General features: G+C 43.1%; 6 protein-coding genes and 3 long non-coding RNA genes across 11 annotated transcripts in view; 3 read left to right on the top strand and 6 right to left on the bottom strand.

Moving 5' to 3' along the window:
* LOC134019525 (polyadenylate-binding protein 4-like) overlaps positions 1 to 63 on the bottom strand; it is a 966-nt gene extending 903 nt beyond the window's left edge. The window contains exon 1 of the mRNA XM_062460486.1: positions 1 to 63. This exon is cut by the window's left edge and continues 903 nt beyond it. Within this exon, the coding sequence (XP_062316470.1) occupies positions 1 to 63 (63 nt within the window).
* Positions 64 to 33,391: 33,328 nt separating this feature from the next.
* On the bottom strand, positions 33,392 to 34,349 carry LOC134018411 (uncharacterized). Its single transcript, XR_009929937.1, has 2 exons — positions 33,851 to 34,349; positions 33,392 to 33,765 (listed from the first exon to the last, which is right to left on the bottom strand). It is a non-coding gene; the product is annotated as an uncharacterized LOC134018411 (long non-coding RNA).
* A 10,529-nt stretch (positions 34,350 to 44,878) lies between these two features.
* Positions 44,879 to 91,650, bottom strand: LOC134019524 (polyadenylate-binding protein 4-like). The gene is made up of 3 exons (XM_062460484.1): positions 90,766 to 91,650; positions 47,989 to 48,303; positions 44,879 to 45,001 (listed from the first exon to the last, which is right to left on the bottom strand). The coding sequence occupies exons 1-3, from the start codon at positions 91,648 to 91,650 to the stop codon at positions 44,879 to 44,881; spliced, it is 1,323 nt and encodes a 440-aa protein (XP_062316468.1).
* Positions 69,549 to 120,016, top strand: LOC134018409 (uncharacterized). The gene is made up of 4 exons (XM_062458328.1): positions 69,549 to 70,769; positions 70,898 to 71,003; positions 71,219 to 71,402; positions 119,723 to 120,016. Exons 1-3 carry the CDS (start codon positions 69,564 to 69,566, stop codon positions 71,356 to 71,358), a joined length of 1,452 nt encoding a protein of 483 aa, XP_062314312.1. The 5' UTR covers positions 69,549 to 69,563; the 3' UTR covers positions 71,359 to 71,402; positions 119,723 to 120,016.
* LOC134018410 (uncharacterized) lies at positions 76,069 to 77,026 on the bottom strand. The gene is made up of 2 exons (XR_009929936.1): positions 76,528 to 77,026; positions 76,069 to 76,442 (listed from the first exon to the last, which is right to left on the bottom strand). It is a non-coding gene; the product is annotated as an uncharacterized LOC134018410 (long non-coding RNA).
* LOC134019523 (SLAM family member 5-like) lies at positions 96,296 to 109,213 on the top strand. Its single transcript, XM_062460483.1, has 4 exons — positions 96,296 to 96,596; positions 97,044 to 97,274; positions 107,881 to 107,996; positions 109,106 to 109,213. The coding sequence occupies exons 1-4, from the start codon at positions 96,296 to 96,298 to the stop codon at positions 109,211 to 109,213; spliced, it is 756 nt and encodes a 251-aa protein (XP_062316467.1).
* A 10,591-nt stretch (positions 120,017 to 130,607) lies between the features above and the next one.
* LOC134018408 (uncharacterized) lies at positions 130,608 to 131,989 on the top strand. The gene is made up of 2 exons (XR_009929935.1): positions 130,608 to 131,490; positions 131,713 to 131,989. It is a non-coding gene; the product is annotated as an uncharacterized LOC134018408 (long non-coding RNA).
* Positions 131,990 to 132,189: 200 nt separating this feature from the next.
* actr8 (actin related protein 8) lies at positions 132,190 to 139,741 on the bottom strand. Of its 2 annotated transcripts, none has more exons than XM_062458326.1 (13): positions 139,446 to 139,738; positions 139,082 to 139,252; positions 138,841 to 138,951; positions 138,624 to 138,728; positions 138,329 to 138,502; positions 137,932 to 138,025; positions 137,614 to 137,746; positions 137,309 to 137,462; positions 136,446 to 136,541; positions 136,190 to 136,330; positions 135,237 to 135,516; positions 133,104 to 133,267; positions 132,190 to 132,693 (listed from the first exon to the last, which is right to left on the bottom strand). In XM_062458326.1, exons 1-13 carry the CDS (start codon positions 139,578 to 139,580, stop codon positions 132,550 to 132,552), a joined length of 1,902 nt encoding a protein of 633 aa, XP_062314310.1. In that variant the 5' UTR covers positions 139,581 to 139,738; the 3' UTR covers positions 132,190 to 132,549. The 2 variants fall into 2 exon arrangements, with proteins under 2 accessions (XP_062314310.1, XP_062314311.1); XM_062458327.1 differs by lacking the exon at positions 132,190 to 132,693 and adding an exon at positions 132,708 to 132,950 and having other exon boundaries at positions 139,446 to 139,741.
* A 2,417-nt stretch (positions 139,742 to 142,158) lies between these two features.
* The window catches only part of LOC134018206 (interleukin-17 receptor B), a 3,475-nt gene continuing 1,454 nt past the window's right edge, over positions 142,159 to 144,179 (bottom strand). For both annotated transcript variants that reach the window (XM_062458087.1, XM_062458088.1), the window contains exons 5-8: positions 144,139 to 144,179; positions 143,944 to 143,991; positions 143,620 to 143,712; positions 142,159 to 143,465 (exon numbers count right to left, since the gene is read on the bottom strand). The exon at positions 144,139 to 144,179 is cut by the window's right edge and continues 1 nt beyond it. In XM_062458087.1, coding sequence (XP_062314071.1) covers positions 142,762 to 143,465; positions 143,620 to 143,712; positions 143,944 to 143,991; positions 144,139 to 144,179 — 886 coding nt within the window. In that variant the 3' untranslated portion in view covers positions 142,159 to 142,761. The remainder of the gene's footprint in view (positions 143,466 to 143,619; positions 143,713 to 143,943; positions 143,992 to 144,138) is intronic.

Raw genomic sequence — 144,179 nt, 5'->3', positions numbered from 1 at the left:
ATGTTGGTGTATGTCTCCTACATACAAGGAAGCTTTTGGACGACTAGAAGGACGCTGATTCATTTTTTCTTACTATCTAATTGGAAATAATATCAGGTAACTAGATGAGGTTATGTCTAACAAGGTTCTTTAATGCAAAACTGTGGATTCTAAATGCCAAAAGTTCTGTTACGTCATAGATGATTTAGACGATGTTCCACTATAATGCCAGTGTAGTAACGCAGTTTTTTGTTTGTCTATCAAAGACATGACTTCCATGTTATTCGGAACACATTTTCCGTTTTTGTTTGTGACCAACGCACACACTGGCACATAGCACAGAAAATAAACCGGAACCACTTGACCTTTTTTGGAATCTTCACAAAACGTGATCTGCTCACAAAATTCACACTTGAGAATAGGACATTATTGTCATCAAACAGAGCTACAGAGACAGGGTGAGAAAAAGAGAGAGGTAGAGAGAGCCACAGATGACCTTTCAGATGACCACTTGTAGGCTACTTCAGGTGACCACTCCCATGGTGACCAATGTAATAGGATTTTAGGATGCATGTACAATTGTCAGAAAAGGTGAAAATGTCACCCTTCATTCTGTATAAAATGATATTGTGTTCAACATTCCTTTTGTGCAGAGAGGAACTACCCCTAAGTTAACTCTAGGCTTACGTAAACGTACAAACCTTATATTGCTATCCTGGGGGAAGGGGGTTTCAACATTTTTTGTTTCAACACTTACAGCAATGGTTTCAACACTTACAGCAATGGCAATCCTTTGACGGCCATTGCTGTAGGATTCTGTTCCGTCTTGTTGGTCACGGCAACCCCACCCCCGCCCCTGACCCAAGCGGTTCTTAATACGGACCAATCACAGCCAAGGGGTATCCGTAAAATGACGGACGGACGGATGGTCAGGAAAATCAGGAGGTGCACGTAGAGCTCTCCGAGGGGCTCGGAGAGGGCACGGAGAGGGAGTTCCTCGTCGGAGAGGGCGTTCCCTGTGTCCGTCTCCGTAAAAACGGAGAAGTATAAATCGGCCTTAAGATGCGCTAAGTCTGACTTTCCGATCAGACGCCAGCGGAACGGGTTTCGTGTTGATATGTTTTAGTTCACTTGGGAGGGAGTGCCTCCCTCCAGTCCGCCAAAGTCAAATCTATTTTTATGTCTATTGTAATCAATGAATTGTCAAATAAATAAGTAGGTATAAGTGTGACTGTGTATAGAATCAGAATCAAAATGTGTTTTTATTGCCATGTAAGTTTACACAAACACAGAATTGACTGTGGCAGGAAGGTGCATACCATAAACATATACGAATCTTATAAAAAAAAAAGTTGAATGTATAAATACAATTTAAAACGTATAATACTAAACAACTAAAAAATATACTAAAGAGCTAAACAATGTGAGATATAAAATAGATATAAAATATATACAATGATACAAAAAGATATGAAATCGGGCAGCATAGTGCAAAATGGTGGTGGATAGACTTTTATATGACTTTTATACATAAATGGGCAGAGTCGGAAATGTTGTTAATAAATTGGTGTCCTACTGAGCTCCCGGGCTCCGATCATAGCATATGCCATATCGAGAAAAGGCACCACTAAGGAGTTTAAAACCCCGCAATAGCCTCCAGTTCAGACGTCGAACGACATAGGCTATTTTCCTGTCATGGAACCCGTGTTGTTGATACACCCAGCAATCGTCCGCTAAAACATTCTCGGGATGGTTAGTGGACACGTTGTGTCCCGAACATATAGCTAAACCGAAATGTTGTCCTATTAATGGTGTCGCGCGTTGAGAAGGTGAGAGAAGACGCGCTTCACTGAAGTTTTAAACCCCGCACAAGCTTCCAATTGAAACGTGGAACTACCCATTTTCCTGTGATGGAACCCGAGTTGTCTGACGAACTACAGAGCGAGCAGTCCATAGGCCTATCCGTCAACTGGACTTTGACGCTTGGATGCATAAGTCTGACTTTCCAATCAGACGCCAGCGGAATTGCTTTCGTGTTAAGACGTTTGAGTTCACCTGCCGCGATAAACGACAGGCTTACACCTTGGAGAGATCGTGTTTTCCAAAATGATGAAGCCCCATCAGCAGCGCATAGCACTATCCAGGATGCGTTCACGACTATGGGTCAATTCTCTTCGGATCCTGGATCAACCCTGAGCAACGAAGTAAATATTCGCAGTGTGAACACAATGCGTCTCGCACTTTCCGGGCGGCGACTCGAAATGGTTGTGAGCTGGAAGGCTAGTCGATTGACAGTAACCCTTCGGATTGGTTATAGCTGGCTGTGATGTCACCTCGTCTACTGCCTATCTCATGTTCCTGTATTTTGCTTCCTGCCTCATATTGTCTAGAGACAGGGAGTGCCTCCCCTTTACTCCGCCAAAGTCAAAGCTATTTCCATGTCTATGTTATCAATAAATTGTCAAATCAATAAGCAAGTGTCTTGACTGAATTGTGTCTGTGATGTCAAAAACGGTTTTCGTTAGAGAGAAACAGATCAGGAAGGTGTCTTCTGTACTACCAGGGAGAGACAGAGCGCTCACCTCACCGGCTTCCACAGCAAGTGTGCGCTCTCATAACGCTCTCTGCACCGCGACTCATTCCGCTCATTAGAATCAGAATCTGTTTTTAATAATAATAATAATAAATTGTATTTCTAACGCACCTTTCATCCGAAAACAGATGTCAAGGTGCTACAGTTAAGATTATAAAACAAGGTAAAACATCAATATAAAATACAATAGACAATTAAAACTCATAAGATCTGCTAAAAAGAAATGTTTTTATTGCCATTTAAGTTTACACAAACACGGAATTTACTGTGGCAGGAAGGTGCACATATACGGATCTACATTTTAAAAAGTTGAATGTATGAATAAAATAAAAAAGTATAATACTAAAGAGCTTAAGACCGAGGAGAGAGGACCTCTGAACTTTTTCGCTTGAACACTGCGTAACACACCGCCAGTTGATTGTTTGTGGTGACTTTGTGCGATGTATGAGATGGAACTCTCTCAGGTCCCCCCTCTCAGCTCGTGAACTCTCTCTCTCAGCTCCCTCCTCTCAGCTCGCGAACTGCCATTCCCATCTCCCACATGTTGTCTGAACAATCTCGGAGCGCTTACGCACCTCCCATTTATTTGTACTAAATGACATCTGACACATTCAGTCTCCAACCACCGAGGAGAGAGAACTTCTGAACTTTCGCTTAGGAACACTGCGTAACACACAGCCTATACACAGCCTATTGAAATGAACGATTGAAAGTCTTCTAAAAAGGAAATTGTGCTTCCGTGGACATCTCTCCTGTACCAATAACTCGTACATAGACATATTATTCAGTTGATTGTTTGAGGTGACTTTATGCGATGTATATGAGATCGAAATGACATGTGAGCCGAGCCTTTCCATTTTCTTCCTGGTGCGCACCTCCATGTTGAGTTAAACCGATCATTTCGGAAAACATGATCTCTCACAAACTATAAGCCTGTCACGGTTAACATAGGTTATCCATGTTGTTAATAAATTGGTGTCACTGAGCTGCCGAGCTCCGATCGTAGCATATGCCATTCGAGAAAAGGCACCAATAAGGAGTTTAAAGGCCCCCACAATAGCCTCCAGTTCAAACGTCGAACGACATATGCATTGTTCATTAAGTTAATATTACAGTAGTAGCGTGCTGTGACAGGAGCGAGGTTATGAAAACTCCGCAGGAATAAAAGAGAAGTGTCTGTGTGAGGGTATGTAACAGCCCCGCTCCGTCACAACAAGGTGTTGTTCGCCACTCGCTGGGCTCGAACGCACGACCTCTGCACTACACCAAAGAAAAGCAAGCTCTTCGTTGTCGCGTATGGCCTTTTATAATTACTGTTTGGAGAAAATGTAAACATTGATGTGGTCATTTCACATCCATTTTCTATTCAACTCGCTCCACAGGCTGCGGCCGTACAGTAGCCTAGTAGGCTATATGGCCGATACTTTAATTGTTTGTGAAAATCTTGATATTGATTTTGGGACAGTGACGTGGCTGGTTAGCTAGCAAATATTTTTGTCAAACATATGAGGAGGTGCGGCCACAAGCGCTTTAAAAATGAAGTTGTCTGATGAGGTATGGTGGATGGAGAAGTTTTTGTAAAAAAATGGCTGCCTGAAATCACCTTGATAAAATATGATTTGCCTTAAGTAATCATATATTTATTCACATCATAAAAACCCCCTAGTTCTCTTCTTCAATATGGTATCAACAGTTAAGGTGTATGATTTAATATGAAAATTCATAAAATTTGAATATTAATATGAATATCTTCAACATCATATGGAATGTTTGAAATGTTGGCTTCGGCAGGATTACAAGACATGTAGGCGTGGCAACAGGTTTACAAGACATGTAGGTGGAAACCTGCCTACAAAAGGCCTCCGCGGCAACGAAGAACTTGAGTTTTCATAACCTTCCTCCTGTCACAGCCCGCTACTAATATGAACTTAATGGACAATACTATCTGGACGATCTATTCTGTGGTTCTGAATGGTAAAACATTATGCTTTACAAATTGATTTATTATTGTTGATTATTCTAAAGTGTGACTGATAACCGGTATTTTTATCGACCCATAATTCTGCAATGAACTGTCAATTGAACTCAATTTCTATCTTCAGGTATGTTGGCTTGGACAGCCCAGGCTCAAGTGACTCAACTCAGTGTGCAAAAGGGAAAGACTGTCACTCTGGACACACATATAGCTGGACTCCAGACTGACGACGAAATACTGTGGATATACAATGAATGGATGTTACTGCAGGTCCATCGGGGGAAATTACGAAGAACTTCGTTAGATGAGCAGTTTAAAGACAGACTTCATCTGGACAGAGAGACCGGATCTCCCTCTGTGAGAGACATCTCAGTCCACGACGCTGGAGTTTATCAGTTACGAACCATCAGAGGAGACAAAGCTGCTTATCCCATAACTATTAATCTATACGTTTATGGTAAGTTTGGTTCAAACCTTTTACACCAATCTGAATTTTAGCGGCATTAAAGTAGCTTATCTGAGTTTTGGTACGGGCTCTTTTAACTCAATATTGTGAGTTTAGTTGCATATTGCAACTAATCAAAAAAAAAACATGTAGCTACTTTGACACAGTTCCTATAGGTCACTTTTAGGCATACAAATTAATTTGTAAAGCGCATTGAATTATGAAAGAAATGCGCTCATGTTGCCGGTGCATTGTTTATAGATGTTTATTCTTTAATATGACAACTGAAAGCTGAAATGTTGAGTGAGCTTAGGCTACTTGGTCGAGTTCCCAGTTTGATTCTGGTGTAGAGGGAAATATCATCTCCTAGAGTAGCAAATCGGCAATTCATGACTGTTTTCATATTTTCTGACACGGTGTCCGGTCCTGCCATCAGTTACTCCTTCCTCCGTCTGTCAGCTAACAACGTCTCTTGTACGGTGGAGTGTTCTGTGAAGAACGGGAGAGATGTGACCCTAAGCTGGTCCAAAGGAGAGGAGAGGCTTTACCAGACCAGCAGTCCTGATCTCTCCTCCAACATCTCTCTCCATCTGGAGATGAAGGACCAGGATGGAGACACCTACAGCTGTGTGGCTGAAAACCCCATCAGTAACCAGACAGTCAAACTCCACAAGACAGAGCTGTGCCCAGGTCAGTGGCTGTTTCTCTCCATGTCAAGAGAAGCAGATGACAAACAACTAAACACAGAGACTCTGAATCCTCAGTTTTCATAGTAACTTCTCTGATGCACTTTATTACACAAATTATAAACATTATAGTACACTGTCATGTCTGCCGGTCTGTTTACTGTTGGTTATAAAAACACCTTGTGAGAAAGACAACCATTTAGCACTCACTTTTGACCATAGAACCTGGAAACTATAGTAAAACTCCATGGTTGTGTGTGTATGTGTTTCTTCAGTTCTGCCTACAACCACCAACTTTCGCAATCACACTAGGGACCGGGGTGCTGTGGCTGTGGCTGTGGCTGTGGCTGTGGATGTGGCTGTGGCTGTGATTGTGGCTGTGGCATACAGGAAGTTTAAGGTAGAATATGATAAAATATTCAACCAATAGAACCAAGTTGAATATTATTTGACAATCATTCTAGTATATACTTGTATTGATGGCACTGTTGATTGCTGAAGGTCTGCATGTGTTCTAGTAAGCAAGAGTTCACCTTGTTGTGTCTCACAGAGAGGTTGTGATGGAGAGGGAACCTCCACGGAACATGACAGTTCTGCCAAGTCTGTCATCTGATGACCAGTAATGCTGTAGGCAAGGAGACACCCTGCTAGCTCTTAATTGCTGAAGAGTTGAGTTGCTGAATGAAGGTTTTTCTAAATGCTTTTCTAAAAAAACCAAAAGGAAAAAAACTACTAAAATGTTGAACTGCTGTTCAATGTTATCTCCTCTCATTACATGCATTTTGTATGCCACTTTGGTATGGTCACCAATTTACATACACTTCCTTTTTGGTCATCATTTGGTTTCCTTTAAATTGTTTTTCTAATGAGAGACAAATACAACATAATGAGTCAACATTCATCTAATGGTTTTCTCGAGAACAGAACAGAAATGATATACAAACATACAAATAGATCCTTCATGACTTATACTGTGCTCGACAACAACAAAAACTAATGCAGCACACATCTTTGATATCTGTCACTGTTAAATTGGAAGGGGACCAGGAGTCAGATCCAAGTGGAGAACAGAACTTTAATAAGAAGATTCCAAAGGTACAAAGGGATAATCCAATGATGTGGTCAAAACGGGTGTGTCAGTACAGGAACAACAGGTATTGAGGGGCAAATCCACAGGAGCATGGCCAGGGCCAGGGGATGGTCAGACACGGGAGCAAAAGGAAGATCCAAGACACTGGGTCAGGGTGCATCTTAACAAGGTCTGTCAGGGTGCCAGTGACAGGTTATACACACGTAGCAAGACTAGAAAAGACTTTGCAAAGTGACTGTGCTGAAAGGGAATCTATATAGTTCTTTTCCAGTTTTGAGGTCTTTGCATTGGCTTCCTGTCCAACAAAGAATTGACTTTAAAATCCTGCTGCTGGTTTATAAAGCACTGAATGGTTTAGGGCCTAAATACATTTGTGATCTGCTGCTACCTTATGAACCATCCCGACCCCTCAGCTCACAAAGTAGACCAGTCTGGGACTGGTCTACTTTGTGTTCCAAGAGTCAGAACTAAACATGGAGAAGCAGCGTTCAGTTTTTTCTGCACCACATATCTGGAACAAGGTCCCTGAAAGCTGCAGATCTGCTGAGACCCTCAGCTCCTTTAAATCCAGATTGAAGACTTTACTAATCGCTGTTGCCTTTAATTGAACCAGATTAAAGAATATCAATTTCTGCGTCTCACTCCTGCATTTTATTTTTTAAACTGCACTGCAACTTTTATTTTATTTCTTGCTTTTTGAATGTTTTTAATGTGTTATTGAATGTTCTTAATTGTTTTTAAATCGGGTTTCTTTTGCATTATGTTTTGAGGCTTTTAATGGTTTTATGTGAAGCACTTTGAATTGCCTTGTTGTTGAAATGTGCTATACAAATAAACTTGTCTTGCCTATATAGGGAAGGGCGAATGATGCCTTGTGAAGCTTTGGACCATCTTAATCAATTGATTAAATCCTTATTTTTAAACTGTTGTTTAGTCTGTTCCTCTCGGTCACACACACTGTTCCCTCCTTCCAAAAAAACAAACCTTTCTCAAGTTCTAGGCTTTTTATACTAGATGGCGTAGTCAGACTACGCTCATGCTACAATCATCCCTGTAGTTGTGACAGGCAGCATTCTTTGGGTCAACTGTAGGAAGAATATGGATGACTGGGCTTATGTAGTGTGATTCTCTTTGGCTTAGTTGCCAACAATGGTGTGAGCTGAACTGTTAAAGGTTTCAGATTGAATTAACTTTTTAAAAGGAATGTAGAGAGGTAACTGACAGATGACCATTGACAACCTCATAACACCCAAATATAACATGAGTCAGACACATTTTAAAGGATACCTTAAAAGCTGAGTCATGAATTCCCATACTCATATTAACCCCTGCCTATTATGGCAAGCCGTTTTATCATTTAACCAATGAATTCTTGATATCCAAAATTCGAATTTTTGATATTAAGAATTCAATTTTGGATATCAAGAATTCCAATTTTGGATATCAAGAATTGCATTTGGGATATCAAGAATTCGAATTTTGGATATCAAGAATTGCATTTTGGATATCAACAATCCGCATTTTGGATATCAAGAATTTCATTTTGGATATCAACAATTCGAATTTTGGATATCAAGAATTGCATTTTGGATATCAACAATTCAAATTTTGGATATCAAGAATTGCATTTTGGATATCAACAATTCGAATTTTGGATATCCAGAATTGCATTTTGGATATCAACAATGTATGTTAATGACCTTAATGGGGGCGGGATTATATTTGCATGTTCTATGTTATATCTTGGCAAGCCGTTTTATCATTTAAACAATGCTAGTTAACATGGCTGCGCGTGTACTGAATGGTCCGTGTACCTTGTGGCCATTGGTTTTTCTATTTTGCAACCCGTGTTGACAAACGCAAAATAGGGCCGTAATATCGTTTTGTCACTTTAGTAAGTCGAACACACATTTAACCCTCGTGCTGCCTTCGGGTCACATGACCCAAAGGTTCATAACGAACCATCGTTGTGTTTACCCAATTTTACCCAATACAAAAACAAATACAAATAATTTTCTTTTAACCATTCCAATGTGGGGGGTCTGAGACAGCCCGACAGTTAAAAGAAAATGCTTCACTTTGTTTTTGTATGAGGTAAATTTGTCGCAATACGACGGTGGGTCACAATGACTGATGGGTCAGAATGACCCGAAGATAACACAAGGGTTAAGTATAACGGCTTGTTTTTGGTTGTTTCGTTTTTTTTTTTTTTTTTGAATAATGAAATAACCATATAACACAAATGGTATAACGAGCCATTAATCGTTGTTTTGATTATTCCATATCCTTTATGCTGATATCTGCAAAAGATGAAAAATAGGCTCGTAATATCGATTTGTCCATTTCGGAAGTCAGAACCAGATGATGGGGAAATGCGTGGTATCCGTTGTTTTGTTTTATTTTGGAATAACGGAATAACCATATAACACAAATGGTATTACGAGCCATTTACTCGTTTGTTTGATTATTCCATATCCTTTATGCTGGTATCTGCAAAAAAATGAAAAATAGCCTCGTAATATCGTTTTGTCCATTTTGGATGTCAGAACCAGATTATGGGGAAAGGATGGTTTCCGTTGTTTTGTTTAATTTTGGAATTACGGAATATCTATATAACACAAACGGTATAACGAGCCATTTACTCATTTGTTTGATCGGCCGTATTATGCATACTGGCACAAGTGAAAAAGAGAGAGAGGGGGGAAAATGTGAAACTATTGGGGGTGTTATTACTTGCGAACACCAGAGGGCAGCAACGACTAGCTTTTAAAAAAATGTTCCTGGGATCTGCAGGCCTACAATCTTGACGACATGGCAGCAGGTTCTTTCGTAGAAGACACACACACCAAACTGAAGGCACATGTTGACCGCGTTTGCTAGTTGCTACTTAGTTAATAAATATTTGATGAACCCAAGTTTCTTTAATATATATTAAGTTTCTTTAATATATATTAGAAACATTACAAGACGGGGCTCCAGTGTGTGTTCAAACAAGGCCAAAAGTGCCAGACGGTATCAATCACACCCGTGCAAGTAACACTCCACGCCCCAACCCTCCCTCCCCCCACCTAAATGATGCTTTCAGTTCTGTTGTACGTCTTAATTAAGTGCATTGAGGCAATCATAGTAAGAAAGTTGAGGTCATGTGGGCTACCTTTGCAGTTTATATAGACACACAACTGACACTGTTGTGGATACTTTTCTGTTCTGATCATATTCTATGTCCAAATTCAACTTCTTAAAAATCCAAAAACAGCTTAATGAAGAACTTTAATGAAGTGCATCAAGGCAATCATTGAGCAAATCTTCCCTTTTTATTTATAAAAAAACATAATATTATTTTCTCATGTAACTTTTATTCAGTTTGGATTAAATGTAGAGTTAACTTGACCCAAAACATTACATTTAAATCTATTCAATTTTGCAAAAGGCCATTGTAGGGACAATGCAAGTGTTGTCCTTGCATCCATCAATGTACAACACGTTTTAACCTACATCAATGCAATCATACCCTGTGACACACAATTAAAAAATGTCCTTTGAAAGAAAATTTCTATTCTGCTTGTGACGATTTGTATATCTGCCTTCACTTCTGTGCTTAAAGTTAGTATACTATCTTTGGGGGGGGGGGGGGGGGGGGCAACAGTTACATTGGGGCCAGAGGTTCTGTTAGAGGGGCCAGTTACATTAAACATTATTGTTGTCATATAGTTTTCTTCACTGCAGTGCAGGCATTAACAGGCAAAAGCAGTGGCACCCCCAGAAATGTTTTATAGGAGTGGCCAGATGGGGCCACTGAAATCCTGGGGTGGCTTTCCAAAATCACAAGTCATAACTGAATTTCAGCAATTGTATTATGCTGTTGTAGTATTTAGGTTAGTTGAAAACATCAGCGGACTGGGGAAGGGTGACAGGATCTGAGTGTGGAGATACGTGGACTTATATGCCGGAATGTTTTATATACAGTACACAGTCATCTTTTGTGCAGGATACAGAGAGAATAGAATATAGAGACTTGTTTAAACAATTGGAAAGCGTGAGAAGGTAAAGAAGTGAGTGGAGAAAAGAGAAGCAGAAAAGTGCAACACCCTCCCATTACCATTATCTCTAATTCACTCTCCTGAGTCTCATCTGTGTTGTATGTCTGCAAACATGCAGTCATTGGACTTGTGTGGGGAGGGTTTGACAAGTGTGATGACTGTATTCCTCCACAGATAGCATGGGCTTGGACATGGAGTTGGACCAGTTACTTTTCACTTTGACTTGATGGGTGTGACCTGTGAAGAATGAATGGCACCATGCAATGGTGAAGGGCTATAACCCAGGGTTGATTGCAACTGGTGTTGGAAAACACATGTAGTAGGGTAGAATAGAGGAACTGGGCACAAGTTACTGGTTTGGTCCCTGGTTAGTCCCCAAAAACGTGGCAGAAACAGCAGAAACTATTCGATGGCATTGCATCAAGGCCCAATTGGAGCAGAAGTCATAGGATATTTACAATTGTAGTAGGCCAATAGATCTGTTTTAAAAGTTCAGGGGTGTAATTTGTTGGATATAAAAGGTGAAGCACAGACAAAAGGGAAATCAGATTTTCCTGGGAACCCTCTCGTTGCTGCTCCGTGCTGTTTTTGGACTTTGAAGAAGTTGAATTTGGAATATGATCAGAACTTTTTTTTTAAGTATCCACAACAGTGCCTCTGTCAGTTGTGTGTCGATATAAACTGCAAAGGCAGCCCACATGACCTCAACTTTCTTACTATGATTGCCTCAATGCACTTAATTAAGACGTACAACAGAACTGAAAGCATCATTTAGGTGGGGGGAGGGAGGGTTGGGGAGTGGAGTGTTACTTGCACGGGTGTGATTGATACCGTCTGGCACTTTTGGCCTTGTTTGAACACACACTGGAGCACCGTCTTGTAATGTTTCTAATATATATTAAAGAAACTTAATATATATTAAAGAAACTTGGGTTCATCAAAGATTTATTAACTAAGTAGCAACTAGCAAACGCGGTCAACATGTGCCTTCAGTTTGGTGTGTGTCTTCTACTAAAGAACCTGCTGCCATGTTGTCAAGATTGTAGGCCTGCAGATCACAGGAACATTTTTTTTAAAGCTAGTCGTTGCTGCCCTCTGGTGTTCGCAAGTAATAACACCCCCAATAGTTTCACATTTTCCCCCCTCTCTCTCTTTTTCACTTGTGCCAGTATGTATAATACGGCCGATCAAACAAATGAGTAAATGGCTCGTTATACCGTTTGTGTTATATAGATATTCCGTAATTCCAAAATGAAACAAAACAACGGAAACCAAGCCTTTCCCCATAATCTGGTTCTGACATCCAAAATGGACAAAACGATATTACGAGGCTATTTTTCATTTTTTGCAGATACCAGCATAAAGGATATGGAATAATCAAACAAACGAGTAAATGGCTCGTAATACCATTTGTGTTATATGGTTATTCCGTTATTCCAAAATAAAACAAAACAACGGATACCACGCATTTCCCCATCATCTGGTTCTGACTTCCGAAATGGACAAATCGATATTACGAGACTATTTTTCATCTTTTGCAGATATCAGCATAAAGGATATGGAATAATCAAAACAACGATTAATGGCTCGTTATACCATTTGTGTTATTATTTCATTATTCAAAAAAAAACGAAACAACCAAAAACAAGCCGTTATACTTAAATGTGTTTTCGATTTACTAAAGTGACAAAACGATATTACGGCCCTATTTTGCGTTTGTCAACACGGGTTGCAAATTAGAAAAACCAATGGCCACAAGGTACACGGACCGCATAAGGACCATAGGGACTAGTCACGACCAAAGTTTGGGAAAGACACAATCGTCCCCACCAATATTTTGTTAATTTTCGAAAAAAATAAATATTTGTTTCTATCTCATTCGTATTATTATCTATACTATGTTCGTCGCTGAGAAAAGTGAAAAATACATTTCCAAGTTAAACAATGCGCCCTCGAGCCTGCGAGACAAGATGATGTCATTTAAGTTAATTGTCTGAAGTGGCAGAGTCACACTTCTTGAATCGTGACTTGCAGAAAGAGAGCTGGCAGTACGACAGGAAATTATAAAGCCTCATATTCGTTTGGTCTCAGCATTGATATTTTTGACCCTTTTGTGCTTTATAGATAGGAAAATGTCACCCAAAAAGAAGAGAGATATCCGAAGTTTTTTCACCACCCAGAGAGTAAGCTATCAAGAAGGTCGTTGTTAGCTCGCTAGTAGGAAAACTACACACACAGTGCAAACCTGCTAGCCTTACACCGCCACCCATTGTACAATGGAAACATGTTTTGAAAGTTGTTAGTGTAGTAGAGCATGTAACTTTTGTTTGTATTAAATCTATCCCTAGCGTCTGCAATCTTTCGACCAGTGTGTTCTTGTTGAAGCCAGAATGATAAAGCTAACCTACCCACATAATGGGACCGTGCTAGTTTAGCCTAGTACCATCAGGCTAGCAACTCAAAAGTGATGTTAACTGATAATAAGTAGGCCTATATGATCCCTTGGATAGTAATATCAGAGAATATCTAATATAAGGAGAACTGACACTCTCGGGAAACTTCCGGGTTCTTAACTGGTTGCAGTTCCATGTGAGGGCGATAACGAGGCTCTGGTAATATGCCTATCCCTGTAATTTCGACCAATGTCAGCAGTCAACTAAGCATGGTTAGTGTCTGTATTAAATTAATGAATTACTGTGCAGAAAAAAAAGCACCCTGAAGATACAGATGGAGAGCAGGTTGGTGATGAATCAGCATCAGGGGTTCAGGTGAGAAGTTGAATTGTCCATTTTGGTAAAGATTGCATTAAATTAACAGTTTTTTAAGGGATGTTTAGACAATGTTACCCATGAATGTTATCATTCACACTTATACTTGTAGATAGTAAAAAGGTGCTATAAATTGGTATGCCCAAATGTATGCATCTTATATGATTTCATTGCTCAGAAGTCCAGTACAGATGATGTAGGCTTAGTACAGCTCCATAAAACCTGAACCAATTACCTACATATAAAATAAAATATTTCTGAACAAAGTGTCCCTACCAAAGCTGAGACCAAACCTACGCCCTTGCATACACATTATTCAGTTGATGGTTTGAGGTGACGTTATGCGATGTATGCATATCTATCTTCAGGTATGTTGGTTTGGATAGGCCAGGCTCAACTGACTCAACTCAGTATGCAAAAGAGAAAGACTGTCACTCTGGACACGCATGTAGCTGGACTCCAGACTACCGATGAAATACTGTGGATATACAATGAATGGAGATTACTGCAGGTGAACCGGGTCCGGGGGGAATTCCTAAGAACTCTGTTAGATGAGCGGTTTAAAGACAGACTTCAACTGGACAGACAGACCGGATTTGACCTCTGTGTCCAGGAGAGGGATTCCAGGTGCTGCAGACTAGTTCCCTCGCCAGACCATTTATGTAAATATTAAAGAGGGTGGGACTCAGATTGCATCTCTGTCTTCCTCCTCGACCTTGGACAAAGAAGTCTGTATGCCTTTGTCCAATTTTGACTGCACACTTGTTATTTGTATACATTGATTTTATGAGGTCATATGTTTTACCCTCGACTCCGCTCTCTATCAGTTTATATAAAAGGCCTTCATGCCAGATTGAGTCAAATGCTTTTTGGAAATCAACAAATCAAGAGAAGATTGTATTCTTGTTTTGGTTAATTTGTTGGTCGACAATTGTTTCTAGAGTGAATATATGATCCGATGTACGGAAATTTGGTAGAAAGCCAATTTGACATTTGCTCAGTATATTGTTTTCGCTGAGAAAGTGCAGGAGTCTGTTATTAATAATACTACAGAGGATTTTACCCAGTCTGCTGTTGACACATATCCCACGGTAATTATTGGGATCTCTCTCTCACACACACGCCTGAATACCTGAATGGGAAATCATTTGAACTGTCAAATTCTCTCTCTCACACAAACACACCCAAATGCACACGTGCAATATATATATATACACACATACACATGTCAGTCACACACACAGTATATTTTGTTTGTGTGTCTAGGTCACTCACTGTCTCAGGTTGTGGCATACTGATACATACTGGGCAGCAAGTTATGCCCTGTCTCCTTCTCCTAGGAGTTTTTTTACCTTTGAAGGTCACTAAAACCGTTGAAATCTGAGATTACAGAGTGGAATTTGTTCCAGTAACCATTTCTGATATCACTGAATGTTTCACATTGTAGAAGGAAGTGTGCCCCTCCCTCCCTATCCTTGCTCTCTGTGTGCCACACACACACACACCGGCACAGTATCCAATTCACTTATCCATCAACATGGACACTACTATCTGGGTGATCTACTCTTGGATTATGAGTGGTAAAAGATACTACACTGTACAAAATTGTTTATCGTTGATAATTCTGAAACAGAAAGTGTGTCTGATAATCTTTAATTAAAACTCTAAATTTCTGTCTCTAAGAATGTTGGCTGGTGTAGCCCAGAGTCAACTGACAGTGAGGTCGCAAAAGGGAGAGACTATCACTCTGTACACAGGTGTATCTGGACAGACCGGATCTCTCACCGTGAGAGACATCTCACTCCACGACGCCGGAGTGTATCAGTTACGAACCATCAGAGGAGACAAAGTGGCTTATCAAACCTTTACTCTATCTGTTTATGGTTAGCTTGGTTTAATTGTTTTACACCGGTCTGAATTATACAGTAGCTGCGGCATTGAGTATAGGTTCTTTATTACCTGAATACTTGTCCCACACGTGTGTGGGATTATTGTTTGATACCAGAGTAAATGATCTTTCCATTGTTAAGGCAATGCCGCAGGATGACTTCAAGCACTTTATTTATAACAAATAATTTTGTAGCACAGTCTACTGGTCAACATGAGCTACCAGAATGATTCAGAGTTTAAAGTCTCAAAATATGGAGGGAGGGGAGGGGGGGTAATATTCAGCAGGCACCAAACACTATTGATATGCAGCTATCTATTAATATGAATATTTATAGTGAGTATGAATATTCATAGATTTCACATGACATCACGTTCCAAGGGGCACGCCCGAGGGCACAAAAGACTTTCCGCTGCCCGCCAACCATAAGAAAGTTATAGCCTACATTTACTCTGAGTCTGTTGCTTTTGTGTTGCCAAAATGCCAGATAGTTGTTGTGCTATTGGATTCATTAATCGAAGAGTAGACAAGCCTGGGCTGTGTTTCTATAGAATTCCGTCCGATAAAGAAAACCCAGAGAGGAGATGATTCAGTGTGCTGTTTCTCTCCATGTCAAGAGAAGCAGATGACAAATTATGGACATGGAGACTCTGAACAAACTATACTATACTGTCATGTCTGCTGGTCTGTTTACTGTCGGTTAGAAAAACACCTTTTGAGAAGACTTAAAGATAACCATCTACTATTCACTTTTGACCACAGAACCAGGAAACACTAGTAAAATTCCTTGGTTGTGTGTATGTGTTTCTTCAGGTCTTCCTACTAACACCAACTTTTGCAATCACCCTTGGGATATCCTGGTTCCTGGACTCCTGGTGGCTGTGGCTGTGGTTATGGTTGGGGCTGTGGCATTATACAGGAAGTTTAAGGTAGAACATGGCAGAACATTCTACCAATGTTGAAAATTATTAGTCATTCTAGTATATACTTGTAGATGTTACCGTTGACTGCTGAAGGGCTCTATGTCTTCTAGTAAGCAAGTCAACATTCCTCCGATATGATCATAGTATCAGATATGATTAGAACATATATTGTATGTTAATATACAATATCTGTTCTGATCCCTCTTTCATTTCTACCTTGCTCAACAAAAACCAGGCCAGAGGTTCCTGAGAATTCTAATCATCATCAATCAACATTAAACTACATGTTTATCTGTCCTCACATCATTCAGTGCCTGTGGCTCCAAACCCTGACGAGAGAGCGCCTGAGTTAGTCAGGTACAGTTAACTGGTTGGAGAAGAATGTTTACTTTGAGTACAATAGATGAGGCTTTAATGGTGGGTTATAAAATAAAACCCTGTCTCTGCAGACGTGGATAGAGTAGATGGTCTCGGCGGGACTGAAGTGGTTGTAGAGCATTGCCTCGGTAACATGTTGGTGTATATCTCCTACATAAGGAAGCTTTTGGACGTCTAGAAGAACGCTGATTCATTTTTTTGCTGACTATCTCATTGGAAATGATTTCAGGCAACTAGATGACTTATGTCTAACAAGGTTCTTTAAAGATCCTGTAAAGTCAATTCCATGTTTTGCTTCCAAGTACATTATATACGTGTGAAATTAGTTCCTGTGTCACTAAGTGAATGTTGTAGCTCGATGAGTCTTTCATGGATGAAACATGCCTATTCATTTTGCTTCTGTTGGATACAGCTGTTGATTAAAGTTTCTTGTATTGATGAAATAGTAGTTATTGTGTACATGTAAGAACCTTCTATAATCTGGTGTCGGGAGAGAGACAATAAGGTAAGTTATTTTTTGTATGTGTACTGTTAAACATAAAGGAGATAAGCTGGCATGTAATAAGAAATATGGGGACCTTACCAAACAAGGTGAAATAATTCGAAACCTCAGATAGATCGGCTACTGTTCTTCCATGTTTTATGCATTTCGTATTCCTAAATATTGTAGTTTTATGATGCATTGGTGTTTTGGGGGGGTGATGATGAGTGTCTTCTACTTTCTCCCCGTGTGACAGTGGAGGATTTGGAGCGTAATGATGGAACTGCAGAGGCCCTACTTCATGTCCGAGAACCTGCTCACCATCCTGAACAAGTCCAACGAGGGGACCAAGACAATGGACTAACCTGAAGGACCGTGTGTGTGTATGTGTCCATATGACTGTTATTGATTGCCACACTGTGTGTGGGTAAGTGTGTGTGTGTGTGTGATGGTTTTGTTGATTGACTGTCAGATGACGTGCGTGTGCATGTGAGTGAAGAGAACAAAGGGAGATGAGTTCCAACAGCCATTATTAACCATGTCTGTGATGTGTATGGAATGTGCCTTAAGTATGCTATAAAGTAGCTGGGCTCCGTATAATTTTGACACAAGCAAAGCAATGAGAGATTACTTTTTTTAACAAGAATAGTTGTCTTTTTGACACCCGTTCATACTGGCTACTGAAGTAACACGGTCTAATTGATAAGTGGCAATTGTTTGCTAAACAGTAGGTGAAAATGACAGGACAAAAATGGATTTCATTGTCGGGTTTCTATTCAACCATGATTGTATTTTTGACATTTGATTTTAGAGAACTTTAACTTTTAATTCTTTTTTCTCTATTAGATGTCTGAGTTGCTATCTTGAGAATGACAGTTTTATCTGTTGGGTTACTATGGATTGACAATAGTCTGTTGCTTTAGGCCTATTGTACCAATGCCACCAGTATTACATTTGAAAAAAAAGCTGTCATGCTAAGATACTAAAATGTTCTATAAAGTTATTTTATTTTCCTGATTAGGTTGTCTTGATTCATGTTGTTAAGCATTCACCATGTACTGCCCTGTATTGTACTTACAATTTACCAAAGCAGGTTTTACAGTTTAAACCATAAACTAAAGTAGAGTTGAGACTGAAAATATTTTGTCAGCTTGACCTAAAATGCATTATTTTGTAATGCTCAAGTTGTGTTTGTAATGTGATATTACAACATGTAATGTGTTGTTGCTTTTCACAGTGAAGGTTCTTGTAAATAAAGTGTTTCGTAAGCTACAAGACGTTATTGAAGTGTGATATGTTTATGATGAAGACATTAATATAATTTCAAGAGTAATCATTTCTATGCACATAATTAGATGCAGCATGTCTTGTATCATACTGGATACAACATTTAAATTGTTCTAATTTTGTCAGTAACGAGACTCTAGTTGTAAATTACATTCAGTTGACCATAGAGACAGTTGTTGTTTTGTTAACAATTAAACAAGATAAACATTCAACAACAATATTTAAAAAATATTATGAGAAAGCAATTATAATAGCGGCTACACCTGCTTGTGATTTGCTTTTGTCTGAGAGAATGTGAGTGTGTGTGTGTGTTGGTGTGTGTGCAGTCATGATCCAAATGAAACACACAATCAAGCCCCCAGGTGTGTTCGAACAGGAGTGTGACTTCCCTGAAGTCAGGTGTTCTTCCTGGACACAGAATCAGAATCAGAAAGGGGTTTTAATCGCCATGAAAGTTTGCATAGACAAGAAATTTACTTTGGCAGGATGGTGCATACATTAAACATATAGGAATCTTAAAACTTACATATGTGATCTAACTATTCAAAAGGAACAAAGTCTCGCTGATACTACATTTACATTTAGCAGACGCTCTTATACAGAGCGACTTACAGTAAGTACAGGGACATTCACCCGAGGCAAGTAGGGTGAAGTGCCTTGCCCAAGGACACACAGTCATTTGTCACAGCCTGGAATCGAACCAGCAACCTTTGGATTACTAGCCCATTCCCTAACAGCTCAGCCACCTGACTCCACTAAGCGGAGTCTAGCTAATACGAAAGGGTTTAGAATAAAATATAAAGTAGCCATAATTTAAAAATACAGATACAAATACTACAAAAGATACAAATAGGGCAAATTGCAATGTGGCAAGGTGTCATTGTGCAGGTTGTGATTAAAGTCATTAAAGTCAGTGTGAGCCCTTGGCCTTGTTGAAGAGGCCAACAGCGGATGGAAAGAAACTGTTCTTATGGCGTGAGGTTCGACCGCAGCCTTCTGCCAGAGGGGGGTAGCTGGAACAGGGAGTGTCCAGGGTGGGAGGGGTCGGCCACAATCTTCCTCGCTCGCCTCAGGGTCCTTGAGGTGTGCAGGTCCTCGAGGGTAGGCAGATTGCAGCTGATCACCTTCTCAGCAGTGCGGATGATACGCTGCAGTCTGCTCTTGTCCTTGGCAGTGTCTTTGGCAGGTTGAATTTCTTCAGCTGCCGTCGGAAGTACATCCTCTGTTGTGCTTTTTTGGTGAGGGAGTTGATGTTCAGTTCCCACTTGAGGTCCTGGGATAGGATGGTGCCCAGGAAGCGGAAGGACTCCACAGTGTTGACTGGGGAGTCACACAGGGTGATGGGGGTGAGTGGGGCTGTATTTTTCCTGAAGTCCACAACCATCTCCACCGTGTTAAGAGCATTGAGCTCAAAGTTGTTCTGGCTACACCAGGTCACCAGGTTGTCAGCTTCCCACCTGTAATCAGACTCGTCCCCATCAGAGATGAGCCCAATGAGGGTGGTGTCGTCCGCAAACTTCAGAAGTTTGACAGACGGATGACTGGAGGTGCAGCTTTTGGTGTACAGGGAGAAGAGCAGAGGGGAAAGGACGCAGCCCTGAGGAGATCCGGTGCTGATGGACAGGGAGTCAGAGACTTGTGTTCCCAGCTTAACACACTGCTTCCTGTCAGACAGGAAGTCTGTGATCCACCTGCAGGTGGAATCAGTCACGTTCAGCTGGGAGAGCTTGTCCTGAAGCAGGGCTGGGATGATGGTATTGAAGGCAGAGCTGAAGTCCACAAACAGGATCCTGGCGTAGGATGCTGGGGAGTCCAGGTGCTGTAGGGTGAAGTGGAGGGCCATGTTAACTGCGTCGTCCACAGACCTGTTGGCTCTGTAGGCAAACTGCAGGGGGTCCAGTAGAGGGTCAGTGATGGATTTAAGGAGGCTATTCTACCTGGCACAGGGACACTGTGAAATCAAGGTTAACCCCAAACCCTGGACAGAGGGGCTCAGCGAATGTGATGTGAAAGGTGTGCAGATAACCTGTAATCAGACTCATCCCCGCCAGAGATGATCCCAATTAGGGTGGTGTCAGCAGAGAGCAGCTTCATGCCAATGTCCTGCACGTCATTGTTACTCAGCTGTTACCAGTTTTCTCAGGGAGGAGTTTAACTTCATGTTTGAGGCCAGAGAAGCACAGCCCTGCTCTGTGACCAGAGAGACTGACAGCCTGTAGAAGGTTATCATTACAAGAAGGACTACAAACACTACCGTGGTCCGTGACGCGCTCCTAGTTGTGGTACTGCTTTGTCGCTATAGGTTTTACAGGACAGTGATTGGAGGGCTAAGGAGGTTGTCTGGCTGATTACCTTCGACTGCGAAGCTCCCTATATTGGGAAAATGTAGCTGGTTTATCCACTTTGTATTGATGACATGGTTATAGCACCACACACAATATTCTTTCAAATGAATAACATATGTTATACATTTATGGTCTACACCCCCTGTTGAGAAACGTGTTTTTTCCAACCCCACTACTTGAGATGAAAGTTTCTGCACAAAATACTTAATATGAATTAGCAATAATACACAAAACATGCTTTTGATATTCTTTGAAGTGCTTCAAGTACAATAACGCTGCTAGTTTTAAGAGCATTATTCATACAGCCTCTAGGTCTATGGCACATCTATGTGCCTCATGAAACATAGATGGTAAGAAAACTTAATTTATTGATCAAATAGAAATGTCACCTTTTTGTCTAAAACGCATTGTTTCGGGAGAGACGACGTATGGTCTCCATGGTGTATAGACATATCATGACGTCATGGGGCAGACAGGGATTGTGACGTGCTTTACCAAATTATAAGAACTTGTTACACAATCAAATCAGTCATTGATGCTCTGTAGACAAGTAGCGAAAAGCTTTTGATTCTACTTTTTCCTCGTTGGTAAGTGTACTGGAATTGTACATTTTATTTGAGTATTTCCTATTTCCTTCCTCGTTTGTCATCGTTTGTCATCTTTAAAGAAACTTTGTCGGCCTAAACAGAAGGTAAGTCTGGTAAACCTGAAGTAAATGAAACAATTTAAACTGTTGAGAAACATCGACGAAAATACTTAGTTCTGTCATTTAAAAAAATTTGTTTCAGGTGAATGCAGTGTTCAGTATCGTTAATCGTATCGAGTGGACTTTATAGTTCCAGATAATCCTCAGATGCAGTAGTAAGACAAGGTAAAACGCAAAGTAAATATCCTTGCACATTTCCTGTATAACCAACCAATCTGTCGAGCACGTCTCAAACTATTGAATGTCAATCAGTATTACTGTTACAACTCTATTCAGTTGCTTGTTGTTGGTTTCAAGCAGTATTTTTAATCAGTATTTGAGTATGACTATGGTATTGTACGTATAGCACTGCTTTGGCATATCTGTTATGTGTGGGGTGGGGGCTGAAGTCTGTCTATATACACAGTAGGCCTAATGCTGATAATAACTTAACCAGTACTTAAAATGACTAGGAATGGTTGTTAATTTCTGTCTATTGGGCCCTGGACATACTCTCACAGGTTCATTTATTCATACAGACTCTAGGTGGCGCCATTGCGGCACGAAACATAGATGGCAAGACAACTGGGTTTATTGTTCAAATAGAAATGTCACCTTTATGTTTAAAAGGCATTGTTTCGGGAGAGACAGCACATGGTCTCTCCATGGTGTATAGACATTATGACGTCATCGGGCAGACATGGATTGTGACGCGCTTTACAAAATTATAAGAACGTTACTAAATCAAATCAGTCATTGATGCAAGCAAGGAGCGAACCGCATCTACTTTTTCCTCGTTGGAAAGTGTAATGGAAATTTATATTTATTGTAGAAATGTATTTGAGTATTTCCTAGATTGTCATCTTTAAAGAACATGGATGACATCCCGAAACATAAAAAACTTCGGCGGCCTAAACAGAAGGTAAGTCTGGTAAACCTAAAGTAAATAAAACAATTTACACTGTCGATAAACATCGACAAAAATACTTAGTTATTGTATCAGTAAGGTACTTTTGCGTTTGACAGTTGTGTTTCACACATAGCCTACCTAACGTGATTAATACTGTAGACCTTTTTCATAGTCATCATATGTATATCCATTTCATATGTAAAAGTCATGTTTCTTTTTCGAAAAATAAAATAATCTCTGTTCAAGACACTCGCTGTATTTTCCCGCTAACCCTAACCCTTCTCACTCTTGTGTGTGCGTGTATGTATGTTTTCATACGTCTGCGTGTGTTTGTGTGTGTGTGTGTGTGTGTGTGTGCGTGTCTAGCCTGCTCGTCTCGCTACCCTCCAGTTGCCCCTTGCGCCCTGCTGGCCAGAGCTGGGACTGAAGCTTCCTGCCCTGCTGTTCTCAGACAGGAAGCTGCTGTTCTCAGACAGGAAGCTGCTGTTCTCAGAAGATCAGAACCCCCTCCAGGTAGGAACACATACCTGTAGAGACTCAACACATTGGACACTATGTTCATGTCTGACACACTGATCAAAAGCAACATACAAATAGTTTTGCATTTAGTAAGAACAGTAGATAACAAAGGTTCAGAAGTGCATAAGTCTAACAGTATTTCAGTGGGTAGAGCCAAGGTCTGTATTTTACTATTTAATATCAGCATAATCCCAAATACAGTATGTTAATGTCGAAGTGTAATAATAACAATATAATCATGTCAGAACTTGGTGCCAAAGCCTCCTCGATGCCCAGAGCCCAGCCGCAAGAGCAAGGCTGCCAGGAAGGCTGCAGGAGCTGAGAAGGACACAGGGGGCAACAAGGGGCCTCTGGCAGAGTCCTGGAGGGTTGTGGAGGACGCTGGAGCGGCTTATCCTTCAGCCCTGGATGACGAGCTGGCAGGACTAGGCAGGGTGGTGAGTAGAAGGCCCTAATCCACCTCCCTGGGTACTACAGACTCCAGCCAGGCTCCTCTTCTCCTCTCTATCTTCCTCCACCTTTCCTGTATCTCTGATACTGGCTCTGTTACTGTGCCTTGCTAAGTATTTTTCTTGCCTGCAGGTGACTGGTGGTGCATGTGCGAAGATGCTTCCCGTCCCCCAGACCAGCTACTGTGAGTCTTTGTTCATTAATGTATCAAATGTAGACTATTCCTGATGAAATGATCCCTTGCTGTCAAGAGAAGGGATCCACCAATCACATTGTCACTCTCCTCTTCCTGTAGGTGTTCTTCCAGCAATCAAAAGTTACTCTCGCCCAGTGGAACCAATCAGAGCATCGGCCTCTGAAACACCCGGGCCCCTGGGCTGCAGAGCCACACCAGATGGAAGGGAGAGTGCGTACTCCTCTCCACCTGCATCTCCACCTGCGTCTCCACCTGCGTCTCCACCTCTGTCTCCACCTCCGTCTCCACCTCCGTCTCCATGCCGACCTGAGGCGCAGTCTCCAGGTTCTTCTCCACCTCCAACCTTGAATGACCCCGTGACCTGGGAGACCATGCCCAGTCTTCTGTCATCGGAGGAGACCGAGGACGAGCGTTCTGTGTTGGAGGCCATGATGTCACACCCGTCAGTGCTCCTCCAAACGTCCCCTTTAGACTAGTGTCCTGTTCAGCATAATGTTACGATGCGTCGTCAGTTGTCATTGTACTGTGAAGTGATGTCAAATGTCAGTTCTTGTTGTCGTTACAGTCATTGGAAAATCATCAACAGGGTCCTGTTGAGGAAGGTAAATAAAATGTTTACGTTAATTCCCTTTACTCAGTCTGACAATCACCACATGTATCTGTATTGCCATATTCTCCCTCCCTCCCTCTCAGAACAATAGCGTAGCTGAGCTGCAGGAGCGCTCGGAGGAGGTCATGGAGTGGGTTCTCAAGGTGACCAACGAGGTGGTCCTGCCCGCCATGGCCCTTTACCAGGTCCTCCACATCCGCAAAGACCAAGATGGCCGCCCGCTGTCCGCCACCATCTCCTACAGCAGCTGTGACTCCCAGAGTGACAGGTCCTCTTCTGCAGGGCTGCTGTCCACCGCCAGGCCTGTCGTCACTGGCTCTCTGACTGGGATGGTATGTTTCAACCCTGCTGATTCTCCCCAGGACCAGGCCTCTTCTCCGGGCTCCGCCCAGCCCTACGTTCCCCAGGGCGTTCTGAGAATTATCTCAGAGAGGTTGCACCATCTGCTGCTAGGAGGGCAGGGATCCAGGTCCCAGAGCAGGATGCTGGGTGGCAGGCCTCCGATGTTGGACTCTGATAGGCCCACGGAGAAGGACGTCCTCGCCACGGCATCCCTCACTGTGGCAGAGATCCTGCTGAAGGTGCAGGCGGTGAGGGATAAACAAGAGCACGATGCAGAGGACAAGCTGTCAGCCTGTGCGGAGGAGCTCTACGAGTCTGTCATGGGAGAGGTGCTGGAGAAGTTTGCACTCCACCGCCCCTGCTGCTTGCTGTCGGACTGCCGTGTGACCAGCATCTCCGAGGACCTGATATGCAACGCCTGGCAGGACGCCAAGGAGAAGATTCAGGTCCTCGCCAACAGCCACACTGACGCCATCAACGAGCTGGTGTCCCCACGGTCCCCGTTGTCTGCCGACACGAGGGAGAGGATGGAGATGGCCTCCTTCCTCATTGGTAGCGTGGCGGAGGCGGAAGAGATGGAGAAGGCGATGGCTCCGCCCAGCCGCGTGACGTCACCGACCCTCTGCTCCCTGAAGGAGAGCCTCTCTGGAATCCTGGCCTGCCACGCCCTGTTCCAGAGCCCGGGCGTGGTCCCCACGGAGGAGAAGCTGGACCTGGTGAGGATGGTGGGGGGCTTCCTCCAGGAGATGGAGCCCACAGAAGGAGGCTCTTCCCTGGACCAGCCCCAAGAGGCCTACGAGGCCTCCCTGCTCCAGAGCGTGGCCACAGCCTGCAACGTAATCCACAACGTCCTGAAGAACTTCCACGCAGCCCAGCAGCTGACTGGGCAAGTGGAGGTGGCAGACTTCCTGCAGCCTGGAAGTAAGACCTTCACCATGGTGGTGAAGTGTGTTAGCCAGAGCCTGCTAGGAGACGTTGCCATGGAGCTGGATGCCCTGAGGAGGAGCCCGGGGGCCAGCATCAGCAGTGGGAGGAGCAGCAGGAATCAGGAATGCGTCCCTCTTGACACGCAGCAGGAGCGACCAGTGGAGTGCAGCTCTGCTAGCAAGGAAGAGCAGGAGGAGGAGGATCCTCAGAAGAAGGAGGAGACCGCCCCTCCCTCCTCCAGGAGCACTAGCGCCTGGAGCGAGGCTAGCAGTGCTGCCAGCTGCCAAGACCTCAGCCTCACCGCTGAAAACATGCTGGACGCCATCGTGCGGATGGCCCACTCGGCCTCCAGATCCTCCCCCGACAATCAGGACGACAAATGCGACGGAGGCTCCTCCGTCAAATCGTTCGACCAGGCGGAGTACGACCTGGGCCGCCTGCTGGCATCCCACACCATGTGCACCAGGATGTTCCAGGTGAGGATCCACCACTTCTCCGAGCAGTTGATTGGACGCATTTATCAGCTTCTCCTGGACACCCGGATGGGACGACTCCCCTCGACACCCCACTGCCGCTCCGAGCCCAACTTCCAGAACCTGGAGGACAAGGAGCGCCTGGACCAGGAGCTCTTCACCCCTCTGCTGTACAATTTCTTCCAGACGGCCTTCAAGAGCCTGATGGGGAACCTGCTGGGCGAAGAAGACCTCACGCACGACCACCGGGCCGACTCCTGCAGCGATGCATCCTCGGACGGCAGTGACAGCAGCAGTGACAGCAGCAGTGACAGCAGTGACTGTCCCTCCCTGGACTGGTCCCGTGGGATGACGCCGGGCCCCAGGCATGGGGTTGTGGGTAGTAGGAGATCGCAGAGCAGGTTAAAGCCCTCCTGCAGCCAGGACCAGAGGTGGGCGCTGGAGGCCATTTGTGAGGTGTTGACTACCCAGGCGGGAAGTGACCTCTACAAGACCTGCAACGACCCACAAGAAAACATGGTCGTTGTTAGCAAAGGTAGATACATTTTTTTACCTTTTAGATAAAAAAAATGGTAACTATACTATTTTAAGACATGCTATTGTAAGACAGATTTGTAAGTATTGAGTTCTGCTGAATGACAGTGTAGGTCAAGTAAATAACTATAATAATAATATTGTAGTTAATAGCCAAAATATGTTATGAGAAAAGTATAGTTAATAGCTGTAATAGTGCAGTTAAAAGTGTGTTTTCTTGTGCCAGGCCTTGATGCTGAGGCCATGGCCAAGGTCGGTATCCTAGCCAGCTCCTCCTCTGAAGACATAAGCCAGGAAGTGACAACAGGAAGTCTCGACCCAGAGTCAGGTCTCATCAACCAGGAAGTAGGCCAGCCTGAGATGGATGACAACGAAAATGCTGACTACCCTGATGATTTCCACGAAGAGGAAGAAGGGTCAGATTGCCAGACAATTGCCAAGGGTGCATTTATCAAGGAAGAAGAGAAGGATGAAGATGATGGAGCTCCAGGCCTGCCTGAGGAGGTCCAGGATCATCCCTCCCTACCTGCGAGCCACTCTGAGATACCCTCCCTACAGCCTGGGGAAGTTCTGATCCAGGAGAAGGTCCTGATACCCCCCCGGCCCAGCGCCCTGCACCACCAGACCCTGCATGACCTGCTGCACAGGTTGGTGGGACGCCTGGCCCTCCAGGGGCCCCTTCGTTCCTGCTTCACCCCCACCAACTCGGAGATAGAGGCTGTCCTCCTCCAAGACGTGAGCCGGTTTCTCTGGAACCAGGCTAGGATTGGCCTCGTCCTGGAGCATGAACCCCAGAACCCGTTCTTCGGTGGCGCCGATGCCCTGGACGCCATTTTTGAGGCGACCTACGCTGAGCTGATGCTCTGTTCCGATAGAAACAGGGCCCAGGTCCACTCCGCCCTCCAGGGAGGGGCAGGCATCGTCTGCATGGCCGAGAACGTCGCCAAGGTGATCTGCCATCACGCCGAGGTTTGGCGGCCTTCTGCCGTGTCGGGTGAGAGTCATGATTTGGAAACAGGTTGTGAGGAGAAGGAGAGCGCAGAGGACTCTGCTGGCTTGGAAAAGGCCGGTAGAAATTCCACCACCTTCATCACAAACACAAGCTTGGATGAAGGACTTGAGATGGACTCTGCTGGCTTAGAAAAGGCCGGTGGAAATTCCAGCCCCTTCTTAAGCAACACAAGCTTGGATGAAGGACTTGAGATGGAGTCTGTTGGCTTGGAAAAGGCCAGCAGACTCGCCTCCTGCCTCTCGTCCTCCTCCACTTCCAGGTCCTGCTACTCGTCCTCTTCCTCCACCTCTGTTTTCTCCTCTTCTTCGTCCACCAAATCTTCAACCAGTTCCTTCACCTCCATGGGCTCCATGGCTCGGGCCCCTAGTCCAGAGGGACATCATTTGGGGCCATTCGGAAAGACCGACACCCCCATCCTCCAGAGATGGTTCACACTGGTAAGCTGAAAACAACACCACACACTGGCACTAGGTAGAACTGACCTGTGCTGAGTCAGCGATAAGAAGGGACGACATGTGACAATCTCAATGAATCTGTGTGTCTTTGCTCTCACTTCCAAACCCAGAAGAAAGAGAAGACTTTCCTTAAGGATGGACAGCATGTGGCTGCCAAGGGAAAAAAGACAAGCAGAATATTCAAGACAAACAAAGTGTCTCCCCTTAGCGCTGAACGTAAGATCCTGACTGCACATTTGCTCATTTAGGCTTTCCCACTTTAGTTGGCTCTCCCACCATTTCACACACACACATACTTGCACACACACACTCACAAACACACACTGCATACAGATACGCACACACACACACACTATTTTTAAGTGAGAGGTCACAGTGCTGAAGTTCTGTGTGATGTCATACCCTATTGTGTGATGGTGTTTCCTGTCCAGGTCCAGACCTTGGCGAGTCCTCCATTGCCAGAGGACAGGAGAAGAAGAAGAAGAAGTCCATCAAAGCCTTCTTCAGGGGGATCTCTGCAGTTCTCTCCAAGGCTTTCTGCTTCGGCTGCGTGAAGGATATTCACCAGTAGAGGGCGCCACCTGCTTACTCAACTGGCTGGCAGAGAAAGAGAACCTGTCACTACAACAACAACTGTAGCTACTTCCCTCTTCTGCAATTTTTTTGTATATTCCAATAAAAAATTCTGGAATTTCGTTTATATCTCCTTTGTAATCGTTAAGCTGTTTGTGTAAAAGGTTGTGACATCACCATGTCAGGACTGCAGCCACACAGAGAGGCTGATTAGCATTTGTTAGAGTAATTGTACACAACCACCTTACATCAGTGTAAAAGTTACCTTAAACAATATCAGGCATGTGTATGTAAAACTTTTACATACACATGACCAAACTGTTTATTTTGAAAATGCTACTTGAGTTTTTTCAGAATAGTTGTTATTGTTCCCCAATTTAAAAAGAGCCTTCTTTTGTAATTAATGGGCGTAGCTAGTTTAGGCATGGAACTCATGCAGCGCGCGCCACATCACCCATCGCCGTGTTCTCAGCCCATAGGCTAAGCTTGATAGGCGGCGCTATAAAGTCGCACACATGCACGCACACGCGTCCTCGATTACCCTTGTGTTCTGCGCTGCTGCCACCCACCACCATCCCCTTCTCCCCCTTGTGGTCTATCTGTTCTCCCCGTGGGGGATTTAACCCGTTGCTCCCTGCCTCATGTCATGCATGCTGCAGTGAAGGCAGGGAGTGCTTCCCCATGTACATCCATTCCGCCAATGTTAAACCATTTGTCATGTGTATGAATAAATGGTGAAATCAATCACTTGAGTGTCTTGACTGAATTAGATTGGTAAATGGACTGCATTTATATAGCACTTTTCTACCTTAGCGGCACTCAAAGCGCTTTACAATGTTTGCCTCATTCACCCATTCATATTCATACTCGCACATACCTACGGCAGCGAGCTACCATGCATGGCGCCGGCCAGCTCATCGCGAGCAACATGGGGTTCAGAGTCTTGCTCAAGGATACTTCGGCACATGACCGAGGAGGAGTCGGGGATCGAACCGCCAACCTTGCGATTAAGAGACAACCCTCTCTTGATTTATGGTGTGTGTGAGCCACTCTGTTTGATAACTTGTATTTTTGGAGCAGTTGATCCAGTTGCAGTAAGTTTTATTGCACACGCACGCACAGACTGGCACATAGCACAGAAAATAAACCGGAACCACTTGACCTTTTTTGGAATCTTCACAAAACGTGATCTGCTCACAAAATTCACACTTGAGAATAGGACATTATTGTCATCAAACAGAGCTACAGAGACAGGGTGAGAAAAAGAGAGAGAGGTAGAGAGAGCCACAGATGACCTTTCAGATGACCACTTGTACTTTAGGTGACCACTCCTATGGTGACCAATGTAATTGGTCAATGTAATTGAATTTTAGGATGCATGTACAATTGTCAGAAAAGGTGAAAATGTCACCCTTCATTCTGTATAAAATGATATTGTGTTCAACATTCCTTTTGTGCAGAGAGGAACTACCCCTAAGTTAACTCTAGGCTTACGTAAACGTACAAACCTTGTGTGGGGGGAAGGGTGAGCATTTGTGACTGTGTTGCCCAAGACTACAGGATGTTGGGGGGTTTGTTTTTGTAAAGGAAATAGGAGCTTTTATGACACCAGGACTAGAGATTCAGCTGCTATTGTGTTTCAACCAGGCTTGATGTCGTAAAGACGCACACACATACGCGCAATATCTATGCAAGGGAGTTAGCCAATGAGAGGAGACATAGGACAACTGCATGTCTTTATGATGACTGTATGTCTTCATGAGGACCAATGACAATTGAAAACTGTGCTCTGTAAATGGTTTGCAAGGAGACTGGCTTTGAGACAACTTTGGACCTCCATTGCTATTTGTCTCCTTGCAGCCGCCAGCAAGTAATAAAGCTTCCTTGACTTCATCGACTCTGTGCATTACCTTTATTGGGTGTGCTCAAGACTTCGGCGAGAACGTTAAATCGAATTCAACCAACGCAATCGCTACCAAGACGAACACAGCAGTAGTCTAGTACTGTACCGTAGTAGTAGAATTTACCGGGGCAGCTTCTCCACACAGGGCTATATCGCATTTTGCGTTGTTACTGACAATGATACCAGTGAGCTTTTTATGAATGAGCGATTTTCCACTAAATAAATGTCAAGCTTATTTTGGGGGCATATTCAGTTAGCAGATGGTACTGTTTGAATCGCGATTCCATCTTCTACTGCCGGGTAACGTCGTAGAATAATCTTCAAAGGGGGTTCTTTATTCATGAATGAATGCAATGAGTAGGCTACATGCCTGAAAATATCACGAGAAGGGAAAAACTTAAAATGACGTTTAAGTCATAGAGATTAGGTCAATTTTTACACCGGTCTGCCAAATGTATTCGTTTTGATTCAACGATGAGGCTGCCTCTTGCAGGGGAAATGAGAAGACATCTATTTCATTCTACACTTCACTCGTATTTTGAGTTGTAAATGAGCAGCAACAAATATATGCTTTTAAATCTATGTAATCTTTATAAATAATAAGTATGCATTTTTATATAAAATATACAGAAATATCAGTTGTAAAAATGACATTCAAAAACGGACCCCTGTGCAACCGATGCAAGCAAGCACACCCTACAATTTCCCCAGAAATTGTACCCTCTCTAGTTCATTTAGCAGACGCTTTTACTTGATAATGACATTTCTTCAACAGCAATTCATGTGTTTTAAATGTGGTTCATGTCAGGGGCGTAGCCAGAAAAATATTTTTGTCTAGGCCTAGAAAAATATGGATAGGCATCTTTTCATTTTGTTTTACTTATTTACTTTGCGATGTGCACCCGGTGCATAAGTTTTCGGAGATATTTTCGTTTTCGGGTAGGCCTTAGAACAAAGTGGGTAGGCCTGTGCCTACCCAGGCCTACCCTCCGACGGGTCATTAGCGCAGCAAATGTGCGATTGTCTATTCATTTATTTAAAAACTTAAGATTAATTTGAATATAAACCATCGATCCTAGAGATTGCAGGTGGCCTATTGTCCTCCTCCACCCACATAATTTTTTGTTGTTGACAAATTCAAGCCATTTCGCTCTGGATCTGGAAAGGGTTATTTTGCTTTCTCAAAAAAAAGAATATATATATTTGAATTGTATCAAGCTTTCTGGGATTACATTAAGGACTTTATTATAATCCCAGTGAGGCCCTTGGGGAATGCATTGTTCAAGGAGAATTGGCTCCCACTATGAAACAAGGGTTAGCCTATGTGTTTTATTTCAAACCTAAATAAAATGATCCATGATTTAAATAAGACACCTAAATCTAAACATAGATTCTGGCAGCTGTGTCTGCAAACCGTTTTATGTCTGGACGAATTTGATTTAGACTGTACTGGACATCAAGGCGTTGGCATTTGTAGTTAGATTCGTGTTCACGCGCAAGCTATCTTCAAATAATTCCATAGTAGGGCCAACGAGAAAGGTTATAGTCAGGTTTTTTGTGTATTTTGCTCTTGCGTAAAAGCTCATGTAAATACGTGTATTGATGTAACGTCCTTGAGTGTAATTATTTGTTGTTGTTAAAAAACGGGAATACAAAAATATTGAAAGTAGAAAAAAGAAAAAAACCTTTGTGGTTGCAAACCAGGCAGGCGCGAGGCCACCAGTGACGCGAGGCCTTGTGCGGTCGCACAGTTGGGACAACCCATGCCACGGTTCTGGCGGGCAACATCATGGCGAGTTGATAGGCGTACACTGTGTGCACTGTTTCCCAGCAACCTAGGTTTATTGCTCTATTGACACGAATGATGTCCACTTTTCCCCAGCCTCACAGCTCAATTGAAACTAATCGGACAGTGGGCAGCGTCGTAGCGAGTTGATAGGCGTACACATTATTTTCCCAGCCACCTACCTGTAGGTTTCCAGCTCCATTGACACGAATGATGTCCTCTTTTTCCCAGCCACACAGCTCGATTGAAACTAATCGGACAATGGGCAACGTCGTAGCGATTTAATAGGCGTACACTGTGTGCACTTTTTCCCAGCCACTTGGTGGTTTCTAGCTCATTTCTATTTCATTTTAGAGCACATCGAGTCAAAAACAGGAATACAAAAATATTGAAAGTAGAAAAAAAAAACTTTGTGATTGCAAACCAGGCAAGCCACATGTTGGTTTCTAGCTCATTTCTATTTCATTTTAGAGCACATCGAGTCAAGAACAGGAATAAAAAAATATTGAAAGTAGAAAAAAAAAAAAACTTTGTGATTGCAAACCGGGCAAGCCACCTGTTGGTTTCTAGCTCCTTTCTATTTCATTTTAGAGCACATCGAGTCAAGAACAGGAATAAAAAAATATTGAAAGTAGAAAAAAAAAAAAACTTTGTGATTGCAAACCGGGCAAGCCACCTGTTGGTTTCTAGCTAATTTCTATTTCTATTTCATTTTAGAGCACATCGAGTCAAAAACAGGAATACAAAAATATTGAAAGTAGAAAAAAAAACCTTTGTGGTTGCAAACCAGGCAGGCGCGAGGCCACCAGTGACGCGAGGCCTTGTGCGGTCGCACAGTTGGGACAACCCATGCCACGGTTCAGGCGGGCAACATAATGGCGAGTTGATAGGCGTACACTGTGTGCACTGCTTCCCAGCAACCTAGGTTTCTTGCTCCATTGACACGAATGATGTTCACTTTTCCCCAGCCTCACAGCTCAATTGAAACTAATCGGACAGTGGGCAGCGTCGTAGCGAGTTGATAGGCGTACACATTATTTTCCCAGCCACCTACCTGTAGGTTTCCAGCTCCATTGACACGAATGATGTTCACTTTTCCCCAGCCTCACAGCTCAATTGAAACTAATCGGACAGTGGGCAGCGTCGTAGCGATTTAATAGGCGTACACTGTGTGCACTTTTTCCCAGCCACCTGTTGGTTTCTAGCTCATTTCTATTTCATTTTAGAGCACATCGAGTCAAGAACAGGAATACAAAAATATTGAAAGTAGAAAACAAAACAAAAAACTTTGTGATTGCAAACCAGGCAGGCGCGAGGCCATGTGCGGTCGCACAATTGGGACAACCCATGCCACGGTTCTGGCCGGCAGCATCATGGCGAGTTGATAGGCGTACACCGTGTGCACTGTTTCCCAGCAACCTAGGTTTCTAGCTCTATTGACACGAATGATGTCCATTTTTTCCCAGCCACACAGCTCAATTGGTTATAGCTGGCTGCGATGCCACCTCCTGTCTATAATGAGACAAATGAAACATGTTAACTTCAAAAATCAATCAAAAGTAATAAAGTGTAAATATTACAAGTCTAGACAACCTACGTGTGTGAATTGTTGTTTGGGTTTCATGGATATTTTATTATTTGGCTATTGCATCCAGAGATATTTTGGCTTTTGCATCCAGAGATATTTTGAAGGCACAAGCCCAACTGAACAAGATTCCCTCCCCCTCTCCGTCCGTCAGATTCCCTCCCCCTCTCCCTCTCCGTCCGTCAGATTCCCTCCCCCTCTCCTGTCCAGGACGAGACCTTGGCGAGTCCTCCATTTACAGAGGACATTTCCTCCCGACTTGGAGAGAATTGTCAAACGGAGCTTTTTTCCCAGCCACACAGCTCAATTGAAACGAATGGGACAGCGAGCCGTAGCGAGTTGATAGTCGTGCACTTTTTTAGAGCCACCTCCTCTTCGGATCCTCCTCGATTTCCTCCTTGGTTTCTCTCTTCGATCCTCTTCGGTTTTCTCTTCGGTTTCCCAGCCTCTTCGGATCCTCTTCGGTTTCCCAGCCTCTTCGGATCCTCTTCGGTTTCTTCTTTGCACTATCCCGGCGGCGACTCGAAGTGGCTGTGAGCTGGAAGCATAGACTTATATAGCCTACAAGACTGGAAGGCGTAACGGACTGACAGTGGCCCTTCGGATTGGTTATAGCTGACTGTGATGCGCTTTAGCACCTCCCATTTGTTTGTACTACATGACATCTGACTCATTCAGTCTCCAACCACCGATGAGTGAAGTCCTCTGAACTTTCGCTCAGGAACACTTCTTAACACACACAGCCTAACCTACTGAAATTAACAATAGAAAATGTTTTAAAAGAAAAATTGTGCTTCCGTGAAAATGTCTCCAGTACCAGTAACTGATACATGCCAATACGCACAAGTTAATCCTCAAATTAGGCCTCCTGGAATTGGTATGATGCAATTACCTTGTTATCTGACGAGAATTGTCAAAAAGCTTGCCATTTACGCATAGGCACAATTTACCAACCTGAATCTAGGGCTGTGTGGCTATACTTGTCTGACAACATTCTTGGAGTCGCGATCAAAAATATAAACTTTAAAACTAAAAATTGTAAAATGAAAGTTGTATTGTGCCAGGAACAAATCGGTTGTCACCCGCACAAAATAAGCGAAAACATTATGTGCGTAAAACGCTGAAGAAAATGACCGAAGCCTAGTTCAGCCATGGCACCCGGCCAGCATTCGGCCATCATTCATTTAGTCATTTAGCAGACTCTCTTATCCAGAGCTCTGTGATAACCTGCGAAAGTTACAACGTCCGATGAGGCGGCATCAAAATGCCTCAACAATACGACTTCACTCACTCCCTGTTGTAAGATATCATTGAGCTGCTGCCATCCCCATCCATCTCCCCCGTGTTGTCTGAACAATTTCGAAGCGTTTTAGCGCCTCCCATTTTTTTTGTAGGCTTCTACATGACTCATTCAGTCTCCAACCACCGAGGAGAGAGGACCTCTGAACTTTTGCTTAGGAACACCGCATAACACACACACTGCATGTTTAAATTAACAATAAAAAAATCTTCTAAAAGAGAAATTGTGCTTCCGTAGAAATTTCTCCAGTACCAGTACCTCATACATGCCAATACGCACACGTTATTCCTCAAATTAGGCCTCCTGGAATTGGTAGGATGCAAACATTGTTGTGTGAACAGAATATTTTAAAAAGTTACGATTTAAACATCGGCACAATCGGGCCTACCTTATAACATGCTTGGAGTCGCAATCAGAAATAAAAAGCTTTTAAAAATTTTATTGTAAAATGAAAGTTGTATAGTGGTATGAAGACTAAACAAAGTTACCATTTAAACATCGGCACAATCGGGCCTACCTTATAACATGCTTGGAGTCGCAATCAGAAATAAAAAGCTTTTAAAACTTTTATTGTAAAATGAAAGTTGTATAGTGGTATGAAGACTATCACCCGCACAAAATGAGCAAAAACATGTGCGCAAAATGTTGAAGAAAATGAACGAAGTAGGCCTACATATGAACCCCTAGCTGCGTGCATAATGGCATCCTGACAATGGCGGATTACTCCTCAAAATTGCAACATTTACATGTTACAGGGTTAGACTTCGGCTGACAACAGAATCTTTAAATTACATTTCAACCACGGCTGAATTGTCCGAACATTGTTATGTCTAGGTATGACTGTTCAGAATACCAACAAAGCTGGTTTATCCAACCATGCTTTATGTTTATTCATTTTTTTTATGCAACAATGTGTATCCAACCTCGGCTGAATTGTCCAACCAAAGTTTGTATATATGGCGTCCTCCTCAGCTCCCAACGCAGAAGACGCGCCTCAAGGCTGTTGTAAACCTCGCACAAGTCTCCAATTAAAAGGCGGAACGATCAATTTTCCTGTAATGGAATCCGTGTTGTCTGACGAACTACAGGACGAGCAGTCCACATCAGTCGACTGGACTTTGACATTTGGATGCATTCGTCTGACTTTCCAATCAGACGCCAGCGGAACCGCTTTCGTGTTGAGATGTGTGAGGAATTCACCTGCCACGCCCACGAATAACTACAGGGGGATACCTGGGAGAGAGCATTTTTTCCAAAATCATGAAACCCCATCGACAGTGCATGATAACACTGCCCAGGACGCAGTCACGACCATGGCTCTGTCCTCTTCGGATCCTGGATCAACCCTGAGCAACGAAGTAAATACTCACAGTGTGAACACAGTGCGTCTGGCACTTTCCGGGCAGCGACTCGAGATGGCTGTGAGCTGGAAGGCGTATGGACTGACAGTAGCCCTTTGTATTGGCTATAGCTGGCTGTGATGTTACCTCCTGTCTATCATGAGACTAATGAAACTTGTTAACTTCAAAATTCAAGCAATAAAGTATACTATTATAAAAATGACAAGTCTAGCCCTCCTGTTGTGTCCCGGTCAAAAGTGACCAATTTACAATTTTCTCTCTGATTTTTAAAAGTTTATTCTGATTGACATAAGGTTCCATGACTTTTTCCACACAGGGTAGGCCTATCTAAACAGCCAAAACATTTTTTTCCAGAAGTTCATAAAAATGTGGGCGTTTTATTCTAAACGGAGTTTAGAATAAAAGTAGGGAGTCAGGTGGCAGAGCGTTTAGGGAAGCGGGCTTGTAATCAGAAGGTTGCCAGTTCGATTCCTGGCCGTGCCAGATGACGTTGTGTCCTTGGGCAAGGCACTTCACCCTACTTGCCTCGGGGGAATGTCCCTGTACTTACTGTAAGTCGCTCTGGATAAGAGCGTCTGCTAAATGACTAAATGTAAATGTATTCTATGCTTTATTTTATACCTGTGTTGTTCCCGGTCGTAAATGACCGGTCATTCAAAAGAATGGGTAAGACAATTTCTTTTGTTTAAAATGTTGTTCAGGCACACACCCATGCACGTGTGTGTAATTGGACAAGATTACATTAAAAATAACCATTAGATTTAAAGTTACATTGTCAAGGATTACTTCATGACATTTTGATCCCGTCTTTAAAATTGCCTTTTTTAACTAGTTTCATGATATCGTAGGCAAAAGTTCCTGGTTGGGACAGGGTACAACAGTTCTCACCCATTCTCAAGTGTGTAAGGGGGGCCTAGGGGGACGCCTCATTAGCTTCAAGGTTGTTACGTGTTTTCTCGCCCTAGAAGGAGTTGTTATGGAGAAAGGAGCCACAACAATGTATGAGAGAACAGAAAACAAGGAGGACAGCCAAGGTCATCAGTTGAGAACATGTAGGATTGAAGGCCAAGCGTCTGGGTGTGCAGGTGTTCCCTGAACCTCTGCCCATCGTGGGAGCAAAGCGGAACCAAGTGGAACAGGTCAGGTTGACCGTAGACAGATATCGAGTGTGTACACATGGCAGCCTCATTGACTCTGGGCAAGGTTTGGGAAAACATTGAGAAACCGCTCTATGAAGGGAGGGGGATTTTACTAATTTAGACTATATAAAGTGTTGCATCTTTTTGTAGCTTTTTGTCTCTTCCTGTACCAACTGAGCATTGCTGAATAAACCTCTCACGCCATCTTGACTCTTCTGTCTTGGAAAATATCCTACAATGATAGACAATGCTATTAACCAGTGGTGTCTGGTGAAATCAGATGGCTGAGCGGTTAGGGAATCGGGCTATTAATCAGAAGGTTGCTGGTTTGGTTCCCGACCATGCAAAATGACATTGTGTACTTGGGCAAGGCACTTCACCCTACTTGCCTCGGGGGAATGTCCCTGTATTTACTGTAAGTCGCTCTGGATAAGAGTGTCTGCTAAATGACTAAATGTGCATTTAAATGTATTCAGTAATTGACTAGGTCAAGTAGTATTCTTCAAGTAATCTGACCCAACCCTGCAAGTATGTAAAGGAAAAAGGCTTGAAATGTATTTATGGGACATAACCTTGGCCACATTCATCTGGGAGGCACGGAGAGCAGCCATTGCCCAATTGATCTTAGAGTGCAGAGCTAGTAGAAACCCCAGCAGGTGGATCACCTCATCATTTTCCATCTCCAGGAACGGGTATAGACTTTTCTTCAAGTTTTTGCCATTTTAATTTTTGGGGCAATAAAACGTGCACGTTAATGGTTATTATTGAAATAATCTGATGAATGTCGATAATCTGATGAATGTCGACTTTTTTCAATAGGCTATTTTTACAGATTGTATTTTGTGTGTTTGTTCTTACATTCTCATATGGGTTTATACAGACTCTCGGAGAAAAAAAGTTCCATCTATACTTTTCTTCAAGTTTTCGACATTTTAGCTTAAGGACTACCTAGTTTTTTTCATTTATACTTTGCTCCTATACTCGTCACACAACAGAGTTTGCCTCCTAACACATCCAGAAGGCTTAGTTTGAGGAAATCCGACACTCTTGCTGTTTGACCAGGTCTCTTGCTAGTTATCTCTCTCTCACACACATCCCATGAGGGTTACTGTGGCCATTACAAGTTCCTCATTTGACGACTATCGCACCTGTGCCAGCCTTACTACGAGACTCCTCTCTCACCACAGTTCTGCGGAGTGTTCCTCTTGTCACAGCACTACTTCGAACTTCAAACTTGAAGATAACACAATTCTTCAGACTGGCAAGTCATGCAAAAAAGCACACTATTAACTGAATGGACAATACTATAGTGTAGCGGACCGTAGCCTGCTTTGTAGGCTAGGCTACAGGACGGGGGAAAAGTAAACATTTGAATAACTTTTTAAAGATACGATCCTGGCTGCATGCACGTGATCCCCCCCCCCCCCAAAAATAGCATTCATTTGGGCTTTTTTTGGGGGGGAGGGCGTGAGCGGGGGAGGGAGCGAGCGGGGAAGGGGGTGAGCAGGGGTGAGCGGGGGAGGGCGTGAGCGGGGGAGGGCATGATAAATAATTTGTTGGGGCAAAATACGTGCCCCAACACAACTCAGTATTAGGTTAATTACATAAACACGCACAATGTACTTCCACACTATTCCTATTGCTCACTAGCCTGCACTTATTTCATGCAATGCATTTCACTATGCTAGAGAAGCACTCATCTTGCCTGTATATTGTTTGTGGACATTTCGCTTTAATATGACTCAAAACTGTAGGCTAATGCTTGGACAATATCACCTCCTAGTGGAAATAACTGGCACACTAGCTGGCACTCATTTGAATGAATATTTTCACACATGGTGTCCGGTCCTGCCATCAGTCACTCCTCCCTCCGTTTGTCAGCTAACAACGTTTCTTGTACGGTGGAGTGAAGAACGGGGGAGATGTGACCCACCTTGCTTCTTCACACACATGCTTCTGTCTGTCTGTCTGTCTGTCTTTTTTTTTTTTTTTTTTTTTTTTTTACATTTTTAGTCATTTAGCAGACGCTCTTATCCAGAGCGACTTACAGTAAGTACAGGGACAATCCCCCGAGGCAAGTAGGGTGAAGTGCCTTGCCCAAGGACACAACATCATTTGGCACGGCCGGAAGTCGAACTGGCAACCTTCTGATTACTAGCCCGAGTCCCTCACCGCTCAGCCACCTGACTCCTTTCCACCTGACTCCTTTCCAGTTCCCTTCTCCCAGGATGTGTTCGGCAACCACACTCTTCCCGGCCCCAACTTTCCCCAGTACTGCTTATATATATAATACAGGTAGAACAGAGACGAGGTCGGGGGCAAACACAAGGTCAGTATTCTAAGGTATGTCTATGAGAAATAGTTTTTTTCGATGGTTCGTGGGTTCTTGTTTCCAACCCAGAGGAGCATGGTAAGCATGTGGCTTTGTGAATCACAGCACCCTCTATGTGACTGCTGTGCATCCATGCCAGTGCAGACCCCAGACAGGTCGTGGCAAATCTAGATTTGTCTGGAAGACAGTTTCGTTAAAATGCCGACCTCTCAGCGACGTTTTGCCAATTGGCAAACGCTCTCCATACTCCATCTTGTCAACGTAACTTCTACACATCCGGCCAACATCTGCCATATTTCTCTGGCATCATTTATGTTAGAATATTCTAACCAGCAGCAAAATAAACATTAGGGTCTAAGCTATAATAAAATAGGTTTAAATGTATAATTACAGTAATGTTGTGCCATTTTATAACACATTTCGTCCACAGACCACTTTTTTACTTTTGTTACTATAAAAGTGAAAAAAAGTGAAAACATAAAAGTGAAACATCTGAAAATGTGTGACTTTCAGATGTTTTAACATAGCAGATGAGTGCAGGTCAAGAAAGCAAACATTTTGATGTTACAATTTTGTTTCTGTGACTTTCAAAAGGACCAAAGAATGCTGTGTGCCAACCAACCGTTGTTGGCGCAGCGATGGCAGCAGGGGTTTCTCCCCATGTTGCCCCAGGGTCGGCAACATGGTTTCCATATGCAGCATTGACGCTGTCTGTGGCTGCGTTGATGATAACAGCGCCTTCTACTATAAACAAAATATCGTGGCTGCATGCGCGTGAGCCTATTTTTTTTCTTATGCTTTGTGTTATTTAGGCCACTCTGAATTGAATTGTCCCAATGCTCTGCAATGAACTGTCCATAACTCAATTTCTATCTTCAGGTATGCTTGATTGGGAATCCCAGGCTCAACTGACTCAACTCAGTGTGCAAAAGGGAAAGACTGTCACTCTGGAAACACATGTAGCTGGACTCCAGCCTGACGACGGATGGATCTACAAAAAATTGTGGTTACTGCAGGTGAATCCGGGGAAATTACGTTGCACTTTGTTAGATGAGCAGTTTACAGACAGACTTCAGCTGGACTTACAGACCGGATCTCTCACTGTGAGAAACATCTCACTCCACGACGCTGGAGTTTATCAGTTACAAACCGGAGGAGACAAAGTGGCTCATCAAACCTTTACTCTATCCGTTTATGGTAAGCTTGGTTTAATTGTAATCAGTCTGAATTATACAATACCTACGGCATTAAAGTATCTGAGTTTGAGTGTAGGTTTATTACTTAAGTACTTGTACTTGGGTTCTTGTTTGAGTAATTTACCTTTTCACTGTTAAGAGGGCAATGCAGCAGGATACCTTTAAAGCACTTTATTCATAACTAATAAATATTGAATAAAAAAGAAATGGTTTAAAAACACAGATAGATGACCACTTTAAGATACGCAAAGAAAGTCCCAAATGTCTCAATTGTCCATAACATTTTGATCCCTAAGGGTAGTGTTAACTATTGCTACATATTCTGTCCATAACCTGTTGCTGTTTTCCTCCTCCCCCCTTTGTACCAAATCCGACCCTAAAACATTTTTTTTTAAATCAAGTGTAAAACATAACTAAATAACAGTCAAACACATGCACATTAGGAATCAGTAAATTGTCAACAGCTCCTATGAATGTCCTACTTTGACATACTTATTGTTTGAGTTAATTACATGAACACGCACAACCACATTATTCCTATTGCTCACTAGCCTGCACTTATTTCATTTAGTGCATTTCATTATGCCGGAGAAGCACTCATCTTGCCTGTGCATTGTTTGTGTACGTTTCGCTTTAATTTGACTCAAAGCTGTAGACTAATATCACCTCCTAGTGGAAATAACTGGCACACTAACTGGCACTCATTTGAATGAAAGTTTTCAGACATGGTGTCCGGTCCTGCCATCAGTTACTCATACCTCCCTCTGTCAGCCAACAACATCTCTTGTATGGTGGAGTGTTCTGTGAAGAACGGGAGAGATTTGACCCTAACCTTGTACAAAGGAGAGGAGAGACTTAACCAGACCAGCAGTCCTGATCTCTCCTCCAACATCTCTCTCCATCTGGAGATGAAGGACCAGGATGGAGACACCTACAGCTGTGTGGCTGAAAACCCCATCAGTAACCAGACAGCCAAACTCCACAAGACAGAGCTGTGCCCAGGTCAGTGGCTGTTTCTCTCCATGTCAAGAGAAGCAGATGACAAACAACTAAACATGGAGACTCTGAATCCTCAGTTTTCATAGTAACATCTCTGATGCACTTTATTACAAAAATTATAAACATTATAGTACACCGTCATGTCTGCCGGTCTGTTTACTGTTGGTTATAAAAACGCCTTGTGAGAAAGACAACTATTTAGCACTCACTTTTGACCACAGAACCTGGAAACACTAGTAAAACTCCATGGTTGTGTGTGTATGTGTTTCTTCAGGTCTGCCTACAACCACCAACTTTCGCAATCACACTAGGGACCGGGGTGCTGTGGCTGTGGCTGTGGCTGTGGCTGTGATTGTGGCTGTGGCATACAGGAAGTTTAAGGTGGAATATGGTAAAATATTGAATATTATAAATATGAATATTATTCCAATCATTCTAGTATATAGAATATATATACTTGGCACTGTTGATTGCTGAAGGTCTGCATGTGTTCTAGTAAGCAAGAGTTCACATTGTTGTGTCTCACAGAGAGGTTGTGATGGAGAGGGAACCTCCACGGAACATGACAGTTCTGCCAAGTCTGTCATCTGATGACCAGTAATGCTGTAGGCAAGGAGACACCCTGCTAGCTCTTAAATGCTGAAGAGTTGAGTTGCTGAATGAAGGTTTTTCTAAATGCTTTTTTTTTTTTTAACAAAAGGAAAAAAACTACTAGAATTTTGAACTGCTGTTCAATGTTATCTCCTCTCATTACATGCATTTTGTATGCCACTTTGGTATGGTCAACAATTTACATACACTTCCTTTTTGGTCATCATTTGGTTTCCTGTAAATTGTTTTTCTAATGAGACAAATACAACATAATGAGTCAACATTCATCTAATGTTTTTCTCGAGAACAGAACAGAAATGATATAAAAACAGACAAATAGATCCTTCATGACTTCTACTGTGCTCGACAACAACAAAAACTAATGCAGCACACATCTTTGATATCTGTCACTGTTAAATTGGAAGGGGACCAGGAGTTAGATCCAAGTGGAGAACAGAACTTTAATAAGCAGATTCCAAAGGTACAAAGGGATAATCCAATGATGTGGTCAAAACGGGTGTGTCAGTACAGGAACAACAGGTATTGAGGGGCAAATCCACAGGAGCATGGCCAGGGCCAGGGGATGGTCAGACACGGGAGCAAAAGGAAGATCCAAGACACTGGGTCAGGGTGCATCGTAACAAGGTCTGTCAGGGTGCCAGTGACAGGTTATACACACGTAGCAAGACTAGAAAAGACTTTGCAAAGTGACTGTGCTGAAAGGGAATCTATGCAGTTCTGAGTTCTACTCCAGTTTTGAGGTCTTTGCATTGGCTTCCTGTCCAACAAAGAATTGACTTTAAAATCCTGCTGCTGGTTTATAAAGCACTGAATGGTTTAGGGCCTAAATACATTTGTGATCTGCTGCTACCTTATGAACCATCCCGACCCCTCAGGTCATCTGGGACTGGTCTACTTTGTATTCCAAGAGTCAGAACTAAACATGGAGAAGCAGCGTTCAGTTTTTTCTGCACCACATATCTGGAACAAGGTCCCTGAAAGCTGCAGATCTGCTGAGACCCTCAGCTCCTTTAAATCCAGATTGAAGACTTTACTAATCGCTGTTGCCTTTAATTGAACCAGATTAAAGAATATCAATTTCTGCATCTCACTCCTGCATTTTATTTTTTAAACTGCACTGCAACTTTTATTTAATTTCTTGCTTTTTGAATGTTCTTAATTGTTTTTAAATCGTGTTTTCTTTTGCATTATGTTTTGATGCTTTTAATGGTTTTATGTGAAGCACTTTGAATTGCCTTGTTGTTGAAATGTGCTATACAAATAAACTTGTCTTGCCTATATAGGGATGGGAGAATGATGCCTTGTGAAGCTTTGGACCATCTTAATCAATTGATTAAATCCTTATTTTTAAACTGTTGTTTAGTCTGTTCCTCTCGGTCACACACACTGTTCCCTCCTTCCAAAAAAACAAACCTTTCTCAAGTTCTAGACTTTTTATACTAGATGGCGTAGTCAGACTACGCTCATGCTACAATCATCCCTGTAGTTGTGACAGGCAGCATTCTTTGGGTCAACTGTAGGAAGAATATGGATGACTGGGCTTATGTAGTGTGATTCTCTTTGGCTTAGTTGCCAACAATGGTGTGAGCTGAACTGTTAAAGGTTTCAGATTAAATTAACTTTTGAAAAGGAATGTAGAGAGGTAACTGACAGATGACCATTGACAACCTCATAACACCCAAATATAACATGAGTCAGACACATTTTAAAGGATACCTTAAAAGCTGAGTCATGAATTCCCATACTCATATTAACCCCTGCCTATGGCCTCACATACAACACATGTTAAACCAAGAAAAGAAATAGCAGTTTCATCATGCAGTAGGAATCGCCAAAGGGATTGTGGGGCATTTCCACATACTTTCATAAGAGCATTACAACTCACTTGCAAGAATCCTCCTGATAACTGGGATAACTGGACCATCTAGAGGCTTTACTTAGAAATGCAGTTCATTGCGCAAATGAGACAAGTTTAAAGATTCTCAAATAGGAAGTTTGATAAAGATATCTTTGGTATGATATTAATAGATGAAAATAACAACAGTCAAGAGTCAAATAAAATGCAATGAATGTTTAATTAAGGATTAATAATGTATGTGGATTACAGAGTAGTGGGAAACTGATCAGCATCTCCATTCTTCACTGCAGATGCAGCAGCTTTCATGGAGGTGATGTTTTCTGCATGTGAGATTCCACCATAGGTCTTCTCACCCACAGTGCAATCCTTCAAAAAGAAAAAGAAAATGTTCTATGTGCTCAGAACACCAGGAAACCATTGATAACCAACATGGTATGCACACTGTATGTTTATTATGAATGTAACCATGTTTACGTAATAACAACCGTGAAGATCAACTTAAAGGTTTTACTTTCTTTCCTCTTCCTCTCCTGAAAGCTCTCCTGACAGCTCTCCCGAAAGCCCTCATGAGGCCACAGAAACATCCTCCTCCCTTCTTCTTTGCTTTCTGCCTGGGAGCAGCTATGGAGCCACCATGGCTCTTGGAAAAAACCGCTGTTTCTGGTTGAAGCTCTCTGCTCAGGTGAAGCAGGCTCAGGTCTCTGGCTGCGACAGGCTTGAGGTCTTCACTGGGTGAGAAGAGGAGAAGAGGAAGAGAAGAGAAGGCCTACCTTCTCACATCAGAACATATCAAATATTAATACTAATATCAAATATCAGGTTAACTAAGCTTATAAGTACAAAATACTTGGATACAAAGATACTAAAAGAGTAAATGACTGTGACTTACATGATCTGCTTGTCTGTCTCTTTCATGTCCAGCAGCAACTGGATGTCAGTGGTAGGCTGATGCCTATCGGAAGTGTTCATCACAGCCTTGATTTGCTCACCATACAGCTGCAAGAAGGTCTCCCTTCCCACGACTCCCTGGAGACCATCAACAGGCTTCGTCAGGCTGGTCTCAGCTGCAGAAGATTTGAAGTCCTGGCTAGCCTGGTGCAGGGTGGTGATCCTCACAGGTGTCTGGAGGTTAAGCTGGGACATAACCTTGGCCACATTCATCCGGGAGGCACGAAAGGCAGCCATTGCCTGATTGATCTTAGAGTGCAGAGCCTGTGGAGACCCCAGCAGGTGGATCACCTCATCATTTTCCATCTCCAGGAACATACCGGTGAGCTTTTCAGCTAGGTGTGGTTGAAACTTGTGGATGATGCTGATGAGAGACACTCCCAGCTTAGGATTCTGGTAGTGCAGAGGAGTGGAGGCCAGTGTGGAGGCTGTCAGAGGCTCCTTGCCCCACACATAAGCAGAAGGCTAATGGAGGACAGAGGGACACACAATTTAAAATACACCTTTACATACGATACACACAATCCTAGTGCTGCCACTATGTGAAACTGTAATACAACTGTAATACATGTCAAAAGTCATTTTACAAAAGCCAGTACTGTAATTACCTGCTGCATTCCAATCAGGGCCTGAACTTGGACTTGAGCCCTGGTCTGGGTCTGGGCCTGAATCTCCATCAGGGTCTGGGCCTTTGTTTGGTTGTGAGCCAGGGTCATGAGCTGGGCCAGAGCAGTCATGCTCAGTTGTCGGTTAGGGTTAGAAACTCCAGGCACAACACACACACCAGGAGAGCTTATCCATGTGTAGACAGCAGGCTGGAAAGAGACAGGGCACATATTATGTTAAATACACACAGTTAGATAGATACAGTAGACACCCAAGGTTTTTGGTGCCACCTTGTGTATCACACATTTAAGATATAAATGTGTGTATGGTTTACACCTGCTGCGTAGACACCAAGGCCAGGGTGAAGGCATGGGTCAGGACCTGGGTCCCGGTCTGGATCTGGGCCTGAAGCTGGGTCTGGACATTAGCCTGAGCCAGGGTCTGGACCTGGGTATTAGTCAGGAGATGGACCAGAGGCTGGGTCAGGACCTGCTCGACTTTGTCTTTTTACTATGTGACTGCAGCCTCTACTCACCTGCTGCTTAGAAGGGCATGTCATGCGAGCCTGGTTCTGCTGGAACCAACGCTGGAAGCAACGCTTGATCTGCTTGTCTGTCTCTTTCATGTCCAGCAGCAACTGGATGTCAGTGGTAGGCTGATGCCTATCGGAAGTGTTCATCACAGCCTTGATTTTCACACCATACAGCTGCAAGAAGGTCTCCCTTCCCACGACTCCCTGGAGACCATCAACAGGCTTCGTCAGGCTGGTCTCAGCTGCAGAAGATTTGAAGTCCTGGCTAGCCTGGTGCAGGGTGGTGATCCTCACAGGTGTCTGGAGGTTAAGCTGGGACACAACCTTGGCCACATTCATCCGGGAGGCACGAAAGGCAGCCATTGCCTGATTGATCTTAGAGTGCAGAGCCTGTGGAGATCCCAGCAGGTGGATCACCTCATCATTTTCCATCTCCAGGAACATACCGGTGAGCTTTTCAGCTAGGTGTGGTTGAAACTTGTGGATGATGCTGATGAGAGACACTCCCAGCTTAGGATTCTGGTAGTGCAGAGGAGTGGAGGCCAGTGTGGAGGCTGTCAGAGGCTCCTTGCCCCACACATAAGCAGAAGGCTAATGGAGGACAGAGGGACACACAATTTAAAATATACCTTTACATACGATACACACAATCCTAGTGCTGCCACTATGTGAAACTGTAATACAACTGTAATACATGTCAAAAGTCATTTTACAAAAGCCAGTACTGTAATTACCTGCTGCATTCCAATCAGGGCCTGAACTTGGACTTGAGCCCTGGTCTGGGTCTGGGCCTGAATCTCCATCAGGGTCTGGGCCTTTGTCTGGTTGTGAGCCAGGGTCATGAGCTGGGCCAGAGCAGTCATGCTCAGTTGTCGGTTAGGGTTAGAAACTCCAGGCACAACACACACACCAGGAGAGCTTATCCATGTGTAGACAGCAGGCTGGAAAGAGACAGGGCACATATTATGTTAAATACACACAGTTAGATAGATACAGTAGATGCCCAAGGTTTTTGGTGCCACCTTGTGTATCACACATTTAAGATATAAATGTGTGTATGGTTTACACCTGCTGCGTAGACACCAAGGCCAGGGTGAAGGCATGGGTCAGGACCTGGGTCCCGGTCTGGATCTGGGCCTGAAGCTGGGTCTGGACATTAGCCTGAGCCAGGGTCTGGACCTGGGTATTAGTCAGGAGATGGACCAGAGGCTGGGTCAGGACCTGCTCGACTTCGTCTTTTTACTATGTGACTGCAGCCTCTACTCACCTGCTGCTTAGAAGGGCATGTCATGCAAGCCTGGTTCTGCTGGAACCAACGCTTGAGCTTGGACTGACGCTCTAACCTCTTCTGGGCGCGGCCAACATAGATCAGCTTGCCGCTAATTTGCATTCCTTTCATGTCATCCACAGCTTTTTGCGCATCCTCGTGCCTCTCAAAGTTCACAAAGCCGAACCCTCGGGACTTGCCATTCTCATCCTTCATGACACAGACGCTCGTGATCTTTCCATACTTGCTGAACACCTCTGTCAGCTTCTGCTCATCCACATACTGCCCAAAGTTCTTGATGTAGATATTGGTGAACTTTGCGCATGAACAAAAGCGCTCAGCTTGGCGCTCCTTGCGAGATTTGAAGCGGCCCACAAATGCTTTTCTGTCATTAAACAGCATACCGTCCAATCTTTCTATAGATTTCTCGGCAGCCTCCGCGGTCTCAAATTGAACAAAACCATAGCCCTTTGAGCCATTGTTACCACATGCAATCTTGCTCGACAAGATTTTGCCGAAGCCAGAGAAGGTGTCGTATAGATTTTCGTTATCTATTGACGTGTCCAGGTTCTTAATAAAGACTTTACCCACACCGCTCTTTGTCAGGGTCGGGTCGCGCTGGTGGGCCCAAGTTACACGAATCGGAGAGCCATCAGTCAGTTTAAAATTCCAGAAATCTAAGGCGTGCTCGGCATCCACTGACCTCTTGAAGTTAACATAGGCATAACCCAGAGAGCGCTTGGTGACCCTGTCTCTGCAGACGCGGATAGAGTGGATGGTCCCGGCGGGACTGAAGTGATTGTAGAGCATTGCCTCGGTAACATGTTGGTGTATGTCTCCTACATACAAGGAAGCTTTTGGACGACTAGAAGGACGCTGATTCATTTTTTCTTACTATCTAATTGGAAATAATATCAGGTAACTAGATGAGGTTATGTCTAACAAGGTTCTTTAATGCAAAACTGTGGATTCTAAATGCCAAAAGTTCTGTTACGTCATAGATGATTTAGACGATGTTCCACTATAATGCCAGTGTAGTAACGCAGTTTTTTGTTTGTCTATCAAAGACATGACTTCCATGTTATTCGGAACACATTTTCCGTTTTTGTTTGTGACCAACGCACACACTGGCACATAGCACAGAAAATAAACCGGAACCACTTGACCTTTTTTGGAATCTTCACAAAACGTGATCTGCTCACAAAATTCACACTTGAGAATAGGACATTATTGTCATCAAACAGAGCTACAGAGACAGGGTGAGAAAAAGAGAGAGGTAGAGAGAGCCACAGATGACCTTTCAGATGACCACTTGTAGGCTACTTCAGGTGACCACTCCCATGGTGACCAATGTAATAGGATTTTAGGATGCATGTACAATTGTCAGAAAAGGTGAAAATGTCACCCTTCATTCTGTATAAAATGATATTGTGTTCAACATTCCTTTTGTGCAGAGAGGAACTACCCCTAAGTTAACTCTAGGCTTACGTAAACGTACAAACCTTATATTGCTATCCTGGGGGAAGGGGGTTTCAACATTTTTTGTTTCAACACTTACAGCAATGGTTTCAACACTTACAGCAATGGCAATCCTTTGACGGCCATTGCTGTAGGATTCTGTTCCGTCTTGTTGGTCACGGCAACCCCACCCCCGCCCCTGACCCAAGCGGTTCTTAATACGGACCAATCACAGCCAAGGGGTATCCGTAAAATGACGGACGGACGGATGGTCAGGAAAATCAGGAGGTGCACGTAGAGCTCTCCGAGGGGCTCGGAGAGGGCACGGAGAGGGAGTTCCTCGTCGGAGAGGGCGTTCCCTGTGTCCGTCTCCGTAAAAACGGAGAAGTATAAATCGGCCTTAAGATGCGCTAAGTCTGACTTTCCGATCAGACGCCAGCGGAACGGGTTTCGTGTTGATATGTTTTAGTTCACTTGGGAGGGAGTGCCTCCCTCCAGTCCGCCAAAGTCAAATCTATTTTTATGTCTATTGTAATCAATGAATTGTCAAATAAATAAGTAGGTATAAGTGTGACTGTGTATAGAATCAGAATCAAAATGTGTTTTTATTGCCATGTAAGTTTACACAAACACAGAATTGACTGTGGCAGGAAGGTGCATACCATAAACATATACGAATCTTATAAAAAAAAAAGTTGAATGTATAAATACAATTTAAAACGTATAATACTAAACAGCTAAAAAATATACTAAAGAGCTAAACAATGTGAGATATAAAATAGATATAAAATATATACAATGATACAAAAAGATATGAAATCGGGCAGCATAGTGCAAAATGGTGGTGGATAGACTTTTATATGACTTTTATACATAAATGGGCAGAGTCGGAAATGTTGTTAATAAATTGGTGTCCTACTGAGCTCCCGGGCTCCGATCATAGCATATGCCATATCGAGAAAAGGCACCACTAAGGAGTTTAAAACCCCGCAATAGCCTCCAGTTCAGACGTCGAACGACATAGGCTATTTTCCTGTCATGGAACCCGTGTTGTTGATACACCCAGCAATCGTCCGCTAAAACATTCTCGGGATGGTTAGTGGACACGTTGTGTCCCGAACATATAGCTAAACCGAAATGTTGTCCTATTAATGGTGTCGCGCGTTGAGAAGGTGAGAGAAGACGCGCTTCACTGAAGTTTTAAACCCCGCACAAGCTTCCAATTGAAACGTGGAACTACCCATTTTCCTGTGATGGAACCCGAGTTGTCTGACGAACTACAGAGCGAGCAGTCCATAGGCCTATCCGTCAACTGGACTTTGACGCTTGGATGCATAAGTCTGACTTTCCAATCAGACGCCAGCGGAATTGCTTTCGTGTTAAGACGTTTGAGTTCACCTGCCGCGATAAACGACAGGCTTACACCTTGGAGAGATCGTGTTTTCCAAAATGATGAAGCCCCATCAGCAGCGCATAGCACTATCCAGGATGCGTTCACGACTATGGGTCAATTCTCTTCGGATCCTGGATCAACCCTGAGCAACGAAGTAAATATTCGCAGTGTGAACACAATGCGTCTCGCACTTTCCGGGCGGCGACTCGAAATGGTTGTGAGCTGGAAGGCTAGTCGATTGACAGTAACCCTTCGGATTGGTTATAGCTGGCTGTGATGTCACCTCGTCTACTGCCTATCTCATGTTCCTGTATTTTGCTTCCTGCCTCATATTGTCTAGAGACAGGGAGTGCCTCCCCTTTACTCCGCCAAAGTCAAAGCTATTTCCATGTCTATGTCATCAATAAATTGTCAAATCAATAAGCAAGTGTCTTGACTGAATTGTGTCTGTGATGTCAAAAACGGTTTTCGTTAGAGAGAAACAGATCAGGAAGGTGTCTTCTGTACTACCAGGGAGAGACAGAGCGCTCACCTCACCGGCTTCCACAGCAAGTGTGCGCTCTCATAACGCTCTCTGCACCGCGACTCATTCCGCTCATTAGAATCAGAATCTGTTTTTAATAATAATAATAATAAATTGTATTTCTAACGCACCTTTCATCCGAAAACAGATGTCAAGGTGCTACAGTTAAGATTATAAAACAAGGTAAAACATCAATATAAAATACAATAGACAATTAAAACTCATAAGATCTGCTAAAAAGAAATGTTTTTATTGCCATTTAAGTTTACACAAACACGGAATTTACTGTGGCAGGAAGGTGCACATATACGGATCTACATTTTAAAAAGTTGAATGTATGAATAAAATAAAAAAGTATAATACTAAAGAGCTTAAGACCGAGGAGAGAGGACCTCTGAACTTTTTCGCTTGAACACTGCGTAACACACCGCCAGTTGATTGTTTGTGGTGACTTTGTGCGATGTATGAGATGGAACTCTCTCAGGTCCCCCCTCTCAGCTCGTGAACTCTCTCTCTCAGCTCCCTCCTCTCAGCTCGCGAACTGCCATTCCCATCTCCCACATGTTGTCTGAACAATCTCGGAGCGCTTAAGCACCTCCCATTTATTTGTACTAAATGACATCTGACACATTCAGTCTCCAACCACCGAGGAGAGAGAACTTCTGAACTTTCGCTTAGGAACACTGCGTAACACACAGCCTATACACAGCCTATTGAAATGAACGATTGAAAGTCTTCTAAAAAGGAAATTGTGCTTCCGTGGACATCTCTCCTGTACCAATAACTCGTACATAGACATATTATTCAGTTGATTGTTTGAGGTGACTTTATGCGATGTATATGAGATCGAAATGACATGTGAGCCGAGCCTTTCCATTTTCTTCCTGGTGCGCACCTCCATGTTGAGTTAAACCGATCATTTCGGAAAACATGATCTCTCACAAACTATAAGCCTGTCACGGTTAACATAGGTTATCCATGTTGTTAATAAATTGGTGTCACTGAGCTGCCGAGCTCCGATCGTAGCATATGCCATTCGAGAAAAGGCACCAATAAGGAGTTTAAAGCCCCCCACAATAGCCTCCAGTTCAAACGTCGAACGACATATGCATTGTTCATTAAGTTAATATTACAGTAGTAGCGTGCTGTGACAGGAGCGAGGTTATGAAAACTCCGCAGGAATAAAAGAGAAGTGTCTGTGTGAGGGTATGTAACAGACTTAGCCCCGCTCCGTCACAACAAGGTGTTGTTCGCCACTCGCTGGGCTCGAACGCACGACCTCTGCACTACACCAAAGAAAAGCAAGCTCTTCGTTGTCGCGTATGGCCTTTTATAATTACTGTTTGGAGAAAATGTAAACATTGATGCGGTCATTTCACATCCATTTTCTATTCAACTCGCTCCACAGGCTGCGGCCGTACAGTAGCCTAGTAGGCTACTAGTATATGGCCGATACTTTAATTGTTTGTGAAAATCTTGATATTGATTTTGGGACAGTGACGTGGCTGGTTAGCTAGCAAATATTTTTGTCAAACATATGAGGAGGTGCGGCCACAAGCGCTTTAAAAATGAAGTTGTCTGATGAGGTATGGTGGATGGAGAAGTTTTTGTAAAAAAATGGCTGCCTGAAATCACCTTGATAAAATATGATTTGCCTTAAGTAATCATATATTTATTCACATCATAAAAAACCCCTAGTTCTCTTCTTCAATATGGTATCAACAGTTAAGGTGTATGATTTAATATGAAAATTCATAAAATTTGAATATTAATATGAATATCTTCAACATCATATGGAATGTTTGAAATGTTGGCTTCGGCAGGATTACAAGACATGTAGGCGTGGCAACAGGTTTACAAGACATGTAGGTGGAAACCTGCCTACAAAAGGCCTCCGCGGCAACGAAGAACTTGAGTTTTCATAACCTTCCTCCTGTCACAGCCCGCTACTAATATGAACTTAATGGACAATACTATCTGGACGATCTATTCTGTGGTTCTGAATGGTAAAACATTATGCTTTACAAATTGATTTATTATTGTTGATTATTCTAAAGTGTGACTGATAACCGGTATTTTTATCGACCCATAATTCTGCAATGAACTGTCAATTGAACTCAATTTCTATCTTCAGGTATGTTGGCTTGGACAGCCCAGGCTCAAGTGACTCAACTCAGTGTGCAAAAGGGAAAGACTGTCACTCTGGACACACATATAGCTGGACTCCAGACTGACGACGAAATACTGTGGATATACAATGAATGGATGTTACTGCAGGTCCATCGGGGGAAATTACGAAGAACTTCGTTAGATGAGCGGTTTAAAGACAGACTTCATCTGGACAGAGAGACCGGATCTCCCTCTGTGAGAGACATCTCAGTCCACGACGCTGGAGTTTATCAGTTACGAACCATCAGAGGAGACAAAGCTGCTTATCCCATAACTATTAATCTATACGTTTATGGTAAGTTTGGTTCAAACCTTTTACACCAATTGGAATTTTAGCGGCATTAAAGTAGCTTATCTGAGTTTTGGTACGGGCTCTTTTAACTCAATATTGTGAGTTTAGTTGCATATTGCAACTAATCAAAAAAAAAACATGTAGCTACTTTGACACAGTTCCTATAGGTCACTTTTAGGCATACAAATTAATTTGTAAAGCGCATTGAATTATGAAAGAAATGCGCTCATGTTGCCGGTGCATTGTTTATAGATGTTTATTCTTTAATATGACAACTGAAAGCTGAAATGTTGAGTGAGCTTAGGCTACTTGGTCGAGTTCCCAGTTTGATTCTGGTGTAGAGGGAAATATCATCTCCTAGAGTAGCAAATCGGCAATTCATGACTGTTTTCATATTTTCTGACACGGTGTCCGGTCCTGCCATCAGTTACTCCTTCCTCCGTCTGTCAGCTAACAACGTCTCTTGTACGGTGGAGTGTTCTGTGAAGAACGGGAGAGATGTGACCCTAAGCTGGTCCAAAGGAGAGGAGAGGCTTTACCAGACCAGCAGTCCTGATCTCTCCTCCAACATCTCTCTCCATCTGGAGATGAAGGACCAGGATGGAGACACCTACAGCTGTGTGGCTGAAAACCCCATCAGTAACCAGACAGTCAAACTCCACAAGACAGAGCTGTGCCCAGGTCAGTGGCTGTTTCTCTCCATGTCAAGAGAAGCAGATGACAAACAACTAAACACAGAGACTCTGAATCCTCAGTTTTCATAGTAACTTCTCTGATGCACTTTATTACACAAATTATAAACATTATAGTACACTGTCATGTCTGCCGGTCTGTTTACTGTTGGTTATAAAAACACCTTGTGAGAAAGACAACCATTTAGCACTCACTTTTGACCATAGAACCTGGAAACTATAGTAAAACTCCATGGTTGTGTGTGTATGTGTTTCTTCAGTTCTGCCTACAACCACCAACTTTCGCAATCACACTAGGGACCGGGGTGCTGTGGCTGTGGCTGTGGCTGTGGCTGTGGCTGTGGATGTGGCTGTGGCTGTGATTGTGGCTGTGGCATACAGGAAGTTTAAGGTAGAATATGATAAAATATTCAACCAATAGAACCAAGTTGAATATTATTTGACAATCATTCTAGTATATACTTGTATTGATGGCACTGTTGATTGCTGAAGGTCTGCATGTGTTCTAGTAAGCAAGAGTTCACCTTGTTGTGTCTCACAGAGAGGTTGTGATGGAGAGGGAACCTCCACGGAACATGACAGTTCTGCCAAGTCTGTCATCTGATGACCAGTAATGCTGTAGGCAAGGAGACACCCTGCTAGCTCTTAATTGCTGAAGAGTTGAGTTGCTGAATGAAGGTTTTTCTAAATGCTTTTCTAAAAAAACCAAAAGGAAAAAAACTACTAAAATGTTGAACTGCTGTTCAATGTTATCTCCTCTCATTACATGCATTTTGTATGCCACTTTGGTATGGTCACCAATTTACATACACTTCCTTTTTGGTCATCATTTGGTTTCCTTTAAATTGTTTTTCTAATGAGAGACAAATACAACATAATGAGTCAACATTCATCTAATGGTTTTCTCGAGAACAGAACAGAAATGATATACAAACATACAAATAGATCCTTCATGACTTATACTGTGCTCGACAACAACAAAAACTAATGCAGCACACATCTTTGATATCTGTCACTGTTAAATTGGAAGGGGACCAGGAGTCAGATCCAAGTGGAGAACAGAACTTTAATAAGAAGATTCCAAAGGTACAAAGGGATAATCCAATGATGTGGTCAAAACGGGTGTGTCAGTACAGGAACAACAGGTATTGAGGGGCAAATCCACAGGAGCATGGCCAGGGCCAGGGGATGGTCAGACACGGGAGCAAAAGGAAGATCCAAGACACTGGGTCAGGGTGCATCTTAACAAGGTCTGTCAGGGTGCCAGTGACAGGTTATACACACGTAGCAAGACTAGAAAAGACTTTGCAAAGTGACTGTGCTGAAAGGGAATCTATATAGTTCTTTTCCAGTTTTGAGGTCTTTGCATTGGCTTCCTGTCCAACAAAGAATTGACTTTAAAATCCTGCTGCTGGTTTATAAAGCACTGAATGGTTTAGGGCCTAAATACATTTGTGATCTGCTGCTACCTTATGAACCATCCCGACCCCTCAGCTCACAAAGTAGACCAGTCTGGGACTGGTCTACTTTGTGTTCCAAGAGTCAGAACTAAACATGGAGAAGCAGCGTTCAGTTTTTTCTGCACCACATATCTGGAACAAGGTCCCTGAAAGCTGCAGATCTGCTGAGACCCTCAGCTCCTTTAAATCCAGATTGAAGACTTTACTAATCGCTGTTGCCTTTAATTGAACCAGATTAAAGAATATCAATTTCTGCGTCTCACTCCTGCATTTTATTTTTTAAACTGCACTGCAACTTTTATTTTATTTCTTGCTTTTTGAATGTTTTTAATGTGTTATTGAATGTTCTTAATTGTTTTTAAATCGGGTTTCTTTTGCATTATGTTTTGAGGCTTTTAATGGTTTTATGTGAAGCACTTTGAATTGCCTTGTTGTTGAAATGTGCTATACAAATAAACTTGTCTTGCCTATATAGGGAAGGGCGAATGATGCCTTGTGAAGCTTTGGACCATCTTAATCAATTGATTAAATCCTTATTTTTAAACTGTTGTTTAGTCTGTTCCTCTCGGTCACACACACTGTTCCCTCCTTCCAAAAAAACAAACCTTTCTCAAGTTCTAGACTTTTTATACTAGATGGCGTAGTCAGACTACGCTCATGCTACAATCATCCCTGTAGTTGTGACAGGCAGCATTCTTTGGGTCAACTGTAGGAAGAATATGGATGACTGGGCTTATGTAGTGTGATTCTCTTTGGCTTAGTTGCCAACAATGGTGTGAGCTGAACTGTTAAAGGTTTCAGATTGAATTAACTTTTTAAAAGGAATGTAGAGAGGTAACTGACAGATGACCATTGACAACCTCATAACACCCAAATATAACATGAGTCAGACACATTTTAAAGGATACCTTAAAAGCTGAGTCATGAATTCCCATACTCATATTAACCCCTGCCTATTATGGCAAGCCGTTTTATCATTTAACCAATGAATTCTTGATATCCAAAATTCGAATTTTTGATATTAAGAATTCAATTTTGGATATCAAGAATTCCAATTTTGGATATCAAGAATTGCATTTGGGATATCAAGAATTCGAATTTTGGATATCAAGAATTGCATTTTGGATATCAACAATCCGCATTTTGGATATCAAGAATTTCATTTTGGATATCAACAATTCGAATTTTGGATATCAAGAATTGCATTTTGGATATCAACAATTCAAATTTTGGATATCAAGAATTGCATTTTGGATATCAACAATTCGAATTTTGGATATCCAGAATTGCATTTTGGATATCAACAATGTATGTTAATGACCTTAATTGGGGCGGGATTATATTTGCATGTTCTATGTTATATCTTGGCAAGCCGTTTTATCATTTAAACAATGCTAGTTAACATGGCTGCGCGTGTACTGAATGGTCCGTGTACCTTGTGGCCATTGGTTTTTGGTATAACGAGCCATTAATCGTTGTTTTGATTATTCCATATCCTTTATGCTGATATCTGCAAAAGATGAAAAATAGGCTCGTAATATCGATTTGTCCATTTCGGAAGTCAGAACCAGATGATGGGGAAATGCGTGGTATCCGTTGTTTTGTTTTATTTTGGAATAACGGAATAACCATATAACACAAATGGTATTACGAGCCATTTACTCGTTTGTTTGATTATTCCATATCCTTTATGCTGGTATCTGCAAAAAAATGAAAAATAGCCTCGTAATATCGTTTTGTCCATTTTGGATGTCAGAACCAGATTATGGGGAAAGGATGGTTTCCGTTGTTTTGTTTAATTTTGGAATTACGGAATATCTATATAACACAAACGGTATAACGAGCCATTTACTCATTTGTTTGATCGGCCGTATTATGCATACTGGCACAAGTGAAAAAGAGAGAGAGGGGGGAAAATGTGAAACTATTGGGGGTGTTATTACTTGCGAACACCAGAGGGCAGCAACGACTAGCTTTAAAAAAATGTTCCTGGGATCTGCAGGCCTACAATCTTGACGACATGGCAGCAGGTTCTTTCGTAGAAGACACACACACCAAACTGAAGGCACATGTTGACCGCGTTTGCTAGTTGCTACTTAGTTAATAAATCTTTGATGAACCCAAGTTTCTTTAATATATATTAAGTTTCTTTAATATATATTAGAAACATTACAAGACGGGGCTCCAGTGTGTGTTCAAACAAGGCCAAAAGTGCCAGACGGTATCAATCACACCCGTGCAAGTAACACTCCACGCCCCAACCCTCCCTCCCCCCCACCTAAATGACGCTTTCAGTTCTGTTGTACGTCTTAATTAAGTGCATTGAGGCAATCATAGTAAGAAAGTTGAGGTCATGTGGGCTACCTTTGCAGTTTATATAGACACACAACTGACACTGTTGTGGATACTTTTCTGTTCTGATCATATTCTATGTCCAAATTCAACTTCTTAAAAATCCAAAAACAGCTTAATGAAGAACTTTAATGAAGTGCATCAAGGCAATCATTGAGCAAATCTTCCCTTTTTATTTATAAAAAAACATAATATTATTTTCTCATGTAACTTTTATTCAGTTTGGATTAAATGTAGAGTTAACTTGACCCAAAACATTACATTTAAATCTATTCAATTTTGCAAAAGGCCATTGTAGGGACAATGCAAGTGTTGTCCTTGCATCCATCAATGTACAACACGTTTTAACCTACATCAATGCAATCATACCCTGTGACACACAATTAAAAAATGTCCTTTGAAAGAAAATTTATATTCTGCTTGTGACGATTTGTATATCTGCCTTCACTTCTGTGCTTAAAGTTAGTATACTATCTTTTGGGGGGGGGGGGGGGGGGGCAACAGTTACATTGGGGCCAGAGGTTCTGTTAGAGGGGCCAGTTACATTAAACATTATTGTTGTCATATAGTTTTCTTCACTGCAGTGCAGGCATTAACAGGCAAAAGCAGTGGCACCCCCAGAAATGTTTTATAGGAGTGGCCAGATGGGGCCACTGAAATCCTGGGGTGGCTTTCCAAAATCACAAGTCATAACTGAATTTCAGCAATTGTATTATGCTGTTGTAGTATTTAGGTTAGTTGAAAACATCAGCGGACTGGGGAAGGGTGACAGGATCTGAGTGTGGAGATACGTGGACTTATATGCCGGAATGTTTTATATACAGTACACAGTCATCTTTTGTGCAGGATACAGAGAGAATAGAATATAGAGACTTGTTTAAACAATTGGAAAGCGTGAGAAGGTAAAGAAGTGAGTGGAGAAAAGAGAAGCAGAAAAGTGCAACACCCTCCCATTACCATTATCTCTAATTCACTCTCCTGAGTCTCATCTGTGTTGTATGTCTGCAAACATGCAGTCATTGGACTTGTGTGGGGAGGGTTTGACAAGTGTGATGACTGTATTCCTCCACAGATAGCATGGGCTTGGACATGGAGTTGGACCAGTTACTTTTCACTTTGACTTGATGGGTGTGACCTGTGAAGAATGAATGGCACCATGCAATGGTGAAGGGCTATAACCCAGGGTTGATTGCAACTGGTGTTGGAAAACACATGTAGTAGGGTAGAATAGAGGAACTGGGCACAAGTTACTGGTTTGGTCCCTGGTTAGTCCCCAAAAACGTGGCAGAAACAGCAGAAACTATTCGATGGCATTGCATCAAGGCCCAATTGGAGCAGAAGTCATAGGATATTTACAATTGTAGTAGGCCAATAGATCTGTTTTAAAAGTTCAGGGGTGTAATTTGTTGGATATAAAAGGTGAAGCACAGACAAAAGGGAAATCAGATTTTCCTGGGAACCCTCTCGTTGCTGCTCCGTGCTGTTTTTGGACTTTGAAGAAGTTGAATTTGGAATATGATCAGAACTTTTTTTTTAAGTATCCACAACAGTGCCTCTGTCAGTTGTGTGTCGATATAAACTGCAAAGGCAGCCCACATGACCTCAACTTTCTTACTATGATTGCCTCAATGCACTTAATTAAGACGTACAACAGAACTGAAAGCATCATTTAGGTGGGGGGAGGGAGGGTTGGGGAGTGGAGTGTTACTTGCACGGGTGTGATTGATACCGTCTGGCACTTTTGGCCTTGTTTGAACACACACTGGAGCACCGTCTTGTAATGTTTCTAATATATATTAAAGAAACTTAATATATATTAAAGAAACTTGGGTTCATCAAAGATTTATTAACTAAGTAGCAACTAGCAAACGCGGTCAACATGTGCCTTCAGTTTGGTGTGTGTCTTCTACTAAAGAACCTGCTGCCATGTTGTCAAGATTGTAGGCCTGCAGATCACAGGAACATTTTTTTTAAAGCTAGTCGTTGCTGCCCTCTGGTGTTCGCAAGTAATAACACCCCCAATAGTTTCACATTTTCCCCCCTCTCTCTCTTTTTCACTTGTGCCAGTATGTATAATACGGCCGATCAAACAAATGAGTAAATGGCTCGTTATACCGTTTGTGTTATATAGATATTCCGTAATTCCAAAATGAAACAAAACAACGGAAACCAAGCCTTTCCCCATAATCTGGTTCTGACATCCAAAATGGACAAAACGATATTACGAGGCTATTTTTCATTTTTTGCAGATACCAGCATAAAGGATATGGAATAATCAAACAAACGAGTAAATGGCTCGTAATACCATTTGTGTTATATGGTTATTCCGTTATTCCAAAATAAAACAAAACAACGGATACCACGCATTTCCCCATCATCTGGTTCTGACTTCCGAAATGGACAAATCGATATTACGAGACTATTTTTCATCTTTTGCAGATATCAGCATAAAGGATATGGAATAATCAAAACAACGATTAATGGCTCGTTATACCATTTGTGTTATTATTTCATTATTCAAAAAAAAACGAAACAACCAAAAACAAGCCGTTATACTTAAATGTGTTTTCGATTTACTAAAGTGACAAAACGATATTACGGCCCTATTTTGCGTTTGTCAACACGGGTTGCAAATTAGAAAAACCAATGGCCACAAGGTACACGGACCGCATAAGGACCATAGGGACTAGTCACGACCAAAGTTTGGGAAAGACACAATCGTCCCCACCAATATTTTGTTAATTTTCGAAAAAAATAACTATTTGTTTCTATCTCATTCGTATTATTATCTATACTATGTTCGTCGCTGAGAAAAGTGAAAAATACATTTCCAAGTTAAACAATGCGCCCTCGAGCCTGCGAGACAAGATGATGTCATTTAAGTTAATTGTCTGAAGTGGCAGAGTCACACTTCTTGAATCGTGACTTGCAGAAAGAGAGCTGGCAGTACGACAGGAAATTATAAAGCCTCATATTCGTTTGGTCTCAGCATTGATATTTTTGACCCTTTTGTGCTTTATAGATAGGAAAATGTCACCCAAAAAGAAGAGAGATATCCGAAGTTTTTTCACCACCCAGAGAGTAAGCTATCAAGAAGGTCGTTGTTAGCTCGCTAGTAGGAAAACTACACACACAGTGCAAACCTGCTAGCCTTACACCGCCACCCATTGTACAATGGAAACATGTTTTGAAAGTTGTTAGTGTAGTAGAGCATGTAACTTTTGTTTGTATTAAATCTATCCCTAGCGTCTGCAATCTTTCGACCAGTGTGTTCTTGTTGAAGCCAGAATGATAAAGCTAACCTACCCACATAATGGGACCGTGCTAGTTTAGCCTAGTACCATCAGGCTAGCAACTCAAAAGTGATGTTAACTGATAATAAGTAGGCCTATATGATCCCTTGGATAGTAATATCAGAGAATATCTAATATAAGGAGAACTGCCACTCTCGGGAAACTTCCGGGTTCTTAACTGGTTGCAGTTCCATGTGAGGGCGATAACGAGGCTCTGGTAATATGCCTATCCCTGTAATTTCGACCAATGTCAGCAGTCAACTAAGCATGGTTAGTGTCTGTATTAAATTAATGAATTACTGTGCAGAAAAAAAAGCACCCTGAAGATACAGATGGAGAGCAGGTTGGTGATGAATCAGCATCAGGGGTTCAGGTGAGAAGTTGAATTGTCCATTTTGGTAAAGATTGCATTAAATTAACAGTTTTTTAAGGGATGTTTAGACAATGTTACCCATGAATGTTATCATTCACACTTATACTTGTAGATAGTAAAAAGGTGCTATAAATTGGTATGCCCAAATGTATGCATCTTATATGATTTCATTGCTCAGAAGTCCAGTACAGATGATGTAGGCTTAGTACAGCTCCATAAAACCTGAACCAATTACCTACATATAAAATAAAATATTTCTGAACAAAGTGTCCCTACCAAAGCTGAGACCAAACCTACGCCCTTGCATACACATTATTCAGTTGATGGTTTGAGGTGACGTTATGCGATGTATGCATATCTATCTTCAGGTATGTTGGTTTGGATAGGCCAGGCTCAACTGACTCAACTCAGTATGCAAAAGAGAAAGACTGTCACTCTGGACACGCATGTAGCTGGACTCCAGACTACCGATGAAATACTGTGGATATACAATGAATGGAGATTACTGCAGGTGAACCGGGTCCGGGGGGAATTCCTAAGAACTCTGTTAGATGAGCGGTTTAAAGACAGACTTCAACTGGACAGACAGACCGGATTTGACCTCTGTGTCCAGGAGAGGGATTCCAGGTGCTGCAGACTAGTTCCCTCGCCAGACCATTTATGTAAATATTAAAGAGGGTGGGACTCAGATTGCATCTCTGTCTTCCTCCTCGACCTTGGACAAAGAAGTCTGTATGCCTTTGTCCAATTTTGACTGCACACTTGTTATTTGTATACATTGATTTTATGAGGTCATATGTTTTACCCTCGACTCCGCTCTCTATCAGTTTATATAAAAGGCCTTCATGCCAGATTGAGTCAAATGCTTTTTGGAAATCAACAAATCAAGAGAAGATTGTATTCTTGTTTTGGTTAATTTGTTGGTCGACAATTGTTTCTAGAGTGAATATATGATCCGATGTACGGAAATTTGGTAGAAAGCCAATTTGACATTTGCTGAGTATATTGTTTTCGCTGAGAAAGTGCAGGAGTCTGTTATTAATAATACTACAGAGGATTTTACCCAGTCTGCTGTTGACACATATCCCACGGTAATTATTGGGATCTCTCTCTCACACACACGCCTGAATACCTGAATGGGAAATCATTTGAACTGTCAAATTCTCTCTCTCACACAAACACACCCAAATGCACACGTGCAATATATATATATACACACATACACATGTCAGTCACACACACAGTATATTTTGTTTGTGTGTCTAGGTCACTCACTGTCTCAGGTTGTGGCATACTGATACATACTGGGCAGCAAGTTATGCCCTGTCTCCTTCTCCTAGGAGTTTTTTTTACCTTTGAAGGTCACTAAGACCGTTGAAATCTGAGATTACAGAGTGGAATTTGTTCCAGTAACCATTTCTGATATCACTGAATGTTTCACATTGTAGAAGGAAGTGTGCCCCTCCCTCCCTATCCTTGCTCTCTGTGTGCCACACACACACACACCGGCACAGTATCCAATTCACTTATCCATCAACATGGACACTACTATCTGGGTGATCTACTCTTGGATTATGAGTGGTAAAAGATACTACACTGTACAAAATTGTTTATCGTTGATAATTCTGAAACAGAAAGTGTGTCTGATAATCTTTAATTAAAACTCGAAATTTCTGTCTCTAAGAATGTTTGCTGGTGTAGCCCAGAGTCAACTGACAGTGAGGTCGCAAAAGGGAGAGACTATCACTCTGTACACAGGTGTATCTGGACAGACCGGATCTCTCACCGTGAGAGACATCTCACTCCACGACGCCGGAGTGTATCAGTTACGAACCATCAGAGGAGACAAAGTGGCTTATCAAACCTTTACTCTATCTGTTTATGGTTAGCTTGGTTTAATTGTTTTACACCGGTCTGAATTATACAGTAGCTGCGGCATTGAGTATAGGTTCTTTATTACCTGAATACTTGTCCCACACGTGTGTGGGATTATTGTTTGATACCAGAGTAAATGATCTTTCCATTGTTAAGGCAATGCCGCAGGATGACTTCAAGCACTTTATTTATAACAAATAATTTTGTAGCACAGTCTACTGGTCAACATGAGCTACCAGAATGATTCAGAGTTTAAAGTCTCAAAATATGGAGGGAGGGGAGGGGGGGTAATATTCAGCAGGCACCAAACACTATTGATATGCAGCTATCTATTAATATGAATATTTATAGTGAGTATGAATATTCATAGATTTCACATGACATCACGTTCCAAGGGGCACGCCCGAGGGCACAAAAGACTTTCCGCTGCCCGCCAACCATAAGAAAGTTATAGCCTACATTTACTCTGAGTCTGTTGCTTTTGTGTTGCCAAAATGCCAGATAGTTGTTGTGCTATTGGATTCATTAATCGAAGAGTAGACAAGCCTGGGCTGTGTTTCTATAGAATTCCATCCGATAAAGAAAACCCAGAGAGGAGATGATTCAGTGTGCTGTTTCTCTCCATGTCAAGAGAAGCAGATGACAAATTATGGACATGGAGACTCTGAACAAACTATACTATACTGTCATGTCTGCTGGTCTGTTTACTGTCGGTTAGAAAAACACCTTTTGAGAAGACTTAAAGATAACCATCTACTATTCACTTTTGACCACAGAACCAGGAAACACTAGTAAAATTCCTTGGTTGTGTGTATGTGTTTCTTCAGGTCTTCCTACTAACACCAACTTTTGCAATCACCCTTGGGATATCCTGGTTCCTGGACTCCTGGTGGCTGTGGCTGTGGTTATGGTTGGGGCTGTGGCATTATACAGGAAGTTTAAGGTAGAACATGGCAGAACATTCTACCAATGTTGAAAATTATTAGTCATTCTAGTATATACTTGTAGATGTTACCGTTGACTGCTGAAGGGCTCTATGTCTTCTAGTAAGCAAGTCAACATTCCTCCGATATGATCATAGTATCAGATATGATTAGAACATATATTGTATGTTAATATACAATATCTGTTCTGATCCCTCTTTCATTTCTACCTTGCTCAACAAAAACCAGGCCAGAGGTTCCTGAGAATTCTAATCATCATCAATCAACATTAAACTACATGTTTATCTGTCCTCACATCATTCAGTGCCTGTGGCTCCAAACCCTGACGAGAGAGCGCCTGAGTTAGTCAGGTACAGTTAACTGGTTGGAGAAGAATGTTTACTTTGAGTACAATAGATGAGGCTTTAATGGTGGGTTATAAAATAAAACCCTGTCTCTGCAGACGTGGATAGAGTAGATGGTCTCGGCGGGACTGAAGTGGTTGTAGAGCATTGCCTCGGTAACATGTTGGTGTATATCTCCTACATAAGGAAGCTTTTGGACGTCTAGAAGAACGCTGATTCATTTTTTTGCTGACTATCTCATTGGAAATGATTTCAGGCAACTAGATGACTTATGTCTAACAAGGTTCTTTAAAGATCCTGTAAAGTAAATTCCATGTTTTGCTTCCAAGTACATTATATACGTGTGAAATTAGTTCCTGTGTCACTAAGTGAATGTTGTAGCTCGATGAGTCTTTCATGGATGAAACATGCCTATTCATTTTGCTTCTGTTGGATACAGCTGTTGATTAAAGTTTCTTGTATTGATGAAATAGTAGTTATTGTGTACATGTAAGAACCTTCTATAATCTGGTGTCGGGAGAGAGACAATAAGGTAAGTTATTTTTTGTATGTGTACTGTTAAACATAAAGGAGATAAGCTGGCATGTAATAAGAAATATGGGGACCTTACCAAACAAGGTGAAATAATTCGAAACCTCAGATAGATCGGCTACTGTTCTTCCATGTTTTATGCATTTCGTATTCCTAAATATTGTAGTTTTATGATGCATTGGTGTTTTGGGGGGGTGATGATGAGTGTCTTCTACTTTCTCCCCGTGTGACAGTGGAGGATTTGGAGCGTAATGATGGAACTGCAGAGGCCCTACTTCATGTCCGAGAACCTGCTCACCATCCTGAACAAGTCCAACGAGGGGACCAAGACAATGGACTAACCTGAAGGACCGTGTGTGTGTATGTGTCCATATGACTGTTATTGATTGCCACACTGTGTGTGGGTAAGTGTGTGTGTGTGTGTGATGGTTTTGTTGATTGACTGTCAGATGACGTGCGTGTGCATGTGAGTGAAGAGAACAAAGGGAGATGAGTTCCAACAGCCATTATTAACCATGTCTGTGATGTGTATGGAATGTGCCTTAAGTATGCTATAAAGTAGCTGGGCTCCGTATAATTTTGACACAAGCAAAGCAATGAGAGATTACTTTTTTTAACAAGAATAGTTGTCTTTTTGACACCCGTTCATACTGGCTACTGAAGTAACACGGTCTAATTGATAAGTGGCAATTGTTTGCTAAACAGTAGGTGAAAATGACAGGACAAAAATGGATTTCATTGTCGGGTTTCTATTCAACCATGATTGTACTTTTGACATTTGATTTTAGAGAACTTTAACTTTTAATTCTTTTTTCTCTATTAGATGTCTGAGTTGCTATCTTGAGAATGACAGTTTTATCTGTCGGGTTACTATGGATTGACAATAGTCTGTTGCTTTAGGCCTATTGTACCAATGCCACCAGTATTACATTTGAAAAAAAAGCTGTCATGCTAAGATACTAAAATGTTCTATAAAGTTATTTTATTTTCCTGATTAGGTTGTCTTGATTCATGTTGTTAAGCATTCACCATGTACTGCCCTGTATTGTATTTACAATTTACCAAAGCAGGTTTTACAGTTTAAACCATAAACTAAAGTAGAGTTGAGACTGAAAATATTTTGTCAGCTTGACCTAAAATGCATTATTTTGTAATGCTCAAGTTGTGTTTGTAATGTGATATTACAACATGTAATGTGTTGTTGCTTTTCACAGTGAAGGTTCTTGTAAATAAAGTGTTTCGTAAGCTACAAGACGTTATTGAAGTGTGATATGTTTATGATGAAGACATTAATATAATTTCAAGAGTAATCATTTCTATGCACATAATTAGATGCAGCATGTCTTGTATCATACTGGATACAACATTTAAATTGTTCTAATTTTGTCAGTAACGAGACTCTAGTTGTAAATTACATTCAGTTGACCATAGAGACAGTTGTTGTTTTGTTAACAATTAAACAAGATAAACATTCAACAACAATATTTAAAAAATATTATGAGAAAGCAATTATAATAGCGGCTACACCTGCTTGTGATTTGCTTTTGTCTGAGAGAATGTGAGTGTGTGTGTGTGTTGGTGTGTGTGCAGTCATGATCCAAATGAAACACACAATCAAGCCCCCAGGTGTGTTCGAACAGGAGTGTGACTTCCCTGAAGTCAGGTGTTCTTCCTGGACACAGAATCAGAATCAGAAAGGGGTTTTAATCGCCATGAAAGTTTGCATAGACAAGAAATTTACTTTGGCAGGATGGTGCATACATTAAACATATAGGAATCTTAAAACTTACATATGTGATCTAACTATTCAAAAGGAACAAAGTCTCGCTGATACTACATTTACATTTAGCAGACGCTCTTATACAGAGCGACTTACAGTAAGTACAGGGACATTCACCCGAGGCAAGTAGGGTGAAGTGCCTTGCCCAAGGACACACAGTCATTTGTCACAGCCTGGAATCGAACCAGCAACCTTTGGATTACTAGCCCATTCCCTAACAGCTCAGCCACCTGACTCCACTAAGCGGAGTCTAGCTAATACGAAAGGGTTTAGAATAAAATATAAAGTAGCCATAATTTAAAAATACAGATACAAATACTACAAAAGATACAAATAGGGCAAATTGCAATGTGGCAAGGTGTCATTGTGCAGGTTGTGATTAAACTGACGCCATCAACGAGCTGGTGTCCCCACGGTCCCCGTTGTCTGCCGACACGAGGGAGAGGATGGAGATGGCCTCCTTCCTCATTGGTAGCGTGGCGGAGGCGGAAGAGATGGAGAAGGCGATGGCTCCGCCCAGCCGCGTGACGTCACCGACCCTCTGCTCCCTGAAGGAGAGCCTCTCTGGAATCCTGGCCTGCCACGCCCTGTTCCAGAGCCCGGGCGTGGTCCCCACGGAGGAGAAGCTGGACCTGGTGAGGATGGTGGGGGGCTTCCTCCAGGAGATGGAGCCCACAGAAGGAGGCTCTTCCCTGGACCAGCCCCAAGAGGCCTACGAGGCCTCCCTGCTCCAGAGCGTGGCCACAGCCTGCAACGTAATCCACAACGTCCTGAAGAACTTCCACGCAGCCCAGCAGCTGACTGGGCAAGTGGAGGTGGCAGACTTCCTGCAGCCTGGAAGTAAGACCTTCACCATGGTGGTGAAGTGTGTTAGCCAGAGCCTGCTAGGAGACGTTGCCATGGAGCTGGATGCCCTGAGGAGGAGCCCGGGGGCCAGCATCAGCAGTGGGAGGAGCAGCAGGAATCAGGAATGCGTCCCTCTTGACACGCAGCAGGAGCGACCAGTGGAGTGCAGCTCTGCTAGCAAGGAAGAGCAGGAGGAGGAGGATCCTCAGAAGAAGGAGGAGACCGCCCCTCCCTCCTCCAGGAGCACTAGCGCCTGGAGCGAGGCTAGCAGTGCTGCCAGCTGCCAAGACCTCAGCCTCACCGCTGAAAACATGCTGGACGCCATCGTGCGGATGGCCCACTCGGCCTCCAGATCCTCCCCCGACAATCAGGACGACAAATGCGACGGAGGCTCCTCCGTCAAATCGTTCGACCAGGCGGAGTACGACCTGGGCCGCCTGCTGGCATCCCACACCATGTGCACCAGGATGTTCCAGGTGAGGATCCACCACTTCTCCGAGCAGTTGATTGGACGCATTTATCAGCTTCTCCTGGACACCCGGATGGGACGACTCCCCTCGACACCCCACTGCCGCTCCGAGCCCAACTTCCAGAACCTGGAGGACAAGGAGCGCCTGGACCAGGAGCTCTTCACCCCTCTGCTGTACAATTTCTTCCAGACGGCCTTCAAGAGCCTGATGGGGAACCTGCTGGGCGAAGAAGACCTCACGCACGACCACCGGGCCGACTCCTGCAGCGATGCATCCTCGGACGGCAGTGACAGCAGCAGTGACAGCAGCAGTGACAGCAGTGACTGTCCCTCCCTGGACTGGTCCCGTGGGATGACGCCGGGCCCCAGGCATGGGGTTGTGGGTAGTAGGAGATCGCAGAGCAGGTTAAAGCCCTCCTGCAGCCAGGACCAGAGGTGGGCGCTGGAGGCCATTTGTGAGGTGTTGACTACCCAGGCGGGAAGTGACCTCTACAAGACCTGCAACGACCCACAAGAAAACATGGTCGTTGTTAGCAAAGGTAGATACATTTTTTTACCTTTTAGATAAAAAAAATGGTAACTATACTATTTTAAGACATGCTATTGTAAGACAGATTTGTAAGTATTGAGTTCTGCTGAATGACAGTGTAGGTCAAGTAAATAACTATAATAATAATATTGTAGTTAATAGCCAAAATATGTTATGAGAAAAGTATAGTTAATAGCTGTAATAGTGCAGTTAAAAGTGTGTTTTCTTGTGCCAGGCCTTGATGCTGAGGCCATGGCCAAGGTCGGTATCCTAGCCAGCTCCTCCTCTGAAGACATAAACCAGGAAGTGACAACAGGAAGTCTCGACCCAGAGTCAGGTCTCATCAACCAGGAAGTAGGCCAGCCTGAGATGGATGACAACGAAAATGCTGACTACCCTGATGATTTCCACGAAGAGGAAGAAGGGTCAGATTGCCAGACAATTGCCAAGGGTGCATTGATCAAGGAAGAAGAGAAGGATGAAGATGATGGAGCTCCAGGCCTCCCTGAGGAGGTCCAGGATCATCCCTCCCTACCTGCGAGCCACTCTGAGATACCCTCCCTACAGCCTGGGGAAGTTCTGATCCAGGAGAAGGTCCTGATACCCCCCCGGCCCAGCGCCCTGCACCACCAGACCCTGCATGACCTGCTGCACAGGTTGGTGGGACGCCTGGCCCTCCAGGGGCCCCTTCGTTCCTGCTTCACCCCCACCAACTCGGAGATAGAGGCTGTCCTCCTCCAAGACGTGAGCCGGTTTCTCTGGAACCAGGCTAGGATTGGCCTCGTCCTGGAGCATGAACCCCAGAACCCGTTCTTCGGTGGCGCCGATGCCCTGGACGCCATTTTTGAGGCGACCTACGCTGAGCTGATGCTCTGTTCCGATAGAAACAGGGCCCAGGTCCACTCCGCCCTCCAGGGAGGGGCAGGCATCGTCTGCATGGCCGAGAACGTCGCCAAGGTGATCTGCCATCACGCCGAGGTTTGGCGGCCTTCTGCCGTGTCGGGTGAGAGTCATGATTTGGAAACAGGTTGTGAGGAGAAGGAGAGCGCAGAGGACTCTGCTGGCTTGGAAAAGGCCGGTAGAAATTCCACCACCTTCATCACAAACACAAGCTTGGATGAAGGGCTTGAGATGGACTCTGCTGGCTTAGAAAAGGCCGGTGGAAATTCCAGCCCCTTCTTAAGCAACACAAGCTTGGATGAAGGACTTGAGATGGAGTCTGTTGGCTTGGAAAAGGCCAGCAGACTCGCCTCCTGCCTCTCGTCCTCCTCCACTTCCAGGTCCTGCTACTCGTCCTCTTCCTCCACCTCTGTTTTCTCCTCTTCTTCGTCCACCAAATCTTCAACCAGTTCCTTCACCTCCATGGGCTCCATGGCTCGGGCCCCTAGTCCAGAGGGACATCATTTGGGGCCATTCGGAAAGACCGACACCCCCATCCTCCAGAGATGGTTCACACTGGTAAGCTGAAAACAACACCACACACTGGCACTAGGTAGAACTGACCTGTGCTGAGTCAGCGATAAGAAGGGACGACATGTGACAATCTCAATGAATCTGTGTGTCTTTGCTCTCACTTCCAAACCCAGAAGAAAGAGAAGACTTTCCTTAAGGATGGACAGCATGTGGCTGCCAAGGGAAAAAAGACAAGCAGAATATTCAAGACAAACAAAGTGTCTCCCCTTAGCGCTGAACGTAAGATCCTGACTGCACATTTGCTCATTTAGGCTTTCCCACTTTAGTTGGCTCTCCCACCATTTCACACACACACATACTTGCACACACACACTCACAAACACACACTGCATACAGATACGCACACACACACACACTATTTTTAAGTGAGAGGTCACAGTGCTGAAGTTCTGTGTGATGTCATACCCTATTGTGTGATGGTGTTTCCTGTCCAGGTCCAGACCTTGGCGAGTCCTCCATTGCCAGAGGACAGGAGAAGAAGAAGAAGAAGTCCATCAAAGCCTTCTTCAGGGGGATCTCTGCAGTTCTCTCCAAGGCTTTCTGCTTCGGCTGCGTGAAGGATATTCACCAGTAGAGGGCGCCACCTGCTTACTCAACTGGCTGGCAGAGAAAGAGAACCTGTCACTACAACAACAACTGTAGCTACTTCCCTCTTCTGCAATTTTTTTGTATATTCCAATAAAAAATACTGGAATTTCGTTTATATCTCCTTTGTAATCGTTAAGCTGTTTGTGTAAAAGGTTGTGACATCACCATGTCAGGACTGCAGCCACACAGAGAGGCTGATTAGCATTTGTTAGAGTAATTGTACACAACCACCTTACATCAGTGTAAAAGTTACCTTAAACAATATCAGGCATGTGTATGTAAAACTTTTACATACACATGACCAAACTGTTTATTTTGAAAATGCTACTTGAGTTTTTTCAGAATAGTTGTTATTGTTCCCCAATTTAAAAAGAGCCTTCTTTTGTAATTAATGGGCGTAGCTAGTTTAGGCATGGAACTCATGCAGCGCGCGCCACATCACCCATCGCCGTGTTCTCAGCCCATAGGCTAAGCTTGATAGGCGGCGCTATAAAGTCGCACACATGCACGCACACGCGTCCTCGATTACCCTTGTGTTCTGCGCTGCTGCCACCCACCACCATCCCCTTCTCCCCCTTGTGGTCTATCTGTTCTCCCCGTGGGGGATTTAACTCGTTGCTCCCTGCCTCATGTCATGCATGCTGCAGTGAAGGCAGGGAGTGCTTCCCCATGTACATCCATTCCGCCAATGTTAAACCATTTGTCATGTGTATGAATAAATGGTGAAATCAATCACTTGAGTGTCTTGACTGAATTAGATTGGTAAATGGACTGCATTTATATAGCACTTTTCTACCTTAGCGGCACTCAAAGCGCTTTACAATGTTTGCCTCATTCACCCATTCATATTCATACTCGCACATACCTACGGCAGCGAGCTACCATGCATGGCGCCGGCCAGCTCATCGCGAGCAACATGGGGTTCAGAGTCTTGCTCAAGGATACTTCGGCACATGACCGAGGAGGAGTCGGGGATCGAACCGCCAACCTTGCGATTAAGAGACAACCCTCTCTTGATTTATGGTGTGTGTGAGCCACTCTGTTTGATAACTTGTATTTTTGGAGCAGTTGATCCAGTTGCAGTAAGTTTTATTGCACACGCACGCACAGACTGGCACATAGCACAGAAAATAAACCGGAACCACTTGACCTTTTTTGGAATCTTCACAAAACGTGATCTGCTCACAAAATTCACACTTGAGAATAGGACATTATTGTCATCAAACAGAGCTACAGAGACAGGGTGAGAAAAAGAGAGAGAGGTAGAGAGCCACAGATGACCTTTCAGATGACCACTTGTACTTTAGGTGACCACTCCTATGGTGACCAATGTAATTGGTCAATGTAATTGAATTTTAGGATGCATGTACAATTGTCAGAAAAGGTGAAAATGTCACCCTTCATTCTGTATAAAATGATATTGTGTTCAACATTCCTTTTGTGCAGAGAGGAACTACCCCTAAGTTAACTCTAGGCTTACGTAAACGTACAAACCTTGTGTGGGGGGAAGGGTGAGCATTTGTGACTGTGTTGCCCAAGACTACAGGATGTTGGGGGGTTTGTTTTTGTAAAGGAAATAGGAGCTTTTATGACACCAGGACTAGAGATTCAGCTGCTATTGTGTTTCAACCAGGCTTGATGTCGTAAAGACGCACACACATACGCGCAATATCTATGCAAGGGAGTTAGCCAATGAGAGGAGACATAGGACAACTGCATGTCTTTATGATGACTGTATGTCTTCATGAGGACCAATGACAATTGAAAACTGTGCTCTGTAAATGGTTTGCAAGGAGACTGGCTTTGAGACAACTTTGGACCTCCATTGCTATTTGTCTCCTTGCAGCCGCCAGCAAGTAATAAAGCTTCCTTGACTTCATCGACTCTGTGCATTACCTTTATTGGGTGTGCTCAAGACTTCGGCGAGAACGTTAAATCGAATTCAACCAACGCAATCGCTACCAAGACGAACACAGCAGTAGTCTAGTACTGTACCGTAGTAGTAGAATTTACCGGGGCAGCTTCTCCACACAGGGCTATATCGCATTTTGCGTTGTTACTGACAATGATCGCTACCAGTGAGCTTTTTATGAATGAGCGATTTTCCACTAAATAAATGTCAAGCTTATTTTGGGGGCATATTCAGTTAGCAGATGGTACTGTTTGAATCGCGATTCCATCTTCTACTGCCGGGTAACGTCGTAGAATAATCTTCAAAGGGGGTTCTTTATTCATGAATGAATGCAATGAGTAGGCTACATGCCTGAAAATATCACGAGAAGGGAAAAACTTAAAATGACGTTTAAGTCATAGAGATTAGGTCAATTTTTACACCGGTCTGCCAAATGTATTCGTTTTGATTCAACGATGAGGCTGCCTCTTGCAGGGGAAATGAGAAGACATCTATTTCATTCTACACTTCACTCGTATTTTGAGTTGTAAATGAGCAGCAACAAATATATGCTTTTAAATCTATGTAATCTTTATAAATAATAAGTATGCATTTTTATATAAAATATACAGAAATATCAGTTGTAAAAATGACATTCAAAAACGGACCCCTGTGCAACCGATGCAAGCAAGCACACCCTACAATTTCCCCAGAAATTGTACCCTCTCTAGTTCATTTAGCAGACGCTTTTACTTGATAATGACATTTCTTCAACAGCAATTCATGTGTTTTAAATGTGGTTCATGTCAGGGGCGTAGCCAGAAAAATATTTTTGTCTAGGCCTAGAAAAATATGGATAGGCATCTTTTCATTTTGTTTTACTTATTTACTTTGCGATGTGCACCCGGTGCATAAGTTTTCGGAGATATTTTCGTTTTCGGGTAGGCCTTAGAACAAAGTGGGTAGGCCTGTGCCTACCCAGGCCTACCCTCCGACGGGTCATTAGCGCAGCAAATGTGCGATTGTCTATTCATTTATTTAAAAACTTAAGATTAATTTGAATATAAACCATCGATCCTAGAGATTGCAGGTGGCCTATTGTCCTCCTCCACCCACATAATTTTTTGTTGTTGACAAATTCAAGCCATTTCGCTCTGGATCTGGAAAGGGTTATTTTGCTTTCTCAAAAAAAAGAATATATATATTTGAATTGTATCAAGCTTTCTGGGATTACATTAAGGACTTTATTATAATCCCAGTGAGGCCCTTGGGGAATGCATTGTTCAAGGAGAATTGGCTCCCACTATGAAACAAGGGTTAGCCTATATGTTTTATTTCAAACCTAAATAAAATGATCCATGATTTAAATAAGACACCTAAATCTAAACATAGATTCTGGCAGCTCTGTCTGCAAACCGTTTTATGTCTGGACGAATTTGATTTAGACTGTACTGGACATCAAGGCGTTGGCATTTGTAGTTAGATTCGTGTTCACGCGCAAGCTATCTTCAAATAATTCCATAGTAGGGCCAACGAGAAAGGTTATAGTCAGGTTTTTTGTGTATTTTGCTCTTGCGTAAAAGCTCATGTAAATACGTGTATTGATGTAACGTCCTTGAGTGTAATTATTTGTTGTTGTTAAAAAACGGGAATACAAAAATATTGAAAGTAGAAAAAAGAAAAAAACCTTTGTGGTTGCAAACCAGGCAGGCGCGAGGCCACCAGTGACGCGAGGCCTTGTGCGGTCGCACAGTTGGGACAACCCATGCCACGGTTCTGGCGGGCAACATCATGGCGAGTTGATAGGCGTACACTGTGTGCACTGTTTCCCAGCAACCTAGGTTTATTGCTCTATTGACACGAATGATGTCCACTTTTCCCCAGCCTCACAGCTCAATTGAAACTAATCGGACAGTGGGCAGCGTCGTAGCGAGTTGATAGGCGTACACATTATTTTCCCAGCCACCTACCTGTAGGTTTCCAGCTCCATTGACACGAATGATGTCCTCTTTTTCCCAGCCACACAGCTCGATTGAAACTAATCGGACAATGGGCAACGTCGTAGCGATTTAATAGGCGTACACTGTGTGCACTTTTTCCCAGCCACTTGGTGGTTTCTAGCTCATTTCTATTTCATTTTAGAGCACATCGAGTCAAAAACAGGAATACAAAAATATTGAAAGTAGAAAAAAAAACTTTGTGATTGCAAACCAGGCAAGCCACATGTTGGTTTCTAGCTCATTTCTATTTCATTTTAGAGCACATCGAGTCAAGAACAGGAATAAAAAAATATTGAAAGTAGAAAAAAAAAAAAACTTTGTGATTGCAAACCGGGCAAGCCACCTGTTGGTTTCTAGCTAATTTCTATTTCTATTTCATTTTAGAGCACATCGAGTCAAAAACAGGAATACAAAAATATTGAAAGTAGAAAAACAAACCTTTGTGGTTGCAAACCAGGCAGGCGCGAGGCCACCAGTGACGCGAGGCCTTGTGCGGTCGCACAGTTGGGACAACCCATGCCACGGTTCAGGCGGGCAACATAATGGCGAGTTGATAGGCGTACACTGTGTGCACTGCTTCCCAGCAACCTAGGTTTCTTGCTCCATTGACACGAATGATGTTCACTTTTCCCCAGCCTCACAGCTCAATTGAAACTAATCGGACAGTGGGCAGCGTCGTAGCGAGTTGATAGGCGTACACATTATTTTCCCAGCCACCTACCTGTAGGTTTCCAGCTCCATTGACACGAATGATGTTCACTTTTCCCCAGCCTCACAGCTCAATTGAAACTAATCGGACAGTGGGCAGCGTCGTAGCGATTTAATAGGCGTACACTGTGTGCACTTTTTCCCAGCCACCTGTTGGTTTCTAGCTCATTTCTATTTCATTTTAGAGCACATCGAGTCAAGAACAGGAATACAAAAATATTGAAAGTAGAAAACAAAACAAAAAACTTTGTGATTGCAAACCAGGCAGGCGCGAGGCCATGTGCGGTCGCACAATTGGGACAACCCATGCCACGGTTCTGGCCGGCAGCATCATGGCGAGTTGATAGGCGTACACCGTGTGCACTGTTTCCCAGCAACCTAGGTTTCTAGCTCTATTGACACGAATGATGTCCATTTTTTCCCAGCCACACAGCTCAATTGGTTATAGCTGGCTGCGATGCCACCTCCTGTCTATAATGAGACAAATGAAACATGTTAACTTCAAAAATCAATCAAAAGTAATAAAGTGTAAATATTACAAGTCTAGACAACCTACGTGTGTGAATTGTTGTTTGGGTTTCATGGATATTTTATTATTTGGCTATTGCATCCAGAGATATTTTGGCTTTTGCATCCAGAGATATTTTGAAGGCACAAGCCCAACTGAACAAGATTCCCTCCCCCTCTCCGTCCGTCAGATTCCCTCCCCCTCTCCCTCTCCGTCCGTCAGATTCCCTCCCCCTCTCCTGTCCAGGACGAGACCTTGGCGAGTCCTCCATTTACAGAGGACATTTCCTCCCGACTTGGAGAGAATTGTCAAACGGAGCTTTTTTCCCAGCCACACAGCTCAATTGAAACGAATGGGACAGCGAGCCGTAGCGAGTTGATAGTCGTGCACTTTTTTAGAGCCACCTCCTCTTCGGATCCTCCTCGATTTCCTCCTTGGTTTCTCTCTTCGATCCTCTTCGGTTTTCTCTTCGGTTTCCCAGCCTCTTCGGATCCTCTTCGGTTTCCCAGCCTCTTCGGATCCTCTTCGGTTTCTTCTTTGCACTATCCCGGCGGCGACTCGAAGTGGCTGTGAGCTGGAAGCATAGACTTATATAGCCTACAAGACTGGAAGGCGTAACGGACTGACAGTGGCCCTTCGGATTGGTTATAGCTGACTGTGATGCGCTTTAGCACCTCCCATTTGTTTGTACTACATGACATCTGACTCATTCAGTCTCCAACCACCGATGAGTGAAGTCCTCTGAACTTTCGCTCAGGAACACTTCTTAACACATACAGCCTAACCTACTGAAATTAACAATAGAAAATGTTTTAAAAGAAAAATTGTGCTTCCGTGAAAATGTCTCCAGTACCAGTAACTGATACATGCCAATACGCACAAGTTAATCCTCAAATTAGGCCTCCTGGAATTGGTATGATGCAATTACCTTGTTATCTGACGAGAATTGTCAAAAAGCTTGCCATTTACGCATAGGCACAATTTACCAACCTGAATCTAGGGCTGTGTGGCTATACTTGTCTGACAACATTCTTGGAGTCGCGATCAAAAATATAAACTTTAAAACTAAAAATTGTAAAATGAAAGTTGTATTGTGCCAGGAACAAATCGGTTGTCACCCGCACAAAATAAGCGAAAACATTATGTGCGTAAAACGCTGAAGAAAATGACCGAAGCCTAGTTCAGCCATGGCACCCGGCCAGCATTCGGCCATCATTCATTTAGTCATTTAGCAGACTCTCTTATCCAGAGCTCTGTGATAACCTGCGAAAGTTACAACGTCCGATGAGGCGGCATCAAAATGCCTCAACAATACGACTTCACTCACTCCCTGTTGTAAGATATCATTGAGCTGCTGCCATCCCCATCCATCTCCCCCGTGTTGTCTGAACAATTTCGAAGCGTTTTAGCGCCTCCCATTTTTTTTGTAGGCTTCTACATGACTCATTCAGTCTCCAACCACCGAGGAGAGAGGACCTCTGAACTTTTGCTTAGGAACACCGCATAACACACACACTGCATGTTTAAATTAACAATAAAAAAATCTTCTAAAAGAGAAATTGTGCTTCCGTAGAAATTTCTCCAGTACCAGTACCTCATACATGCCAATACGCACACGTTATTCCTCAAATTAGGCCTCCTGGAATTGGTAGGATGCAAACATTGTTGTGTGAACAGAATATTTTAAAAAGTTACGATTTAAACATCGGCACAATCGGGCCTACCTTATAACATGCTTGGAGTCGCAATCAGAAATAAAAAGCTTTTAAAACTTTTATTGTAAAATGAAAGTTGTATAGTGGTATGAAGACTAAACAAAGTTACCATTTAAACATCGGCACAATCGGGCCTACCTTATAACATGCTTGGAGTCGCAATCAGAAATAAAAAGCTTTTAAAACTTTTATTGTAAAATGAAAGTTGTATAGTGGTATGAAGACTATCACCCGCACAAAATGAGCAAAAACATGTGCGCAAAATGTTGAAGAAAATGAACGAAGTAGGCCTACATATGAACCCCTAGCTGCGTGCATAATGGCATCCTGACAATGGCGGATTACTCCTCAAAATTGCAACATTTACATGTTACAGGGTTAGACTTCGGCTGACAACAGAATCTTTAAATTACATTTCAACCACGGCTGAATTGTCCGAACATTGTTATGTCTAGGTATGACTGTTCAGAATACCAACAAAGCTGGTTTATCCAACCATGCTTTATGTTTATTCATTTTTTTTATGCAACAATGTGTATCCAACCTCGGCTGAATTGTCCAACCAAAGTTTGTATATATGGCGTCCTCCTCAGCTCCCAACGCAGAAGACGCGCCTCAAGGCTGTTGTAAACCTCGCACAAGTCTCCAATTAAAAGGCGGAACGATCAATTTTCCTGTAATGGAATCCGTGTTGTCTGACGAACTACAGGACGAGCAGTCCACATCAGTCGACTGGACTTTGACATTTGGATGCATTCGTCTGACTTTCCAATCAGACGCCAGCGGAACCGCTTTCGTGTTGAGATGTGTGAGGAATTCACCTGCCACGCCCACGAATAACTACAGGGGGATACCTGGGAGAGAGCATTTTTTCCAAAATCATGAAACCCCATCGACAGTGCATGATAACACTGTCCAGGACGCAGTCACGACCATGGCTCTGTCCTCTTCGGATCCTGGATCAACCCTGAGCAACGAAGTAAATACTCACAGTGTGAACACAGTGCGTCTGGCACTTTCCGGGCAGCGACTCGAGATGGCTGTGAGCTGGAAGGCGTATGGACTGACAGTAGCCCTTTGTATTGGCTATAGCTGGCTGTGATGTTACCTCCTGTCTATCATGAGACTAATGAAACTTGTTAACTTCAAAATTCAAGCAATAAAGTATACTATTATAAAAATGACAAGTCTAGCCCTCCTGTTGTGTCCCGGTCAAAAGTGACCAATTTACAATTTTCTCTCTGATTTTTAAAAGTTTATTCTGATTGACATAAGGTTCCATGACTTTTTCCACACAGGGTAGGCCTATCTAAACAGCCAAAACATTTTTTTCCAGAAGTTCATAAAAATGTGGGCGTTTTATTCTAAACGGAGTTTAGAATAAAAGTAGGGAGTCAGGTGGCAGAGCGTTTAGGGAAGCGGGCTTGTAATCAGAAGGTTGCCAGTTCGATTCCTGGCCGTGCCAGATGACGTTGTGTCCTTGGGCAAGGCACTTCACCCTACTTGCCTCGGGGGAATGTCCCTGTACTTACTGTAAGTCGCTCTGGATAAGAGCGTCTGCTAAATGACTAAATGTAAATGTATTCTATGCTTTATTTTATACCTGTGTTGTTCCCGGTCGTAAATGACCGGTCATTCAAAAGAATGGGTAAGACAATTTCTTTTGTTTAAAATGTTGTTCAGGCACACACCCATGCACGTGTGTGTAATTGGACAAGATTACATTAAAAATAACCATTAGATTTAAAGTTACATTGTCAAGGATTACTTCATGACATTTTGATCCCGTCTTTAAAATTGCCTTTTTTAACTAGTTTCATGATATCGTAGGCAAAAGTTCCTGGTTGGGACAGGGTACAACAGTTCTCACCCATTCTCAAGTGTGTAAGGGGGGCCTAGGGGGACGCCTCATTAGCTTCAAGGTTGTTACGTGTTTTCTCGCCCTAGAAGGAGTTGTTATGGAGAAAGGAGCCACAACAATGTATGAGAGAACAGAAAACAAGGAGGACAGCCAAGGTCATCAGTTGAGAACATGTAGGATTGAAGGCCAAGCGTCTGGGTGTGCAGGTGTTCCCTCAACCTCTGCCCATCGTGGGAGCAAAGCGGAACCAAGTGGAACAGGTCAGGTTGACCGTAGACAGATATCGAGTGTGTACACATGGCAGCCTCATTGACTCTGGGCAAGGTTTGGGAAAACATTGAGAAACCGCTCTATGAAGGGAGGGGGATTTTACTAATTTAGACTATATAAAGTGTTGCATCTTTTTGTAGCTTTTTGTCTCTTCCTGTACCAACTGAGCATTGCTGAATAAACCTCTCACGCCATCTTGACTCTTCTGTCTTGGAAAATATCCTACAATGATAGACAATGCTATTAACCAGTGGTGTCTGGTGAAATCAGATGGCTGAGCGGTTAGGGAATCGGGCTATTAATCAGAAGGTTGCTGGTTTGGTTCCCGACCATGCAAAATGACATTGTGTACTTGGGCAAGGCACTTCACCCTACTTGCCTCGGGGGAATGTCCCTGTATTTACTGTAAGTCGCTCTGGATAAGAGTGTCTGCTAAATGACTAAATGTGCATTTAAATGTATTCAGTAATTGACTAGGTCAAGTAGTATTCTTCAAGTAATCTGACCCAACCCTGCAAGTATGTAAAGGAAAAAGGCTTGAAATGTATTTATGGGACATAACCTTGGCCACATTCATCTGGGAGGCACGGAGAGCAGCCATTGCCCAATTGATCTTAGAGTGCAGAGCTAGTAGAAACCCCAGCAGGTGGATCACCTCATCATTTTCCATCTCCAGGAACGGGTATAGACTTTTCTTCAAGTTTTTGCCATTTTAATTTTTGGGGCAATAAAACGTGCACGTTAATGGTTATTATTGAAATAATCTGATGAATGTCGATAATCTGATGAATGTCGACTTTTTTCAATAGGCTATTTTTACAGATTGTATTTTGTGTGTTTGTTCTTACATTCTCATATGGGTTTATACAGACTCTCGGAGAAAAAAAGTTCCATCTATACTTTTCTTCAAGTTTTCGACATTTTAGCTTAAGGACTACCTAGTTTTTTTCATTTATACTTTGCTCCTATACTCGTCACACAACAGAGTTTGCCTCCTAACACATCCAGAAGGCTTAGTTTGAGGAAATCCGACACTCTTGCTGTTTGACCAGGTCTCTTGCTAGTTATCTCTCTCTCACACACATCCCATGAGGGTTACTGTGGCCATTACAAGTTCCTCATTTGACGACTATCGCACCTGTGCCAGCCTTACTACGAGACTCCTCTCTCACCACAGTTCTGCGGAGTGTTCCTCTTGTCACAGCACTACTTCGAACTTCAAACTTGAAGATAACACAATTCTTCAGACTGGCAAGTCATGCAAAAAAGCACACTATTAACTGAATGGACAATACTATCTGGATGATCAATGTATGGGTTAGGAATGGTAAAACATGATTTACAAATTGATTGATTATCGTTGATGAGTAGGTCTATTCTACGTTGAACTATAGTGTAGCGGACCGTAGCCTGCTTTGTAGGCTAGGCTACAGGACGGGGGAAAAGTAAACATTTGAATAACTTTTTAAAGATACGATCCTGGCTGCATGCACGTGATCCCCCCCCCCAAAAAAATAGCATTCATTTGGGCTTTTTTGGGGGGGGAGGGCGTGAGCGGGGGAGGGAGCGAGCGGGGAAGGGGGTGAGCAGGGGTGAGCGGGGGAGGGCGTGAGCGGGGGAGGGCATGATAAATAATTTGTTGGGGCAAAATACGTGCCCCAACACAACTCAGTATTAGGTTAATTACATAAACACGCACAATGTACTTCCACACTATTCCTATTGCTCACTAGCCTGCACTTATTTCATGCAATGCATTTCACTATGCCAGAGAAGCACTCATCTTGCCTGTATATTGTTTGTGGACATTTCGCTTTAATATGACTCAAAACTGTAGGCTAATGCTTGGACAATATCACCTCCTAGTGGAAATAACTGGCACACTAGCTGGCACTCATTTGAATGAATATTTTCACACATGGTGTCCGGTCCTGCCATCAGTCACTCCTCCCTCCGTTTGTCAGCTAACAACGTTTCTTGTACGGTGGAGTGAAGAACGGGGGAGATGTGACAGAAGCTACTTCTCCTTGCTTCTTCACACACATGCTTCTGTCTGTCTGTCTGTCTGTCTTTTTTTTTTATTTTTATTTTTTTTTACATTTTTAGTCATTTAGCAGACGCTCTTATCCAGAGCGACTTACAGTAAGTACAGGGACAATCCCCCGAGGCAAGTAGGGTGAAGTGCCTTGCCCAAGGACACAACATCATTTGGCACGGCCGGAAATCGAACTGGCAACCTTCTGATTACTAGCCCGAGTCCCTCACCGCTCAGCCACCTGACTCCTTTCCACCTGACTCCTTTCCAGTTCCCTTCTCCCAGGATGTGTTCGGCAACCACACTCTTCCCGGCCCCAACTTTCCCCAGTACTGCTTATATATATAATACAGGTAGAACAGAGACGAGGTCGGGGGCAAACACAAGGTCAGTATTCTAAGGTATGTCTATGAGAAATAGTTTTTTTCGATGGTTCGTGGGTTCTTGTTTCCAACCCAGAGGAGCATGGTAAGCATGTGGCTTTGTGAATCACAGCACCCTCTATGTGACTGCTGTGCATCCATGCCAGTGCAGACCCCAGACAGGTCGTGGCAAATCTAGATTTGTCTGGAAGACAGTTTCGTTAAAATGCCGACCTCTCAGCGACGTTTTGCCAATTGGCAAACGCTCTCCATACTCCATCTTGTCAACGTAACTTCTACACATCCGGCCAACATCTGCCATATTTCTCTGGCATCATTTATGTTAGAATATTCTAACCAGCAGCAAAATAAACATTAGGGTCTAAGCTATAATAAAATAGGTTTAAATGTATAATTACAGTAATGTTGTGCCATTTTATAACACATTTCGTCCACAGACCACTTTTTTACTTTTGTTACTATAAAAGTGAAAAAAAGTGAAAACATAAAAGTGAAACATCTGAAAATGTGTGACTTTCAGATGTTTTAACATAGCAGATGAGTGCAGGTCAAGAAAGCAAACATTTTGATGTTACAATTTTGTTTCTGTGACTTTCAAAAGGACCAAAGAATGCTGTGTGCCAACCAACCGTTGTTGGCGCAGCGATGGCAGCAGGGGTTTCTCCCCATGTTGCCCCAGGGTCGGCAACATGGTTTCCATATGCAGCATTGACGCTGTCTGTGGCTGCGTTGATGATAACAGCGCCTTCTACTATAAACAAAATATCGTGGCTGCATGCGCGTGAGCCTATTTTTTTTCTTATGCTTTGTGTTATTTAGGCCACTCTGAATTGAATTGTCCCAATGCTCTGCAATGAACTGTCCATAACTCAATTTCTATCTTCAGGTATGCTTGATTGGGAATCCCAGGCTCAACTGACTCAACTCAGTGTGCAAAAGGGAAAGACTGTCACTCTGGAAACACATGTAGCTGGACTCCAGCCTGACGACGGATGGATCTACAAAAAATTGTGGTTACTGCAGGTGAATCCGGGGAAATTACGTTGCACTTTGTTAGATGAGCAGTTTACAGACAGACTTCAGCTGGACTTACAGACCGGATCTCTCACTGTGAGAAACATCTCACTCCACGACGCTGGAGTTTATCAGTTACAAACCGGAGGAGACAAAGTGGCTCATCAAACCTTTACTCTATCCGTTTATGGTAAGCTTGGTTTAATTGTAATCAGTCTGAATTATACAATACCTACGGCATTAAAGTATCTGAGTTTGAGTGTAGGTTTATTACTTAAGTACTTGTACTTGGGTTCTTGTTTGAGTAATTTACCTTTTCACTGTTAAGAGGGCAATGCAGCAGGATACCTTTAAAGCACTTTATTCATAACTAATAAATATTGAATGAAAAAGAAATGGTTTAAAAACACAGATAGATGACCACTTTAAGATACGCAAAGAAAGTCCCAAATGTCTCAATTGTCCATAACATTTTGATCCCTAAGGGTAGTGTTAACTATTGCTACATATTCTGTCCATAACCTGTTGCTGTTTTCCTCCTCCCCCCTTTGTACCAAATCCGACCCTAAAACATTTTTTTTTAAATCAAGTGTAAAACATAACTAAATAACAGTCAAACACATGCACATTAGGAATCAGTAAATTGTCAACAGCTCCTATGAATGTCCTACTTTGACATACTTATTGTTTGAGTTAATTACATGAACACGCACAACCACATTATTCCTATTGCTCACTAGCCTGCACTTATTTCATTTAGTGCATTTCATTATGCCGGAGAAGCACTCATCTTGCCTGTGCATTGTTTGTGTACGTTTCGCTTTAATTTGACTCAAAGCTGTAGACTAATATCACCTCCTAGTGGAAATAACTGGCACACTAACTGGCACTCATTTGAATGAAAGTTTTCAGACATGGTGTCCGGTCCTGCCATCAGTTACTCATACCTCCCTCTGTCAGCCAACAACATCTCTTGTATGGTGGAGTGTTCTGTGAAGAACGGGAGAGATTTGACCCTAACCTTGTACAAAGGAGAGGAGAGACTTAACCAGACCAGCAGTCCTGATCTCTCCTCCAACATCTCTCTCCATCTGGAGATGAAGGACCAGGATGGAGACACCTACAGCTGTGTGGCTGAAAACCCCATCAGTAACCAGACAGCCAAACTCCACAAGACAGAGCTGTGCCCAGGTCAGTGGCTGTTTCTCTCCATGTCAAGAGAAGCAGATGACAAACAACTAAACATGGAGACTCTGAATCCTCAGTTTTCATAGTAACATCTCTGATGCACTTTATTACAAAAATTATAAACATTATAGTACACCGTCATGTCTGCCGGTCTGTTTACTGTTGGTTATAAAAACGCCTTGTGAGAAAGACAACTATTTAGCACTCACTTTTGACCACAGAACCTGGAAACACTAGTAAAACTCCATGGTTGTGTGTGTATGTGTTTCTTCAGGTCTGCCTACAACCACCAACTTTCGCAATCACACTAGGGACCGGGGTGCTGTGGCTGTGGCTGTGGCTGTGGCTGTGGCTGTGATTGTGGCTGTGGCATACAGGAAGTTTAAGGTGGAATATGGTAAAATATTGAATATTATAAATATGAATATTATTCCAATCATTCTAGTATATAGAATATATATACTTGGCACTGTTGATTGCTGAAGGTCTGCATGTGTTCTAGTAAGCAAGAGTTCACATTGTTGTGTCTCACAGAGAGGTTGTGATGGAGAGGGAACCTCCACGGAACATGACAGTTCTGCCAAGTCTGTCATCTGATGACCAGTAATGCTGTAGGCAAGGAGACACCCTGCTAGCTCTTAAATGCTGAAGAGTTGAGTTGCTGAATGAAGGTTTTTCTAAATGCTTTTTTTTTTTTAAACAAAAGGAAAAAAACTACTAGAATTTTGAACTGCTGTTCAATGTTATCTCCTCTCATTACATGCATTTTGTATGCCACTTTGGTATGGTCAACAATTTACATACACTTCCTTTTTGGTCATCATTTGGTTTCCTGTAAATTGTTTTTCTAATGAGACAAATACAACATAATGAGTCAACATTCATCTAATGTTTTTCTCGAGAACAGAACAGAAATGATATAAAAACAGACAAATAGATCCTTCATGACTTCTACTGTGCTCGACAACAACAAAAACTAATGCAGCACACATCTTTGATATCTGTCACTGTTAAATTGGAAGGGGACCAGGAGTCAGATCCAAGTGGAGAACAGAACTTTAATAAGCAGATTCCAAAGGTACAAAGGGATAATCCAATGATGTGGTCAAAACGGGTGTGTCAGTACAGGAACAACAGGTATTGAGGGGCAAATCCACAGGAGCATGGCCAGGGCCAGGGGATGGTCAGACACGGGAGCAAAAGGAAGATCCAAGACACTGGGTCAGGGTGCATCGTAACAAGGTCTGTCAGGGTGCCAGTGACAGGTTATACACACGTAGCAAGACTAGAAAAGACTTTGCAAAGTGACTGTGCTGAAAGGGAATCTATGCAGTTCTGAGTTCTACTCCAGTTTTGAGGTCTTTGCATTGGCTTCCTGTCCAACAAAGAATTGACTTTAAAATCCTGCTGCTGGTTTATAAAGCACTGAATGGTTTAGGGCCTAAATACATTTGTGATCTGCTGCTACCTTATGAACCATCCCGACCCCTCAGGTCATCTGGGACTGGTCTACTTTGTATTCCAAGAGTCAGAACTAAACATGGAGAAGCAGCGTTCAGTTTTTTCTGCACCACATATCTGGAACAAGGTCCCTGAAAGCTGCAGATCTGCTGAGACCCTCAGCTCCTTTAAATCCAGATTGAAGACTTTACTAATCGCTGTTGCCTTTAATTGAACCAGATTAAAGAATATCAATTTCTGCATCTCACTCCTGCATTTTATTTTTTAAACTGCACTGCAACTTTTATTTAATTTCTTGCTTTTTGAATGTTCTTAATTGTTTTTAAATCGTGTTTTCTTTTGCATTATGTTTTGATGCTTTTAATGGTTTTATGTGAAGCACTTTGAATTGCCTTGTTGTTGAAATGTGCTATACAAATAAACTTGTCTTGCCTATATAGGGATGGGAGAATGATGCCTTGTGAAGCTTTGGACCATCTTAATCAATTGATTAAATCCTTATTTTTAAACTGTTGTTTAGTCTGTTCCTCTCGGTCACACACACTGTTCCCTCCTTCCAAAAAAACAAACCTTTCTCAAGTTCTAGACTTTTTATACTAGATGGCGTAGTCAGACTACGCTCATGCTACAATCATCCCTGTAGTTGTGACAGGCAGCATTCTTTGGGTCAACTGTAGGAAGAATATGGATGACTGGGCTTATGTAGTGTGATTCTCTTTGGCTTAGTTGCCAACAATGGTGTGAGCTGAACTGTTAAAGGTTTCAGATTAAATTAACTTTTGAAAAGGAATGTAGAGAGGTAACTGACAGATGACCATTGACAACCTCATAACACCCAAATATAACATGAGTCAGACACATTTTAAAGGATACCTTAAAAGCTGAGTCATGAATTCCCATACTCATATTAACCCCTGCCTATGGCCTCACATACAACACATGTTAAACCAAGAAAAGAAATAGCAGTTTCATCATGCAGTAGGAATCGCCAAAGGGATTGTGGGGCATTTCCACATACTTTCATAAGAGCATTACAACTCACTTGCAAGAATCCTCCTGATAACTGGGATAACTGGACCATCTAGAGGCTTTACTTAGAAATGCAGTTCATTGCGCAAATGAGACAAGTTTAAAGATTCTCAAATAGGAAGTTTGATAAAGATATCTTTGGTATGATATTAATAGATGAAAATAACAACAGTCAAGAGTCAAATAAAATGCAATGAATGTTTAATTAAGGATTAATAATGTATGTGGATTACAGAGTAGTGGGAAACTGATCAGCATCTCCATTCTTCACTGCAGATGCAGCAGCTTTCATGGAGGTGATGTTTTCTGCATGTGAGATTCCACCATAGGTCTTCTCACCCACAGTGCAATCCTTCAAAAAGAAAAAGAAAATGTTCTATGTGCTCAGAACACCAGGAAACCATTGATAACCAACATGGTATGCACACTGTATGTTTATTATGAATGTAACCATGTTTACGTAATAACAACCGTGAAGATCAACTTAAAGGTTTTACTTTCTTTCCTCTTCCTCTCCTGAAAGCTCTCCTGACAGCTCTCCCGAAAGCCCTCATGAGGCCACAGAAACATCCTCCTCCCTTCTTCTTTGCTTTCTGCCTGGGAGCAGCTATGGAGCCACCATGGCTCTTGGAAAAAACCGCTGTTTCTGGTTGAAGCTCTCTGCTCAGGTGAAGCAGGCTCAGGTCTCTGGCTGCGACAGGCTTGAGGTCTTCACTGGGTGAGAAGAGGAAGAGAAGAGAAGGCCTACCATTAACATCAGAACATATCAAATATTAATACTAATATCAAATATCAGGTTAACTAAGCTCATAAGTACAAAATACTTGGATACAAAGATACTAAAAGAGTAAATGACTGTGACTTACATGATCTGCTTGTCTGTCTCTTTCATGTCCAGCAGCAACTGGATGTCAGTGGTAGGCTGATGCCTATCGGAAGTGTTCATCACAGCCTTGATTTGCTCACCATACAGCTGCAAGAAGGTCTCCCTTCCCACGACTCCCTGGAGACCATCAACAGGCTTCGTCAGGCTGGTCTCAGCTGCAGAAGATTTGAAGTCCTGGCTAGCCTGGTGCAGGGTGGTGATCCTCACAGGTGTCTGGAGGTTAAGCTGGGACATAACCTTGGCCACATTCATCCGGGAGGCACGAAAGGCAGCCATTGCCTGATTGATCTTAGAGTGCAGAGCCTGTGGAGACCCCAGCAGGTGGATCACCTCATCATTTTCCATCTCCAGGAACATACCGGTGAGCTTTTCAGCTAGGTGTGGTTGAAACTTGTGGATGATGCTGATGAGAGACACTCCCAGCTTAGGATTCTGGTAGTGCAGAGGAGTGGAGGCCAGTGTGGAGGCTGTCAGAGGCTCCTTGCCCCACACATAAGCAGAAGGCTAATGGAGGACAGAGGGACACACAATTTAAAATACACCTTTACATACGATACACACAATCCTAGTGCTGCCACTATGTGAAACTGTAATACAACTGTAATACATGTCAAAAGTCATTTTACAAAAGCCAGTACTGTAATTACCTGCTGCATTCCAATCAGGGCCTGAACTTGGACTTGAGCCCTGGTCTGGGTCTGGGCCTGAATCTCCATCAGGGTCTGGGCCTTTGTTTGGTTGTGAGCCAGGGTCATGAGCTGGGCCAGAGCAGTCATGCTCAGTTGTCGGTTAGGGTTAGAAACTCCAGGCACAACACACACACCAGGAGAGCTTATCCATGTGTAGACAGCAGGCTGTAAAGAGACAGGGCACATATTATGTTAAATACACACAGTTAGATAGATACAGTAGACACCCAAGGTTTTTGGTGCCACCTTGTGTATCACACATTTAAGATATAAATGTGTGTATGGTTTACACCTGCTGCGTAGACACCAAGGCCAGGGTGAAGGCATGGGTCAGGACCTGGGTCCCGGTCTGGATCTGGGCCTGAAGCTGGGTCTGGACATTAGCCTGAGCCAGGGTCTGGACCTGGGTATTAGTCAGGAGATGGACCAGAGGCTGGGTCAGGACCTGCTCGACTTCGTCTTTTTACTATGTGACTGCAGCCTCTACTCACCTGCTGCTTAGAAGGGCATGTCATGCGAGCCTGGTTCTGCTGGAACCAACGCTGGAAGCAACGCTTGATCTGCTTGTCTGTCTCTTTCATGTCCAGCAGCAACTGGATGTCAGTGGTAGGCTGATGCCTATCGGAAGTGTTCATCACAGCCTTGATTTTCACACCATACAGCTGCAAGAAGGTCTCCCTTCCCACGACTCCCTGGAGACCATCAACAGGCTTCGTCAGGCTGGTCTCAGCTGCAGAAGATTTGAAGTCCTGGCTAGCCTGGTGCAGGGTGGTGATCCTCACAGGTGTCTGGAGGTTAAGCTGGGACATAACCTTGGCCACATTCATCCGGGAGGCACGAAAGGCAGCCATTGCCTGATTGATCTTAGAGTGCAGAGCCTGTGGAGATCCCAGCAGGTGGATCACCTCATCATTTTCCATCTCCAGGAACATACCGGTGAGCTTTTCAGCTAGGTGTGGTTGAAACTTGTGGATGATGCTGATGAGAGACACTCCCAGCTTAGGATTCTGGTAGTGCAGAGGAGTGGAGGCCAGTGTGGAGGCTGTCAGAGGCTCCTTGCCCCACACATAAGCAGAAAGCTAATGGAGGACAGAGGGACACACAATTTAAAATATACCTTTACATACGATACACACAATCCTAGTGCTGCCACTATGTGAAACTGTAATACAACTGTAATACATGTCAAAAGTCATTTTACAAAAGCCAGTACTGTAATTACCTGCTGCATTCCAATCAGGGCCTGAACTTGGACTTGAGCCCTGGTCTGGGTCTGGGCCTGAATCTCCATCAGGGTCTGGGCCTTTGTCTGGTTGTGAGCCAGGGTCATGAGCTGGGCCAGAGCAGTCATGCTCAGTTGTCGGTTAGGGTTAGAAACTCCAGGCACAACACACACACCAGGAGAGCTTATCCATGTGTAGACAGCAGGCTGGAAAGAGACAGGGCACATATTATGTTAAATACACACAGTTAGATAGATACAGTAGACGCCCAAGGTTTTTGGTGCCACCTTGTGTATCACACATTTAAGATATAAATGTGTGTATGGTTTACACCTGCTGCGTAGACACCAAGGCCAGGGTGAAGGCATGGGTCAGGACCTGGGTCCCGGTCTGGATCTGGGCCTGAAGCTGGGTCTGGACATTAGCCTGAGCCAGGGTCTGGACCTGGGTATTAGTCAGGAGATGGACCAGAGGCTGGGTCAGGACCTGCTCGACTTCGTCTTTTTACTATGTGACTGCAGCCTCTACTCACCTGCTGCTTAGAAGGGCATGTCATGCAAGCCTGGTTCTGCTGGAACCAACGCTTGAGCTTGGACTGACGCTCTAACCTCTTCTGGGCGCGGCCAACATAGATCAGCTTGCCGCTAATTTGCATTCCTTTCATGTCATCCACAGCTTTTTGCGCATCCTCGTGCCTCTCAAAGTTCACAAAGCCGAACCCTCGGGACTTGCCATTCTCATCCTTCATGACACAGACGCTCGTGATCTTTCCATACTTGCTGAACACCTCTGTCAGCTTCTGCTCATCCACATACTGCCCAAAGTTCTTGATGTAGATATTGGTGAACTTTGCGCATGAACAAAAGCGCTCAGCTTGGCGCTCCTTGCGAGATTTGAAGCGGCCCACAAATGCTTTTCTGTCATTAAACAGCATACCGTCCAATCTTTCTATAGATTTCTCGGCAGCCTCCGCGGTCTCAAATTGAACAAAACCATAGCCCTTTGAGCCATTGTTACCACATGCAATCTTGCTCGACAAGATTTTGCCGAAGCCAGAGAAGGTGTCGTATAGATTTTCGTTATCTATTGACGTGTCCAGGTTCTTAATAAAGACTTTACCCACACCGCTCTTTGTCAGGGTCGGGTCGCGCTGGTGGGCCCAAGTTACACGAATCGGAGAGCCATCAGTCAGTTTAAAATTCCAGAAATCTAAGGCGTGCTCGGCATCCACTGACCTCTTGAAGTTAACATAGGCATAACCCAGAGAGCGCTTGGTGACCCTGTCTCTGCAGACGCGGATAGAGTGGATGGTCCCGGCGGGACTGAAGTGATTGTAGAGCATTGCCTCGGTAACATGTTGGTGTATGTCTCCTACATACAAGGAAGCTTTTGGACGACTAGAAGGACGCTGATTCATTTTTTCTTACTATCTAATTGGAAATAATATCAGGTAACTAGATGAGGTTATGTCTAACAAGGTTCTTTAATGCAAAACTGTGGATTCTAAATGCCAAAAGTTCTGTTACGTCATAGATGATTTAGACGATGTTCCACTATAATGCCAGTGTAGTAACGCAGTTTTTTGTTTGTCTATCAAAGACATGACTTCCATGTTATTCGGAACACATTTTCCGTTTTTGTTTGTGACCAACGCACACACTGGCACATAGCACAGAAAATAAACCGGAACCACTTGACCTTTTTTGGAATCTTCACAAAACGTGATCTGCTCACAAAATTCACACTTGAGAATAGGACATTATTGTCATCAAACAGAGCTACAGAGACAGGGTGAGAAAAAGAGAGAGGTAGAGAGAGCCACAGATGACCTTTCAGATGACCACTTGTAGGCTACTTCAGGTGACCACTCCCATGGTGACCAATGTAATAGGATTTTAGGATGCATGTACAATTGTCAGAAAAGGTGAAAATGTCACCCTTCATTCTGTATAAAATGATATTGTGTTCAACATTCCTTTTGTGCAGAGAGGAACTACCCCTAAGTTAACTCTAGGCTTACGTAAACGTACAAACCTTATATTGCTATCCTGGGGGAAGGGGGTTTCAACATTTTTTGTTTCAACACTTACAGCAATGGTTTCAACACTTACAGCAATGGCAATCCTTTGACGGCCATTGCTGTAGGATTCTGTTCCGTCTTGTTGGTCACGGCAACCCCACCCCCGCCCCTGACCCAAGCGGTTCTTAATACGGACCAATCACAGCCAAGGGGTATCCGTAAAATGACGGACGGACGGATGGTCAGGAAAATCAGGAGGTGCACGTAGAGCTCTCCGAGGGGCTCGGAGAGGGCACGGAGAGGGAGTTCCTCGTCGGAGAGGGCGTTCCCTGTGTCCGTCTCCGTAAAAACGGAGAAGTATAAATCGGCCTTAAGATGCGCTAAGTCTGACTTTCCGATCAGACGCCAGCGGAACGGGTTTCGTGTTGATATGTTTTAGTTCACTTGGGAGGGAGTGCCTCCCTCCAGTCCGCCAAAGTCAAATCTATTTTTATGTCTATTGTAATCAATGAATTGTCAAATAAATAAGTAGGTATAAGTGTGACTGTGTATAGAATCAGAATCAAAATGTGTTTTTATTGCCATGTAAGTTTACACAAACACAGAATTGACTGTGGCAGGAAGGTGCATACCATAAACATATACGAATCTTATTTAAAAAAAAAGTTGAATGTATAAATACAATTTAAAACGTATAATACTAAACAGCTAAAAAATATACTAAAGAGCTAAACAATGTGAGATATAAAATAGATATAAAATATATACAATGATACAAAAAGATATGAAATCGGGCAGCATAGTGCAAAATGGTGGTGGATAGACTTTTATATGACTTTTATACATAAATGGGCAGAGTCGGAAATGTTGTTAATAAATTGGTGTCCTACTGAGCTCCCGGGCTCCGATCATAGCATATGCCATATCGAGAAAAGGCACCACTAAGGAGTTTAAAACCCCGCAATAGCCTCCAGTTCAGACGTCGAACGACATAGGCTATTTTCCTGTCATGGAACCCGTGTTGTTGATACACCCAGCAATCGTCCGCTAAAACATTCTCGGGATGGTTAGTGGACACGTTGTGTCCCGAACATATAGCTAAACCGAAATGTTGTCCTATTAATGGTGTCGCGCGTTGAGAAGGTGAGAGAAGACGCGCTTCACTGAAGTTTTAAACCCCGCACAAGCTTCCAATTGAAACGTGGAACTACCCATTTTCCTGTGATGGAACCCGAGTTGTCTGACGAACTACAGAGCGAGCAGTCCATAGGCCTATCCGTCAACTGGACTTTGACGCTTGGATGCATAAGTCTGACTTTCCAATCAGACGCCAGCGGAATTGCTTTCGTGTTAAGACGTTTGAGTTCACCTGCCGCGATAAACGACAGGCTTACACCTTGGAGAGATCGTGTTTTCCAAAATGATGAAGCCCCATCAGCAGCGCATAGCACTATCCAGGATGCGTTCACGACTATGGGTCAATTCTCTTCGGATCCTGGATCAACCCTGAGCAACGAAGTAAATATTCGCAGTGTGAACACAATGCGTCTCGCACTTTCCGGGCGGCGACTCGAAATGGTTGTGAGCTGGAAGGCTAGTCGATTGACAGTAACCCTTCGGATTGGTTATAGCTGGCTGTGATGTCACCTCGTCTACTGCCTATCTCATGTTCCTGTATTTTGCTTCCTGCCTCATATTGTCTAGAGACAGGGAGTGCCTCCCCTTTACTCCGCCAAAGTCAAAGCTATTTCCATGTCTATGTCATCAATAAATTGTCAAATCAATAAGCAAGTGTCTTGACTGAATTGTGTCTGTGATGTCAAAAACGGTTTTCGTTAGAGAGAAACAGATCAGGAAGGTGTCTTCTGTACTACCAGGGAGAGACAGAGCGCTCACCTCACCGGCTTCCACAGCAAGTGTGCGCTCTCAGAACGCTCTCTGCACCGCGACTCATTCCGCTCATTAGAATCAGAATCTGTTTTTAATAATAATAATAATAAATTGTATTTCTAACGCACCTTTCATCCGAAAACAGATGTCAAGGTGCTACAGTTAAGATTATAAAACAAGGTAAAACATCAATATAAAATACAATAGACAATTAAAACTCATAAAATCTGCTAAAAAGAAATGTTTTTATTGCCATTTAAGTTTACACAAACACGGAATTTACTGTGGCAGGAAGGTGCACATATACGGATCTACATTTTAAAAAGTTGAATGTATGAATAAAATAAAAAAGTATAATACTAAAGAGCTTAAGACCGAGGAGAGAGGACCTCTGAACTTTTTCGCTTGAACACTGCGTAACACACCGCCAGTTGATTGTTTGTGGTGACTTTGTGCGATGTATGAGATGGAACTCTCTCAGGTCCCCCCTCTCAGCTCGTGAACTCTCTCTCTCAGCTCCCTCCTCTCAGCTCGCGAACTGCCATTCCCATCTCCCACATGTTGTCTGAACAATCTCGGAGCGCTTAAGCACCTCCCATGTATTTGTACTAAATGACATCTGACACATTCAGTCTCCAACCACCGAGGAGAGAGAACTTCTGAACTTTCGCTTAGGAACACTGCGTAACACACAGCCTATACACAGCCTATTGAAATGAACGATTGAAAGTCTTCTAAAAAGGAAATTGTGCTTCCGTGGACATCTCTCCTGTACCAATAACTCGTACATAGACATATTATTCAGTTGATTGTTTGAGGTGACTTTATGCGATGTATATGAGATCGAAATGACATGTGAGCCGAGCCTTTCCATTTTCTTCCTGGTGCGCACCTCCATGTTGAGTTAAACCGATCATTTCGGAAAACATGATCTCTCACAAACTATAAGCCTGTCACGGTTAACATAGGTTATCCATGTTGTTAATAAATTGGTGTCACTGAGCTGCCGAGCTCCGATCGTAGCATATGCCATTCGAGAAAAGGCACCAATAAGGAGTTTAAAGCCCCCCACAATAGCCTCCAGTTCAAACGTCGAACGACATATGCATTGTTCATTAAGTTAATATTACAGTAGTAGCGTGCTGTGACAGGAGCGAGGTTATGAAAACTCCGCAGGAATAAAAGAGAAGTGTCTGTGTGAGGGTATGTAACAGACTTAGCCCCGCTCCGTCACAACAAGGTGTTGTTCGCCACTCGCTGGGCTCGAACGCACGACCTCTGCACTACACCAAAGAAAAGCAAGCTCTTCGTTGTCGCGTATGGCCTTTTATAATTACTGTTTGGAGAAAATGTAAACATTGATGCGGTCATTTCACATCCATTTTCTATTCAACTCGCTCCACAGGCTGCGGCCGTACAGTAGGCTACTAGTATATGGCCGATACTTTAATTGTTTGTGAAAATCTTGATATTGATTTTGGGACAGTGACGTGGCTGGTTAGCTAGCAAATATTTTTGTCAAACATATGAGGAGGTGCGGCCACAAGCGCTTTAAAAATGAAGTTGTCTGATGAGGTATGGTGGATGGAGAAGTTTTTGTAAAAAAATGGCTGCCTGAAATCACCTTGATAAAATATGATTTGCCTTAAGTAATCATATATTTATTCACATCATAAAAACCCCCTAGTTCTCTTCTTCAATATGGTATCAACAGTTAAGGTGTATGATTTAATATGAAAATTCATAAAATTTGAATATTAATATGAATATCTTCAACATCATATGGAATGTTTGAAATGTTGGCTTCGGCAGGATTACAAGACATGTAGGCGTGGCAACAGGTTTACAAGACATGTAGGTGGAAACCTGCCTACAAAAGGCCTCCGCGGCAACGAAGAACTTGAGTTTTCATAACCTTCCTCCTGTCACAGCCCGCTACTAATATGAACTTAATGGACAATACTATCTGGACGATCTATTCTGTGGTTCTGAATGGTAAAACATTATGCTTTACAAATTGATTTATTATTGTTGATTATTCTAAAGTGTGACTGATAACCGGTATTTTTATCGACCCATAATTCTGCAATGAACTGTCAATTGAACTCAATTTCTATCTTCAGGTATGTTGGCTTGGACAGCCCAGGCTCAAATGACTCAACTCAGTGTGCAAAAGGGAAAGACTGTCACTCTGGACACACATATAGCTGGACTCCAGACTGACGACGAAATACTGTGGATATACAATGAATGGATGTTACTGCAGGTCCATCGGGGGAAATTACGAAGAACTTCGTTAGATGAGCGGTTTAAAGACAGACTTCATCTGGACAGAGAGACCGGATCTCCCTCTGTGAGAGACATCTCAGTCCACGACGCTGGAGTTTATCAGTTACGAACCATCAGAGGAGACAAAGCTGCTTATCCCATAACTATTAATCTATACGTTTATGGTAAGTTTGGTTCAAACCTTTTACACCAATCTGAATTTTAGCGGCATTAAAGTAGCTTATCTGAGTTTTGGTACGGGCTCTTTTAACTCAATATTGTGAGTTTAGTTGCATATTGCAACTAATCAAAAAAAAAACATGTAGCTACTTTGACACAGTTCCTATAGGTCACTTTTAGGCATACAAATTAATTTGTAAAGCGCATTGAATTATGAAAGAAATGCGCTCATGTTGCCGGTGCATTGTTTATAGATGTTTATTCTTTAATATGACAACTGAAAGCTGAAATGTTGAGTGAGCTTAGGCTACTTGGTCGAGTTCCCAGTTTGATTCTGGTGTAGAGGGAAATATCATCTCCTAGAGTAGCAAATCGGCAATTCATGACTGTTTTCATATTTTCTGACACGGTGTCCGGTCCTGCCATCAGTTACTCCTTCCTCCGTCTGTCAGCTAACAACGTCTCTTGTACGGTGGAGTGTTCTGTGAAGAACGGGAGAGATGTGACCCTAAGCTGGTCCAAAGGAGAGGAGAGGCTTTACCAGACCAGCAGTCCTGATCTCTCCTCCAACATCTCTCTCCATCTGGAGATGAAGGACCAGGATGGAGACACCTACAGCTGTGTGGCTGAAAACCCCATCAGTAACCAGACAGTCAAACTCCACAAGACAGAGCTGTGCCCAGGTCAGTGGCTGTTTCTCTCCATGTCAAGAGAAGCAGATGACAAACAACTAAACACAGAGACTCTGAATCCTCAGTTTTCATAGTAACTTCTCTGATGCACTTTATTACACAAATTATAAACATTATAGTACACTGTCATGTCTGCCGGTCTGTTTACTGTTGGTTATAAAAACACCTTGTGAGAAAGACAACCATTTAGCACTCACTTTTGACCATAGAACCTGGAAACTATAGTAAAACTCCATGGTTGTGTGTGTATGTGTTTCTTCAGTTCTGCCTACAACCACCAACTTTCGCAATCACACTAGGGACCGGGGTGCTGTGGCTGTGGCTGTGGCTGTGGCTGTGGCTGTGGCTGTGGCTGTGGCTGTGGCTGTGATTGTGGCTGTGGCATACAGGAAGTTTAAGGTAGAATATGATAAAATATTCAACCAATAGAACCAAGTTGAATATTATTTGACAATCATTCTAGTATATACTTGTATTGATGGCACTGTTGATTGCTGAAGGTCTGCATGTGTTCTAGTAAGCAAGAGTTCACCTTGTTGTGTCTCACAGAGAGGTTGTGATGGAGAGGGAACCTCCACGGAACATGACAGTTCTGCCAAGTCTGTCATCTGATGACCAGTAATGCTGTAGGCAAGGAGACACCCTGCTAGCTCTTAATTGCTGAAGAGTTGAGTTGCTGAATGAAGGTTTTTCTAAATGCTTTTCTAAAAAAACCAAAAGGAAAAAAACTACTAAAATGTTGAACTGCTGTTCAATGTTATCTCCTCTCATTACATGCATTTTGTATGCCACTTTGGTATGGTCACCAATTTACATACACTTCCTTTTTGGTCATCATTTGGTTTCCTTTAAATTGTTTTTCTAATGAGAGACAAATACAACATAATGAGTCAACATTCATCTAATGGTTTTCTCGAGAACAGAACAGAAATGATATACAAACATACAAATAGATCCTTCATGACTTATACTGTGCTCGACAACAACAAAAACTAATGCAGCACACATCTTTGATATCTGTCACTGTTAAATTGGAAGGGGACCAGGAGTCAGATCCAAGTGGAGAACAGAACTTTAATAAGAAGATTCCAAAGGTACAAAGGGATAATCCAATGATGTGGTCAAAACGGGTGTGTCAGTACAGGAACAACAGGTATTGAGGGGCAAATCCACAGGAGCATGGCCAGGGCCAGGGGATGGTCAGACACGGGAGCAAAAGGAAGATCCAAGACACTGGGTCAGGGTGCATCTTAACAAGGTCTGTCAGGGTGCCAGTGACAGGTTATACACACGTAGCAAGACTAGAAAAGACTTTGCAAAGTGACTGTGCTGAAAGGGAATCTATATAGTTCTTTTCCAGTTTTGAGGTCTTTGCATTGGCTTCCTGTCCAACAAAGAATTGACTTTAAAATCCTGCTGCTGGTTTATAAAGCACTGAATGGTTTAGGGCCTAAATACATTTGTGATCTGCTGCTACCTTATGAACCATCCCGACCCCTCAGCTCACAAAGTAGACCAGTCTGGGACTGGTCTACTTTGTGTTCCAAGAGTCAGAACTAAACATGGAGAAGCAGCGTTCAGTTTTTTCTGCACCACATATCTGGAACAAGGTCCCTGAAAGCTGCAGATCTGCTGAGACCCTCAGCTCCTTTAAATCCAGATTGAAGACTTTACTAATCGCTGTTGCCTTTAATTGAACCAGATTAAAGAATATCAATTTCTGCGTCTCACTCCTGCATTTTATTTTTTAAACTGCACTGCAACTTTTATTTTATTTCTTGCTTTTTGAATGTTTTTAATGTGTTATTGAATGTTCTTAATTGTTTTTAAATCGGGTTTCTTTTGCATTATGTTTTGAGGCTTTTAATGGTTTTATGTGAAGCACTTTGAATTGCCTTGTTGTTGAAATGTGCTATACAAATAAACTTGTCTTGCCTATATAGGGAAGGGCGAATGATGCCTTGTGAAGCTTTGGACCATCTTAATCAATTGATTAAATCCTTATTTTTAAACTGTTGTTTAGTCTGTTCCTCTCGGTCACACACACTGTTCCCTCCTTCCAAAAAAACAAACCTTTCTCAAGTTCTAGGCTTTTTATACTAGATGGCGTAGTCAGACTACGCTCATGCTACAATCATCCCTGTAGTTGTGACAGGCAGCATTCTTTGGGTCAACTGTAGGAAGAATATGGATGACTGGGCTTATGTAGTGTGATTCTCTTTGGCTTAGTTGCCAACAATGGTGTGAGCTGAACTGTTAAAGGTTTCAGATTGAATTAACTTTTTAAAAGGAATGTAGAGAGGTAACTGACAGATGACCATTGACAACCTCATAACACCCAAATATAACATGAGTCAGACACATTTTAAAGGATACCTTAAAAGCTGAGTCATGAATTCCCATACTCATATTAACCCCTGCCTATTATGGCAAGCCGTTTTATCATTTAACCAATGAATTCTTGATATCCAAAATTCGAATTTTTGATATTAAGAATTCAATTTTGGATATCAAGAATTCCAATTTTGGATATCAAGAATTGCATTTGGGATATCAAGAATTCGAATTTTGGATATCAAGAATTGCATTTTGGATATCAACAATCCGCATTTTGGATATCAAGAATTTCATTTTGGATATCAACAATTCGAATTTTGGATATCAAGAATTGCATTTTGGATATCAACAATTCAAATTTTGGATATCAAGAATTGCATTTTGGATATCAACAATTCGAATTTTGGATATCCAGAATTGCATTTTGGATATCAACAATGTATGTTAATGACCTTAATGGGGGCGGGATTATATTTGCATGTTCTATGTTATATCTTGGCAAGCCGTTTTATCATTTAAACAATGCTAGTTAACATGGCTGCGCGTGTACTGAATGGTCCGTGTACCTTGTGGCCATTGGTTTTTCTATTTTGCAACCCGTGTTGACAAACGCAAAATAGGGCCGTAATATCGTTTTGTCACTTTAGTAAGTCGAACACACATTTAACCCTCGTGCTGCCTTCGGGTCACATGACCCAAAGGTTCATAACGAACCATCGTTGTGTTTACCCAATTTTACCCAATACAAAAACAAATACAAATAATTTTCTTTTAACCATTCCAATGTGGGGGGTCTGAGACAGCCCGACAGTTAAAAGAAAATGCTTCACTTTGTTTTTGTATGAGGTAAATTTGTCGCAATACGACGGTGGGTCACAATGACTGATGGGTCAGAATGACCCGAAGATAACACAAGGGTTAAGTATAACGGCTTGTTTTTGGTTGTTTCGTTTTTTTTTTTTTTTTTTTAATAATGAAATAACCATATAACACAAATGGTATAACGAGCCATTAATCGTTGTTTTGATTATTCCATATCCTTTATGCTGATATCTGCAAAAGATGAAAAATAGGCTCGTAATATCGATTTGTCCATTTCGGAAGTCAGAACCAGATGATGGGGAAATGCGTGGTATCCGTTGTTTTGTTTTATTTTGGAATAACGGAATAACCATATAACACAAATGGTATTACGAGCCATTTACTCGTTTGTTTGATTATTCCATATCCTTTATGCTGGTATCTGCAAAAAAATGAAAAATAGCCTCGTAATATCGTTTTGTCCATTTTGGATGTCAGAACCAGATTATGGGGAAAGGATGGTTTCCGTTGTTTTGTTTAATTTTGGAATTACGGAATATCTATATAACACAAACGGTATAACGAGCCATTTACTCATTTGTTTGATCGGCCGTATTATGCATACTGGCACAAGTGAAAAAGAGAGAGAGGGGGGAAAATGTGAAACTATTGGGGGTGTTATTACTTGCGAACACCAGAGGGCAGCAACGACTAGCTTTAAAAAAAATGTTCCTGGGATCTGCAGGCCTACAATCTTGACGACATGGCAGCAGGTTCTTTCGTAGAAGACACACACACCAAACTGAAGGCACATGTTGACCGCGTTTGCTAGTTGCTACTTAGTTAATAAATCTTTGATGAACCCAAGTTTCTTTAATATATATTAAGTTTCTTTAATATATATTAGAAACATTACAAGACGGGGCTCCAGTGTGTGTTCAAACAAGGCCAAAAGTGCCAGACGGTATCAATCACACCCGTGCAAGTAACACTCCACGCCCCAACCCTCCCTCCCCCCCACCTAAATGACGCTTTCAGTTCTGTTGTACGTCTTAATTAAGTGCATTGAGGCAATCATAGTAAGAAAGTTGAGGTCATGTGGGCTACCTTTGCAGTTTATATAGACACACAACTGACACTGTTGTGGATACTTTTCTGTTCTGATCATATTCTATGTCCAAATTCAACTTCTTAAAAATCCAAAAACAGCTTAATGAAGAACTTTAATGAAGTGCATCAAGGCAATCATTGAGCAAATCTTCCCTTTTTATTTATAAAAAAACATAATATTATTTTCTCATGTAACTTTTATTCAGTTTGGATTAAATGTAGAGTTAACTTGACCCAAAACATTACATTTAAATCTATTCAATTTTGCAAAAGGCCATTGTAGGGACAATGCAAGTGTTGTCCTTGCATCCATCAATGTACAACACGTTTTAACCTACATCAATGCAATCATACCCTGTGACACACAATTAAAAAATGTCCTTTGAAAGAAAATTTCTATTCTGCTTGTGACGATTTGTATATCTGCCTTCACTTCTGTGCTTAAAGTTAGTATACTATCTTTGGGGGGGGGGGGGGGGGGGCAACAGTTACATTGGGGCCAGAGGTTCTGTTAGAGGGGCCAGTTACATTAAACATTATTGTTGTCATATAGTTTTCTTCACTGCAGTGCAGGCATTAACAGGCAAAAGCAGTGGCACCCCCAGAAATGTTTTATAGGAGTGGCCAGATGGGGCCACTGAAATCCTGGGGTGGCTTTCCAAAATCACAAGTCATAACTGAATTTCAGCAATTGTATTATGCTGTTGTAGTATTTAGGTTAGTTGAAAACATCAGCGGACTGGGGAAGGGTGACAGGATCTGAGTGTGGAGATACGTGGACTTATATGCCGGAATGTTTTATATACAGTACACAGTCATCTTTTGTGCAGGATACAGAGAGAATAGAATATAGAGACTTGTTTAAACAATTGGAAAGCGTGAGAAGGTAAAGAAGTGAGTGGAGAAAAGAGAAGCAGAAAAGTGCAACACCCTCCCATTACCATTATCTCTAATTCACTCTCCTGAGTCTCATCTGTGTTGTATGTCTGCAAACATGCAGTCATTGGACTTGTGTGGGGAGGGTTTGACAAGTGTGATGACTGTATTCCTCCACAGATAGCATGGGCTTGGACATGGAGTTGGACCAGTTACTTTTCACTTTGACTTGATGGGTGTGACCTGTGAAGAATGAATGGCACCATGCAATGGTGAAGGGCTATAACCCAGGGTTGATTGCAACTGGTGTTGGAAAACACATGTAGTAGGGTAGAATAGAGGAACTGGGCACAAGTTACTGGTTTGGTCCCTGGTTAGTCCCCAAAAACGTGGCAGAAACAGCAGAAACTATTCGATGGCATTGCATCAAGGCCCAATTGGAGCAGAAGTCATAGGATATTTACAATTGTAGTAGGCCAATAGATCTGTTTTAAAAGTTCAGGGGTGTAATTTGTTGGATATAAAAGGTGAAGCACAGACAAAAGGGAAATCAGATTTTCCTGGGAACCCTCTCGTTGCTGCTCCGTGCTGTTTTTGGACTTTGAAGAAGTTGAATTTGGAATATGATCAGAACTTTTTTTTTAAGTATCCACAACAGTGCCTCTGTCAGTTGTGTGTCGATATAAACTGCAAAGGCAGCCCACATGACCTCAACTTTCTTACTATGATTGCCTCAATGCACTTAATTAAGACGTACAACAGAACTGAAAGCATCATTTAGGTGGGGGGAGGGAGGGTTGGGGAGTGGAGTGTTACTTGCACGGGTGTGATTGATACCGTCTGGCACTTTTGGCCTTGTTTGAACACACACTGGAGCACCGTCTTGTAATGTTTCTAATATATATTAAAGAAACTTAATATATATTAAAGAAACTTGGGTTCATCAAAGATTTATTAACTAAGTAGCAACTAGCAAACGCGGTCAACATGTGCCTTCAGTTTGGTGTGTGTCTTCTACTAAAGAACCTGCTGCCATGTTGTCAAGATTGTAGGCCTGCAGATCACAGGAACATTTTTTTTAAAGCTAGTCGTTGCTGCCCTCTGGTGTTCGCAAGTAATAACACCCCCAATAGTTTCACATTTTCCCCCCTCTCTCTCTTTTTCACTTGTGCCAGTATGTATAATACGGCCGATCAAACAAATGAGTAAATGGCTCGTTATACCGTTTGTGTTATATAGATATTCCGTAATTCCAAAATGAAACAAAACAACGGAAACCAAGCCTTTCCCCATAATCTGGTTCTGACATCCAAAATGGACAAAACGATATTACGAGGCTATTTTTCATTTTTTGCAGATACCAGCATAAAGGATATGGAATAATCAAACAAACGAGTAAATGGCTCGTAATACCATTTGTGTTATATGGTTATTCCGTTATTCCAAAATAAAACAAAACAACGGATACCACGCATTTCCCCATCATCTGGTTCTGACTTCCGAAATGGACAAATCGATATTACGAGACTATTTTTCATCTTTTGCAGATATCAGCATAAAGGATATGGAATAATCAAAACAACGATTAATGGCTCGTTATACCATTTGTGTTATTATTTCATTATTCAAAAAAAAACGAAACAACCAAAAACAAGCCGTTATACTTAAATGTGTTTTCGATTTACTAAAGTGACAAAACGATATTACGGCCCTATTTTGCGTTTGTCAACACGGGTTGCAAATTAGAAAAACCAATGGCCACAAGGTACACGGACCGCATAAGGACCATAGGGACTAGTCACGACCAAAGTTTGGGAAAGACACAATCGTCCCCACCAATATTTTGTTAATTTTCGAAAAAAATAAATATTTGTTTCTATCTCATTCGTATTATTATCTATACTATGTTCGTCGCTGAGAAAAGTGAAAAATACATTTCCAAGTTAAACAATGCGCCCTCGAGCCTGCGAGACAAGATGATGTCATTTAAGTTAATTGTCTGAAGTGGCAGAGTCACACTTCTTGAATCGTGACTTGCAGAAAGAGAGCTGGCAGTACGACAGGAAATTATAAAGCCTCATATTCGTTTGGTCTCAGCATTGATATTTTTGACCCTTTTGTGCTTTATAGATAGGAAAATGTCACCCAAAAAGAAGAGAGATATCCGAAGTTTTTTCACCACCCAGAGAGTAAGCTATCAAGAAGGTCGTTGTTAGCTCGCTAGTAGGAAAACTACACACACAGTGCAAACCTGCTAGCCTTACACCGCCACCCATTGTACAATGGAAACATGTTTTGAAAGTTGTTAGTGTAGTAGAGCATGTAACTTTTGTTTGTATTAAATCTATCCCTAGCGTCTGCAATCTTTCGACCAGTGTGTTCTTGTTGAAGCCAGAATGATAAAGCTAACCTACCCACATAATGGGACCGTGCTAGTTTAGCCTAGTACCATCAGGCTAGCAACTCAAAAGTGATGTTAACTGATAATAAGTAGGCCTATATGATCCCTTGGATAGTAATATCAGAGAATATCTAATATAAGGAGAACTGCCACTCTCGGGAAACTTCCGGGTTCTTAACTGGTTGCAGTTCCATGTGAGGGCGATAACGAGGCTCTGGTAATATGCCTATCCCTGTAATTTCGACCAATGTCAGCAGTCAACTAAGCATGGTTAGTGTCTGTATTAAATTAATGAATTACTGTGCAGAAAAAAAAGCACCCTGAAGATACAGATGGAGAGCAGGTTGGTGATGAATCAGCATCAGGGGTTCAGGTGAGAAGTTGAATTGTCCATTTTGGTAAAGATTGCATTAAATTAACAGTTTTTTAAGGGATGTTTAGACAATGTTACCCATGAATGTTATCATTCACACTTATACTTGTAGATAGTAAAAAGGTGCTATAAATTGGTATGCCCAAATGTATGCATCTTATATGATTTCATTGCTCAGAAGTCCAGTACAGATGATGTAGGCTTAGTACAGCTCCATAAAACCTGAACCAATTACCTACATATAAAATAAAATATTTCTGAACAAAGTGTCCCTACCAAAGCTGAGACCAAACCTACGCCCTTGCATACACATTATTCAGTTGATGGTTTGAGGTGACGTTATGCGATGTATGCATATCTATCTTCAGGTATGTTGGTTTGGATAGGCCAGGCTCAACTGACTCAACTCAGTATGCAAAAGAGAAAGACTGTCACTCTGGACACGCATGTAGCTGGACTCCAGACTACCGATGAAATACTGTGGATATACAATGAATGGAGATTACTGCAGGTGAACCGGGTCCGGGGGGAATTCCTAAGAACTCTGTTAGATGAGCGGTTTAAAGACAGACTTCAACTGGACAGACAGACCGGATTTGACCTCTGTGTCCAGGAGAGGGATTCCAGGTGCTGCAGACTAGTTCCCTCGCCAGACCATTTATGTAAATATTAAAGAGGGTGGGACTCAGATTGCATCTCTGTCTTCCTCCTCGACCTTGGACAAAGAAGTCTGTATGCCTTTGTCCAATTTTGACTGCACACTTGTTATTTGTATACATTGATTTTATGAGGTCATATGTTTTACCCTCGACTCCGCTCTCTATCAGTTTATATAAAAGGCCTTCATGCCAGATTGAGTCAAATGCTTTTTGGAAATCAACAAATCAAGAGAAGATTGTATTCTTGTTTTGGTTAATTTGTTGGTCGACAATTGTTTCTAGAGTGAATATATGATCCGATGTACGGAAATTTGGTAGAAAGCCAATTTGACATTTGCTCAGTATATTGTTTTCGCTGAGAAAGTGCAGGAGTCTGTTATTAATAATACTACAGAGGATTTTACCCAGTCTGCTGTTGACACATATCCCACGGTAATTATTGGGATCTCTCTCTCACACACGCCTGAATACCTGAATGGGAAATCATTTGAACTGTCAAATTCTCTCTCTCACACAAACACACCCAAATGCACACGTGCAATATATATATATACACACATACACATGTCAGTCACACACACAGTATATTTTGTTTGTGTGTCTAGGTCACTCACTGTCTCAGGTTGTGGCATACTGATACATACTGGGCAGCAAGTTATGCCCTGTCTCCTTCTCCTAGGAGTTTTTTTACCTTTGAAGGTCACTAAGACCGTTGAAATCTGAGATTACAGAGTGGAATTTGTTCCAGTAACCATTTCTGATATCACTGAATGTTTCACATTGTAGAAGGAAGTGTGCCCCTCCCTCCCTATCCTTGCTCTCTGTGTGCCACACACACACACACCGGCACAGTATCCAATTCACTTATCCATCAACATGGACACTACTATCTGGGTGATCTACTCTTGGATTATGAGTGGTAAAAGATACTACACTGTACAAAATTGTTTATCGTTGATAATTCTGAAACAGAAAGTGTGTCTGATAATCTTTAATTAAAACTCTAAATTTCTGTCTCTAAGAATGTTGGCTGGTGTAGCCCAGAGTCAACTGACAGTGAGGTCGCAAAAGGGAGAGACTATCACTCTGTACACAGGTGTATCTGGACAGACCGGATCTCTCACCGTGAGAGACATCTCACTCCACGACGCCGGAGTGTATCAGTTACGAACCATCAGAGGAGACAAAGTGGCTTATCAAACCTTTACTCTATCTGTTTATGGTTAGCTTGGTTTAATTGTTTTACACCGGTCTGAATTATACAGTAGCTGCGGCATTGAGTATAGGTTCTTTATTACCTGAATACTTGTCCCACACGTGTGTGGGATTATTGTTTGATACCAGAGTAAATGATCTTTCCATTGTTAAGGCAATGCCGCAGGATGACTTCAAGCACTTTATTTATAACAAATAATTTTGTAGCACAGTCTACTGGTCAACATGAGCTACCAGAATGATTCAGAGTTTAAAGTCTCAAAATATGGAGGGAGGGGAGGGGGGGTAATATTCAGCAGGCACCAAACACTATTGATATGCAGCTATCTATTAATATGAATATTTATAGTGAGTATGAATATTCATAGATTTCACATGACATCACGTTCCAAGGGGCACGCCCGAGGGCACAAAAGACTTTCCGCTGCCCGCCAACCATAAGAAAGTTATAGCCTACATTTACTCTGAGTCTGTTGCTTTTGTGTTGCCAAAATGCCAGATAGTTGTTGTGCTATTGGATTCATTAATCGAAGAGTAGACAAGCCTGGGCTGTGTTTCTATAGAATTCCGTCCGATAAAGAAAACCCAGAGAGGAGATGATTCAGTGTGCTGTTTCTCTCCATGTCAAGAGAAGCAGATGACAAATTATGGACATGGAGACTCTGAACAAACTATACTATACTGTCATGTCTGCTGGTCTGTTTACTGTCGGTTAGAAAAACACCTTTTGAGAAGACTTAAAGATAACCATCTACTATTCACTTTTGACCACAGAACCAGGAAACACTAGTAAAATTCCTTGGTTGTGTGTATGTGTTTCTTCAGGTCTTCCTACTAACACCAACTTTTGCAATCACCCTTGGGATATCCTGGTTCCTGGACTCCTGGTGGCTGTGGCTGTGGTTATGGTTGGGGCTGTGGCATTATACAGGAAGTTTAAGGTAGAACATGGCAGAACATTCTACCAATGTTGAAAATTATTAGTCATTCTAGTATATACTTGTAGATGTTACCGTTGACTGCTGAAGGGCTCTATGTCTTCTAGTAAGCAAGTCAACATTCCTCCGATATGATCATAGTATCAGATATGATTAGAACATATATTGTATGTTAATATACAATATCTGTTCTGATCCCTCTTTCATTTCTACCTTGCTCAACAAAAACCAGGCCAGAGGTTCCTGAGAATTCTAATCATCATCAATCAACATTAAACTACATGTTTATCTGTCCTCACATCATTCAGTGCCTGTGGCTCCAAACCCTGACGAGAGAGCGCCTGAGTTAGTCAGGTACAGTTAACTGGTTGGAGAAGAATGTTTACTTTGAGTACAATAGATGAGGCTTTAATGGTGGGTTATAAAATAAAACCCTGTCTCTGCAGACGTGGATAGAGTAGATGGTCTCGGCGGGACTGAAGTGGTTGTAGAGCATTGCCTCGGTAACATGTTGGTGTATATCTCCTACATAAGGAAGCTTTTGGACGTCTAGAAGAACGCTGATTCATTTTTTTGCTGACTATCTCATTGGAAATGATTTCAGGCAACTAGATGACTTATGTCTAACAAGGTTCTTTAAAGATCCTGTAAAGTAAATTCCATGTTTTGCTTCCAAGTACATTATATACGTGTGAAATTAGTTCCTGTGTCACTAAGTGAATGTTGTAGCTCGATGAGTCTTTCATGGATGAAACATGCCTATTCATTTTGCTTTTGTTGGATACAGCTGTTGATTAAAGTTTCTTGTATTGATGAAATAGTAGTTATTGTGTACATGTAAGAACCTTCTATAATCTGGTGTCGGGAGAGAGACAATAAGGTAAGTTATTTTTTGTATGTGTACTGTTAAACATAAAGGAGATAAGCTGGCATGTAATAAGAAATATGGGGACCTTACCAAACAAGGTGAAATAATTCGAAACCTCAGATAGATCGGCTACTGTTCTTCCATGTTTTATGCATTTCGTATTCCTAAATATTGTAGTTTTATGATGCATTGGTGTTTTGGGGGGGTGATGATGAGTGTCTTCTACTTTCTCCCCGTGTGACAGTGGAGGATTTGGAGCGTAATGATGGAACTGCAGAGGCCCTACTTCATGTCCGAGAACCTGCTCACCATCCTGAACAAGTCCAACGAGGGGACCAAGACAATGGACTAACCTGAAGGACCGTGTGTGTGTATGTGTCCATATGACTGTTATTGATTGCCACACTGTGTTTGGGTAAGTGTGTGTGTGTGTGTGATGGTTTTGTTGATTGACTGTCAGATGACGTGCGTGTGCATGTGAGTGAAGAGAACAAAGGGAGATGAGTTCCAACAGCCATTATTAACCATGTCTGTGATGTGTATGGAATGTGCCTTAAGTATGCTATAAAGTAGCTGGGCTCCGTATAATTTTGACACAAGCAAAGCAATGAGAGATTACTTTTTTTAACAAGAATAGTTGTCTTTTTGACACCCGTTCATACTGGCTACTGAAGTAACACGGTCTAATTGATAAGTGGCAATTGTTTGCTAAACAGTAGGTGAAAATGACAGGACAAAAATGGATTTCATTGTCGGGTTTCTATTCAACCATGATTGTACTTTTGACATTTGATTTTAGAGAACTTTAACTGTTAATTCTTTTTTCTCTTAGATGTCTGAGTTGCTATCTTGAAAATGACAGTTTTATCTGTCGGGTTACTATGGATTGACAATAGTCTGTTGCTTTAGGCCTATTGTACCAATGCCACCAGTATTACATTTGAAAAAAAAGCTGTCATGCTAAGATACTAAAATGTTCTATAAAGTTATTTTATTTTCCTGATTAGGTTGTCTTGATTCATGTTGTTAAGCATTCACCATGTACTGCCCTGTATTGTACTTACAATTTACCAAAGCAGGTTTTACAGTTTAAACCATAAACTAAAGTAGAGTTGAGACTGAAAATATTTTGTCAGCTTGACCTAAAATGCATTATTTTGTAATGCTCAAGTTGTGTTTGTAATGTGATATTACAACATGTAATGTGTTGTTGCTTTTCACAGTGAAGGTTCTTGTAAATAAAGTGTTTCGTAAGCTACAAGACGTTATTGAAGTGTGATATGTTTATGATGAAGACATTAATATAATTTCAAGAGTAATCATTTCTATGTACATAATTAGATGCAGCATGTCTTGTATCATACTGGATACAACATTTAAATTGTTCTAATTTTGTCAGTAACGAGACTCTAGTTGTAAATTACATTCAGTTGACCATAGAGACAGTTGTTGTTTTGTTAACAATTAAACAAGATAAACATTCAACAACAATATTTAAAAAATATTATGAGAAAGCAATTATAATAGCGGCTACACCTGCTTGTGATTGGCTTTTGTCTGAGAGAATGTGAGTGTGTGTGTGTGTTGGTGTGTGTGCAGTCATGATCCAAATGAAACACACAATCAAGCCCCCAGGTGTGTTCGAACAGGAGTGTGACTTCCCTGAAGTCAGGTGTTCTTCCTGGACACAGAATCAGAATCAGAAAGGGGTTTTAATCGCCATGAAAGTTTGCATAGACAAGAAATGTACTTTGGCAGGATGGTGCATACATTAAACATATAGGAATATTAAAACTTACATATGTGATCTAACTATTCAAAAGGAACAAAGTCTCGCTGATACTACATTTACATGACGCTCTTATACAGAGCGACTTACAGTAAGTACAGGGACATTCACCCGAGGCAAGTAGGGTGAAGTGCCTTGCCCAAGGACACACAGTCATTTTTCACAGCCTGGAATCGAACCAGCAACCTTTGGATTACTAGCCCATTCCCTAACAGCTCAGCCACCTGACTCCACTAAGCGGAGTCTAGCTAATACGAAAGGGTTTAGAATAAAATATAAAGTAGCCATAATTTAAAAATACAGATACAAATACTACAAAAGATACAAATAGGGCAAATTGCAATGTGGCAAGGTGTCATTGTGCAGGTTGTGATTAAAGTCATTAAAGTCAGTGTGAGCCCTTGGCCTTGTTGAAGAGGCCAACAGCGGATGGAAAGAAACTGTTCTTATGGCGTGAGGTTCGACCGCAGCCTTCTGCCAGAGGGGGGTAGCTGGAACAGGGAGTGTCCAGGGTGGGAGGGGTCGGCCACAATCTTCCTCGCTCGCCTCAAGGTCCTTGAGGTGTGCAGGTCCTCGAGGGTAGGCAGATTGCAGCTGATCACCTTCTCAGCAGTGCGGATGATACGCTGCAGTCTGCTCTTGTCCTTGGCAGTGTCTTTGGCAGGTTGAATTTCTTCAGCTGCCGTCGGAAGTACATCCTCTGTTGTGCTTTTTTGGTGAGGGAGTTGATGTTCAGTTCCCACTTGAGGTCCTGGGATAGGATGGTGCCCAGGAAGCGGAAGGACTCCACAGTGTTGACTGGGGAGTCACACAGGGTGATGGGGGTGAGTGGGGCTGTATTTTTCCTGAAGTCCACAACCATCTCCACTGTGTTAAGAGCATTGAGCTCAAAGTTGTTCTGGCTACACCAGGTCACCAGGTTGTCAGCTTCCCACCTGTAATCAGACTCGTCCCCATCAGAGATGAGCCCAATGAGGGTGGTGTCGTCCGCAAACTTCAGAAGTTTGACGGACGGATGACTGGAGGTGCAGCTTTTGGTGTACAGGGAGAAGAGCAGAGGGGAAAGGACGCAGCCCTGAGGAGATCCGGTGCTGATGGACCGGGAGTCAGAGACTTGTGTTCCCAGCTTAACACACTGCTTCCTGTCAGACAGGAAGTCTGTGATCCACCTGCAGGTGGAATCAGTCACGTTCAGCTGGGAGAGCTTGTCCTGAAGCAGGGCTGGGATGATGGTATTGAAGGCAGAGCTGAAGTCCACAAACAGGATCCTGGTGTAGGATGCTGGGGAGTCCAGGTGCTGTAGGGTGAAGTGGAGGGCCATGTTAACTGCGTCGTCCACAGACCTGTTGGCTCTGTAGGCAAACTGCAGGGGGTCCAGTAGAGGGTCTGTGATGGATTTAAGGAGGCTATTCTACCTGGCACAGGGACACTGTGAAATCAAGGTTAACCCCAAACCCTGGACAGAGGGGCTCAGCGAATGTGATGTGAAAGGTGTGCAGATAACCTGTAATCAGACTCATCCCCGCCAGAGATGATCCCAATTAGGGTGGTGTCAGCAGAGAGCAGCTTCATGCCAATGTCCTGCACGTCATTGTTACTCAGCTGTTACCAGTTTTCTCAGGGAGGAGTTTAACTTCATGTTTGAGGCCAGAGAAGCACAGCCCTGCTCTGTGACCAGAGAGACTGACAGCCTGTAGAAGGTTATCATTACAAGAAGGACTACAAACACTACCGTGGTCCGTGACGCGCTCCTAGTTGTGGTACTGCTTTGTCGCTATAGGTTTTACAGGACAGTGATTGGAGGGCTAAGGAGGTTGTCTGGCTGATTACCTTCGACTGCGAAGCTCCCTATATTGGAGATGAAAGTTTCTGCACAAAATACTTAATATGAATTAGCAATAATACACAAAACATGCTTTTGATATTCTTTGAAGTGCTTCAAGTACAATAACGCTGCTAGTTTTAAGAGCATTATTCATACAGCCTCTAGGTCTATGGCACATCTATGTGCCTCATGAAACATAGATGGTAAGAAAACTTAATTTATTGATCAAATAGAAATGTCACCTTTTTGTCTAAAACGCATTGTTTCGGGAGAGATGACGTATGGTCTCCATGGTGTATAGACATATCATGACGTCATGGGGCAGACAGGGATTGTGACGTGCTTTACCAAATTATAAGAACTTGTTACACAATCAAATCAGTCATTGATGCTCTGTAGACAAGTAGCGAAAAGCTTTTGATTCTACTTTTTCCTCGTTGGTAAGTGTACTGGAATTGTACATTTTATTTGAGTATTTCCTATTTCCTTCCTCGTTTGTCATCGTTTGTCATCTTTAAAGAAACTTTGTCGGCCTAAACAGAAGGTAAGTCTGGTAAACCTGAAGTAAATGAAACAATTTAAACTGTTGAGAAACATCGACGAAAATACTTAGTTCTGTCATTTAAAAAAATTTGTTTCAGGTGAATGCAGTGTTCAGTATCGTTAATCGTATCGAGTGGACTTTATAGTTCCAGATAATCCTCAGATGCAGTAGTAAGACAAGGTAAAACGCAAAGTAAATATCCTTGCACATTTCCTGTATAACCAACCAATCTGTCGAGCACGTCTCAAACTATTGAATGTCAATCAGTATTACTGTTACAACTCTATTCAGTTGCTTGTTGTTGGTTTCAAGCAGTATTTTTAATCAGTATTTGAGTATGACTATGGTATTGTACGTATAGCACTGCTTTGGCATATCTGTTATGTGTGGGGTGGGGGCTGAAGTCTGTCTATATACACAGTAGGCCTAATGCTGATAATAACTTAACCAGTACTTAAAATGACTAGGAATGGTTGTTAATTTCTGTCTATTGGGCCCTGGACATACTCTCACAGGTTCATTTATTCATACAGACTCTAGGTGGCGCCATTGCGGCACGAAACATAGATGGCAAGACAACTGGGTTTATTGTTCAAATAGAAATGTCACCTTTATGTTTAAAAGGCATTGTTTCGGGAGAGACAGCACATGGTCTCTCCATGGTGTATAGACATTATGACGTCATCGGGCAGACATGGATTGTGACGCGCTTTACAAAATTATAAGAACGTTACTAAATCAAATCAGTCATTGATGCAAGCAAGGAGCGAACCGCATCTACTTTTTCCTCGTTGGAAAGTGTAATGGAAATTTATATTTATTGTAGAAATGTATTTGAGTATTTCCTAGATTGTCATCTTTAAAGAACATGGATGACATCCCGAAACATAAAAAACTTCGGCGGCCTAAACAGAAGGTAAGTCTGGTAAACCTAAAGTAAATAAAACAATTTACACTGTCGATAAACATCGACAAAAATACTTAGTTATTGTATCAGTAAGGTACTTTTGCGTTTGACAGTTGTGTTTCACACATAGCCTACCTAACGTGATTAATACTGTAGACCTTTTTCATAGTCATCATATGTATATCCATTTCATATGTAAAAGTCATGTTTCTTTTTCGAAAAATAAAATAATCTCTGTTCAAGACACTCGCTGTATTTTCCCGCTAACCCTAACCCTTCTCACTCTTGTGTGTGCGTGTATGTATGTTTTCATACGTCTGCGTGTGTTTGTGTGTGTGTGTGTGTGTGTGTGCGTGTCTAGCCTGCTCGTCTCGCTACCCTCCAGTTGCCCCTTGCGCCCTGCTGGCCAGAGCTGGGACTGAAGCTTCCTGCCCTGCTGTTCTCAGACAGGAAGCTGCTGTTCTCAGACAGGAAGCTGCTGTTCTCAGAAGATCAGAACCCCCTCCAGGTAGGAACACATACCTGTAGAGACTCAACACATTGGACACTATGTTCATGTCTGACACACTGATCAAAAGCAACATACAAATAGTTTTGCATTTAGTAAGAACAGTAGATAACAAAGGTTCAGAAGTGCATAAGTCTAACAGTATTTCAGTGGGTAGAGCCAAGGTCTGTATTTTACTATTTAATATCAGCATAATCCCAAATACAGTATGTTAATGTCGAAGTGTAATAATAACAATATAATCATGTCAGAACTTGGTGCCAAAGCCTCCTCGATGCCCAGAGCCCAGCCGCAAGAGCAAGGCTGCCAGGAAGGCTGCAGGAGCTGAGAAGGACACAGGGGGCAACAAGGGGCCTCTGGCAGAGTCCTGGAGGGTTGTGGAGGACGCTGGAGCGGCTTATCCTTCAGCCCTGGATGACGAGCTGGCAGGACTAGGCAGGGTGGTGAGTAGAAGGCCCTAATCCACCTCCCTGGGTACTACAGACTCCAGCCAGGCTCCTCTTCTCCTCTCTATCTTCCTCCACCTTTCCTGTATCTCTGATACTGGCTCTGTTACTGTGCCTTGCTAAGTATTTTTCTTGCCTGCAGGTGACTGGTGGTGCATGTGCGAAGATGCTTCCCGTCCCCCAGACCAGCTACTGTGAGTCTTTGTTCATTAATGTATCAAATGTAGACTATTCCTGATGAAATGATCCCTTGCTGTCAAGAGAAGGGATCCACCAATCACATTGTCACTCTCCTCTTCCTGTAGGTGTTCTTCCAGCAATCAAAAGTTACTCTCGCCCAGTGGAACCAATCAGAGCATCGGCCTCTGAAACACCCGGGCCCCTGGGCTGCAGAGCCACACCAGATGGAAGGGAGAGTGCGTACTCCTCTCCACCTGCATCTCCACCTGCGTCTCCACCTGCGTCTCCACCTCTGTCTCCACCTCCGTCTCCACCTCCGTCTCCATGCCGACCTGAGGCGCAGTCTCCAGGTTCTTCTCCACCTCCAACCTTGAATGACCCCGTGACCTGGGAGACCATGCCCAGTCTTCTGTCATCGGAGGAGACCGAGGACGAGCGTTCTGTGTTGGAGGCCATGATGTCACACCCGTCAGTGCTCCTCCAAACGTCCCCTTTAGACTAGTGTCCTGTTCAGCATAATGTTACGATGCGTCGTCAGTTGTCATTGTACTGTGAAGTGATGTCAAATGTCAGTTCTTGTTGTCGTTACAGTCATTGGAAAATCATCAACAGGGTCCTGTTGAGGAAGGTAAATAAAATGTTTACGTTAATTCCCTTTACTCAGTCTGACAATCACCACATGTATCTGTATTGCCATATTCTCCCTCCCTCCCTCTCAGAACAAGAGCGTAGCTGAGCTGCAGGAGCGCTCGGAGGAGGTCATGGAGTGGGTTCTCAAGGTGACCAACGAGGTGGTCCTGCCCGCCATGGCCCTTTACCAGGTCCTCCACATCCGCAAAGACCAAGATGGCCGCCCGCTGTCCGCCACCATCTCCTACAGCAGCTGTGACTCCCAGAGTGACAGGTCCTCTTCTGCAGGGCTGCTGTCCACCGCCAGGCCTGTCGTCACTGGCTCTCTGACTGGGATGGTATGTTTCAACCCTGCTGATTCTCCCCAGGACCAGGCCTCTTCTCCGGGCTCCGCCCAGCCCTACGTTCCCCAGGGCGTTCTGAGAATTATCTCAGAGAGGTTGCACCATCTGCTGCTAGGAGGGCAGGGATCCAGGTCCCAGAGCAGGATGCTGGGTGGCAGGCCTCCGATGTTGGACTCTGATAGGCCCACGGAGAAGGACGTCCTCGCCACGGCATCCCTCACTGTGGCAGAGATCCTGCTGAAGGTGCAGGCGGTGAGGGATAAACAAGAGCACGATGCAGAGGACAAGCTGTCAGCCTGTGCGGAGGAGCTCTACGAGTCTGTCATGGGAGAGGTGCTGGAGAAGTTTGCACTCCACCGCCCCTGCTGCTTGCTGTCGGACTGCCGTGTGACCAGCATCTCCGAGGACCTGATATGCAACGCCTGGCAGGACGCCAAGGAGAAGATTCAGGTCCTCGCCAACAGCCACACTGACGCCATCAACGAGCTGGTGTCCCCACGGTCCCCGTTGTCTGCCGACACGAGGGAGAGGATGGAGATGGCCTCCTTCCTCATTGGTAGCGTGGCGGAGGCGGAAGAGATGGAGAAGGCGATGGCTCCGCCCAGCCGCGTGACGTCACCGACCCTCTGCTCCCTGAAGGAGAGCCTCTCTGGAATCCTGGCCTGCCACGCCCTGTTCCAGAGCCCGGGCGTGGTCCCCACGGAGGAGAAGCTGGACCTGGTGAGGATGGTGGGGGGCTTCCTCCAGGAGATGGAGCCCACAGAAGGAGGCTCTTCCCTGGACCAGCCCCAAGAGGCCTACGAGGCCTCCCTGCTCCAGAGCGTGGCCACAGCCTGCAACGTAATCCACAACGTCCTGAAGAACTTCCACGCAGCCCAGCAGCTGACTGGGCAAGTGGAGGTGGCAGACTTCCTGCAGCCTGGAAGTAAGACCTTCACCATGGTGGTGAAGTGTGTTAGCCAGAGCCTGCTAGGAGACGTTGCCATGGAGCTGGATGCCCTGAGGAGGAGCCCGGGGGCCAGCATCAGCAGTGGGAGGAGCAGCAGGAATCAGGAATGCGTCCCTCTTGACACGCAGCAGGAGCGACCAGTGGAGTGCAGCTCTGCTAGCAAGGAAGAGCAGGAGGAGGAGGATCCTCAGAAGAAGGAGGAGACCGCCCCTCCCTCCTCCAGGAGCACTAGCGCCTGGAGCGAGGCTAGCAGTGCTGCCAGCTGCCAAGACCTCAGCCTCACCGCTGAAAACATGCTGGACGCCATCGTGCGGATGGCCCACTCGGCCTCCAGATCCTCCCCCGACAATCAGGACGACAAATGCGACGGAGGCTCCTCCGTCAAATCGTTCGACCAGGCGGAGTACGACCTGGGCCGCCTGCTGGCATCCCACACCATGTGCACCAGGATGTTCCAGGTGAGGATCCACCACTTCTCCGAGCAGTTGATTGGACGCATTTATCAGCTTCTCCTGGACACCCGGATGGGACGACTCCCCTCGACACCCCACTGCCGCTCCGAGCCCAACTTCCAGAACCTGGAGGACAAGGAGCGCCTGGACCAGGAGCTCTTCACCCCTCTGCTGTACAATTTCTTCCAGACGGCCTTCAAGAGCCTGATGGGGAACCTGCTGGGCGAAGAAGACCTCACGCACGACCACCGGGCCGACTCCTGCAGCGATGCATCCTCGGACGGCAGTGACAGCAGCAGTGACAGCAGCAGTGACAGCAGTGACTGTCCCTCCCTGGACTGGTCCCGTGGGATGACGCCGGGCCCCAGGCATGGGGTTGTGGGTAGTAGGAGATCGCAGAGCAGGTTAAAGCCCTCCTGCAGCCAGGACCAGAGGTGGGCGCTGGAGGCCATTTGTGAGGTGTTGACTACCCAGGCGGGAAGTGACCTCTACAAGACCTGCAACGACCCACAAGAAAACATGGTCGTTGTTAGCAAAGGTAGATACATTTTTTTACCTTTTAGATAAAAAAAATTGTAACTATACTATTTTAAGACATGCTATTGTAAGACAGATTTGTAAGTATTGAGTTATGCTGAATGACAGTGTAGGTCAAGTAAATAACTATAATAATAATATTGTAGTTAATAGCCAAAATATGTTATGAGAAAAGTATAGTTAATAGCTGTAATAGTGCAGTTAAAAGTGTGTTTTCTTGTGCCAGGCCTTGATGCTGAGGCCATGGCCAAGGTCGGTATCCTAGCCAGCTCCTCCTCTGAAGACATAAGCCAGGAAGTGACAACAGGAAGTCTCGACCCAGAGTCAGGTCTCATCAACCAGGAAGTAGGCCAGCCTGAGATGGATGACAACGAAAATGCTGACTACCCTGATGATTTCCACGAAGAGGAAGAAGGGTCAGATTGCCAGACAATTGCCAAGGGTGCATTTATCAAGGAAGAAGAGAAGGATGAAGATGATGGAGCTCCAGGCCTCCCTGAGGAGGTCCAGGATCATCCCTCCCTACCTGCGAGCCACTCTGAGATACCCTCCCTACAGCCTGGGGAAGTTCTGATCCAGAAGGTCCTGATACCCCGCCGGCCCAGCGCCCTGCACCACCAGACCCTGCATGACCTGCTGCACAGGTTGGTGGGACGCCTGGCCCTCCAGGGGCCCCTTCGTTCCTGCTTCACCCCCACCAACTCGGAGATAGAGGCTGTCCTCCTCCAAGACGTGAGCCGGTTTCTCTGGAACCAGGCTAGGATTGGCCTCGTCCTGGAGCATGAACCCCAGAACCCGTTCTTCGGTGGCGCCGATGCCCTGGACGCCATTTTTGAGGCGACCTACGCTGAGCTGATGCTCTGTTCCGATAGAAACAGGGCCCAGGTCCACTCCGCCCTCCAGGGAGGGGCAGGCATCGTCTGCATGGCCGAGAACGTCGCCAAGGTGATCTGCCATCACGCCGAGGTTTGGCGGCCTTCTGCCGTGTCGGGTGAGAGTCATGATTTGGAAACAGGTTGTGAGGAGAAGGAGAGCGCAGAGGACTCTGCTGGCTTGGAAAAGGCCGGTAGAAATTCCACCACCTTCATCACAAACACAAGCTTGGATGAAGGACTTGAGATGGACTCTGCTGGCTTAGAAAAGGCCGGTGGAAATTCCAGCCCCTTCTTAAGCAACACAAGCTTGGATGAAGGACTTGAGATGGAGTCTGTTGGCTTGGAAAAGGCCAGCAGACTCGCCTCCTGCCTCTCGTCCTCCTCCACTTCCAGGTCCTGCTACTCGTCCTCTTCCTCCACCTCTGTTTTCTCCTCTTCTTCGTCCACCAAATCTTCAACCAGTTCCTTCACCTCCATGGGCTCCATGGCTCGGGCCCCTAGTCCAGAGGGACATCATTTGGGGCCATTCGGAAAGACCGACACCCCCATCCTCCAGAGATGGTTCACACTGGTAAGCTGAAAACAACACCACACACTGGCACTAGGTAGAACTGACCTGTGCTGAGTCAGCGATAAGAAGGGACGACATGTGACAATCTCAATGAATCTGTGTGTCTTTGCTCTCACTTCCAAACCCAGAAGAAAGAGAAGACTTTCCTTAAGGATGGACAGCATGTGGCTGCCAAGGGAAAAAAGACAAGCAGAATATTCAAGACAAACAAAGTGTCTCCCCTTAGCGCTGAACGTAAGATCCTGACTGCACATTTGCTCATTTAGGCTTTCCCACTTTAGTTGGCTCTCCCACCATTTCACACACACACATACTTGCACACACACACTCACAAACACACACTGCATACAGATACGCACACACACACACACTATTTTTAAGTGAGAGGTCACAGTGCTGAAGTTCCGTGTGATGTCATACCCTATTGTGTGATGGTGTTTCCTGTCCAGGTCCAGACCTTGGCGAGTCCTCCATTGCCAGAGGACAGGAGAAGAAGAAGAAGAAGTCCATCAAAGCCTTCTTCAGGGGGATCTCTGCAGTTCTCTCCAAGGCTTTCTGCTTCGGCTGCGTGAAGGATATTCACCAGTAGAGGGCGCCACCTGCTTACTCAACTGGCTGGCAGAGAAAGAGAACCTGTCACTACAACAACAACTGTAGCTACTTCCCTCTTCTGCAATTTTTTTGTATATTCCAATAAAAAATACTGGAATTTCGTTTATATCTCCTTTGTAATCGTTAAGCTGTTTGTGTAAAAGGTTGTGACATCACCATGTCAGGACTGCAGCCACACAGAGAGGCTGATTAGCATTTGTTAGAGTAATTGTACACAACCACCTTACATCAGTGTAAAAGTTACCTTAAACAATATCAGGCATGTGTATGTAAAACTTTTACATACACATGACCAAACTGTTTATTTTGAAAATGCTACTTGAGTTTTTTCAGAATAGTTGTTATTGTTCCCCAATTTAAAAAGAGCCTTCTTTTGTAATTAATGGGCGTAGCTAGTTTAGGCATGGAACTCATGCAGCGCGCGCCACATCACCCATCGCCGTGTTCTCAGCCCATAGGCTAAGCTTGATAGGCGGCGCTATAAAGTCGCACACATGCACGCACACGCGTCCTCGATTACCCTTGTGTTCTGCGCTGCTGCCACCCACCACCATCCCCTTCTCCCCCTTGTGGTCTATCTGTTCTCCCCGTGGGGGATTTAACTCGTTGCTCCCTGCCTCATGTCATGCATGCTGCAGTGAAGGCAGGGAGTGCTTCCCCATGTACATCCATTCCGCCAATGTTAAACCATTTGTCATGTGTATGAATAAATGGTGAAATCAATCACTTGAGTGTCTTGACTGAATTAGATTGGTAAATGGACTGCATTTATATAGCACTTTTCTACCTTAGCGGCACTCAAAGCGCTTTACAATGTTTGCCTCATTCACCCATTCATATTCATACTCGCACATACCGACGGCAGCGAGCTACCATGCATGGCGCCGGCCAGCTCATCGCGAGCAACATGGGGTTCAGAGTCTTGCTCAAGGATACTTCGGCACATGACCGAGGAGGAGTCGGGGATCGAACCGCCAACCTTGCGATTAAGAGACAACCCTCTCTTGATTTATGGTGTGTGTGAGCCACTCTGTTTGATAACTTGTATTTTTGGAGCAGTTGATCCAGTTGCAGTAAGTTTTATTGCACACGCACGCACAGACTGGCACATAGCACAGAAAATAAACCGGAACCACTTGACCTTTTTTGGAATCTTCACAAAACGTGATCTGCTCACAAAATTCACACTTGAGAATAGGACATTATTGTCATCAAACAGCTACAGAGACAGGGTGAGAAAAAGAGAGAGAGGTAGAGAGAGCCACAGATGACCTTTCAGATGACCACTTGTACTTTAGGTGACCACTCCTATGGTGACCAATGTAATTGGTCAATGTAATTGAATTTTAGGATGCATGTACAATTGTCAGAAAAGGTGAAAATGTCACCCTTCATTCTGTATAAAATGATATTGTGTTCAACATTCCTTTTGTGCAGAGAGGAACTACCCCTAAGTTAACTCTAGGCTTACGTAAACGTACAAACCTTGTGTGGGGGGAAGGGTGAGCATTTGTGACTGTGTTGCCCAAGACTACAGGATGTTGGGGGGTTTGTTTTTGTAAAGGAAATAGGAGCTTTTATGACACCAGGACTAGAGATTCAGCTGCTATTGTGTTTCAACCAGGCTTGATGTCGTAAAGACGCACACACATACGCGCAATATCTATGCAAGGGAGTTAGCCAATGAGAGGAGACATAGGACAACTGCATGTCTTTATGATGACTGTATGTCTTCATGAGGACCAATGACAATTGAAAACTGTGCTCTGTAAATGGTTTGCAAGGAGACTGGCTTTGAGACAACTTTGGACCTCCATTGCTATTTGTCTCCTTGCAGCCGCCAGCAAGTAATAAAGCTTCCTTGACTTCATCGACTCTGTGCATTACCTTTATTGGGTGTGCTCAAGCCTTCGGCGAGAGCACAACCTTTGTTCTCTCACATATATATATTATTGGGTGTGCTCAAGCCTTCGGCGAGAGCACAACCTTTGTTCTCTCACATATATATTTATTATTAGGGTTCCTCCGGTAGGAGAACCCTATTGTTATTAGGGTTCCTCCGGTAGGAGAACCCTATTGTTATTGGTGGTATTATTATGTTTTACCCATGGGAGTCAATGGCAGCCCCTAGACCAGTACCGTAAAAAGTTGTGAAATTTGGCATGTTGAAACTGCAGACCATTAGTAACTACCATACCAAACATGGGCCATGTGAGACAATAGGTGGCGCTACAGGCCACGCCCCAATATGTCAATTTACAAATTGATGCCATTTGCAGGCCATAAGTCCCAAAATTCTGAAATTCATTACATATGCCTTATTTCTCATGAGGAATAAAAAAGCCTCAAGAAGCTATAACGGCCGCCATATTGTATTTGTCTGTACAATAAAGATTAAGGAAACGCGTTTTTTCCCTACTCCTCCTACATTTTTGGTCGAATTTTCTTCAAAATTGCCATAGATGATATCCAGACTGAGCCTCACAAAAGTTATCGTAGGGATTTCTGATTTTCAAAACCGTTTGTCCGGTAGAGCCAATCAAAATCTGCAACAAAGCAACCAAACAGGACGTTTGGTCAAATCTCAGCAAATCTTTGAGATATCAACAACTAACCCAAACTTGGTATGTCACGTGGAAGACACTACAACATGTTACCATGTGCAAAGGCAACTTCATACCTCTAAAAATGATTGATATAAAGCAAATTGAATTTATTGCTAATGCTAAAATAATGCTTTACACATCCGCCGGCCAAAAAATGATACTCTGATTCAATCACTAGTTCATATGAAGACTCTTGAGAATGTTGAGTACACAAATCTGAGAAAAAGTTGACTGTAACATGAAAACTCGATTTTTAGTGAATATTTGAAACATGCATGCTTGGCTAATTTCTAGGGCTGTTTCCCCAAATCCTCTCTCCCTTTGCTCCTGTGCGCGCGTGCTCCACATTCTCACGCCCCTTGACACACGCGCGAGCTTGGTACACGCACAAGAAGACGACCATTTTATTTTATCGTTGGAGAACTCCTGCAGCCCTCAGAGATTTTCATTGTTACATTTGACAGTGAGTAATAAGATCCTACAATGGCAGTACAAAACATGTATTTTAGCGTTTGTATTCGTATGATAACTTGAAGACTTTTATACTGTCGTAAACAGGATAGCAGCTAATCTATCTACTGTAGGCTAGCTGAGCTAAGAATATCTCTTTGTACAGACAGTATTACAGGCTAGCAAGTCGTAAAATCTTTAACATTATACTTGCTTCTGTGAGACGCGTTTGAAATTTGTATACTGTGCGTGACTATGCGGTTGGGTTGTTCTATTTTTACATGTCATTGTTGATGTAATTTAAATTAGTACGGTGAGTTCCAAATGTGTCTTTCGATTAAACACTGCAGCGTGTATTACACAATGATCATTTGTGGTGCGGCTTTTATTCGAAGGCAACGTTTAATTAGTAAGACAGATTCAGTGAATTGTAGTTGCAGTGCGGCCATACACAAACAAATAGACAAAGAGGTCAGATAAATGCCGAGCAAGCTATAACCCTTAAGGCTAGTTTTTGCTTTTGTGGACGGCGTTTCAAATTTATGTACTGTACCTACCTACGGTTGGGTTATTCTATCTTTAGCTACATGTCATTGTTGATGTAATTTTGTTTGTTCGTTCCAAGTTTTTCTGACGGTCTTCACATTGTAAGTTATTCTTTTTGAAACTGTAGCTAGGTAGCCTAGTTTGCTGCACAGTTAGAGCTACCTAGCATAAGCAAGTAGCAATGGTACCATGGTTGTTTTGCTTGCTAGCTTTGTTTGGGTTCATGGTTTGATCGTTTAGGAGTTCCATTGAAAGCCTATAGACCTACAATACGTTTGTAATCGGCATTTTGTACCATGCTGCACGATTTCCTATCTCTTGATAACATTTTATATTTGTATCAATTTTATACACTAAATTGCCAAAGTATTCGCTCGGTTGCCTTTACACGCTCATGAACGTGAGTGACATCTCATTCTTAAACCATAGGATATGATGTCGGACCACCCTTTGTAGCTATAATAGTTTCAACTCGTCTAGGAAGGCTTTCCACAAGGTTTAAGAGGTTTATGGAAATGTTTTACCATTCTTCCAGAAGTGCATTTGTGAGGTCCAACATTGATGTGGAACAAGAAGGTTTGGCTCGCAGTCCCTGCTCTAATTCATCCCAAAGGTGTTGTATTGGGTTGAGGTCAGGACTGTGTGCAGGCCACTCAAGTTCGTCCACACCAATCTCGCTCATCCATGTGTTTATGGGCCTTGCTTTGTGCACTGTTGCACAGTCATGTTAGAACAGGAAGGGGCCATCTCCAAACTGTTCCCACAAAGTTTGGAGCATGAAATTGTCAAAATGTTGGTGAATTGCATTTCAGGAAATTAACTTATGGGTAGGAAATATTTAATGGATTGGACTCGGCGGGGTATTTTGTCATCCATCCATTCCTACTCCATGCTCTTGATTATGTAATTGACCTACAGGTACATCTTCTAGGCTATGTTTATTTGTTTTAATTTTCTAATGTGAGTCAGTGGCTTGGCAGTATTTTAACAGTAAGGTTTGGTTATTTGTGTTAAACTGTGATGATTCTTTTGGTGAAACATGAATTTAAAGTAAAAACCATTTGCAAGATAAATTGTTCTCAATTGGTCTTAATTTGTATTTATAGTCGAGTCCGTTTCTCTGTTTACATTTTACAGACTTAAATTTGAATGTAGACAGTGTAAATTGAATAAAGGTAAATAATGGATGTCTAAATATTTTTTTTAAGTACAGAGATTGGTGTTTTGAGAATCCTAACCATTTCAATATTTTCTTAAAGGTCTGTATACTACAACTGTTGAGTATGAAGTTATGATAATGTAAGACTATGAAATTGTTAAGCAGTAGTGTGGTATGTTACATTTCATAGTTTTTGATGGTTTTTCTATGTGTTTTTTAGATGCCATGTTCCAGCAAGAGATCCAGGGACCAAGGATCCACTGTTGAGGTTAGACTTCCTTGTGGGAAAAAATGCTAAACCAGTGTGTTTAAGTGATAAGATTAATTGAGAAAAATGAATGTGAATGAGCATTTTTAACAACGTCTTTGTTACGGACCCATGTTTAAAATGTCCTAATTCAGTCTGTATAGTTGTGGTTGTGTGTTTTTTCTTTTCTCCCCTCTTTCTTTCTATTCGCTGCATGCAGGTATGGTCTAGTCAGCGTTTGTTGGCGGTTGGCTATCAGTCTCCCTATCTCGTGATTGGCAATCAGCCGCGCACTTCCAATCAGCGGTTTAGTTGTCAACATAAAATTACCACACTGGTCAGCTGTTTCAGAGATTGCTTTGGAAAGTTGCTTGTTTAGAGAGTTGTCAAGTCAGAGAGACTTCTTGTTGAAATCATTGTAAATGTTGTTATTATTTTGTTAGAATGGTTTGCTTCATAGTGAACCCTTTTAATAGAGCAGTTAGTGGTGCAGCGTTTATTCGAGGGTGGCGTTCATTCAAGGGCAACGTTTAATTGGTAAGAGAGATTCAGTGAATTGTAGCTGCAGTGCAGCCATAGACAAACACAGAATAGACAAGGAAGTCAAACAAAAGCCCAGTGTAAAATGTATGCCGCGCGTGTCTCTACTTTGTGTACAAATCTGACGCAGCATGCCGTAACATTCTTACAGCTTTCAAACAGAAACCTGTGCAGAAAGCACTCACCACCAGCAACAGATCTATAGCACGCAAACTTGGTGTTGATGAAAAGCACATTCAGGAATGGTTAAGTCAGCTACCTCGCCATATTGTATACAATATGTATAACTATCTATAGGCCTGAATGCAATTGTCGCAATTGCATTATAATAATGTATAATTTTTTTTCAAGCAATGTCTTAATTTAGAATTATATAATTGTATTCAGAATTATTACGTGACTTTATTTTGAAGGCCTTTTGGGACGCTCATGAGTGAGAGAGTCGACAACAGCAAGCGAAGCACAGACAATTTAAAGCTCTGATAAAAGTTTCAAGTTCAAGTTTATTATCATATACTCATAAACAGCATTTATAAGTAATGAAATTCTTTGTGCTCAATGTCCGTTCAACTTGCAGAATAAAAAAATTAAATACTAAAGAATGGAGAAAAAGGGTAGAAAAAATAAGAAAAATTGTAGTGCAAAAAGATATTTCAAGGACAGTTCAGCATCCTGATGGCATGTGTGAGAAAACTATCCCTGTATCTGCTGGTACAGGACCTTATACTCTTGTATCGCCTTCCAGAAGGCAGGAGGGAGAAAAGACTGTGGCAGGGATGACTAGGGTCAGAAATGATCCACTTGGCCTTTCTCCTGCACCGCTGGCTGTAAAGGTCCTGAATGGATGGTAATGCAAGTCCTTGTAATACGCTGTGCAGATTTGACCACTCTTTGTAGTGTCTTCCTGTCCTGGGCAGTGCTGTTGCCAAACCATGTTGTAATGCCACCAGTCAGTATGCTCTCAATGGTGCACCGGTAAAAATTGGTCAGTATAGTGCAGTCCATGCCAAATTTCCACAGTCGCCGCTGAAAAAAGAGCCTCTGTTTCGCTGTCCTTGTAACCACACCAATATGGTGTCCAGCTCAGATCCTCACTGATGTTGATACCAAAAAATCTGAAACTTTTGACTCTCCACAGCTGTGCCCGCGATGTGAATGGGTGCATGTTCTCCCTGCAGCCGCCAGTAGTCCACTATCAACTCCTTGGTTTTTGCTACATTAAGCAACAGGCTGTTATGCTGACACCAGGATGTCATTGTTGCCAACTCTGCTCTGTAGGCAGACTCATCACCATTCTTGATGCAGCCGATAATGGTGGTGTCATCAGCAAACATAATGATAGTGTTGGACCTTTTTGTGGCTGCACAACCATAGGTGAACAGAGAGTACAACAGTGGGCTTAACACACAACTCTGTGGGGCACCAGTGCTGAGTGTTAGACTGGTGGGGTGATGTTACCTAGCCGTACTGCCTGTGTCCTGTCCAGCTGCACATGGAAGGACTGATGTTCGGTCCTGTAGTTTTATGATGAGCCTGGATGGTACTATGGTGTTGAAAACGGAGCTGAAGTCGATGAAGAGCATCCGCACGTATATGTTGTTCTGATCCAAGTGAAAGAGAGCAGTGTTCAAGGCCAAAGCTACAACATCATCTGTAGACCTGTTCGGCCTATATGCAAACTGGAGTGGGTCTAATGCAGGTGACAGGCAGGATGTAATGTGGTCTTTGACTAAAGTCTCAAAGCATTTCATCACAACAGGGCAACAGGGCGGTAATCATTGAGACAGCTCACTGATGGTTTCTTAGAGACTGGGATGATGGTGGCCCCCTTGAACCTATTGGGGACGACAGACTGCGACAGGGAGAGGTTAAAGATGTCAGTGAACACCTCTGCCAGTTCAGGAGCACAGGCCTTGAGAACACAGCCAGGGATGTTGTCAGGTCCTGGAGCTTTATGCACATTCACTCTAAGTGATAAGTTTAAGGTTGTTATAGAGGTTGTTAGCAATCTAAGGAAACCTCTATTCCCTTGTGTAGGCTACAGCATGCAGCCAACAAAGTATGTTGTTTTGTGTCTGTATTTGACTTTGGTGAATGTTATTTACATGCTGCGCATGTCATTGCATGTTCATATTAAGCTAATGTGGTCTTTATTTTCTCATTACAGCGTGAGTTTAGTTTTAACGGTGGATTTGGAGAAAAAGCTTCAAATAAATCTGTAGCAAGAAAGACACTTGTGCCTGCCAGTGTTTCATGGGATAATAGTATGCTACACTTGTAAATTACTTGTGTAATAAATACTGTGTTTTAATTTAACCAATTAAATAACCGTTTTCTGATTTTTTGGGGGAGGCGTTTAATCGAAGGTGCCATTTATTACACAATGTTCATTTTTGGTGCAGCGTTTATTCAAGGTCAACGTTTAATCAAAGAAAAACTGTAGTTTTCTTCCCAGCATGGGAAGGCCAAAGGATGTTTACAATTGTAGTAGGCCATTGATATGTTTTAAAAGTTCAGGGATGTAATTTGTTGGATAAGAAGCCCCCATCCCCCACTCCAGAGACAATTGATGACAGAGAGGTGCTGACATTAAGTTAAACATAGTCATGCGTTAAAGAGTAGAGTAAAAAATGGAGACAAAATGTGTACATGGATGTTGAAACTCAGTGCTCTGAGTTTGTGCATGTCAGTTTAGACAAACGTAGCCTTTTCAACCTCTAGGTTTAATTCTCTCTTTTATACATTTAAAGTTGGATTTGACATTTAACAGACATTTAATCATTTAGCAAGTTGTTTGACTCAAAAACCATAACGAAGTACATATGGTGTAAAAAATCTGCAGTCAAATTTGGCGAAATTGCTAGCTTGGATGTTATCTTTACATATAGATGGGTTGGTGGTTACAAACAATGAGGATGCGCACGCAGCTTCAAGGCAGAACAATGCCTACCATTTCACCTCTAGTTTATATGTTCCCACCCCCCCCCCCCCCCCCCCTTCTGAATAAAGTTAGATAGATCTGATTTGTTGATATCTGTTGCTATGAAAACCATTTTAGCCAAGCTAACTAACATTGTTTTTAGCTAGCTGACATTACCATTCAATCACTAACAAAACACGAATAGAAATACTTTGCTAACAGTCCTCACGTGTAATCAAAAGCTTGTAGTGAGATCACATGCATGACCCCCCGAGACAAGCTTTCATGTTTGCATCGCTAGCATCTCGTCATATTACACAGCCGGAAGACAGCTAGATAATAAATATTGTAGCGTCAGCGCCCTTGGGTACCCAGCATGCAGTGCACACCAAAAACGCAAATAGCTGTGGAAAATAGTTTGGTTACAACAGCTGTGCAAGGGATTTCAGTTGTTGTGTTCGTTCACTTAAATGTGTGTAATGTTATTGTTTTTTACTTAAGATAATACTGTTGGTCACCCTGATTGTGCATGTTGTGTAGTTTAATGGGATCAGAGAGTCTGACCATGACAAAGTATTGTTAAGCTGCTGTACCATCACAAGGTACACTTGCTAACAGCTGGACATTAGCTATACCTTGGTCCAGTTCCCTACATGACTCTTGACAGTTGTTTGACTGAGACTCTAGAGAGAGCTCAATTCAGGTAGAGTTCTAATAGCCATGGTCTTGTAACCAGTTTCAGTTTTGAAAACAGTGTGACTGTGTATGGTATGTTTTTTGGGCTACTTCTAATACTCATACGGCTGCCGCATTTATGCCTTGGCATGACCTGCGCTGGGATAGAGGGAAACCGCATGGATGGGGAAAGTGTGTGGGCAGAGCAAGCAGTAGTAGTACATAACCTACACACTTCCTTTAGTGAAGTGTATCCTCACTTTCATAAAGTTATTGTTGTAATCAAAGCTTTTAACCCTTGTGCTGCCTTCGGGTCACATGACCCAAAGGTTCATAACGAACCATCGTTGTGTTTACCCAATTTTACCCAATACAAAAACAAATAAAAATAATTTTCTTTTAACCATCGCAATGTGGGGGGTCTGAGACAGCCCAACTGTTAAAAGAAAATGATTCACTTTGTTTTGGTATGCGGTAAAGTTGTCGCAATACGACGGTGGGTCACAATGACTGATGGGTCAGAATGACCCGAAGATAACACAAGGGTTAAAGAATGGATCTCTGCATGATGGGCCTGACCAGAGCACAGGTGGCCTGACACAACACGCTTCAAAGTTGTCACTTTCAAAAGGGTGGCATTTTAACCCTGTCAGTCCAACATGTCTAAAAGTTGGTACGCATGCCTTATTGCCAATGGGGAACAAATAAGTCTCAAGAACCCATAATGTCGGCAGCATGGATATTTCTCTACAGTGACAATTTGTGAAGAATTTCAAAAAATGACTTCAAATCAGCCATTGATCCAATTGTCTTGAAATGTTGTGTACATGTATGAAATACATGTCTGTGTCATGTCAATTTTGTAATGGTTTGCAATGCTGAGGAGGAACCCGCCATTGCTGCCTGCAGCTATATTTATTATTTATTTTTGCCCCCCTAAATCTTTGTTAACATTTGGCCTACATAGACAACCTAGGTGTCAAAAGTTTCGTCTTGGTAGCGATTGAGTTGCTTGTATTTTTATTTATGTTCCGTTGCATGGTTTAGGCTGAAGTTAAGTTTTTGTGGCGAAAAGTGAAGCTAACGGTGGCTAATTTGCTAACCACAGTCACTGACGTTACTAACGTCACTAACGTCACGAAAACACGCGTGACTACCTGTAGCAGAACATTCGTTTCGCATCTCTTAACTTGGGGGATAGCTAGGCTAACTATAGCTTTACTGCAAGGCAGCTGCAGAAACGCCACAAGCAAAGAGGCCAGGGTGATAACTATTTACTCATTTTACTTTGTGATGTGAAACACAATTGTGAAACGTAATGTACAATATTAGCTGATATTATTAAGGAAGTAGGCCCACATCTACTTTCGGAAACGGTAGTCTACTATTTCACTGAAGCATTAGCATGACATTAGCCTCTGTTGCCCGGGCAACACATACTACAGTGGTCTATGATGCATCTGTTTTCAATCGTTAAAATAAACATTCCTCACAAATACATTTTCGTTGTAGGATTTATTATGACATTACATTACAAGTAAACGATTTGTTGGTGAAATTATCATTACCTGTGGTTTCAAACCAGTGTTGCTCACTGCAACGCTGTAGCTTACGCGAGACACTACAAAAACATCTACAGTACACAGCTGTTTAGGAAGTCAAACGGCGACAGAACATGTTCGGCACTCCCCTTACTTAAATCAAAAGTCTTTCAATAGGTGAAACTATCTGACTACTAACCTGAACTTCATTGCCACAGCCTGGGCTTGGACCCTGGCCCTGAGAGTTGTGGAGCAACATAGATAGCTCAGTGCTAGTGGAATGCCAATTTCTTATTTTTGGAGCCGTCCACTAGCGTCTAGTTATGTTCCAGAAATCCTGTTCCAGCCAATCGCCTTTGGCAAGGCAGGCCTTCCTCCTTGTGTTATTTTGGGAAGCCACTGTCAATCAAACTTGAGCTGGAAGAAAGCACCAAAGTTCAGACAAGAATTGGGCGTGCTGTTTATCATATTTGAATACAATCGTTCATATTACCAAGTGATAGGCAGAGTTTTTGTTTGAGAAAGCAGAACATTTGTTAGTTTCATTGTTGTGCATCTTTCCAGCAGTTTGAATGAAGGATGTGGGCTTTTTGTCATCATAATACTCCCCCCCCGCTTAGCCACAATACATCAGCGTCCGTGTTAGCTTGCTGGCTGTCTGAATGCTGTCGTCTGTACAGACCCCCAGGGCCCCCGGGAGGCCGCAGGCGAATGGGCAGGATAAACCACGGAGGAGGGCCCAGCGCCCCCCCCATGGGAGGAGGAGGATGAGGAAGGTGAGGAAGACTACACAAGTGGAGAAGGAAATATCCAAAGCATCTCTCAATGTATACACTGTCATTGCCTCTGTTTTAAGAGCACTGTGTTATTTAGCGCTTTGAGTGAAAGAAAGGCGCATTACAAATATAATTATTTTTAATAATTAGTATCATTGTACAACACACTTCTACCACTACATGCAGGATTTAAGCCTGTACTGTGTCTCCTCTCCCCTACAGGTAAACGCCTACACCTGCTGTGTAGGCGTGGGCTAGTGCACGGTGGCAGTCTCCGGCCATGAGCCTGATCAACGATGTCATCGTGCCAGACCCCCTCCTCATTGGCTGCTTCTGCCTCTGGCAGACTCTTGACACCACCCTGGGAATTCCTCAGCGTAGGAACCGGGGGGGCTGACACAGCAGCTTCCTGTTCCTGTCACACTCAATGTCACTCTAGTCATTCATCTGTTTTTTTTGTATCCCCTGCTAAATAAAGTGTAGTCATGTTGAAATATCACCTCCGGGTACGCTGTCAATTCAGTGCTGTAGTTTTACAGTTGACTTTTATGAGGAAGGAAAGGCAAATGTTAATATCTAACTCTGGACCTGATTTAACTGTTCCACACAGTGGGAAACTGGTTAATGATTGGTTATGGGGGAGGTTTGATCAGGGATATGCCATGCATAGGTTTCTGGGTACTAAAATATATATGACAGTTGGAAAAAACATTCACTTTATTCCACAAAGACAAACAACATGTATTCATTAGGAATACGACATTTGGAAGATTAGTCTCCATGTAGCCAAAAATATATCCAAACAATCTCTACGATGAATGTCAGAACTGCAACCTGAAATGGTACATCCTAACAGCTGTGACCATAGATACTATTACAGTTCAAGACTCCATGAGTCAAGTACACACAGGTTTATATGACCTGACAAGGCCATAGTTACTGTACAGTGATCTTGAAGTCCTCATCCCCTCAGTCAGGGTGGGTCCAGTGTGTCCTGCTGTGGAGGTGGTTGGCCTCGAGACCCCAACTCCAGCAGAGTCCGCTGGGCGGGGTCAGGGGTCACCAGACGAAGGCGGCCCTCTCTCGGAGCATACGCACCCCGAAGCGCTGCCACTCCCTCTGGTGGATCCACATCTCCTGGGTGGTGTCCAGACACGCCAGCACGGCACCACCCTTCCACGAGATCAGGCGTGGGTCCATGTCCTGCACCGGGACATAAAACAAACAGCCCCGTCAGATCCGGAAAGCCTGCATTTGAATGGAATGCAGAGAAGCCACGAGGTCCAGACGTGTGTGTGATCAAATCAGTTTGGGATTCCACGTTCTTCCCCAAGTAGGCCAGAGATGAAAGGGGTGGGGCACCATGTAGGCTGTCCTCTTAGTGGCCTGGGTTCGAATCCGGCCCAGGCCCTTTACCGCCTGTCTCTCTCTCCCCATATTTCCTGTCCTCTCCAAATACACTATCATAAAATAATAAAAAGGCAGAAATGCCACCCCCCTTCTTAAAATAAATTTTAAAACTATATTATATTAATAATTTTGAATTAATTAAAATTAGGGGTAAAAGGAGGAACCCAGTAGATGGAACCAGTCTCAGGGCGTTCCCAACTTGCCTTGGGGCGGGTGATGACCTCCACGTTTTCAGCCAGCCGTCGGAAGGAAGGCGGCATCTTGTTGATGATGCGGTGTAACAGGAAGTCCTGGGCACGGTGGAACATCAGGCCGCCGCCCACCACCAGGATGGAGCTGTACATCTTACGCTTCGTCTCGTCTGACGCTAAACGGAAATTAAAAATAAAAATATATACACACACACACATTTCATACAGGCAGATAAGTAATTACTTTAATTATCTGCTGTACTATGTTCACTGTTTCTGTCGCTATGGATAAACAGGTCTGCTAAATAAATACATGTTACAATAAATTCATAACAATAATACATACAGTTAGGTCCATAAATATTTGGACATTGACACAATTTTCATCATTTTGGCTCTGTATACCACCACAATGGATTTGAAATGAAACAATCAAGATGTGCTTCAGACTTTCAGCTTTAATTTCAGGGTATTTACATCCAAATCAGGTGAACGGTGTAGGAATTACAACACATTTTATATGTGGCCCCCCCCTTTTTAAGGGACCAAAAATAATTGGACAAACTAACATAATCATAAATCTAATTGTCACTTTTAATACTTGGTTGCAAATCCTTTGCAGTCAATGACAGCCTGAAGTCTGGAACCCATAGACATCACCAGACGCTGGGTTTCGTCCCTGCTGATGCTCTGCCAGGCCTCTACTGCAACTGTCTTCAGTTCCTGCTTGTTCTTGGGGCATTTTCCCTTCAGTTTTGTCTTTAGCAAGTGAAATGCATGCTCAATTGGATTTAGGTCAGGTGATTGACTTGTCCATTGCAGAACATTCCACTTCTTTGCCTTAAAAAACTCTTTGGTTGCTTTCGCAGTATGCTTCGGGTCATTGTCCATCCGCACTGTGAAGCGCCGTCCTATGAGTTCTGAAGCATTTGGCTGAATCTGAGCAGATAATATTGCCAGAAACACAATTCATCCTACTGCTTTTGTCAGCAGTCACATCATCGATAAATACAAGGGAACCAGTTACATTGGCAGCCATACATGCCCACGCCATAACACTACCTCCACCATGCTTCACTGATGAGGTGGTATGCTTTGGATCATGAGCAGTTCCTTCCCTTCTCCATACTCTTCTCTTCCCATCAATCTGGTACAAGTTGATCTTGGTCTCATCTGTCCATAGGATGTTGTTCCAGAACTGTACAGGGTCTTTTAGATGTTTTTTGGCAAACTCTAATCTTGTCTTCCTGTTTTTGAGACTCACCAATGGTTTACATCTTGTGGTGAACCCTCTGTATTTACTCTGGTGAAGTCTTCTCTTAATTTTTGACTTTGACACAGATACGCCTACCTCCTGGAGAGTGTTCTTGATCTGGCCAACTGTTGTGAAGGGGTTTTTCTTCACCAGGGAAAGAATTGTTCTGTCATCCACCACAGTTGTTTTCCGTGGTCTTCCGGGTCTTTTGGTGTTGCTAAGCTCACCAGTGCGTTCTTTCTTCTTAAAAATGTACCAAACAGTTGATTTGGCCACACCTAATGTTTTTGCTATCTCTCTGATAGGTTTGTTTTGATTTTTCAGCCTAACGATGGCTTGCTTCACTGATGGTGACAGCTCTTTGGACTTCATATTGAGAGTTGACAGCAACAGATTCCAAACACAAATACCATACTTGAAATTAACTCTAGACCTTTTATCTGCTCCTTGTCAATAAAATAACGAACTCCCATGAGGGAATAACATACACCTGGCCATGGAACAGCTGAGCAGCCAATTGTCCAATTACTTTTGGTCCCTTAAAAAGGGGGGGGCCACATATCAAATGTGTTGTAATTCCTACACCGTTCACCTGATTTGGATGTAAATACCCTGAAATTAAAGCTGAAAGTCTGCACTTAAAGCACATCTTGATTGTTTCATTTCAAATCCATTGTGGTGGTATACAGAGCCAAAATGATGAAAATTGTGTCAATGTCCAAATATTTATGGACCTAACTGTAAATACATGAATGTAAATTACATAACATGACAAACAGCAACACAACATATTAATATAACATTAACAACAGGTAATAGAGCACTGAATTAAGTACTGTTTAAAGGCTCCTCCAACTATGTGAGGGGAGGGGACTGTGGAGGGGACTCACCGCAGCAGTCGATGCTGTGGAGGATGGCTTTATCCAGGCCCAGGGCCTTGCCCTCAAACTGGGACATGGCCGTCTTCCTGGACAGCAAGGCGGAGGGGGACTCCTCCAGCTCGGCCCCTCCCAGCAGACATTCACTCTGGGAGGGGCCCAGCTCTACCTCCTGGCTGTGGCCCCCACCCCCACGGGGGTCAGAGGGGTCCCCCCCGCCCTGGACGCCCAGCTCCCCCTCCAGACCCCCTGCTTTGGGAAGGGACTTGCGGTCTGCTGATCCTTTAGCTGACTGGGAGGGACAGAGGAGAGACGGTTCGTTTCCGCTGTGTACACAGCGGTTTGTGTGTGTGTGTCTCCTAAGGCGTGTCTAGACGCAGTGTTTCCTCTATGTTGATTTAGCCCTAAATGGCTACATTTCTGCCGCTACGGTATCAGAAATAGGGCTGTACAAAAGGCCGTCTATCAGCAGTGATTGTTAGAGTGCATGTCGGAGAATAGCACGGACACGCGCTTCACTGTGCGTTCTTGAGAACAGTAAGTCCTATAACTTATGTCAGTTCATTCAAGCCTGTTATTGTATTAGTCTATAGTTCTTGCAAGCAGACAGTGTACACGTGCTTTAGAGTGGCCTAACTTAATCGTTAGAATAGGCTACTGACCATTTACAATAAGTTGTTACGTCAATTATTAATTGGCAGCATTTATGCCATTTAGAACATACTTTATGAGGGGAAGGGGTGTCTTTAAGTTGCCTAACCTTATTGCTTTAGGGGAAATAGGACAAAAATATGTGCAATATTACATAAGCTGTTAGACAGTAGACTATTACATTAGCCTGCTCCGAAATATAGTGAACTTCGTTTCGGCTGAGGGGAGGGGGGTGGTTGTTGTTCGGACAGACCTGCCCCCACTGCTAAAAAAAAAAAAATCCTAAAGGACACACTGCTCGACGCATATGCTACCTGGTCCTGTTTGCTCTGGGTTCCAAGCAGGTAGTGCTCATCGTGAGGGTCTTCCGAGTCGCCTTGGGAACGGTACTGTAATGACGTCATCTTCTGGCCTACTATCCCAAACATGCTGGGGTAGAACAGAGCCATGGAGGCCTGGGAACACACGGGCACACACATTCGATATGCTAAGTATCGGTAAGGAAAGAGGACCATGTGTGGTTAAAGAAGGTGAGTGACTGGGAGGCCGTGGAGGAGGAGCAGTGGGTACTTGGAGCTTTTCGTCTCCTAGTCGAATCTGGTAGAGAAGAGCTGGGGCCTCTGGGAAACGTGTGCGGAACTCATGGTCTTGTAGTCCTGAGATGTCCTGAAAAGAGACATGGTTGCCCGACCATGTAGAGGCAGAAATGGGAGTCAGGTGGCTGAGCGGTTAGGGAATCGGGCTAGTAATCTGAAGGTTGCCAGTTCGATTGCCGGCCGTGCCAAATGACGTTGTTTCCTTGGGCAAGACACTTCACCCTACTTGCCTCGGGGGGGATGTCCCTGTACCTACTGTAAGTCGCTCTGGATAAGAGCGTCTGCTAAATGACTAAATGTAAATGACACGCCGTTGTGTAAATAAGATAAATAACATACGGCGATTTAGTTTGTTTAATAAAAGAGCAAGCTATAGACCTGTTTTATAGGGAAAGGTAACCTTAAATGACTTATTTTGTGATCGGGCGCTATATATATATATATATATATATATATATAAAAATCGATTTTTTTAAAAAGTATACCGTTAGGGGGGCGGGGCGCCCCCCTAATATAATGGTAGGGGAAACACTGTTTTTTCACAATGTATGCTTCATGTTTTGGCTGCCCGCAATGTTTGGGGCTATCTCGTTGTTATGATCAGTGACCTATGCACTTTTGTAAAGCTCTCTCTTGGAAGTCGCTTTGGATACAAGCAGCAGCTAAATGAATAAATGTAAATGTGTGTCTACTGTGTACTGTATGTTTAAGGAATAAGAAATTATGGCAAAGTATAGGAGTAGTGTGTACCATGTAGGGTTAGTGTGTAGGGTGTAAAGCTTGATGGTGGGGTATAGGAGTAGTAGGTGCTGATCTGGGCATGGCCCTGGTTGGTACCTGGTCCAGGTGACAGAAGACCTCCTTGAGTTGCTGTAGTAGCTGACAGTCTAGCCTGCTGGAGAGCTGACAGTCCCTGTATGGAAAGCCTGCCCTCTGCAGAAGCCAGAAGAAACAGCGTGTAATGTCCGAACCACCGTATGCCAGACACAGCCTGCAGGACACACACACCACACAGAGACAGCATTGAAAATGAAGACACATGAACGAAAACCGTGAGACAATTAAGGGGTGTGCTGTGCATCTGTGTGCGGCGGCCGAGGCAGGGGCCGGGGCAGGGGCTGAGGCAGGGGCCGGGAGCTCACCTGGAGTTGCGGTGTGAGACTCCGTCCTCCACGCAGGACAGGCTGGTCTTCTGGTCTCCCACGTCCACCACACAGGCACTGCTCAGGCCACTGCCGAAGGTGGCACACACAGACTCCTGCTGCACCACGATGGCTGTGGGCCACAGGGGCAGTTACAGTGGTGTCAATTGGAGTGTGGTGTGTGTTAGGATATTCTGATTTGCAAATGAACTGACATTAATATTAAAAAACATTGTCACGGTATGGAGAGAGAAAAAAAGAAGGAAAATACACTTTTTCCAAAAACATATCCATGGTGTGTGTGTGTGTGTGTGATACCCGAGAAGCCCATGTTCAGCAGCAGCATGTTGACCATCTCCTTGATGTGCTGTCTGTTATAGATGTCTGGCACCAGCAGGATACATCTGTAATACTGCCCAGCACACAAAACAAGACATCTCAGCACATCAGGTCATTCATTCAGTGTATTGATAAGCATTTCCTTTCCTAATGCTGGATAAAGATCAAAAATCTTTATATTAAGTTATGTATGTTATATTCATAGACATTACTCCTATTCTTTGTGTGTGTTGCCTCTTTTTTAATGAACTATTTTAGTCTTTATTCTGCAACTGTCCACACGAGTTTCCTTAACACTTGAATTTGTGTCTGGATTAATAAGGTGAAGTGAATGCTGGTTGGGATCCCACCCGTCCCAGCTGGACAGCTCTGACACCTTGAGGTCTTTGAGGGGGATCTCCAGATGTTTCCGGATGACGTGGCTCCAAATGGTCTCCAGGTTGGAGAGCACGGCCGTCAGGGATCCCCCAGGGCCCCCGTGTACATTCAGCTGGCCCCGGCTGATTGGCCAGTGCACGTTGTAACAGTCTGTAGGGTTGACGTACAGGGCCTGTGTGACAGAGGGAGGACAGTGCAGACTACTACATAACTACATAGAAACGACATATACCAAAACCTTGTAGGAAAAGTAATTTAACATGATGTGAGAGAGAAAGAGAGAGATTTGTCACCTCCTCTCCCACCAGGTGCTCTGGCTGGTGGGTGGTGTTGGTCCACTTGACCCTGGAGCTGCTATCCAGAACTGCTGGTCGGACCTGCCTGTTATAAGACCGGGCCTGGAGGTACAGAACTACACTGTCATACTCAAATACACACGCACACCTGCATGGCACATACAGTACAGCCACACATTTATTCTCCTACTCACTCTCGCGCACAAACACACACCTGTTCAGCAGACACTGGTGTTCGTCGTACACCATTGGACATCTTCTTTGACCAAATGGCCTGGTCCACCATTTTAAGACCATTCTGCCTTTGTTCATTGCTTTCTGGCTTCTGTGAGAGAATATAGTGCTCAAGTAAGAAATGTATGACAAGCAAGAAGACAGAGAATCTTGACAAAATAAATATACGACTTAATTTTGCAAAGCATAAGAATTGTTCTCCATAAAGTCGTAATGCTCACATCTAGTCCTTCCCTCAGCAGCCAGGGGTCCTCATATTTAGGCTGCCCGGTTTGCTTGTGTTTGCGAGCAATGACATGTGGGACTATCACGGGAAGAGTGTCTGTTGCTCGGCCAATTCTCAGAGCTTTGGAGCCTGGATGTATCACCACGATAAAATTACTCTGAATTTGCTGGAAAACAAAGGAACAGTACGGAAATTTACTCCGTTGCTACCCAACTCGCTGTCCAATAGCCCAAGTTGACAAAACGAACGTTAGATTGAAACATGGTATTGATCAAGTTGCTCATAAAATCTAAATACAACCTAGAAATAGAAACGGATCAAGCCAAATATCAGGTTAAACTATAAAGTTCCAACTTTACCTCTTGTAGAGGTTCAGGGATAACCGGAGGGGCGATTGGTCTTTTCACACCACGTTGCTGCTCCTTCTCTTTCTCCTTCTCTCGTTCCTTGTCTTTCTCCTTGCCGTTCTCTTGCTCTCTTTCAGCTTGTGTCATTATTGACGGATTTGAATGGAAATAGACGGCCAACTGTGTTAACCTCAGCTGCAACTACAAAGTATCTGAACGATAGCAGTGCTCTCAGTTGTCAACATAACACTATCACTTCCGCATTTTGTCACGTGCCATACAACTTCGCTCTCCATTGGCTGGGCGAGATCTACGCTCATTTGGCGTTCAACTTCACTTTGGTGGTGGGGGGGGGGGGGGGGGGGGCTGTTCCATAAAGCCCGCTCAAAAGAGTTGAAATTAAAGTCCAAAACTTGACTTTAATGAACCTAACAAATCAGAATAAAACCATACCAGTTCCATAAAGACCAAAGATAGTTCACATAATCAGACTAATACAAGACAGGTGCATGTAGCCTAGTCAGTATCATTGCGGGTGCATGCTTTACTTCAGCAGTCCAAGAGAGGTATGTGGCTGCAGGCTGCACTATCTATCCTAGTATAGACTTATAGATCCTACCCTGACCAATTTTCTTACCCGGAAGTAAAAATGTTTTGTTTTTATGGCACAATATTGTCATTAAATTATTAACAAATGCCACAGACATATAAAAGAGGGTGAAGGGTGGTATGTTTACTGTTTTTATTGGGCAGTTGTAAAACGACTGAAGGTAGTGATTTGAAAGTATCTGTGTTGAGTGTGCTCCAGTTTGGCGCTGCGTGTCAACTGTTTTACATTGAAATGGACAAATGTATGCTACTCAATCAAGAAAAACAAAAAATTATTCACAAACGGGTGTTTCATAAGGTTCTCTTCAAGTAAAACATTTATAAAATAATTATTACAAATAGATCTGCCAACAGCAAATGTCTAAAATACAGATGTAAGTGAATATCAGTTTATATCGTTTTAACTTTCCATCAAACATCATTTACTGACACCAACTATGAGATCCATCCATATTCTGGAGAAAGGAATGCCCTTAAATCAAGAAACTCACCTGAGATTCACTGTAATTCTAGTACCATTTCAGGCAGTATATAAAAGAAAGAAACAGTGACCAAAATGTCTACAGCTCCTCACTCACACAAGTTTAAATGCGTCCAATAGTCTGTAAATCTTAATTCTCATTTAGGTTATTTTTGACTGATGAGGACTTGCATGCTATTTAGGAAACAATGCTTAGAACTAAACAGATCTAAACAGATCTATTCAACCTTTTTGTTCTTGCAGCCAAGCTGATAGTGAAGGATTTTAAATGTTGTGTCTATTCCAATATGTAATGATAGTATTCAATGACACAAATCTGTGTTCTAGAAAGAGTGGTCTGGAGTCGCAGAGGTCCCATAATATCAGCTTAATGCAGCAGTTGGAAATCAACAAGTACAGAGCTCTGGGGTTGTCTACGTTTCCCTACCTGCAACAGAGTTTGGGCTGGTTCACGAAGTCCAACTGGCTATCTTTCCCTCCCCAGCATATATTATACAGTGCAATTAAAACAGAAAGACGAAAAGAGGGTTGAGCTTGTTCTCTCGTGCATCAGGGAGTTGTTCTTGCCTACGCGTCCCACCTGCTCGGGTGCCATCTCCACCCGGTTTCAAGGTTGTTTCTGAAAATGAAGAGATAGAGACACAAAGAACAGCCTGCTTCCCCCACCCAGTGTGAGACACCATGTTTAAGCCTGAGCACACTTCTAAGTTTCATAAGACATAACTTTAATAAGCACAATACATAACTTTAAGACATGCATCCTTCATAAAGTCGTACAAACATTGTTCCTGTTGTTATATTCACTCATGCACAGTGCCCGTGATGCATTCGGTGATTAAGATGCCACAAATATTAATAACTGGGATTATAGATAGTGCCGTGCCCGATATGCAGCTGGTGATTACAGTTCTAGAATTGTACTGTAATGTATTATACATTCTTTAATAGTGAAACCACTGACACATATTTTAACTTGACCTTGTCTCAGGTATTACTCCAAGGCTCTGGAAGCAATGAATGGAACTGGAAGACTGTGGCTTCAGACTTTCTTTGCTGCCTTCCTGGTTTAAAATGATGTGACCAACTGTATGAACATATATTAGACACATTGTTCAACCCTCTTTGGTGACCTCTCTTAAGCCTTTGAAATGTTAAATCAGGCACTGCTTATTGGTCGGGCTCAGTCTGACTAGCTGTTGTGGAGACAGGCCCAGGTCAGGGAGACCGCCCAGCCCACTCTCTTAAAGCAGCAAGGAGAAGCTTACCTACAGAACAAGCCAAGACGACAGCACCACACCAGAACGGTTCTTTCGCCAAGATAATTGTACCCTCAGAGTTCGACCTGCACTTTCTGATCGAAGACAAGTGTTCAACGCTGACAAATATGTTACTCTCCAATAGAATCAAATGTAAAGTATCTGATTATAGAGGTTTATTTACTTTAAATCAAATGTATTTGTATAGCACTTTTTAAAAGCAATGTCACAGAGGACTTCACATCCTTATTTACGCAAGTACGAGTAAGTGGCCACTTGCCCTTTCCTTTAATCATCTGTGGTGGCTAGCTTTTTAGCCGAACAGGTGCAAAAGGATGAACGCAGGGAGTCTGTCCAAGTTTTCAGATGCAACGGCAAGCTTTTATTGATCAAGTCAGAAAGGCAACATACGTTAGGTCTCTCCGAGCACAAGATAGAGAGCCTACTTAACAATTGAATACAGACAGCATTTATAGTGCACAGAACGCCTCTGATCTAAATGGCAGTTTAGCCTGCCATGGTGTGATTATCTTCTAAACCCCTAAAATGTCAGTTTGCCCTGCCCTCTGTTCTTCGTACAAGATCTGAGCTCTCGTGGGTGCCTCTCGTTATCTCTTGTGAGCGTTTAGTAAATATGTGATGTTCTCTCAGTATCCTACTGAGAGGCAAAATGTCAAGACAACCCTATATCGTGGTGTTTTCCACCCAGCTTAACCTGAGGTGTCTTACATCCAGTTTTCGGCCTACGACACATCCATGTGTATGGGTTTGTCAAGACATTGTCAAATTGAGTCAAATTGCTTCTTATAGAAAAAGGTTTGTCCACTTGCATGCCAATTCTTAAATACTGAGACATTGTCTATGTATATGACTGTCTACCACTGCAAGTCCATGCAGTCTATAACCCTCACTAAAACATGAAACAAAAGTATTAAAATACAGCATGGGCTGTATCAAGTGTAAGCCATAACGTGCTCAAAGTTTATATATTTTCCTTCATACAATTCAGCTCTACTGAGACGCCTAACTGCGACTGGGAGAAGTCTGGTTGAGTCCCTAAATATCTCACAGCATCGCTCAGCTTGTTTTTACGGTGTGCCATATCAGCCCCAGGCCTTCCCAGGCCTGTGGTGAACCTCCCCATAGAGCCTTGCTGCCTGTGGAGCTGCCTGCACAGCTTTTCCACATCCTTCATCAGACAGAACTTTCTGCAGCCCCTCAGCTCCACAGGAACGTCACTGCTCTCCGGGGCTTTGCCTAGGTGCAGCACCCAGAACTTGTCTATCTGGCCTGGGCATAGCGCCTGGCTGGCCAGCATATTCAGCACCAGGGGAAACAAGTCATAGGCTGCTGCAGTTGGGACATTGGCCAAGTGTCCCAGCCTGGAAGGGGGTGCACAGGGGGCTGGGTTATGGTTATACGGCGGACAGACAACCAGCACTCTGTCCGCCTTGTTGGCCTGCTGAGCCAGCCAGCGCATTGGGCCCATCTCTGCTAGCAGGCCACGCTGCCAGAGGTCGATGTCCACTCTGCAGCCACTACCCAGCAGGAACTCTGCCAGAGACACCACTGCGTTCTGGAACACAGAGTTCTCAGGAGGGTAGATCACCAGGACAGAGACGGGTGCTTGGGGAGTATAAGGCAGTGGCAAGGAACTATAGCGGGATGTTTTTCTGTAAACTTTATCTGAGAAGGACCAATGACAGAGAAGAAAGATGGGGTTAGTCTTCGATGTTTTTTTGTCTGCTTAATGAATTGATTATTTAAACTAATTATATATATACATGAAACAATATACATGATTTAATAAAACAATGGGGGGTGGGGCATAGGGACTTACAGAGGATGAAGCAGACCAGAGCTAGCAGGCCAGCCCCAGAGCCCAGAATAACCAGCAGGGAGCCTGCAGACAAACTCTCCAGCTCAGCTGTCTCTACAAACAGAGTAAACTCACCTTGTAATCACCACCGATGCCCAAACTGGAGCACATGAGCTATACAGCTAACCCTAACCTTGTCTTATACCACACACGGATAATATTCATGGACAGCAAAGTGTCAGAGAGTGTGTATTCAAAATATTACTGGCTAACATCAGTGAATAGATGTGATTCATATCAGAAGGATCTGTTCATGTTGGATCCACTGTTGGTTCATCTTCTCACCTGAAGAGGGCATCACACTCACAACTGGGGTGGAAAGGCTCTCCTCACCTGCACAGAAGTGTCTTCTCATACACATGTGCAATAGGTTTGAAAATAAATGCTTGATGCAAGAGAAGACAAATCTCTACCGCTACCCCAAAGATATTTGTGCTTTTAACATAGTTTCTTCACTTTGGTTATACAGGTAAGTCTGACCTGGCGTTACGAAGCGGCTCTGCTGCTCATCTGGCAAGTGA

This window comes from Osmerus eperlanus, chromosome 4 (genome assembly GCF_963692335.1).
Source record: "Osmerus eperlanus chromosome 4, fOsmEpe2.1, whole genome shotgun sequence".
Taxonomy (NCBI): Eukaryota; Metazoa; Chordata; class Actinopteri; order Osmeriformes; family Osmeridae; genus Osmerus; species Osmerus eperlanus.
The sequence above is the reverse complement of the archived record's forward strand: the minus strand, read 5'-3'. Positions and strand labels throughout refer to the sequence as shown.

Bases quoted from the DNA above. Each gene is read 5' to 3' on its own strand.
- LOC134018409 (XM_062458328.1), top strand. From the start codon at position 69,564: ATGGCCAAGGTCGGTATCCTAGCCAGCTCCTCCTCTGAAGACATAAAC. The intron at 70,770-70,897 runs GTAAGCTGAAAA...TTCCAAACCCAG, and splicing joins TCCAGAGATGGTTCACACTG to AAGAAAGAGAAGACTTTCCT. The intron at 71,004-71,218 runs GTAAGATCCTGA...TTTCCTGTCCAG, and splicing joins GTCTCCCCTTAGCGCTGAAC to GTCCAGACCTTGGCGAGTCC.
- LOC134019524 (XM_062460484.1), bottom strand. From the start codon at position 91,650: ATGAATCAGCGTCCTTCTAGTCGTCCAAAAGCTTCCTTGTATGTAGGA. The intron at 48,304-90,765 runs GTGAGTAGAGGC...TCATGCGCAAAG, and splicing joins CATGCCCTTCTAAGCAGCAG to TTCACCAATATCTACATCAA. The intron at 45,002-47,988 runs GTGAGTAGAGGC...TTCTTTTTGAAG, and splicing joins CATGCCCTTCTAAGCAGCAG to GATTGCACTGTGGGTGAGAA.
- actr8 (XM_062458326.1), bottom strand. From the start codon at position 139,580: ATGACACAAGCTGAAAGAGAGCAAGAGAACGGCAAGGAGAAAGACAAG. The intron at 136,331-136,445 runs GTACCCACTGCT...GTGTGTTCCCAG, and splicing joins TAGGAGACGAAAAGCTCCAA to GCCTCCATGGCTCTGTTCTA. The intron at 132,694-133,103 runs GCAAGTTGGGAA...GTCCCGGTGCAG, and splicing joins AGGTCATCACCCGCCCCAAG to GACATGGACCCACGCCTGAT.
- LOC134019523 (XM_062460483.1), top strand. From the start codon at position 96,296: ATGACTCAACTCAGTGTGCAAAAGGGAAAGACTGTCACTCTGGACACA. The intron at 97,275-107,880 runs GTCAGTGGCTGT...GTGTTTCTTCAG, and splicing joins CAAGACAGAGCTGTGCCCAG to GTCTTCCTACTAACACCAAC. The intron at 107,997-109,105 runs GTAGAACATGGC...CCCGTGTGACAG, and splicing joins CATTATACAGGAAGTTTAAG to TGGAGGATTTGGAGCGTAAT.